Here is a 130,848-nt window from a genome sequence, read left to right as displayed (position 1 = left end):
GTATTTGTTCTATGTAATCATTCTATGGGATGTGGCTCTTCAGAGGATCATAACTCTTACCCTTTGAAGTATTGGCTACTTATTTGTGCCTGGCTGGCTATCGTAATAATCTGTCCATTTTGGGTAACTGAAATTCCATAAATCTAGCTAGTATATGCAGACTGTTGGCTGATGGCAATTTAAACATTGTATTTTGTCTTAAAATAAGCAGTCAAGTTTTTTTCCATCTGGTTTGAGGACTGCTTTAAAGAGCTAGTTAAATGATGGTAAAGTAATTAATTTCCAAAGTTTGAGGGAATATGTTAAACTACAGTTAAACCATTGACATTGTAGGAATAGTTAACTTTTCATGTTTCCCTATTTTATGTTTTCTAAGTATTGTTTGCACTTGTGCATTGTCCGGCTTGTGCAAAAATACAGCTTGGGAATCACTGCAAAGTCACCATCTTTTTTCGTCTATTTTGCCTGAACTAGTATTTTTGCATGCAGCAATTGCAGATTACTGGACTCCTGACGTCATTAATTTAACTAATGAATACAAGGAATGCATTGATGGCTGTGTGGCTGGTTATCGTTTTTTTCGCAGTGTCGTTCTGACTAGTATTCAGCGTTCAAAGAACCGAATATTTACATCGCTCAGTCTTCAGGTGTTAATATAGCATTTCTAAAAATTCCCAGTAATAAACTGATCTTTTTTTTAAGGATAAAATGATAGTATCATTCCACTCTATAAAAGGCATGTATCCAACCACAATTCCTAATTTGTATAAGAGACCTGACATTTTGCAATTCTCTAGATTTCCCTGTAATCTACAAAAGCAGCCTGACATTGGCACAGTGGCTTCTATGCCCATTATTGTTGCACTTCCCATTCTATTTTTGAAGTGGATTTGATACAAATTGATGTTCAGCTAGGTTGGAGTAATGTCTGTTGAGTGACCATTACATATTTTCAACATGGCCACATTGCTCACCATTGTACATCAGTCCTGTGCAAAATGACAATTATCCTTAAGTGCCATCAATTTGCCTTCCTTGTGGCATTACCACCTTCTTGCTTCCTGGAATTCCATTGCACGTTTTTTTAAGATCGTTTACAATTCCATGCCAACGCAGGGTTCATGGATTGTTCAGCCAGACCATCTCCAATGCTTAGCCTATTGTTAAACTTCTGCTTCTAGCCTTACTTTATGCCTACTTGCAGGGCGATATTTGGGCTCCACCCACACCTTAACACAAAAGGCAATTTTTGAAATAATACTTAGGTACTGTTCGTGGTGACTAATTTACTTTTTACAGCTTTTCGGAGTTCAAAAGAAAAATGAATATTTCCCATCGCACAACGTGCATCTGCTGCCCCAAGCTGCTCATTGTCAACTAAAGGTCACTCGTTCTTTGCCTCTACCTCTCGGACCATGGTTAGTACTCAAAACAAGTTTTACTTTATAACATTCATAGTATACTATATATTTAAATATATGACCAATCGTCTTTGTTTAAATTTATTCTAATTATCTATTAAAAAGTTCCGATTACTATTCTCAGTTCACTCTTACCTGAATTTTGGAAAGAAAAAAAAAGCCTCCTGTAAACAAACATTTTCATTGGCTGCCGGCCGCCGCGCACATTATTCATGCGCAAGAAATAGTCCCTTGGTTACGTACCATTTGTAAGTATTTTTACACTGCCTTTTTTATAACCATTGTTGATATATAGCATTATAGCGTTTCATCATTAATTTCCAATACAGTTTAATGTGTCAGCAAGTATTTACTTACAATTATGTTAGCAGATGCCGTGTGTACGCTGGCATAGACAAAAGGTACTGTACAGTTGAAGCCCGGCGCAACAGTTGTATTTCGGATTCGCGCGCGCACGTTTTGTTATGGCTGACGTCGGACCGAGTTTTGTAAAACACAGAACGGGAAAGCCTTTGAAAAGTGCACAGAAAACTATTGTGTTGAATGTTTTTAAAACATTTTCAGACAAATATCCGGATTGTCGTGTGAACGATATCGCGAGTTTAACTGTGGAATTTAGGCGTGTTTCGAAGAGCAGTGTGCTTCGTGCAAGGAAAGAATTACAGGACACCGGGACATTAACATCTTCCGGGAAGAAAAGGAAACTTGAGTATCCTGTTATAAAAACTTGTGATGATTTTGTGAAGACTGTTATCAAGCGTAAAGTGCATAGTTTTTTTCTTCGCAAATGAACCACCTATGCTGAACAAAGTGCTATGGTGCTTCCTGTTATATTACGTCTCAGTTATTTTATTAGCACCGACTGTACTGAAGTGTGTGTGTTGCAACTAGTGCTTGGCGCACCAGATGAATTCAACCTATCATTTGCTGACGCGGCGCAGTGATACTGCGGTGTTTATTTCATAACTCGGCTAAGAGTGAACGGAGAATATTAATAAACATTACAACTGTCCCCCAAACACTATGTTCGTCAGCTAAATTATACTATTATGTATGAACACTGGTTATTACTAGTACTTAAACTAGGTACATGACACAGCAAAATAATTTATTGGTATTATTAACAACATACCGGGAGCACTCTTAATCTTATTTATTTTACAAATAAAACTTAAATTAACACACTACACTCCGAAGCTAATGTCACATGGGCAGAGGGCTAAGAGGTGACAAGGTGACCACGACAAACTGCTGCCATCAACACTTATTGGTGGTGATACTGTGCATTGTCGCCAATCACGATGGCTCTGCCTAACATCGACTCCTGGATGGTGACTTGTCCTTGGCCGTTCGTTTGAAACAACTCAACTCCAGCGGCAGGTATTTGCAAAGGCGTGGGTAGGACTTAACTCAACGAAGTTCTTAACTATATTAATTATTTTGATGTCCCTCTTATTTTTAACTGTCTTGTACAATATATTGTGACGTCGTACCGACCATGGCCTTTAAGCCCGTGCTCCGCACCGCCAGTACCGTATCCCGTTTTCGGAGCGCGCCCCTTGCCCAGCCGGATTGAGTCAGGCGAGCGCCTCGGGCGTGACCTCAATAGACAACAAACCTCATTAACAGTCACCGCGGCCACTGGCCTTAATTAAAATGCCCGTGACTATGATCGTGTCAGATTAGAAGAAATCCAACTAAAACGGCTCACAGTGAGACAATATGTTGATAAATTTACAGTCGCAAACTTGATGCCACAATTCAAATAATTAAATACTACTATAAAACAGTTGTTAAGCCTTAAGCACACAATTACCAGGTGCTACCTTTTAATTGAGCACCTGGAACGTGTTTTTAGCTTATAATAGAGCAAATTAAGTTAATATAAGTTTTTTGACGCCGAATCACAAAGAAGAGAAAGTTTCACTTCCTTGCGAGGCGGCCATGTCCGGCAGTCTCGAACCACTCCGCGCCGGGAACAGACGTGTGTCCGTGGGCAGCATCCAAGTTTTCTTTCTGTGATCATTTTATTCTGCACTAAATATTTAAATTTAAACCTATTATTAATTCATAAGCTGCCCACGTCGACTCGGCGCGTATTTTACGGAACCGGGCCTATTCCGACCATCTTCATCGTGATACCGCGCTGCAGATCGTATCACTCACGTAAGTGTTTCGCCGAATTTAGGAGCCCGCTCATAGAGCCCCCCCTGCACCCGTTAATGTTCGGCGCTGGCCGTCTCCAGCGAGCATCGACCCGCGTCCCGCGAGACTTCCGCGGTAACCATTAGTGTCACGTAGTGTTGTGTTTTTTCTGTGTTAATTGTGTAACGGCTAGACGTCGCCAAGTGTTGGTGAGAGTGTTTTGTAGCGGGACTAGATTAAAGGTAATTCTCACCAACTCGTGTATACTAATTTTCCGGAGTCTCCCGTCCTCCACACGGCCGAGCGGCCTTCACAATCAAGGAAGAGCCATTCAGGGTAGATTCAAGCCGTGTACCTGGCGGGGCACGCGGGGGCAGAGTACCCACGACCCAACACCAACGGCCTAGCAGCCCGCTAGCCTGGCGCCCCTCCGGACAACAAGAGCACCGCGACGCCCGTAGCGCCCGTCAGGTACCTCCCGGGCCTTTCACATAGGTCGGGTGACGGCAATTGATTAGTGTCACTTGGTTGTACAACGATGTAACCAAAATTATTATAATACCTCATATAAAATAATACATTTTTCTTGGTTTTGCTTGATTAACCTTACAACTCTGTATAAGTTATAAGCACAATAATAAATATAAATGTATATTTATGTAAACAATACAGCTAGCACAATGATGTTGAACTTGATGGAAAAACTTTGGCACTGTGAAAACCCGTCTCTTTTTGGGAACAGAGCAGTGTCATGTATGTCACTATATGTGAGAACAACAATAATGGCAGAATGTGTAAATGAGATAACAAAAAGGCTATCAACAAGAATTTGTTTGCTAACAGGTAACCCGGCTATCTCTCAGGACGAAAGGATTATTTCTGGAAAGAAATTAAAAATATCCAAAAATATATAATTTCCTTTTTAAAATCATACCCAACATAAATAATATCCACCAATAATGAAATAAATTGAGTGAGCCATGTAAAATTCACTAAAAGAGGCACAACGCCAACGGCACTGCCACTTGAAAAAAGAGTTTGTTGGGGCAAATCTGCATGTGATGATCTTTGAAATAAGGGATAATTTAGCAGGTAATTTTCTTCCACTGAATGGTTTGCGGATGGTGGATGATAGGGTGGTAAACAGATTTCCTTATCACAACTGCGAGTCCCTGCTCCTGTCAGGGAACGAGGAAAGTCCCAGGCTGGGTGTCACTGCAGCCATGCCTTTGCATGGTGAACACTCTTGAGGCGCACTGAGATGTCTAACAATAGGTTACACGATGAATCCTCCATGAGTTCGTCTCCAGACTAATCAGGATTATGTGGGACATGCTCAGCAGCCAGTGACAGACAGATATTTAGGATGTATCTCTAGGGGTCGCACTGGAGGAGCCCAGGACTAGTCCCCTCTCCTGATATCTGTAAGGCTCTCAGGACAGCCCTCTTCATACTACTTCCCGATACTATTGCCTGTCTTCCAGCATTTCAATAGTCTCAGCCAGAAGTCATAGTATAAGTTTATATAAGAATTATTGACCAATTCCACTAGTCAGCTGTTATACATTAGTATTAAGGAACGTTTTTTTATTCGATTTTAGAATCTCGTTTTACAAAAGAGAACTCGATAATTTTTTTTTTTTTTTTTTTCATTCGTTACCACTTGACTGAAGATATACAAACAAACATGGTGGATTGTTGTGTGTTTTTATGTTTTTACCGGGTTGTTTGGTTCTTTTAGAGAAGTATGAGGTTTGCAGCTGTAATTGCGATGTATAGAATGAGCCACAAGGAATTTGATATAATATTAGGCTCTTTATTTTACATATTTTCCTGTAATTTATGTCTGCATAGGTTATTAGCTTTGTCAACACTTTCGACGGAGTCGAGTGAATGCTGTGCGAGATGTGTCCACGCTAGTTGTTATTGAGGGAACTAGCCATGAACGTGCCACAGTACGGAGATGGGTGTTCGCCACAGTTTCAAGAAGCGATGCTGCAGCAGTACTCGACGAAGCAGGAGTCTCACGGCGAGATCGCTACGTCTCACGGGCTGGTCGTGGTAGGCAATGACGGGGTGCGCTACCACTGCACCGCTGCCCAGAACCACCTCTTCAAGCCGGCCGGCGCCAACACGTCTGTGGCGAACAGCAGTGTGTGCCAGCAGAATGCGTACGTGACGGTGAGCCACGCGGACGCCATGCCGGTGGTGAGCAGCTCCGGGGACGCGCACATGTCCCAGTGCTTCGCCCTGGCCACCGGCCCCCCGCGCAAGGCGGACGCCTCCACCATGACGGAGAAGGAGGGCGAGCAGGTGCTGAGCAGCTGCGGCCACCAGCAGACGTACTCGGTGCAGACCATGGTGCCCACGCCAGCGGGCTGGCAGAGTCTGGCCGGGCCCCCGGGCTCCACCGTGGCCGAGTACCTGTCGCGCCTGCCGGCCTCCACGCTGCCCATCACGCTGCACCACTTCCTCAAGTTCTCGGCCAGCGCGGAGAACGTGGCGCCCGCCATCAAGAAGGAAGAGGGCTCCGCCAAGAAGCCCAAGAAGAAGCGCAAGTACAAGAAGAAGCCCTACATCCCGCGCCCGCCGCGGCCGCGGCCCGGGGAGATCCGGCTGACCACGGCGCTGGACGGCTCCACGCTGTACTGCTGCCCCGAGTGCCACATGGCCTACCCCGAGAAGGAGCTCTTGGAGCAGCACCTGGTGGTGCACAAGCTGGAGAGGAGGTTCGTGTGCGACGTGTGCGGGGCGGCCTTGAAGCGCAAGGAGCACCTGGACCGCCACAAGCAGGGCCACAACCCCGACCGCCCCTACGTCTGCTCCGTGTGCCTCAAGGCCTTCAAGCGCAACGAGCACCTGTCCCGCCACGTCATCATCCACTCGGGCGACAAGAGCCAGGTGTGCCCCGAGTGCGGCAAGGGCTTCTACCGCAAGGACCACCTGCGCAAGCACGCGCAGTCGCACATCGCCAAGCGACTCCGCGCGGAGCTGGTGGCCCAGAAGGGCGGGGGCGGCGGCCTGTCACAGAGCATCGTGTCCTTGGAGTCGGTGGTGGCCATGGGGCCCGGCGCGCCCCCCGGCGTGACGGCCATCGCGCTCATGCCGGGCGGCGCCACGCTGCCCATCCTGTCGTGAGGTGCGGCTCGCTGGTTACCCGTTCCGACTGATTCCTAGTGGGGATGGCTATGAAGCCCAGGAAAATTGTGGAATAAAAATCATTTGAAATGTGAAATTTAAATGTAAAAGTCATAAAAATCTGAAAAGGCATTTATTTCACTTACAGAAAATCTATAATTGTATTATTTCATCACCCGAGACAGAATTATTTTTCAGTAGCATGTTCATGGAGTAATAAACTGTGTACACGTATTTACAGTACATTAGATGTAGCTACCCTTACAGACTTTACTGAAATATTTAGTATTTTTAAAGTAGCTAACGTGACCAACCATTAAATTGGTAAAATGCATTTTCAGATTATTATTTCCTATTTCTCGTATGCGCATCTCTGCTGGTTGAAGCTGATGCGGGCAGGTGGGCGTGGCAACCCCAATCACTCGCACTCTGATACGGGATGAACAAAAATAAAATAAAATAAGACACACTTACATGAAGGCACATTTATTTTGGATGATTGAGAAAGTCCCTAATTTGCACAATTATTGTTTGGTTCTGAGACGGTGTTAGAGACTGGGGAATGTTGGCACACCTGCTCACGTGGTTGGTGATTGGTGGTGAACATGTGAGGCCGTCGCTCGGCAGGATGTTCGTAACTGGCGCTCTCGGTTGATGTGATGTAGTCCACCAACACTCCGACATTCATTTCAAGTCGAGTTTAGTTTTTACGCCTATGTTAATTAAATTTTGAGCTGGTGTTAATCATCTAAAAATTCACAAACCTTGGTGTTAAATAAACACATTAAATTACATTTAGTAATTTTTGTAGTGATACTTCTGATTTCTTAGTTCCTAGCTTTTGAAATAGAGGCTTGTCATATGTTTTAGATCCACGCAGTAGCTGTTGATTGCCGTGATGTTGGCAGCAACTGAGTGCACAGTGGTCGCACGGCGGTGGAGTGCGTGTCGCCCAGCTCGGCACCACGTGGCACGGCGCGGTCCTGTGCCGTGCCAGAGACACACACTTGAACAGAATCTCTTCTCAGTTTGGCCAGAACAATGGCAGAATGCAATGTAAAAATTGTGTTTTTGTTAGTGGTACTTGAAAAAGAATTCTCTGTTTAAATTACCAATTTGTATCATTAATGTAACAGTCAGAGCAAATTTTGAAACCTAATTATTTAAAACTGTTGCTAAATCACACTGAAAATGCTATTTATGTATGGTCAAGTCTTTGTAGTGGATGCAACAACTTGCAAAAAAAAATTTGGACAGTCACATATTGTACATTTTATGCTCATTTGCATCTAACTTTAGTTTCTGAATTATTTTAGAATCAACATACAGTACCTGGTAGGTCTGAGCTGTTCGTTAAATAAAAATACTGGTGGTTTTATAGGCTAAAGTTTAACAGTTAGATTTCATTGTTATCTTTATTTTGGAATGAAAGTGCAATCTAAAGTTAAATGAAAGACTGAGACAGTAAATGGAAAATGAAAATGCACAATCTGGTACTTTAAACTTTTTGTTCTTTTTTTTTTTTTATATTTTTACCATTTATAAATGATATTTATATTGTGACTGAATGTTGGGACTGTGAATTAATTTAAAGTATGAATGAAAACTTCCCTGTGTAAGAATTGTTATAAACTTACATGCAACCCACAGAACTAAGTTTTCACCATCATATTACATTGTGCATAGTTGAATTTGTGTTCCAATATATTTAAACTATGGTTAAAAAGTAATATACATAATATAGTTTTCGCAGTCATGCCACTTGATGAAATAAGCTTTCCAGTGGCAGATATGTTAAGCTGTAAATAGTTTTGCTGTGCCATGAATAATTTGATACAAAGAAATTTTTTGCCATAGTCATTTGTTGTTAATACTTAAAAGCACTGTTGTGTAAAGAATTGAGTCAGTGGTTGCCGCCCGGCCCGGTTGACCGAGCGCAGTGGCTGCACTGCAGGACGCGACAGTTGGTAGCTGTGGTCGCAGCTGCGGCCGGTCGAGTGATTGCTGTTGGCCCTCGGGGGTCGCTAGAGAGTGGACGAATGGTTGCCAGTTGTACGTATGGGGTCTGAAGTCTGCACTCGGATGCCTTCTTCATGGCAGATGTGCCTGAGAGAACTGAAGAAGTAGGTTGTGTTTGCAAACACCTCGTGCTGTTCGGTGGGTTGCAAGACCAGACGCCAGTTGCACGGCACTGAGCCACTCCAGCGACGCCACGCTATCCTGAACGTGTTACGATCCGGGCTGTTTCTCATTTACGCTAAACATGTTTCGTAAGTCATGCAGAATCTGTCCGCAAACAAATCATGGGTGGCTAAAAAGATGGCCTAAAGTCGTGTAGTTGCAGAAATCAACAGGGAAATGAAGTATTCAAACTGAATTGTTAAGTAAATGGCAATACAGAATACAGAAACTTTTAAGCATGCAATCAAGACTCATCCAAAACATGAAAATTGCTATTGATTCGAGCTGTGTAAACGATTGATTCCTGTGCACATTTTTTTTTCTATCAATAAAATGTCAAAAATGGCTATTTGAGCATATTCATTAAGACTGGTTTAGCTGTGCCGTGCAACCGTGCTCTAAGTGAGAAGACTTCAGGTTATTTAACCAAGCATTGCCTGGTTCAACTGGCTGCCTCTGTACATTGGATCATGGCTATAACGCTATAACGAAGCTTCAGTGATTGAAAGAGTGTAGTGACACTACAGGAACAAATTCTGCTGTAGCGACAGCTGACTTGTAACAAAGTGTCACTGTCATCACGTGTGTGGTGCAGGTGCGTGGGAGCACGAGAAACATGTGTCGTGTGTCGTGTCTGCGGCTGAACTAGGTGTTAGTCATCTGACCAAAATACTTGCAAGATGTTCAGAATCAAAATTTGGTTTTATTTTGTTGGCTCTTAAGTATCCATAAGATGAAAATAAGGCTTTTACTCCGTGTGCATCTAAAACAACATGTTCAACACTATCGTTTGGGGCAGCTGCTTCCAGGAGCGATTACTTCGATATCGTGTGCTTGGTACAACATTTGAGTTGCAAAACAAGTTGATAAGATTTCCACAATGGTTATAAGAATTGTATCATAAATGTATGTATGTAAATACTTTGCAGAGAGTAGGTCGTTTAAATTGTATAATTGCTTTTGTAAATTTTTTTAGTACCTGTTATGAATATTTTTATATGCATTTACTATGAATATTGAGTTTTAGATGAAATTCTAGATTGTGTGAATTGTCTAAATACGTGTATAATAATTTGTTATGTTTCAAAGATTGTATATAATTATTTAAATAGTGTTTTTCACTTAGTGAATCAAAGGTTTAAATAATGTGTTGAATGTTGGCCACAATGGATGATAAAGATGCATAATCTTAATATTTAAGATATTTGTGCTACTTATGGGCATTTTATGTATTGCGATGGAAACTGTAATGTATTTTAATATCCTTTGCCATGTGTATTATAACAGCAATATGTAGGCAACAGTTTTGAAGCATACCTACTAAACATGTGGTTTATTTAAAGTAATGGGTATACTGTAAATAAAACTGTTTCTCCACTAAGAAAACAATCAAGTGTTCTATTTTTTATTTGCTTCGCATCACCACCATGTGCTGTAAGTCACCAAGCTCAGGAGCTTTCCCACAAGGAAGAGCGAGTAAGACAACATGTGGGACATTGCTGGTGATCCGCTGTGTTTGGCCAAGCAATCAACTGATTGGTGGTCACTGCACTCCCGCTTTCTTTGAAGCGATGCTCTCGATCTGTGGCAGTAATACCGGCACAATTAGCCTCGGGGCCTTTGTGGCTCTGTCGAGTAGTAAATGCTTCAGCGTAGAATCGTATACTGTGTCATTTTCCGTGCTGTGGTTTGTAAACTATAAGACTAATGTTTAGATTTTTTTTCTACTATTAAATTCTACAATTCAATGAGACATTAGCAATTTCTTTAACTTAGTATTCTGTGCATATGCACTTACGGTATGTTTCTAATGTATTGATCACCAAGATTTCTTTGCGTGTTTTTGAAGTTACTGTAAGGGTGTGAGCTTCCAACATCCTATGTAATGTACTGAAATGTTCTTTCTTTCAGTTTCACGTAACTGAAGTTGTGACACCACCATTGTTAAACTGGCCTGAAAGGGGAATAGTGCAGAAGGTTGCTGGGTGGGAATAGTTGGTGAGGGCTGTTATGTCCGTGATCTTCGCACTAGTTGCGTGCCTATTAGGTTTCTCGGGAGGTAGTCTACACCAACAGGTACCTCCTCTCTTCTAGGACCTCGCTACGAGCTCCGAACACACTGCATACCGAGAGAAGGCTCGTGGGACCTTGAAGACTCTCCTCCTTAGTTGCTTCATGAGTTTCTCTACTCTCGGTAACTGCCACTGGCTTTCTACCCAACTATCTCCTCTTTGAATCCCACTCACACCTGCCACGCCAAGCGACGTGTAAGTGGTCGCTAACACAATGCGCGGTTAACGCTCAAATACATTCTTACGCAACAACTGCGCTACATCGTTGCCTCACAGAGTTGAAGCGAAACAATTTATCTAAAATTATATCCCCTTACATATTATACCTCTTTTGGCATGTTGAGAGTGAAATTTTAGTACTACATGTAGAATAAACATGGAATTGGTTCACTGTCCTCAAATGCTTCTCTAGGGTAAATATTGTTAACTTGTTGAGCACCAAAGCCTGCTTTTCTGAAGCAATTGCTAATGATGATTGAGTCAAGCATTTCCCATGAAGCAGCAAGAAAATACATGGTGTCCAGGATGTTAATTTTATAACTACTAGTTTTGGTACTTTTCAGTCTTGCTGTTTCAGAATTTTTTAAATTCCTGGTCCATGGGTTGTAACTTGGATGTTGAATTTGGTGGGAAAAATTCAATCTGGATATTTCCTTGGCAGGGCAGTGATCCATGAAAAGCAAAATGTTACAATTTTTGCACCCCATCTTTGCATCCAATGCTCTCACATAGTCTTCAAAAATGCTGCCTGTCATCCACGCAGACTTGTTGTTTGCATACTTGCACTGTAATGTCTTTATGTTGTTAAAAAACCGTGTTTTTTTGGTTTCCCAATTACCAACAATGGTAACTTTTCACTGCCATCCATGTTGGCACCCAATAACACTGTCACTCATTCCTTACTTTGTTTGCCTCCATGGCATGTTTCACCTTTTAAAATAAAAGTTTTATCCGGAAGCATGTTGAAAAACAGACCACATTCATTGACGTTGAATACATTTTTTGGTTCAAAGTCCTTTATAATTGCAGGCAACTTTGTGTTCATCCAACTCTGGACAGTATCAACACACACACTCTCAGATTCTCCTCTTACAGTTCTATAGACAATTCCTAAGTTATGTGCTATTTGTACAACTTTCAAAATGGGGCCGTTCATCGGAATTCCAAGTGCCCTGTTCTTTAAACCACGCCAATAGTAAAATTTCAACTTCTTCATATTTAGCAATCTTCATTGTTTTACACTTTGACAAAACATTATTAGCCAAAAATTGGTCTTGCTTCATCATGATTCTGTCCAAAGTAGATGGCGGCATCCAGAGTTTTTTTTGTTGCCATACTCACTCTTGGTAACAAAGGATTTGCATCAACTTCTGATAATATTTTCAGTTTTTTTTTTTTTTCATACAACACCACCTTACGTTTAATGGGTCATCTACTACTTGTAGATGCCATTATGCACTGTTTGCCACAACACTAAATATTTATTATGCTTGATGAGCTTAAAATAACACCTAAAAAGATAGCAAAACTAAAAAATGTGCATTGGCTGATAGTAAATATGGTTTGTTGCATATTCGTCACGTGTTATAACTCGAATAGGAAAAAAGGCGTGTAGATGTCTGTCTATACGAATGCAAGCAGATGATTGGTCGAAAATAAAACTTGTAACAGCGTGCGGCGTGTGGCACAGGTTTCGACGGTCGTGCACGTTTCTAGTTCGCCAGATGATTGGTCGAAAAATACACTTGTAATAACGTGCGGCATCTGCAAAGGTTTCGACAGTCTTGTGCAAGTTCAAATTATTTCGCTAGCATTCGGAAATAAGTTAATTTTTGATAATTAAAAATAAATAGAGTTTAAAAGTTTAAAGATAAAAATTATTTTTTTTCCCCACAAACGCTGAACGTTATATGCGGGAAGCATCTATTAATGCAAATGTTATGAATGGGCAAAATTAACATAAGGATCAAGGATGTATGGAAGTGATCAAGGGAATATTTTGTGAACTTAATAAGCGGGAATGTCTTTAGCGAGTTTTAGTGAGTAACATTTCCATTCTTTCTTGAAGTTGTATATACAGTAGAGCACCCCTCAACCGGAATCATTGGGGGGAGGTCTATTCCGGTTATGGGAAAATTCCGGGTAAGGGGAGTTGCGGTAGGGCCGGCCTCCGGGCCGGTTGAATGACCTTCATTCAAGCAAGCTGGCAGGCACGTGTTTCTTATCTCTATGGGTGGGTGCGTGCGTGAGCGAAGAGGACGATGAAGAGGGTTCGGGAGAGGTAGTAGGACTACAGCTGCAGTGTTGTGTTACTTCTGTGTTGACGTGCTAGTGATTCACACTTCCTGGAGAGTGTATAGTCACTGCCACGCACAGTTTACATTTCACATACACAAGAATAACACTTCAAGCATCTTGTTTAAAAACACAGAGATAGAGAAATACAGGTAAATTTAGACTGTTTAGCCATATATTAACGTATAAATATGTACATAATACATATTTGTACACTAAATTATTGTCTACAAACTGAAAGCAACACACGTTGGAAGTAAATGTTACTGGCTATCACGTGTGTCGGCATGTGTAGTGGGAGTCGGTGTACATACTCTCGGGCCGGCCGGAATTTTCCGTTTACTTGACGTAGTGAAACAATAAAACTACGTATAGGATAAACATCTTTATAGTAATTCACGTCCGACGCGAAAACCAGCAGTGTATTTACGCAATGCGTGGGAAAGACTGGCTATAATTAGCTCTCTGACAGACGTGCGTGCGCGCGCCTACAAGACATGTACAGTCAGGCAAAAGCAAAAACGCCTCGTTCCAGTGCGGAAATGTTTTGGAGATGTTTTTAATGTTTTCATATTTTTTGGAAAATTAGTTCCGGATATCGGGAGTTCCGTTTGTGGGAATTACGGTTGAGGGGTGCTCTACTGTACTCTGTTCTCTCATTCTGCACAATCTGAATGTAGCAGACTATTTACTATGTAAATGATAAGGTTCGGTGTAAATTAAATTGTACTAGTAACGTAAGTGTTGTAACATTTGCTGAAGTGTGGCCAGCGTCACGTGACCGCGGGACAGAGACTGACAGAGACATTGTCGTACTGCCGTGATGCGAGCTGTGCCCTAGGTGGTCATCACTTGTCTCACCGAGGCAAACTGCTTCCATCCTGGGGCTTCTTGGAACCCTACTGTTTACTGACTCTCGCGTTCACGCAACGCTCCGTGGTGATCTCGTCATCCGTCTGCAGTTCACAGGCCTGCTAGACACGTCAAGGCTTATCAGCAGTAAGCTACGGCTTCTTTCATCAAGAGGTTAATATCACAGCAGGCATACCTTGGTTTCTATACATTCCAGTGAAGCTGACCCTACTTTAAAAAATAAAACTAAAATAAGAATAAAAAAAATTTGCCATATTTTGGCAAAGTGTTTAGTGTGTTTTTGGAAGGTAAAGGGTTTTGGGGGAAGGCAAAAAAAAAACGATTCTTCTTTTCTTCCTTGTCAATTGTCATGCAACAATATTCTAGCTAATAACATAAACTAGAAATAATGCTAAAAATTACAGAAAATAAGGATTCACTGATATAACTTTGTTCCCATTAAGTTCCCAGAAATAATTTAAGGAAAATGTCTTGAAACAATTTTTTTTAAAATATATTATTCTTAAAATTAAAAATAATCTAACACTTGTACTGTAGTAAAATGTATTATAAATTTAATGTATAATAAACTTAAAACTCAGTGGAATGTTGTACACTTGAATTAGATAAAATGTCACTCTTCATTAAAATTATACAACACAACATTACAATCAAAAATTAAAAACTATAAAAGAAGGAAAAAACTAACACTATATGAAAAATACATATACAAGCTACCAACAATTAACAATATTCAAAGACTTTTGTTTTATAAAATACTGGACAACTATGATTTAATACGGCTTACAGTAAAGATATAAAGGCACTTAAGATGCATTGAGGCAGCAATATCACATCCTTCACAGATCTTCACACAATAAATAAGCATGTACACAGGTACATGTTATAAGGCACTGGCCACACAGTGTGGCCAATATCGTCACTCCAGCTGCTCCGCAGGGCTGCCACCTCGCCGAATACACAACTGGCCGAGCAATGTCACCGCGACACCGTGACTCAAGACTGGATTCAGGGCGAACACGACAGGAACTGCTTACTACTACATTAGTAACAAATGTACATGGAAGGATTTGTTTTCAGTGCACACTCACTGACTTTTAATTTAACTACACTGTTGTATTAGAGTCAAACTCACAATCTATTGCAGTCAATGTGCTATGCTTGGTCCCTGGTAGTTGTGTGTATCAAATATCGATAAACCTGCACTTCATGGCCATGTGCTATGCCTTGCAGTAATTATTCCCTTCTCACTGAATGACCTGAATGGAATCTTTTTACTAACACGTTTAGTAACCAATACTCAAATTACAATTATGAGCACAAACAAAATCAGTACATTTTTTGCTCTACAGTATGTACCAACAATCCAAAGCTTTTCTGTTTAACATTTTAAATCCCCACAAAGCTAAAAAAAAAATGTAAGTGAATACAGATTTGGTACCAGCAAACACATGGTTTAATCAATGACTATTATTTTCTCAACCTTCCAACGTACTTGACCGGAAATTAACCCAACAACCATTAACATGTAAGTCAATATATAAAATAATAATTTAAATCACCAACATTAATTACCAATCCAAAAGTAGGTACAAACTTCAGCTTAACCCTGGCTGCAGCGTACTTGTCAAATTAAAGTAAGAAATTGTCATGACTGTGTGAGCTGGACGTCAATATTAAAACACATCATGAAAATATAACCTCGATATGTGGTACCCTTGTGTCGAGCAGCCAGCCTCACTCTGCCTGCAGGCCCACGCGCTGCAGGTAGGCGGCCCAGAGCAGGTCGCGGTACCGGCGCGCGGCCGCCCCCGGGTCCTCCGCGCGGGTCACGCCGCGCCCCACCACGGCCACGTCCGCCCCGCGCTCCAGCACGGCCTCCCGGGGCGAGTGGTAGCACTGGCCCAGGCCGTCGCTGGCCGTCTCCAGCCGCACGCCGGGCGTCAGCTGCAGCTGTCCGGGCGCACGCAGCAGGCCGGGCGACTGGCACACCAGGCCGCACACCAGCCGCGCCTGTCGCTCCGCCAGCTGCGTCGTCGCTGCAACACCCGCGCTCTCTCGCTCGCTCTCGCTCCGGCCTCCCTCACAACCTGACCCGACCAACCAATCATAGGATACTTGCACTGAGGTATGAAGGTTTCAATATGTCAGAGCTGCAATATGGCTGATTATTATATATATATATATATAACATAAATGCAGTCAATACGAAATGAATTATGTCTACAACATTTGCGAATTTAAAACATAAATTTCTAAGAAGGTGTGAATACTGCCTTAACTGTGTTACAATTGTGCAAACAAGCCTTAATTACTTTATTGATGTAGAGGCTGAAAAAGATAAAGTCAGGTGACTAAAGGAAAGGAATTGCTATTTCAATGTTTTTAAAATTTTTCGACCCAATAAAAAAAATAACCTGCATACTAAAACTTCTTAAAAAAAATGAACTCGTATTTAAAACAAGACTACTTCAAGCTTTTATATTCTTTCTAAACTTTTTCATGTATTGAATGAGGTATTTGTGGTGTTTCTCCTTGCCGGCAGCACACTACCTGCCAGGTAGTCGGGGGACGCCAGGTGGCCCTGGGAGCTCATCTCGGCGACCAGGAAGCAGCCCCGCTGCACCTCGGGCCCCACCGCCGCCAGCGCCGCGCTCAGGCCGGTGAGCACGGCCTCCCCCGACACGGGGTGTGCCGTCACCAGGTCCGCCCAGCTGGCGATGCGGTGCGGGCCCTGCGAGTACTGCAGCTGCACCACGTGGCCGATGTCCGCGAACTTCCTGCACCCACACGCACGCACACTCCCTCTGTCCCTGTCTCTGCCCCCTCCACCGAGCTCAGTGCACACACACTGGTCACATCACACTCACGCACACATGTCCTCCCATACCTTACGTTAACAACATTATTCCCTTCATGACTTCCACGTATCCTTTATGTCAATTCTTAACATTTAAAACGTTTGCGTTTGTAGATGCTTCTCACACACAACGTTCAGCGTTTGAGGAAACAATTACTATAATAACTAGGGATGGGCATGTCGATTCTTCGTTTCTTCGATTCCACCGATTCTACCTGAAATCGAAACCATTGATTCTCAAGCTGTGATGAGGAATTGTGCCATATGAGGAATCGTATCATATTTGGAATGGTATGTCGTAAGAACTGTCCTTAATGTAGATGTAAAATAGGTTCACATAAATTCATTCATTCCACAAGGGAGTATTTTCCGGCCAGTATGCAACTCGCCTAGCACTAAAATAAAAATTTAAAAAGTTTAGATCATAACCACAAGACCTGCATTTATCCATTAAACTGTACTAACCAAAGTTAGATTTCTGTACTTATGGGGAAAACAATTGTAAACTCAATTTTCAACTTTATATCATAAATACAACTTTAATGACTTGTTTCTCCACTCGTTAAAATAACAACTTTCACTTCCAACATCAACGAGCAATCATGATGGTGTTGAAGTAACTAATGTAATACAGGTTGGCCAACTGTTTTATTCATAAACATTTTATTTTTATTTTTTTAGTCTTTCGTATACTAAAGCTAATTTCACGTTATACTTTTGATACTTTTATATAAATATTTTTCGCTTAAAAGAAATTAAAAATTGGATTCACTCTATATAAAGTCTTTAAATTGAATGCTAAAAATTTATTTTTGTGCAGAACATGTGCGAACCAATTTTTGTACAAAATGGACTGTTTTCATGTTTGTGTTAATGTTTATTTTTCCGTTCCCATGACAGCTATTATTATTATTAAATCTATCGTAAATTTTAATCACGATAAACAAAAAAATCTAACGATCAGTTAGTGTTTTAGTTTCACTGTAAACGTTCACAGACGTAAATCAAGTGAACCATGACAATCAGGCTGTTAAAGATCATTGCAGGACAGGAATTTCACAAGAACACAGAATCGTGGATTTCGATCAGTATTAATTATGTATTTCACAATACTTTCAAGCTTTTCATATGTAAATTTTCAGAAAATGTAAGTATATTTATATTTCTTAAGTGTTATTTATTAGGTTTATCTTCTGCTTGAATTTCCATAAGAAAGTAAGATTGGGAATTTAAAACCACAATCAAACCTGGAATTGACCCATCCCTAATAATAATGTTTAAATTTAAACTTTTTGTTATTCTATGACTTCCATTTTTTGTCTGATTGCATTCTGAAATACTTAATAGTGTGGAGGGCAATAAAGTCCAGGGAAAGATCAAGTAAAAACCTTAAACGAGGAAAATATTAAAAAAATAATATTTTTAATCGTTCTAACATTTAACTCAGATATACAATTGTTATGGAAAATGCGCTATCGTCCATAATTACCACCGGTGAGCCAGATAGAGAGCGCACCTGTCCTCCAGCAGCAGGAAGTCGTGCCGGCGCGCGAGCTGCAGCAGGCCGGCCACCGCGGCCTCCCCGAAGTCCCCCAGGATGTCGGCGTGGGTCTTGAGCAGGCACACGTGGGGCCCCACCTGGCCGGCAAGCTCCAGCAGCTCCGAGGCCGTGGTGACGTCCGCCGCCACGCACAGCGTGGTCTGCTTGCGCGCCATGAGGCGCAGCAGGCGCGCCGCCACGGGGCTCCGCGCCAGCTCTGCGCGGGCCTGCAGCGGCATGCGCAGCCGGCCCTCCCCCGCCCCCGCCACTGCGTCAGTCGCGCCACGCCTCGATCACAACACTGCTGACATGCCGACACTCTGCACTCAGGTGCGGCCACACCACTCGCACGCAGCCGCCCTCCGCAGAAGACAGCAGTCTTTAGATCTGTCCAACAATTGGGCGGATTTCCCAGTCTTACACGAAAAACCGGGTATGTGTCTTTCCCAAAATTTTGAGTGAGAAATTCCTGTTTTCCAATTCCCGCCCAAAATTTTCTCAACCTAAAATTTCCTGTCCCACCAACTCTAGTTTGAAGTTTTCTAGAAGACTTGTATTTTGTGTATTTCATGTTCCTCCAGTAGTCAGGCTGGCTGGTTGGTGAGACCTTGTGTGTTATTGAATTTGTCAACAGTTTTAGAAGTAGATTGTATGTTTATACACATGATAGGAATGCTACTGCAACATGATAAAAAGGTACATAATACAACTTGCACTTACAAAAATTACAAGTAAGGGATTTTATTGTTGGTGGGGCGTGCGTAAAACAGATGTTTGTAAAACTATGAAGAACTGAACAAACAGCACCAGAAGAGAAAGAAGAGCTGCTGTATTGGGTCGTACGTTACTGAGGTCACCAGACCACGAGCAGGCGGTGAAAACAGCCGTCGGGAATGGAGTAACGCGAAGAGGTATGAGTCTAAGCTCAGACGTAGCATCGCAGCACACCTATCACTTCACTTGAGCCAAAGTGGAAAATGGAAAGCCTACGAATATTAACATTTGTGAATGCTGGAATCAAAACGGCTAAAGTAATGCTCAGAATATGGGAAGATTGAATAACACTCGGACTACAAGAGGTTAAACTGGTGACTTCACAGTCAAGTCACAGCTGCGTGGAAGCCATCACGACCGGAATGCAAACCGCCTGGGACAGTGACAGTGACACGTCAACACGCTGAGTGAGTATCCTTCACTAAGTAATTAAGTTTTCAGTACATTAACTTTTACAGCAAATCAATATTTTTTAAAATTTCTTACGGCATAGTTACAAGTATTTTTAAAAATAAAAATACAGGTATCTAACCTAAATATGCGGGAGGCAATAATAAAACTGACGTACGTGGTTTCTCCGGAGCGGGGGCAAAGTTGCTGCCGTCGAACTGGGTGCGGGACAGGTAGGTGGTCACGCTCTCAACCACAGCTCGGTCCACGCGACCAGCCTCACACAGGATGTGCATTATCTGGAACACATGCGACCAGATCACCAGTTCAGCTCTTGTTGTTTATTTGCAATATTTATGTCGAGTAATGTCTAATTTTAGGTTTTAAAATTAATTTTTTAGTATTTTTTTATTTACCTGATTTAGGATAGTATAAAAATTTGTTTTAACTTCTCACTTTTTTAATCTTTTTTTTTATTAGTTTGCAAATACATTGGTAAACTAGAGCAGGGTTTTGAAAATATGTTTTAAAAGGTTTTTAAATTTGCTATTATAGAGAGCAAAATTTAACTTTAAAATGGCTATTTAATACAGGCAAAGTTATAGTAATGTATGTATCTGGTAGGACATAGTAACAGTGTTGTGACATGCACAATGTCATCACGTGAGCTGGTTGTAGGAGTGTCTGAGCAACTCGCGATCCCGTGTGGCGATCCACCCAGTCTGCGAGAGCTACTTCAGGTCTCGGGCCTAGCGGAGTGTTCAGGCGTCTGCTACTCCACCGGACCAACAACAAGCCCCCGTGCAACGTCAGGTTTCCACGTTTCCATGGCGAGCTCGCTGTCAGTGACAAGTGTCACGTGTTGTTTTGGTCAGTTACAATTTTGAAATAAGTTGAATTCACCATCCCCCTGAGACTGACTAAATTGTCCTTTTGTCAAACGGGGCAGAGCGAAACAAACTGTAAGGTGGCTCACCACGTACTAAAAAATTACAGTAAAACCCCAATTGTTGCCAGCACATTTATTACGACCACTTTTCGAGAAACCGTGAAAAAATTTGTGATAAAAAGTAAAAAAAAAAATTGAAAGGAAATTAGCCGGAAATTCAATCGGAAGCGTGTTTGCTGCGTTTCTCCTGGTGAGCACTGTACCGACAGGCACAGCAGACGCCCCCTTCCCCTCCCTCCTACCCAGGTAACAGCTCCGAGGCAGGATTCTTAAGGCCCGTCTACAATAGCAATGTCCTAAACTGTGTCCGGACACTCGTTGCTGATCGGTCCACGTGACCCTCTGACGTCATGCGTCAAGTGGGCGAAGGTCCGAACCTACCTGGTCCGAAGACATTCGTCAATTTGAACTTTTTGTCCCAACCTGTGTACTTCGGACACAGAAAAAGAACAGAACACTCACGATATTTGAATTTCCGGTTCCCGTTTTAAAACGTGGTGTTTGTTTGTGTTATTGAAGGAAATGGAAGGTGTTGTTAGTCACTTATATTTTTCATAAGTTCAATCTTAAACTACAAAGCATCAAAACAATAAAAAAAAAAAAAAAAACATTTGGTTTGGCACATTTACTGCGCTCTGGTGACAACTTTATAAATCAATACATTCGGACATCGGACATCGCAATTGCGGACAGGGCAGTTTTCGGTGAGACAATGTGATGCCGCTCACATTGGGATGAGGACACGGACCACGCACAGGTTCGGACTCCCGTGTGAAGCAAGTTACAAATGTGTTGTAACAGCTACGGGCGGCACGCACCTTGGAGAGCGTGAGGAGGGACAGCATGCTGAGGCCGTGTTGCTGCAGCGCCTGGGCGCCGCCCTGCTGCCGGTCCACCACCACCAGGGCGTGCGTCACGCTCAGTCCCTCCGCCCGCAGGTCCTGAGCACACGGCATTTGTACTCCTCTATACCGTGCATACATAACACTGGATGCTGGTATGCACGAACGTATGTCGTCTTTCGAACCCAGACTGAACTCCCGACACAGTTAAACCCGATGTAAGCCTTTGGACATACGCCATTGCTAAGCACATGTATGTCTGTAGAAGAAAACTACAAAAAAATACACAAGTGACAAAACGTAAACTAAGCAAAAAAATTGCTGTTGTCAGGATTTAACGCCTTCTAGACATACATGTGCTTCGCAATGGCGTATGTCCAAAAGCTTACATCAAGTCATGCACTCCCATTGCACAAATCTTTCAAAGATAACGTTTAACACATCTCCATGAAAATTGGTTTACATGGATATTTGAACACCGAGAATTTTTTCGCTGTATCCATTTAGACATAACTCTTCGCTGGACGGGGCTGCAGCACATCAACTTCTAAGCCGTTCAACTGATCGCCACGGGTTAACAGAAAATTGTAGGTCATAGACGTACAAACAGTAATTGTGTGACATTCCTCCATGTCCACCGCACTGTCGCACAGCGTTACCCACATTGCTTTAACTCGCGGACAATATTATCACCCTGTGTTCAGCCCGGGCAATGCTGTGTACTGCAGCCATGAATAACTAGAAGTTTTTTTTTGGTACGCAAATGATATTTGTATCACACACAAGTAAACTATCTTTGGAAGACCCATCTGTCAAAAAATATTAAATATTTTTGTATCACACTTAACTAAACTATATTTGGAAATCTAGTATGTCAGTTATTTATACAATGTTTATTTTGCTATAACTCAAGGAACACATAGAAAAAAATAATAACAAATCTCTTGTAAGGCATTATAGATTCTAGGTAAAATACATACCATTCATTTTTAGATATAAAAAAATTAAAAAAGTACATATACACAGGCAGGACATCTGCTGGGTTCTGCTAGTATAGTGTATAGTAAGTCACAACAATTTTTGAAAACATTAACACATTGTGGTGTTTATAATTTAATTAAAAATATGTATTAACAATAAACTATTCTTTTAAAATTCTGGTTTATTTATTGCCACTTCGGTAAGCACAGAATACCTTCCAAGAGCTATTTTGTTTACACAAGCTCCGTGAAATGAAGTCACATGTACATGATTCTATCCTTGGGTGCAATAGCAGGTAAACCTTCAAGCCACATGCAAGATGTCCGTAGTCTGTTAGGACAACAGGTTAACAAACCTTGGAGCTTGCCGCAACTTGGTGCAATGCAGCATTGCCATGCAGTGTCGCCAAGTTTTGAATAAGCCGTGCACTGTGGTTTCATAACATACATTTTACAAACAACTGTGCGTTGATTATTCTGGCAAGTATTGTAATATGCAGATACATTAAAAAAAAAAAAAAATGATACAGAAACAAAAAAAAAAAAGTGTTTATAACGATTGGCCATTGAAGAAACCACTATAATGCAGAAACAAACATATCTGAAACATTTCCCTGAACCAACAAAAGGTCCCTGACGTATCCATGTTTTCCCTGGCCTGTTTTAAATTCCTCGACTTCTCCTGGTGATCCTGGTCAGGGGCCACCCTGATGCATAGAGAAAGACTGAAACGATAGGGCTATTATTGGAACAGCAGGCAGAGGGGAGGAGTGAAGAGGGGAGCGGGGCCCGCACCTGCCGGGTCTCCAGGATGCTGGAGCCGCTAGTCACCACGTCCTCCACGATGACGCAGCGGTCCCCGGGCGCGAAGCTGCCCTCCACCAGCCTGCGCGTGCCATACTGCTTCGTCTCCTTGCGACGGATCAGCATGGGGATGCGGAAGCGAGAAGAGATGAGCGTCGCGATGGGCAGGGCCGTGTAGGGCACGCCGCACACGTGGTCGCACGCCACTTCGCCCTGGCAGAACTCCCACAGCAGGACCGAGATCTGCTCCTGCGTGCGCGAACATACAGCAACATTTCTCATTTAAATCTTCTCACAAACCAGGAAATACCTATGTTGAATAGTGCAATTGGAAAAATTTATGGAATACTCTATTAAATAAAATGCAGCACACTTCAGCTAAATTCAGGATAGTAGCATTAAAGTGCCAACTACACATCCAAGATGTGATTTTCATGTAAAATTGTTGAGTGAGAATGAGAAAAAAAAAAAAAAAAAAGGGGGTTGGGGGGGAATTCTAAATAGTAGCGGCTTCTAGGGAAAAAGTCAAATAAAAACTTAAATGTTGAAAAGGTTAGGTCAGGTCAGCTACATTAATAATACATATTATGTATTAAATGTATGCTATTATGTATTATAAATGTAGCTGACTAACTTAACCAACCTTTTCCCATACTATTATTTGCCTTATTTCTCCGAATTCACTAGTCTGCAGAATCACTAGGTACCTTTATATTATACAAAGCTAAATAAAGACATGTTTTAAACACCACCTGAATTAAGAACAACTTGCCAGGAAAAAAAGATTTGAGAATTTTGCAAATTAAAAAGAAAAAAGTTCATAAATGCTTATTATTTCCCACTTCTTGAAATGTTCACGAATCATTTTCTAAGAGCGTGTCTGAAACTAAAGTAGTTTACCAGTTTAACGAGTTGTTAGGTACATTATTAAAACAGTTTAAATTAGTAAGAAAGGATGGTTAGGTTATGTTAGCTATATTAAAAATTCTATACAAACATGTGAATGACTGAATAGGTAAGGATAATTAGGTACTTAAAAACTGTGAAATCATGCAAACGTTTTGTTTGGTAGGTTAAAAACATTATAAATACTATAAAATAGATATTACAGATGGTTTGTTAGGTTAACTTAAAGTTTTGAATTGGTATTTCATATCCAACCATTCAAATTAATTTCAGAATTTAATACACCTTACCTAACCAACTGTCCGCTTTATTTAAATATATTTTTAATGTAGCTACCTTAACAGAACTGACCATAACCTCTCGTCAATTCTGTTTTGAGGAAAACCAACACAATTGTTCTTGTAACTCAAATACATTTACAAAGAATGAAAATGCTCACCATCAATTCTGGATAAGACACCACGACTCTTAAATCAAAATATACTGGAGAATTTACACCGACTTTCATTTTAAAATCACCAAATTTCAAAGCATTGATTTCAAACAATTTAACTACTATATCTTTCAGTCTTGTTTCCAATTCCAGCATGTTGACGTTTAGATATCTTACTTAAAAAACAAAAAAAAATATATATAATTACAATTACTTCAAATACTTTAATCAAAAGGCTTTCTCGATCATGCCGACCGAAATACCAAAAATCGTGTTATTTCTCGCACCGATTAACAACCACCAAAATATAGAATTCAGCCGATTTTTAATTTCATAATACGTATACACTACTTCATTTATCCTTCTCTTGGTGAACCATACGAGTGAAAATTTTTCGCGCCTGTAAAACTAACATAACCTAAATAAAAAACAAACAATTTTTTTATATCTATTGTTTAAAAAACAGTTTCCATTTTCAAATATTAGCACTAACACTACAAGGAAAACCTTAACTTTAGGAAAGGCCTCATCAGCAGTGTTGGCAGTAAGAAGTTTTAAAACGCCTATGATACATTTTCACCCAATCATAAAAAAATAATATTTCCTAAACAATATAACACAAAATATTTTATGACTTCAAGCATAAGGCGAAAAACATTTTTTTTTATTGAATTTATGTGCCTCCGCAAATCCCACTATGCCTCCGGCATGAATTTTACTAGCAAAGTTCGGTTGGGGTTTAAGCCTGATATGCATAGGCGTGTCTTGTAGCAGAGTTATTAGACAATTTTGGGCGACAGTCTTGTTTCTTAAATTTGCGATTTTAAGCTTCATGTTTCATAGCCTGCAAACAAGATGACCTTCATTTAGAATGTGTGCTCAGGTATGAGCTTCAATTATGTACTTCCAATATGACGAAGCACATAAGACAACCGAAAAAGAAAAAGAGGAAAAACAAACTTTGTCGACTGGACTCGTAAAATATACTGCCACTTATATAGAAGACCTAAGTATCCGAAAGTAACGTATTTTTCTGTACCTAGTGTTTTGTCAGTGTTTCATCACATTTGTTTATATTTTATATCCATTAAAGTTAAAATTGCATTATAAGGACCACAAAGATGCACACCTCGCCTTGTCAAAATAAGTGAGCCCCAAGGTTCGGTTTGGCCATGTAACCGAAGTCAATGGCATGTCGACTGAAGGACTCCCTGGGTTGTTCAGACCATATTAAATGACCGAGAAGAATGCACTGATAAAACTTGTGGTGGTTTATTAGCACTGGAACGAGGTACACGGTGCTATCGTACTCCTGACCATTTCTTTTATCGGATAGACGTCTGCACTAACGCGGCCCCTACCAGTGGCAGCACTGAGTGGGTTGCTAGTGAAGGTCCCGTCTCGATGGGTGATGTGGTGGATGTTTCCGTGTGAAACTAATTACCTGCAGCTAAAACTAAAGCACATACATAATACCCTAACACTTTAATTAAGATGTACACACTTTCGTACTGACTGTGCACATGATGTGCGTCATTATACTATCGTGATGGACGTTCCTGCGTTGAACAAAGTCTCTGAAGTTAATACTGAAGTCCATACATGAAACACCAACACTTACACTTTACTCAAGGCGTAGATGTCGTCGTGCTGAGTACATGTGATGTGCAGTACTATACTGACCAGTGGCGTAGCTAGGATTTGTGTATGGGGGGTGTTAAGAAGCATGCAAACCACCCCCACCCCCCGTATTAAAGTGGGATTTTAAGGTATAAAATAGTGCTATTTTAGCGGGTTTCGGTACTTATATTTAAATATTGTAATGGTAAAAATTTTTATTAATTTTAATATGAAATTTGTTTGAGTGATGAATAAGAAATTAATTAAAGATTTGGTTATAACGGGGGGGTGGGGGGGGGGGGGTTGAACACCTAAACCCCCCCCCCTCCCAGGTTAAGCCCCTGATACTGACGTCATCTGACCGAAGGCCACCCTAAAGCCCGACCTGCAACCGCCAGTATCCGACCCCGCTAATGGAACGCACACCCCTAGCCATTTGTACACCTGAGTCAGGCGAGCACTGGAGCTACATGTAGAATCAAAGACCATGCCCTAATTAACCAGCCACCTCGACCCCTGTTCATTATAAATCAAACACAATTTAATGGTAACGTAACTTTTTATTAAAAACCCCGTCCAAGGGAAGTGCGACGAAGGAGTGCCCGGGTCACTCACGTGTGAATTTACGTGAATACATTTGTGAATGCTCCCCTTACGGTCTTCAGCCTAAATTAATTAGAGTATTGTTTGACGTAATTACGACCTCCCAATTTTTTGTGTATAACTCGCCACTGGAGCAGTCAACAAGTGACGAACAGTCTCCAGTGTGACTCTTATTATTCAAACTTAATTAATGTAAACTTGTTAAATCTAATTCTTAGAGTGTATCTGCAAATTAGGTTAATCTTTATTATTTAATGTATGAATTTAGAGCCACTTTCAATCTCATGTTAATTTAATAATTTTTGAATAACGGAACTTTAGAAACTTTGGCGTCAGAGAACGCTGAGGCCTCCCCTCGCGCCAAGGCCAGGCGACAGTACCCAGTGACTCGCGGACCGGGGCGGACGTGCATCCCACGGGGAGACTTCATCCTTTGTCTCCACTGAAATACACTACTGGTAACTATAGTCATTCTTCAAATCCTCTTCGTTGTTTAAACTCCCTGTGCGTACCCTGTCCTTTTTACGGTGTAGGGCCTACTAACCAAGCCGCCGAAGTGTAAACTCCCCGCACAAAGCATTTCGCGGGGCAGTTCAATATACGCCACGGGCCGACTCCCGCCAACAAGGACTTTTCGAATAATTCGTCGAGTGCACAGGCACCGGCAACAATGACGCGTAGGACTTGGAACTAATTTAACTGCGAGCCGTGGTCCACACAGGTGGACCCGGGTATCACCGCTTGTGCAATTTTCAGGATTGGCCGCCTACAATCGACACTCCCCCCTCCTTAACCTCAACTGGCGCGAGGGCTTAAGATTAGTGACGGCGCGTCAGAGCGCCCAGTATCAATTTAATGTAATTTTGTAGCGTAATTTCAATGTGCATCGTGTAAATGTAAATTGTAAGTGTAATTGTTCGAAGCAGTTAAACGTCCACTCCGCACACTCCGTGCACGATGTGTTCCCGACAATACAAAACCGAATCCGTGTGTATTATTGTGTGAACCTCTCTAATTTAGCCAGGAATCAGCGTGTTACGCTGTGCAGGGCCTGTAACGTTTAAATAGCCAGGGAGCCCTCTATCCACAACCACCGCCGACGGTCCTAGCGGGCCACGCAGGGGCACTCGCACCCACCGACCTAACTCTTGGTTAGACACAGAGCTAGCTGGCGCCCTCCCGGATACACTTTCATTAAAAAAACCAGCCTTCCCACTAGGAACCACGTCCGGACTAGAAAACGAGAACCCGGGCGACAGCAATACCATAGTGGAGGATGTGTTCACTACATGCTCGATTGTGCGCAAAGGTGCTGTTTTCACATGGCGTGGAGACTGATGGCCTCTGTGAGCTCCTAACGGTGATGCCTCTCTCCCCCTAGCATCAGGCCAGAGGGAGATGCTGCCTTCCATTAAAAAAACACAGAGAGCGGGAAAACTGAAATAACTAGTATTGCGACATAGTTGCAGGTTGGACAATTTTTATTTATTATTAAAGTAATTGAAAGCTGTTACAAGTTTTAGTTTTTCCCTGAGAAGATTTACATAAACCCTTTTGCATAGTTCAGTGGAAGCGTAGTGCCTCAGCCGGCGGAGTGATACTTCCAACGTGTCTGGTAAATGCGCTATTATTGTAGCATTCGCGCACTGCTCAAACCTGCACGCATGGGCGCGTTCGTCGCACATGCTTCTGTGCAGATATTGATGATGCATAATGGACTGTGTGACAAGAGGCATCAAGTATAACATTAAGGCTTATTATATTATTATTTCCAACTATATACAAATATTATATTTTCCAAATTATATGATAAAATAGCTCAATAAATTTGTTAAATTAGCTTTGCTTTATTGTTTACAATATGCTGTCACCCGGCCTCTGTAGAAGGCTCGGGAAGTACCTGACGGGCGCTACAGGCATCGCGGTGCTGCCTTTGTTTGGGGGGGGGGGGGGGGGCGCCAGGCTAGTGGAACACTAGGACATTGGTAATAGGTCGTGGGTACTCTGCCCCCGCGTGCCCTGCCAGGTACGCAGATTGAAATCTAACCTGAATCTTTCTGAGGCCGTTTAGCCGTGTGGAGGACAGGGTGGCATGAAATAATCATAAGCGACACTGGTTATGTTGATTTGCGTTTAATTAATGGACTTCTCCGGTGGCACACATGGGTACTCGGTACTCCCTATGCGTACTCTATGCGGTGGCAGAACCGCTACAAACAATGCGAATGTGCTATGTGGCATCTGAGCCATTGTACAGTTACACTAACACTCACTGATTACAGAGCAAAACACGACACTAATATAACACAATTAATTTGTCGCAGCAGTCTCGCGGGGCGCAGTTACTAATGTTCTGGAGATGGCCAGTACCGAAAGTTAACTGTCTTAGGGGGCTCAGTGAGCGTGATCCTAAATTACACCTTACACTTACTTGAGGTTGAGCCGGCAGGCGTATGCACGGCGGTCTTAGCGAAAGCGTGTTACTTGGGTCGGCCAGTGCCGTAAGTTGCGCGGTCCGCGACGCAGAACCACTTAGGAACGTGTCGCAGCGGTCAGACAACAGACGCGGCCAGTACCTGGATCAATAAGTGTATCGGTTCTGAATAAAATGCAGTGTCGTGTCAATTCGTTTACCAGTTATTTATAAGGCGTCCTGGGTGGCCTGAACAGCCTGAGTAGGTTTCGAATCGCGACGCGCTCCTGCCTGCAGCCACGAGGCCGAACCCCCGTTAATATCTCTGAGATCACTTCAAACATTAATAATCACTTAAAAACTTAGACAGGCAGCGGGAGTGGCGTCAAATGGCGCCCAATGTGAAAGTGATCTCAGGGATTTTAACGGGGGGTTCGGCCTCGTGGCTGCAGGCAGGAGCGCGTCGCGATTCGAAACCTACCCAGGCTGTTCAGGCCACCCAGGACGCCTTATAAATAACTGGCAGGGGCGAGGGCCCCGGGGGGGGGGGGGGGGGGATGGACGGACAGGGGGGATGTGTCCCCCTGAACTTTTTGGGTGGAGGGGACTGTCCCCCCCTCCCAACTTTCTAGACCGTGATATTTTTATTTTATAATTCTGCCCAACTTTATTTGTAATTTCTTCACTCTCAAATTTTATCTTAAGGAAACAATAATTTTAACATCGATGTATCCAATGGTTAGATACAAAAACTGCTTGAAAATGCTATTTTGCACTTTAAAAATCAAAATTTTCTGGTGGAGGACCCCCGGACCCATCTTAGTAAGAGGGGACTGGGTTTACATGACATCAAAATCATTTTTTGTCCCCCCCAACTTTATGAACACAGCTACGCCAATAACTGGTAAACGATTTGACAGGACACTGCACTATATTCAGAACTGATACACTTATTGTTCCAGGTACTGGCCCCGTCTGTTGTCTGACCGCTGCGACACGCGTATCTCTCTACGTAAACGGTACGCGCGACCAGGATGGGTTGCAAAGTGGTGTACACGGACTTATACAGTGGCCGATTATAAATGTGAAAGGTGCGGCGGATATTCACAGATCTCCTGTGATGCAAGAGCTTCTACAGGCAGTTACGTTAACATGGTAAACAGCACATACAAACGGACATTCCAAAGTTATTTGCAATCTAACCTGTGGCGGAATATTGAGGTCCCGAAAAGTACGTAACCCGGTACGATGGAATCATACACGTTACAGTCACTTATTAATCAGAAAATACTCGGTTAGATTGCATGTTACAAGTTACACATTTACAGACGATCAAAGTTAAAAGGCGAAAGTTAGCGAGTGAGAACTCGGCACACGTTGCTACGAGTCTTCGATGATAACAATTAATTGGCTGTGAAGCCGAAACTGCGTAACTCAATTACGCTGTCCTTAATCCCTGAACACGAAATTACGTATAAAATGCAAAGTTCCCTGTTGGGATAAAATTAATTAGTTACGAGTCGCACGAAATATCGTGCGACTGGGTGGGGTCGGCGCAGAGCTGGTAAAAGGATTTTAAGAACTTACACTATTGCTGAGACTTGGTTGTAGCGCGAAAGTTGATGGCTCTGCGTTCGCGGAGCATCCGACCCCTGCGAGCTCCCGACGGTAACCGAGTTCGAGTCCGCCCTGCGGCCTCGCGCCTAAACGCGTGGAGCGCGGGAAAACTGATCCGGCCAGTTTTGGGCTTAAAAGACATATGTTACACAATATATGATTATAAAACAATTATACATAATTTCCTTTGAATTAAATATCTTTTAAAGTGTTATTAAATTGGTTGTTTTTGATTTGAACAGAATAATTACATATTTAATTAGGTGCATTGCCACACCCGGCCGGGCGCTGTCGTCGTGGCGCACTTTTACACACTCGGCGGACATCACGCTCGGGCGTGTTTGATATACTTAAGAGTAAGTGTTGTTGTGACAAACGGCCTGTGCGAACCAGAGGGAGCACCGGCGGTCGGCGTCAAACATATTGTCTCCCTGCGAACTATATTAGTGGGATTTCTCCTAATCCGACTTGATCATTGTCACGGGCACTTTAATTAAGGCCAGTGTCCGCGGTGAATGTTAATGAGGTTCGTGGTCTGCTCCGTGCGTGCGGTGCTCGCACGGAGTGGCTACGACGCACGTGTTTAATGTCTGGGAATTAATAATAGTGTCCTAGAGTAATTTCCCTTAATTTTTTTTATGGGTTCGAGCCCCCGGGGTTCAGTGCACTTAAGTTTCTTTGAGTATTGGGGTCACCCCCGAGGCGCTCGCTTGACTCATTCCCACTGGGCTGGGGGTGCGCTCCGAAAATGGTATCGGCTACTAGCGGTGCGTAACACGGCCAAAGGCTCGGTCTCAGTCATGAGAAATTGTCCTTGCGGCACTCTGGCCATTGAGGGGTGGAAAGATGAGCAGAATTCACAACACAATGCCTTACCCCCTCTCTAGACCAGCGAGGGAGTTAGGTTTTCCTTCGCCCCTTGGTTACCCTTCACCCATCGCCTACGCATGGAACCGGTATTTACGGACTGCACCCCTCCCCCTCTACCTCACGGTAAGTTGTTATCTCTCAGGCGACCTGGAGGGAAGATCCTTCCGTGTGGCCTAGGCTCAGTAGCCTCGCATTTCAGACATGTGATTTGTCACGGCCACTATCGGTAACACACCGCGCCAGTCAGAAGGTGTCGTCTGCTGCGTGTCATCTGCTTTGATATTAGTTTGTATAGACCTGGTTTTATAGCTGGTTTGTTTTTCTATCTTAGCGCTATGGATAAGTGTATCAGTATAAATAGTTTTCCAATAACATATTGAGAAAAAATAATAAAATTGGAAAAAATAATAAAAGTTTAAAAAATTAAGGTGTTTATAAGATCTTGTTTGGCTAGCCTTGCGCTGCATTCCTACTCCAGACATTACAATCTGTAAGTACCAGGTTTACTTTTACCAATGCCAAACAGCAAATCGACACATAAACACACTGCATTTCTTGAAAACACTGTACCGTTGTCATGTAATTTTCATAACACGTCAAATTCGGCCATTAAAAATTCTTAAAGGAAACACTACGCAGGCAAGATTTAAATATGCGCTTTTTGACAATTTTCTTTTCTTTTCATATACTAAATAGGATAAAAACTAAAGGATCATCCATGGATAATAAATGTTTAAATTTTATTTAAAAAAAAACATAATCCCACACCGTTTACTTCCTGAGATACGCGCATGCGCATACGCATACAAGCTGAGTCTCACTATATACATGTAAAAAAAAAAAAAACTACTTCCCCAGTCCTCTTGAATAGATGTATGGGAACGTTTTCAGTTTTCTGTATAATTATTTTTAAGACACAGTAATTTACAATAAAAGAATGTAAACATCAACGCAAGTTAGTCTCCAAATGAAAAAAAGTTGTCCGATTACATGTAAAATGTCAAAGAACCATACTATAAACTCATCCACTTAAATGTCATGCTGTAAACAAGGCAGCATGAAAATGTTCTGCATTTCATGGAGTAAAGCGGAAGTACAAATTCGACACTAATATATAAATATAAATAAATAAATAAAATCGTACAGATTTGGTACTTACTACACCAGAAAGTGAACTATAGTTGTTTCTGCAAGATCTCTTCCCCCGGCAGTAACAGCTACAACTGTGAGTAATGGAATGCCATCATGTTCTATGTGACCACGTTTCTTGGCCTCTTCAATTTCTTCCTTCACAGCCGTTTTCATTTTAGCTTGCGCAGCCTTCGCCCAATGTTCCTCCAAATTGTCACGATATTTTTTAAATGTGTTAGGTGACATTCATGGGATATCCATTTTAGTCATCATTTCTTCTAGCTGAGACGGTCCTCCGCCAGTACTTATTGATGCTGACACAGCAACAGTGTTTACAGCCATGGATGTAGAGCTCCGTTTTATATTCGTCCAAACAGTGGATTTCAAATCGCACAATTGACATTTCAGTACTCTTCCCGAATTCAGGCCTTCTCTTTTCTCAGAAATGGGAATCATATTTTTCAATGAACAATGAAAGGGAATGTGATCATCTAAGGTTTTTAACAGTTGGAAAAGGAAGCCGATATGAACAATACGTCTACCTTTAAAGGAATATGCACATTTCTGTGTACTCGTATCAACATCATTGATGTTTCTGGAAAAAACAAAGGTCACCATATACAGACAATGATAAATGCGTACTGTGAAGTGCAATAGAAAACAGTTTATTTATATGGTTGCTATTAAATACCGAAAAAAAAAAAAAAAAAAAAAAATTAACAGTACGCTGGTACAATTTGTAAATCTTCATATAATTCACAAGTTTATGGACAGTTTAACATAACTGAAACCGGAATAGGTTTTTTTCCTATGCGTAAAACGGCTAAGTTACAGTAAACTAATATTTAATTCCTAAGGCAAGTGCACAATGGAAAATAAAGTGGTAAGGACTATGAGAGGCTGTTCAAATAGACAACTTTTGTAAGGCATTGCTTAAATTCTATATTGTGTGTGTCTACCAAAGTATGCACAACACAGTGCAACTAGTTTCCCCTCGTCAATACTAACACAACACAGTTTTTAACAGTCGGCGAGTACGTTTAATTTCAGGGACATACAGTCAGGTAGGGACAATTTTCAAATATTGAATTCAAAAGACCTAACCTTACCGTGAACAGCCTACACTGTAAAACAATACATACAGTAAAAAAGTTTTATACTTTAAAAAAAAATTCGAAACTAGCTGGCAAGAATTTTATGGTGACAATACACATTATTTACAATAAATTTAACAAGTAATTTGTGTGTTGTCTACCAGCATAATATATCTTGTTGAATTGTCGAGTGAAAATAATTTTTTTAAATATTTGCCTATAATTTATTTGTAAGATCGCAAAATTCTGTACCTATGTGTAATTTTATACATTTTTTGAAGTAGCTAATACCGCCATAGATAAGTGTAAATTATCTAATTTATGTAATTACCTTAGTTTGTATTATGGTACTTCTGTTAAAATAAATAATAGTTTAAGAAATTAAAAAAAACACGCTTTGATAGAGAAACAGACTAAAAAGTAAAAATAAAAACCTAGTTTAAAAAACTACAAATACACGCTTTAATAGAAAACCAAACTAAAATAAAGAGTATAACATAATTTTTAATATATTTAAATGATGAATAGTGTGACTATCAAAAAACGTTATTTAATTTTAAAAATGCGTGGGGTGCTTTAGAAGATATTTCCATAATGACTACTTTTACCAATATCTGTCAATAAAATATTACAATTGACATCAAGCACCTCACGTTTTTTAATATATTTTCTACTTTTTAGTTTGGATTCCTATTAAAGCGTGTTTTTTTTTAGTTTTTTTTTTAATTTTTAGTTTAGTTTTCTATCAAAGAGTGTTTTTTTTGTTTTTTAACTATTATTTATTTTTACATTTTAGATCAATTTATCATTAATGTGTGGTTTTTAATTTTAAACGATAATTTATTAAGCTCCCTCTGGAAACTTTATTTCATACGAGTACATGGTGCAAGACACTATCGTGTATCCGGGTATAATAAAATCGCCAATCCTGATCAGGATAATGGGTCAAACTGGTACTTTGTATAGAATGAAACTCGGTGGTGCTTTGTCGTCTCGAGCTAAACAGGGCCCGCTCCCGCGACGACGAAGCTAAAACAATAAAACAAATACCTGGAACGCGGGAAAGACAACATCCGCCCGACCGACCACTTCGTGCATCTTCGTGTATTGTCGGAAGCAAAAAGAAAAAGAGGGTCACAGGTAAGTTGTGGCCACAGCGGGTGGTACCCCACCCCCTAAACCCCCCTTGAGAAAGTCCAAGCTCTCGCTCTGCCGGAGCGCGGAGGGGAAGGATATTGCCGGTGGTGGGGGAACATCTCTCAGGGTCGCGCATTATTGAGGCAAACGCCGGAACTAAATATAAATATTTGAAATACTGTTTATAAGCAAACTATCTATCGAATGTACACAAATGTACATATATCCAATAAACAAATATAATATTTTTTAAAACTTATTAAAAACAGTTAAGCCGCTAACTTTTACTATGCAGCCAATGTCAACATGTCTATTTTCTGTAGATAATTAATTTGATGATTTAAGATGTTTCTAATCTGTGCTAAGAGTGCAGCAAAATGAACACTTTTTCCCACTGTATATCTGCTATGAGACCGAGCCTTAAGGCCATGGTCGGGACGACGTTAACCCCCCCCCCCCCCCCCCCCCCCCCCAGCCGAAGACCGTCTCTACCGCGTGTTCCCGATCCCGTGGCTTGATGACCCTCTAGAACAGCCGGCACCCTTCGTGGCGCGATCCCATGGCCCGCTGCGTCTTGACGTATGAAAGTGGTACATTTGGACCGCTTAAAGGAATATGCAGGAAGGGATGCGTTACCTGTTCGGGGCGGACAGGTTTAAGGAAGGGACAATGTTACGAACGTGAGCAAGGCCACATCACGCGCAGGTGCAGAGCTAGCTGGGCTGCATCACATGCCGCCGTAACATGAGATGTGCCGCGCGCACCTGGGTCGCCGCTTCCCCTACCTCCAGCCCTCAGTTCCCCGAGCGGCGCTGATAGTTTGACATCCGAAACCTGACAGCTGCGGAGATACGCGAGCCGCCGACACGTGTTTCGAGAGATTTCTGCAGTCGTGTCAGCGCGGAATGACGCGACTGGCCCCAGCCGCGCTAGTGAGTTCCAGAAATGGCGGCTGATATATAAAAGGACGTCGGCCTCAGAGTTCAGTTCAGTGAAGTCGGGAGTTTTCCCGCAGCGGAGTTTCCAGGCGATAGTGGCGTAGTTTCCAGGTGATAGAGTGGCAAAGTCCCTGGACTAAAGTTCCAGGGCGAAGAGTTCAGTTCCATGCGATAGTGTCACGGGCACGGCGGAGTTCCGAGCGAAGTTTTGAGCGAGGCGTCAAGTGGGATCTCGGCGAAGGGGAAGTGTGATGGCGGCGACGAAGGACCATGAGGTGTGCTGCGGCGAGTTGCGCCAGAGGTGCAGCTTGTGGATTGTCAGAAACGACTGGAGGATGCAACTTTTTAAGTACAATTGATTAATTGGCATTTTTAGATTATTAGCTAGTAATGTAAATAGTGGCAATAAATAAAACTGTGTGTGATAAAAATCTTTAATTGGGCTATCCTTTACAAACCCGCAAGAAATCTTAACAATACTTGCAGCAAAATCAAGTATACATAAAAAATATAAATACACAAAACTTAGTTTGGGCTTGTACTTGTAATGAATGTTCATCCTTATGAACACACACTTAACAACATTATCTGCCAGACACCATCTTATGGTTGTATTTGCTCTTCAATTTTGTATTTAGCGATATCAGAAGGCACTGCCCGACAATACAGCATTTCAGTAACACGGCACCTGAGGTTCCAAACATGCCGGATTATCAGACGTTAATGTTTTTCCATACATGCATTTTCTATCCATTTAACAACTTAACAGGACAGGAGGAATATACAATAAACTGTTAAGCCCTACTGACTACAAATGTCATTTTATTGCGAAAATCATGTCACATTTCATTTTTACAACTATTTCATCACTCAGAGCTGATGTAATGAGTAGAATAAATATGGCTCAGAAGAAAAGAAAAAAAAAGTGTCTAGTGAGTACATAACTGTCACTGGAAATGGAGCGAACATACCTGTAGAGTATTTACATTTGTGTTTTGCTAAAGCAGCCTACAGTACTGCTTACAACACATATCATTATTATACAAAAACTGTGTAATCAAACCCAGCCGTGGCCGGAGACAGACGAACCATCGCTTGTGAAGCCGGCACTGACCACATTACGACAGTTCACACTCAACTTTCAAACATTAACAACAGACTGACCTTCAGAGAACATTTGGTACACAGACACCGCTGTCAAGCTGCTGTTAATTACATGCACATCTCAAATGTTTTATATGGAATATTTGTTGGATGCTTCATGCTTCAGAATATCGAATGATAAAATATATTACCTATGTGGCATGTGCAACAAATATTAAAAATGTGACATTCCTGAGGCAATCATTCACAGTGCTATATTTACACAATATGAATAGAAGATCTATTAACCTATTACATATATTTACAAGATCAGCCCACAGCATTATACTTGCACAACAACCACACTGACAGAACTAGGTATAAACACTGTAGCAACAAATATGAAACCAACAAAAAATACAAAAGGATAAAGATTTACAATTTGAAAAGTAAAGCTAATTTTACAAGCCATGTTCATACTGTTGACTACCACTCTCAACATATAGTTAGAGACAGCGGAAAAATGGAATTTATGTTGTTTACTTGCAGCATTAACACAGTATAGCATTAATTAAAATAAAAATTCAGGGATGCAACCAAAATATAATTTTCAGAAGGTGAGGGGGCAACACATTCCTACAACAGAAAGTAATAGTAACATTTGTTGTTTCCATTTGTGAAATATTTAATTATTTAACAGATTAAAATGAACCAAGTTTAATTACTGCAGAAATAGCCATTGGGTAAGAAAAAAGTTATTAACTACTACAGCATTAAAGTGCTAATCAGCTTAAGATACACCAAAACAATAATGTTTATTAAACAATGTTTTAACAGGTAACAAATTTCAATTAAAAAAATTATACCACATAAGCGCTGATTCAATATTACTGATTACCATCAAAATAAGCAAAACCCAATTGACTTCCTAATCTGCAGTGCTTTACCTTTTATAAGATTATAAACCTGAGTTTACTAACAGCTGCAAACATCTGAAACAAGCACAGCACAGTACCAACATATACGGTTCCCAGGATGTTCTTTGCATTTTTTCTTACTGGAAAATGAGGCCATTATATTTTTCAAAACATTAAAAAAAAAAACTAACAAACACCGAGAATGCAACTAAGGCTTGCTTAGAACACAAAATTAGATACATAACATAGTCGAGATAAAGTCAGTTCTTGCAGTGTGTGCAACAAAGTGAAGTGAAACATACTCCGTCCTTTGGACCCAAGGGAAATTCAACACACAACTCGGATGCTGATTTGGACTCTTCACCTCAACTTTACTTTCAAGTTCCGTTACACGATGATAGTAAATCTCTCCAATGAACGACAAGCAGAATGGCCGAGAGCACGCCACGCTCCAGTCCCTCGCTTCACAACTCCAGCACACGAGTTGATGCTGCGTGACCAAGAGTCACAACACTTGTTGCATTTAATTTAGTTCATTACCCTATATGTTAGTGTTTCTGTTGACACACCTAATGTTTTAATACTGAATATTCCAGGCATCACTGTGGGTTTTGGGAGTCTTTAGTTAGGGGGCAAAAGTAACCGATTGACAGAAAAAAAAAAAAACTTCTCGCAAATACAACTACTTTGCATTAATTTTATAATTTGTAGTTTAAAATAATTGATATTGTTTACTTACCCACATAACTTCAGTGCTATAATGACTAGAATACAGTAAAACCTTTTTGTTGCGACCCCATTTATTGCGACTACCTCTCTATTACAACCCGATTTCGAGGAACCGTGGAAAAAGTTGCAGAAAATCTGAAGAAAATCGGACAGAAAATAAGTTTCTTGTGGTGAGTATTGTGTTACTGCGTTTCTCTTGTCGAGTGCTGTACTGCAGCGCATATCTAAAAATAGAGACCACTTCCTGTCGACCGCTGTCAGCGTATAACAACCCCCATTCCACGTCCCTTTCCCGGCAGGGTGCAGATAAAGGTTTTTGTGGCAACGTGTTTACGTTTAGCTTTTTGCGAGTGTCTAGTGTGGTATGCAGTTAAGGCAAAGCTACCTGCTGGATTTCTCTTGATTTTGATTACTATCGGTTGACAATACACAGCGACCGACTGGATGCACGCCCGCCTCAACTTGTTTTAACTGCCGCAGCGATGTTTATTTTGACAGCTCAAGCAATTATCTTTTCCCGTGGGTTGACAGAAAAAGGTCGCTTCACCCAGCATAAAAAAAAGGCTACGCCACTTATTGCCCACGCAGGAAACACACTGGCTGCCGTCTGTCTCCCTCGCATTTATCTTTCTTCTAACATTCCACGTCTCACCTCTCGCGCGAGCAATAACGAAGCGACCACGCATTGGACCGTTTTATGCTTTGTTTGGTGACAGCAGTTTGATTTTATTTGGTATATTCCTTTTCATTGGACCCTTGCTATTAAAATACATTTATATTTAAGTTTGAAAGCTTGTAAATTCCTTGCCAGAGATGACTGAACTCGAACTTGGTGTGAAAAGTGACATATTTTGACCCCTCCCTCACCGCTTTAGTATCCCATTCATAATAGCCCAATTTTACGGGAGAAGGGAGGGTGAAATGAGCATTTTCTCACTGAAGGTTTTTCAAAGGAAGGGAAGTTGGGGTGTTATAAGGGAGGACACTAGATGGTTTGTGTGCCTGGGAGGGATGAGCTAGCCTTGAAGAATATTACCGAGAGGAGGGAGGGGTGAGCTTATGCGTCATGAAGCCATTGCCGCCAGCCAGCCAGGTGAGCTTCGTGTGCGCCCACTCGTGTTGCAGAACCTACAGCTGCCATATTTTTACAGGAAATGTCCCATTATTTTTTTTGTTATTCTTACATGAACATTTTTGGAAGTATTAAAGCCGACACAAAATACGCTGTGTGTTGATATTTCATTTCTTTTTTTAAATTTTTTTTTCTGATTTTCACATTTTGGTTAAAATGTCCAATTTTTTGATGGTTTCCGAGAATGTATTCGTAAAATCACTGCTTCCTTAAATCCGGGGTTCGTGACATCGGCGTTCTAGTGTATTTAACTACGGCAAGCAGAAAACGTACATGTAAACTAACCAGTAAAATTAAACTGTATTTTGACATATTGACATATTTTCTTTAGTGGTGGCCTGTAGGGCGACGGACTTGTCATGAAGGTTGAAGTGGGTTTAAAGCAAAGCCGTCTAGCATTGTGAGTGACAGCATCCTGCCATTGTACGGCTGGTTTCTTAGCGAGTGGCGGTTTGGAAAAAAAGGGGAGGGGGAGGGGGGGGGGGGGGGGGTTGAAATGAACTGAAAATTTTGGAAAACATCTATTACGACCCCCCCTCTATTACGACCCTATTCCTGGGAACCGTGAGGGGTCGTTTCAGAGAGGTTTGACTGTATTAATGTTCAAGACACCCGTGGGAGCACACACACTAGACGACCTACATGTTCCATGAGGAAGTTGGTTCAACACGTGATCCATCCGACAATAAACACTTGACACTACCTAGGGTTACAGCGCTTGGTTCACGTCACAAACATCACACTGCACCAATGACGTGAACACCAACACTCGGCAACACTCACAATCGTACAAAAGTGACAGCCTATGAACGAAACCACAATCCTTGTACATGCTACACAACGATCGTGCAGACATGTTTTTCTGTAATGAAATGCACATATTTCAGGTAAAAGTTGTAATGACTGCTATATAATAAGTACATGATGTTCCATGTGTTACATGAGCACACAGGCGGTGGTGCCACAACTGTAGGACAGGGGAACCACAAAGCCCACCGCATGCTTGGCCGGACAGCCCAGACTCAAGCAACGTACCTACCTGCTTTTATAAAAATCCTCATCTAAAAACTATACCCTTAAAAATTTACTATTCTTAATTTAATTATTATGGCTGAAACCAAAATTTTAATAATAAATTTTTCCTATAAACATTAACGTATAACAAATGTGTGATTTCTTCTAAATTGGTTGCACGTGGAACAAAAACGAAACCTTCTTTCACCGACTGCATTCATTGCTTGATACTGTTGACGTAAGGTCTTTAACTGCAGTCAGCAGGGTCCACAAGTGACAGACGGGAACGCCAATCCTAGCCACTTGCCCCCCACTTCACCATATAACATATAACAATAGTATACACACACACACACCTCTTTAGTATGTATTTTTGGTACCTTTGAACAGTCAGGAAATCTAACGCAGCGTATTCCCAGCTTCGTAGATGTAATGACAACTGTACACCCTACAGTACCGATGATATTTACTTAATTTCTGACTTACATCATGTTTGACGTGGTTACCCCAGCGAGACCCGAAGACCGCCCACCAGCCGGGCTGAGGACGTCACAGCTTCTTCTGTCCCACTCAAACAGTCTCCACTTCTTCTATACGAGGGAAACCAGACTGTTGCGTTTTGTGCCATTTCAGCGGACGCATATGCGATACTGAAAATCAGTGATGCTACAAGCTGGCAATTTCAAAATTCACTGACCTTTTACAAGTTTCCCCGAACTCCCTGACGAGAACGTTCGCACAACGCCACTCGGTGTTGAATTTTCTGTCGTTTTGAAGGTGTCATTGTAATCATAAAATGTAGGACTCCCAAAATAAATAATTACACTGTAAAACCTCATTTCTCAGAAGAAAAAACTGCCAATGGACATCACCGGCTCACCACAGTAATGACTACACTTGCCTTTAGCGACAAGCAGAGGTTAAACGTGCTCTGCTATAGTATCATACTATAGCAGGGCGCGTGAGAGGTCTGCCAATTGCAATCAGATTTTTAATACAATAATAATAACCTTTGATTTTACTTGAAAAAAAAAAAAGAACTAAAATTATGCGTAATGTTTGATGTTTATGCACTTATGTAGTGCTCACAATACTAAAAAAAAAATTACAAAAAAAAAAAAAAAAAAAAAAAGATTAAACTACTCATAACAGGTACATACTAAAATGGGCAAAGTGCCAGCAAAATTTGAATCATCAATGTTGTGTATACTTGAGGTTGCCAGTTTCATAGGCTGAGCTCTATGGCTTGTTCCACAAGCCACCGAAGTTGTTTAGTCTTTGAAATGATGCAGGCCATATTTTTTTCGCAGGCACCAAAATATGTGCAAAATTATTTTTTATTTGATATACATATTGGGTTTAACATAAAACACAAATATATACTGTAAATGCAAACATTGCATTAATAACAAATAAATACATTTTAATTGAAAATAATTTATTCTTGATCTCTTTATGAGATCAGAATTGATTGAAATTGTAACTCATGGATATGATCAAGCTGCTATATTAAAGTAAAATTTTTAGTCAAACAATGCACAAAAACAAAGCTAGACAGCTGACAATTCTGAAGGTACTGGATTCATCATCAACAGGTGCTGCAGACAAATCAAAATAAATGTTTAGTTCAAGTTTTTTTATGTCTTTTTAAATCATTACACTTACCTACTTGAAACAAATGCGATAGGTTTGCCTAAATTTGTTTAATACTTATTAAATGCAGTTTTTTGGACTTATATGTCATTGCAGTTATGGCACTGCAATGGCGCATGTCCAAGAAAACCGCATTAAATCACAATTACCCATTGCATGAATAATTTAAATTTAAAGAGCTTATTTTCCCAGTTAAGCTTGTGTTGGCAGTCAACCACCCAAAATTCTGCAAAAAGAAGAAAAGAGTTAAAAAATTTGCGGTATTTCATGTTTTACTGTTTTTGAGGTGACCATTAGTTGTTGGCAAAAGCGGTACATTCAATTTCTCCATCACTAATACAATTTTTTTAAAAATTATTTTGTGATTTCCCTAACTTTTTCCAGTATCATCCACTAACCATTTTAATTTTCCTGATATTTTCTGATATCTTGTGTGTGTAGCAACCCTGAGAACAGACTTAAAACTCTCAATGTGAATGTGTACAAAGTAGGATGTGTGGCGAACCTATGACTATGGGTAAGCCATGTGTTAACCTACACACATGTCCTTGTTAAGTGACAGAATGATTGAAATAATTTTGCACCAGTAAGAAAGGCACGACAAAACAGGAAAGATAAGAGAATAAAGTAAGTAATAAGTACACTATAGCTATAGGGCAAATATGTCTAGGAAAATATTTAGCCGAGGTTTGAATTTTTGTCCCTGCAGTTGTGAAAGATTCAGAGTACTCTCGCCAGCAGCTCAGTGAAGCCTCGTAAGAATCTCGGGACGGTGGAGGCTCTGTACTAGTTCTGACTCGTGGGCGTACATATGAGAAGTTAATTACAGAGATATTGGCATTCATTTACCCCTGGTACTTTTCATTTCACTTAATTTTGTAGATTTATTATTTAAATCTACCATTTTCTTGTTCCATTCCCATTGCATTTTTTTTTATTGATTTATTTTATAAAGTTTCTAAATAAAAAGTAGATTAACTATATATAATTTTTCAACATTTTTTCTCCAATTTGTTCACCAAATTAATAATATTGAGTTGAGAAACATTCCTCAATGTAAAAATTATGCCAAATGCATCACTTACCATGCAATTTTCTGACTATACTTAAAAAATTTGACTGTGTGGTGAAACCACAAAAACTTCAAATCTTTTCCGTTTTCTCTGCAAGAGACGGCCTGTGCAGATAACCATGTATTCCATTACACACAGCTTCACAAGTCAAAAGTTTTCCTGGTTAGGATACATTTTCATTTTACAGTTCCTTTAAAACTAGTTCTTTTTAAAAAGTTTTACTGTAGCTGGTTCACTTTAATGTGAGTGCTTTTGGAAGACCTACTTGAAATGTAATGCCTTTGACTTATCCATATGTTGATCAGTTGAGCTGATCAATACATTTACACATCTTTTGCCCACCTGCATTACACCAAAAGAAACCTATCTCGATCCTCTTGAACTGGAAGAGTACATTTCACACATTCCTAGCATTCACTGCCACAGAATGCATCAATATCGCCTTCAACCAGCGTGGTGCCAACTGCGCATGCTTAAAGCCAGACCGAGAGCAGAGTGTCAGCTCAGGTCAAAACGCTAGTCTACCGAGTACCGGGACAGAGTACCGGGACTGCAGTTGAACGGGAAGAGGCGAGGCTGACAACGCTGCAAGCGCTTCATGGCCACAGCTTTGCACCCACACTCACGCGGGGTTCAAGCCACACACACCTAGTTTATAAACTACCGCTCAGGGACCTGTTTTCTCTATGTTACTGGTTCGCACTGTCCTCAGGGCATAGCAAAGTGTATCCCAAGTACAAAAACTATCACTATCCCATATGGAAGATGCTTATTGGCATACTGCTAGACGAGTGGGTTGTGGGACGGACTATTGCCCTGTGCATAGTAGTTCAGTTAGTATGACAGACCTGAAACCAGCCACACCCACAACGTACTGCCTTGCCGAGCCAAGGAGCGCTTGCAAGGATGAGCCACTGTCACACGAGGCAAACAATACATCATGTTATATATCATGACTGAAATGTGCTGTTTGCTGGACAAACAAACAAGAAAAAAAAATACAGCCATTGTTTATCTACACTCATTATTTTCTCTTTTTAACTTCATTTGCCACAATACAAACACACAATACAGCATAGAAAATAAATAATTTACAGTATTTAACTTAAACTTATTAAAACACAATATTCAATTGTTTGTTAATAATAAGAAACAAAAGTTTAAATGGTTGAATTCCTGGTAATAATGTAAAGTTACTAAGCATCCTGTATGACGGCAGTAAGTACTCAGTAAGAATACACAATCACAGCTCAACTGAACGTTAAAAAACCTTGTTCTCTCAATAACAGGTACACGCTATAATCAATGAGAAAGTTAGGCAGTAAGATCGCAGCATTATGATGCCCTGATAGCATTTCTACTGATCCTGAATTCAAGTTAAAATGTTCTACACGTACGTTATATGAAATCTTGAGAAGACGTATTTCCCCCCCTTCGAATCCCCACTCAATAAATCACAAAAAGAAAAAGAAAAAAAAAAGAAAAAAAAAGAAGGCGACAAAACCAGAACAACTGGACGTGAAAACCTCCTGAGGAGAGATTTAACACTTGATGTATTTGAACACCCTCGCATAACACACAATACAGTTTGTCGTGTACGCCAAAGTCTGTTCCAGTCTTTAGGAGGACAGTGAAGCCACTCAGTTGTAGATCTTGATGGCCTTCTCCAAGTAGTTGAATCGAGACCGCTTTGGTGCCTTGTTGACGTGCTCAAGCCCGAGCCAGGACCGCGGGGGCGTGGACCCTGCGCACAACACTCACTGCCCTCGCTCACCACGACACATGTGCTACTACCAACAACACTCACTGCCCTCGCTCTCGACGACACATGTGCTACTACCAACACTCACTGCCCTCGCTCTCCACGACACATGTGCTACTACCAACAACACTCACTGCCCTCGCTCTCTACGACACATGTGCTACTACCAACAACACTCACTGCCCTCGCTCTCCACGACACACGTGCTACTACCAACAACACTCACTGCCCTCGCTCTCCACGACACACGTGCTACTACCAACAACTCTCACTGCCCTCGCTCTCGACGACACACGTGCTACTACCAACAACACTCACTGCCCTCGCTCTCCACGACACATGTGCTACTACCAACACTCACTGCCCTCGATCTCCACGACACATGTGCTACTACCAACACTCACTGCCCTCGCTCTCCACGACACATGTGCTACTACCAACACTCACTGCCCTCGCTCTCCACGACACATGTGCTACTACCAACAACACTCACTGCCCTCGCTCTCCACGACACATGTGCTACTACCAACAACACTCACTGCCCTCGCTCTCCAAGACACATGTGCTACTACCAACAACACTCACTGCCCTCGCTCTCCACGACACATGTGCTACTACCAACAACACTCACTGCCCTCGCTCTCCACGACACATGTGCTACTACCAACAACACTCACTGCCCTCGCTCTCCACGACACATGTGCTACTACCAACAACACTCACTGCCCTCGCTCTCCACGACACATGTGCTACTACCAACAACACTCACTGCCCTCGCTCTCCACGACACATGTGCTACTACCAACAACACTCACTGCCCTCGCTCTCCACGACACATGTGCTACTACCAACAACACTCACTGCCCTCGCTCTCCACGACACAAGTGCTACTACCAACAACACTCACTGCCCTCGCTCTCCACGACACATGTGCTACTACCAACAAAACTCACTGCCCTCGCTCTCCACGACACATGTGCTACTACCAACAACACTCACTGCCCTCGCTCTCCACGACACATGTGCTACTACCAACACTCACTGCCCTCGCTCTCCACGACACATGTGCTACTACCAACACTCACTGCCCTCGCTCTCCACGACACATGTGCTACTACCAACAACACTCACTGCCCTCGCTCTCCACGACACATGTGCTACTACCAACAACACTCACTGCCCTCGCTCTCCATGACACATGTGCTACTACCAACAAAACTCACTGCCCTCGCTCTCGACGACACATGTGCTACTACCAACAACACTCACTGCCCTCGCTCCCCACGACACATGTGCTACTACCAACACTCACTGCCCTCGCTCTCCACGACACATGTGCTACTACCAACAAAACTCACTGCCCTCGCTCTCCACGACACAAGTGCTACTACCAACAACACTCACTGCCCTCGCTCTCCACGACACATGTGCTACTACCAACAACACTCACTGCCCTCGCTCTCCAAGACACATGAGCTACTACCAACAACACTCACTGCCCTCGCTCTCCACGACACATGTGCTACTACCAACAACACTCACTGCCCTCGCTCTCGACGACACATGTGCTACTACCAACAGCACTCACTGCCCTCACTCTCCACGACACATGTGCTACTACCAACAAAACTCACTGCCCTCGCTCTCCACGACACATGTGCTACTACCAACAAAACTCACTGCCCTCGCTCTCCACGACACAAGTGCTACTACCAACAACACTCACTGCCCACGCTCTCCACGACACATGTGCTACTACCAACACTCACTGCCCTCGCTCTCCACGACATATGTGCTACTACCAACAACACTCACTGCCCTCGCTCTCCACGACACAAGTGCTACTACCAACAACACTCACTGCCCTCGCTCTCCACGACACATGTGCTACTACCAACAACACTCACTGCCCTCGCTCTCCACGACACATGTGCTACTACCAACACTCACTGCCCTAGCTCTCCACGACACATGTGCTACTACCAACAACACTCACTGCCCTCGCTCTCCACGACACATGTGCTACTACCAACAAAACTCACTGCCCTCACTCTCCACGACACATGTGCTACTACCAACACTCACTGCCCTCGCTCTCCACGTCACATGTGCTACTACCAACAAAACTCACTGCCCTCGCTCTCCACGACACAAGTGCTACTACCAACAACACTCACTGCCCTCGCTCTCCACGACACATGTGCTACTACCAACAACACTCACTGCCCTCGCTCTCCATGACACATGTGCTACTACCAACTACACTCACTGCCCTCGCTCTCCACGACACATGTGCTACTACCAACAACACTCACTGCCCTCGCTCTCCACGACACGTGCTACTACCAACAACACTCACTGCCCTCGCTCTCCAAGACACATGTGCTACTACCAACAACACTCACTGCCCCCGCTCTCCACGACACATGTGCTACAACCAACAACACTCACTGCCCTCGCTCTCGACGACACATGTGCTAATACCAACAACACTCACTGCCCTCGCTCTCCACGACACATGTGCTACTACCAACAACACTCACTGCCCTCGCTGTGTGTGTGCTCGGGTAGGCGGGCTCCTTAATATAAAGACAGCTCATTTCGATAGATAAATACCACAGTATACCATTGTAGGTTCGAGTCATTATTGAAAGCTATCTTTACCTTGATTTGGGTGACTTTTGAAGTCTTGAAGATTTATGCAGAACTCTGCGTCCTCCCCGACATACTGTGGCCTTCCCAGGATCACGACGGCAAACTTGAACTAAAACATTTCAGAAGTGACGCCATGAACCACAGAGTGCATCAACACTATACTTTACAGTAAGCACCTTAACATGGATAGGTATTCATAGTGCATAAAAAACCCTATTTCAAATGTGATAATTTTATGTGTTTAAAACGGCTATGTTATATTATTTTTCAAAGAACATTTTCCTCCCAAATTGATGTAAATATTGTGACAATGTTAATCATCTTAGAGTAATCATCTGATTGCTATGTATTTAAAGTATATTTTCTAAAACATTAAAAATAACGTTATCCAAATATAAACAAAATTTGACCATATAGTCATGGCACAAAACAGAATTTTATGTACTCTGTACAAAACATAAATAATCTATGATGTCAATTAGTCACATAATTTATAATGTTACTTACATAACATAAACAAATTATGACCTAGCTGCATGTCTGTCACCCAACAGCCTGTACGCAGTCACACACACCCCGAGGGTCCGTGGCCCAACACGCACCTAGCACATGCCACTACAGACGGGAGGGGGAAGTGGGAGCACCCCGAGGAAACCCACCGGCCAAACCCAAATGGTTTCACAAGAGGCAAGTGATCTGTGGACCTCAGAAAATGCAAGGAAAATTAATAAACTTACCTTCTCAAATTCTTTTTCCGGAGTTGCTAATTTCTTCTGTATTCTATCTTTGACTTTAGCGAACGGTTCACCCTGCAGGGCAAAAGAAAGGAACACGAACGTGTGAGAAAGCAACTGTCAAGTGTCCTTCAACGAGCACACGATGGGAAGTACAGGAGATGGCACTCACGTGTTTGACTTTGACGAAGAAAGGGATGCCAAACGTGGAGAAAATGTCCTTGTAGAAGTGAGCAACTGGGATGAGCATTTCATCTTCCCCCAAGTTCACTTCATCCTTTGGGATCTCCTCTATCCTGGAACACCACCAGCACAGTCTGCGGCAAACTGCCCTCCACCCCCCCTCGCCCGCCCCCTTCACGATGCCCTGTACGATACCTGACATACTTCTCAGCCTAGCTCTTTTACATTTTATATCTACTATAAATACCTGTTCAGATGTTTTTCAAGGTACTTAGAAGTTAATACTTATTAACAGGGTAATTATTAATAAAAGGGAAATTGTATGTAGGTATTTATATTTCCAGTGCTAAATAACTAGACATATTATGCAGGAAATTTTCTTGTAAATGGGATTTTCTTAGGAGCGTTTTACGGAAAATGGGCATTTCCTATTAAATATTCAGGATGGTTAGTGACCAAATGAAACAATGGCAGTCCCTCGTCGCAGTTGCCACGGAGTGTTGGAATGTGTAGTCGTACTACCTACTTGAGTTAGTTTGTACACGGCACTTAGTGCAGACTGTGGGTCTACAATAGAAGCCTTTGGAGGGACTGAAACAATACACAACTAAAACTACAGCATTTCAACAGGAAGATGGGCTAGTTATATGATTAAAAAAAGTTTGTACTTAATTTTTGGTTACAAAATTGAAAAAAAGTTATTACAAGAATAATCACAAAGTCTTACCTGTACAATTTTGTTCCTGACGTATTTAAGGAATCTAATGGTGTGTCTTCTCTTAATGTACTGACTATTTTATTACAATTGATTTCAAATATCCTGGAAAATAAAAGTTTCAGTGTAAGAGAGTATAACTTAAAGACACCACAAACACAAAACAAGGATAGAGCAAAAATAAGAACAATAAAACCACCTTCCATTTAACCAACTAGAAAATATCTTTCTGATAGTAATATTACTCATAACTATATAAAATAATTTCATGTTTAATTTTTATAAATTCTGTTTATTTATACAAAAATTACATTAAATTGTTTATTAATACTGAACCAAAATGGTGTAATGCAACTTGCTAAATTTTGAAAATAATTAATTTTAAATAATCTAAGTTTATCAATAATATTAAACAAAAACTTTAAATATTTTAATGGCAACAATTATGATTTATTTATTTATTTATTGATTTATTAATTTCAGGGTGCCTACAGATAACTGATTAATCAATTTTAGGTTGTTTTTTTTTCTCACTACCTCTGAATAAAACTTTCTTACAATTTTTTTTACATCACAGGATTATTTTCACACATGATAACCAGAGTTAAACATACTATGAAGTATGTATGTTTTAAATTTGATCGGTGTGGTGTGGTGCCCAAGAGCACAACGCTCCTGTATCAGCGGCCCGGGGCGGAGCACCACAACTCTCCGCAAGCACGGCAGGCTTCCAGATTCATGTTCCACGTACAAGGCAAACAGATGTCGGCTAAGACTTGGTGTCAGTATCGATGCTAACTGATCTTTTAAGTTTGATGAACAATACTCAGGTGTGCACAAGCACCGACACAGCGGCCAATACTCCACGGAACCCAGCGAACCGTCGGTTCCCCTACTCTCAGGGCGGCGAAATGTCTATGACAATAGACACTTTTCAGGAACATAATGTTATCTGTTAACTGCACTTAATGTACATAAGGCACCGCTGCGCTTTTTCAGTTTATTTCGATCCAATCTGGATTCTACAGCGCAAGCTTTCATTTTGTGTGATCTGAAGTGGATCAAATTGCCATTTTTTTTTATTTTTCAAAATTTTATATTTAAAAAAGAAAAAAGCAAAGCATTAACATTAATTTTTGATGCCTTATGCCTACTTGAATACTGCGATTATCTGATGTTTCAAACAGTTCAACAGAAATATAACCTGAAAGCCATAGCACCATAGAAAACACATCAAATTCTCCAATGTTAGGGTATTCTATAAAATAAGAATGCTCTGTGTATACTCACCTAAGTTTACCAGAACTATTTTCAGACATTTCTACTTGTTTCCTAGCTTCTTCTAAAAGGTCTGCTACCGTGCCATTTTTATTAGGATACAGAATCAACTCTTTTTCCTCTTTTAGCTTTGGACCTACCCATACACACTGCAACACAAAAATCACAATTTTTTGCAATTAAACATAAAAACACTTCTGTTGGTCTATTATGTTAGTTTTCTAGCATGAAGTTTAAATAAAACAAAGCAGTAGTGACTTGAGAAATAAAACATTTTAAATTGAGTGATGCCTAAAACTAACAATTTTTTTTCAACATTATAGGTCTTACACGTATGACACCCACACATTATTTTGAGCAAACTAACTTTCCACTTGCCTGGTCGTCACCATCCCCCAATAGTTCCAATCATGTCTTCAGATGCACAATTTAGTTTTACATTTTAACTAATAGTAGTTGCACACTGCTTGCCTGATAAAAAGTTTCTACTTTCTTACAGAAGCAAAATAAATATTGACACTGCAAGTTGTCTCCTGCATTGCAAAAATAAAAATTAGTGACTTTTTCTTCACCTTAACATAGATAAAACCATAACAATTATGTACTATAGATTTTAAATTATACAAAACAATCCTCCTCCTAAATGTTTATTTTAAAATGTGGAATGCAGTATAGCATACCCCATGAACCAGTAACTTTATCAATGATTTTAGTTTGACAGATAAATATGGTTGGCTAACAATGTTCTTCGCAAAAACCAAATAACTCTCGATTTGATTTAATTGGATAACTGGTGAGCAATGATAGCTTAATGCATCACAAGAATAACTTGTTCATGGAGTAAGAATATACAAAATGAACACTTATTAAACCATTACATCAACTTTAAAACTATGTACAGTAAACAATAATCCGGTTGTCAGGTTGTCTGAGCTCGAGTTGAGTTAGTTGGAGCACGCACCCTCTGCAGCAGACGGAGGAACACTGTTACGGCAAGTCGAGAGGACTTCACTTGCGCTCAGGATTATACTCAAGACAAATATACGGTGTGACCCCAATTCCAGGGCAGCCCTTAACGTGAAAAAAAGTTATCATTTTTATTTTTAGAGGATTTCAACTATCCGGGCATCAGAAGGTCCCGATTAACATGGATAATCCAGAGTTTACAGTATTCATTTTACGAAAATCAAAAAGTTTCTATTAAGAGCAGTAAATTTTAGTGACCTAGACAAAAATGCAGTGAAACGTGATTTTCATTTAGTGCTTCTCGTAACCTTCTCTACAATTCGTAATTGTTTCGTGATCTACGAGACACTTTTCAAAAGAGGACCTGTGCCTAAGGTTCAGTGCTCTGATTAGGAAGACAAGCAGAAGAGAGAATTCAGATATTTGTTTTTATTTGGTTCATGATGCATTTCTTTCAAAAGCAGGGTTTACTTCAGTCATGTAACTGCTTCAAGAGCTAATGGGAAAGTAACTCTTAGCAATCTTCAAGCTGCGTATGACCATGTCTGCTGAACCACCTGAGAATGAAGGGCTGCAGTGTGCAATGCTAGGACAGATGTGGGGAAAGGTATTGACTGCTGTTCGAAAGGAACATTCAAAACAAACATTTTTTTAATCTCATACGTAGGGACGACCCACCGACCTTGAACTGTTTCTTGTTCTCCAGCTCGTTGATTCGTATACTGAGCTGCTGGTAGAATATTTTCTTGGGTGTTTTGGGCTTGCAGTAGACGAGTATCTCCTTGAGCGTGCCCTCGTACGTGCACCTCAGGGGGTGGCCCGGACTGTCCTTGTAGCTGCAACACACACGCACACAGTCACGCCCTTTTGCCACTGCACACTTCTGTCGCGAGGCTTTTCACAATAATAGTATTACACCAGCCTTGTTAGAGTGGTGGTCGTACAGAAGTGAGAGGAGGGGAGAGGGACAGAAGAGGGCAGCTGCACTCCCTCCTTCGCTAATAAAGCGTCACAGAAAGCAGACAAAAAAAGAGGAACAGAATTAACACCTGTGCTGTATTTCTTACGCATCATAAACTGAATCAAGGAACAAAGACTTCACTTGTATCTATGGAACTTTAATGATATTTGTAATTTTGAATAGTTATTCAAGTCGAGAATAATAATTTGACAGAAAACTGTTTTTAAATGTTTGGTGAAAGAGACTGCGAGGCGACGGACACTCACTGCATGCACTTGAAGAACTGCAGGAGGTAGGGGTCGGTGTTGACCCTCTGGGCCACCGCCCTCGCCATCTGGTCGTACGTCATGCGCTGCGAGAGCTCCAGCGTGAAGCCCGGGTCGTTAGGAATCATTTTATCACAGAAGGTCACCTCCACTCGCTGCATCAGGTCCCTGCAACAACACCGCATTACCACATTACCTCCCAACACATTCACGGCAATGGCAACCATCGAAAACCAGAACCGCAGTTTAAACACACCACAAACAATCAATGTTAATTTTCTCCCGTCTCGAAAAACTGGGTCTCAATGCTGGGTCTCTGTTCTTGCCAGACACCACATTGCCGGCCTGCTTCTGGCTGGCAACCGTGAGCCAGGAGGCCAGGGTTCCTACAGCCTGAGTCAAATTTATTTCCCTGACTTTTCCCAGACTTTCCCTGACCATTCATTGAAACTTCCCTGACCAATTATGAAAAATAATTCAGTTTTACAAAAAATATTGATGTTTTAAATGTGCCCTATTTATATTGGCCTCCTCCTGCACTTCAGCTAACCGTACCACACCTTAAACATAAATATCAGAAAGCAGACACAATCTTAATTAAAACATCCATTTTTGACATGAATATTAAAAAAATTCAAAACACTGTGGTTCAATAAATACGTAATTCAATTACAAAACAAAATGTTAACATGTAACAAAAAATTCAAAAAATTTGAAATACTAGTTACAGCAAAGCTCTTTTTTTTTCAAGTTCTTTTAATTCCCTTTTCATTGCTTCCTTTTTCTCTTCTATTTGCCTAATAAATTTTTTTTCTTCTACTAACTCTTTCACTTGTTTTTCTAACAATATCTTTTCTCCCTTTCTTGTTGTTTCCTCACTTGTTTTCTGTTTTCTTAGTTCCAAATAATCTTGATATTGTTTTCGAGCACTTTTCACATTCTCAATCCCTCCTGCCTGTTGCACTTCATCTTGAATATGGCGTTGTGCTATCACTGTCTTTTCTAGCATGTTTTCAACCAATAGTGAAATTATTAATTGAAAAACCCCCTTCCACAGTTGCATTACCATGGGAGAGCACAAGACATATCTTAATTACTTCCCACAGGTTTTTGTACACTTCACTTCCTCTCATGAAGTTTCCATAGGTGCTATCGAGTCTTGCCTCTTCATTAGTTTCGCAGTGTTCTTGAAACATTTCCCTAAGTACAGTTTTATTCACATCACACAAGTTACAGTATTCTTTTTTAGCCTTTTCTGCAACTTCATCATCTATTCTGTTTGAAGCAAGTAGCTCTTCTAAAAGAAAAGAAAACCTTTTCTGACCAAGCGAAGGTGAGTGTTGAATAATCGAGGGATCTAGAGAAGACAATCCTCTAACTGCTTTGTACTTCAAAGGACATCTTTCTTGAAGTTTGGCAGTCCTGGCTGTCAACATACCACGACAATCATGCATAAACTCAAGCTTTTCTCTTTCCGTTACAGAGGTTGATACTTCTGCAAGAAAGCGTTTTGCTGCAAATCCAACATCAACTTTATTGCTTAGGATCAAATTGTATGATTTTTTTACATCGATAGAGAGCAGATTTGTTCTAGTACACTTTATCACGTCAGTCTTTACACAGTGGTTCATAATTTCTCTCAGAAGTTTCTCCACTGCTTCAAAAATAAATGGACTCATGGGTTTTGAATAGGGATGGGGCGACCGAATCCAATATCCGCCGAATCCGCCGAATCCTAGGGATTCGAAGGTTCGGCGGGTCTGATAAAGGATTCGTCAAAGGATTTGGTTTTTACTATTTACGGGAAAAAAACACAGTAAAACTCGCTTACGAGGTCCCGCATGGTAGGTTTTTCCGTATAAAGCGTTTAAATCGCCCGAGGTCTCGTCATTTACGCCATTAAATGTGTGATATAATGTCCGTTAAAATTTTTTCTGAAACTTCTTGTCTCAAATAATGGCACACGTAAATATGAAGAAAAGACAAATGAACAACAACATACGAAGAAATATGGATGATGTACCATAACTACAGTACAAACCCAATAGTTATTTTAAGATAATTACCATAAAAAGAACTAAATATTCTTTGTAGAATACCATAATTACTACAGAAGCATGATAGCTACCATATTTGCACTATAGTTACCGTAACAACTGAGATGTATATTTACCGTGATAGTAATGTATTATTTATTTATGACATATTGAATTAAAGAACATTGTTAAAAAAAAAAAAGGATGTTAAACTTTGATATGTACGGTTGGCACATGTTGCTAAGAAATAATGCGATCTGAAAGAATGCAGTACTACTACGAAAAGTGAAAATGGTACTCGTGGATTTTTAGGTTATGGCAGTCTCTTTCGTTTTTCAGTAATATCGGCCGAAAATTAACGAGCGTACTGTATCGGAAGTCGGCAGAATTGCCGATTCAACTAAATATTGGCAAAATCGGCTTCTTCAATACAGCTCTACATTTAATGTCATGAGTAAACATATTTCAGACTGCAGGATATTGAAAAAGACTTTAATTTCCATGTAGGTTTATTGTGTGTATGTTTTTTTTTGCAAGTGTATATTGAATGAAGTAAAATGTTTTTATTTTTATTACTTTCAATGATTAAACTTTAATGACCAGTTACAGATATTTATGACACTAATTTTGAGGTTAAGCAATTTTACTAAAGCATTCCAGCCAAGCAGGTTGCCAGCGATAGACGCTTCTCTTTTGCTGGAAACACTATCTCCAATCGTAGAGCTAATTTAACTCCTGAACGTGCAGAACAAATTATTGTTCTGCATGATAGATTAAAGAACAGAATTTAATACTCTGTGACAATCTCTCTCAGAATTATTGTGCTGAAAAGTGGAAATGTTGAAACAATGTGAATGTACTTTTCAAACAACATGATTTTTGGTGCTAAGTTTGTTGAAGCTCAGTAAGGACTCCAGAAAAATTGACAACGGTGAAATTTTTCCAAAGATATGTTACATTTACACAAACATATACTTGGTTATGTTAGTTGGATGATATCAGTTACTAATGAACCAATGGAAACAGGTAAGATTCAATGAAAAAAAATGTTCTTTTTTTTCTAGCAGTGCAAAATGTAAACACACTCTGTAAATAGTTACCCAAAATTAATAAGCCCACTTCATTTTAATACTTTATTCAAACATGATATTAAGTTTAAGATAAAAATAATTTCCCAAAAGTGTAACTGTACCACAAAAGCTCGAGCTCGGCTCGAAGTAAAATTCTTAGGCTCACAGACCTCTAGCTTATTTATAGAAAAAATCCTAACCGCTAATCTGTACTAAAACTGAAATTTCTCAAGAAAAAATTGTTGTATTTATATACACTTATACCAGAAATGTACCAAAATACATGTAATAAAGTCAAGAGACTTTTAGTGCAAGCAGAATACATCTCACTTACATTATATATGTGGATATCATCTGTTAAAAGATTCGGGTTTGGGTTCGAGATTCGGCAATTCCAGTCGAGGACTCGAGTTAGGATTCGGATTCGAGGAAATCAGGATTCGCCCCATCCCTAGTTTTGAAGTTTGAAACTTCTTAAGAAAGGGCTCACACTCATTTGCAATTGTCTTGCAGAATGCCAATTTACACTTTACAAATGGATCACGAGCGGCTTCAATCAAGGTTTTTGCAACTTTTGTCTTCGGAAGCTTGGCTACATTAACAAATTTTGCAACATGATCCCATATCTCTAATGCTCTTTTAAGCCACTTGGCATTGTCTAGCCAACATACATTACAGAACTTCAAAGGAAATATTGTGGATTCTGTCAGCTCTGTAAATAATGCTCGCCAAGCTGGAGAATCATGGAAAAGAAAATATAAGTGTAGCAACAAGGTACTAATGTCCATCCAACAGATTTAATGCCAGTTTTCAAAGCACAATGAACCACATGCAAACTACACGTTCCCAGATTCAGTAATGTGAAAGTTTCATTGCTTGTGGTGGATCTGATGTGTTCTTGGAGACATTTGAAAAATTTCAAATTGACGTTGGGGCCATCCATAGACACCTATATTATTTTGGAAGGTGACAGAGGAGCAATTCCATCCAAAAAATGCCTAAGCAAATGTTCAGCTGTGCTTCTATCAAGAAACACACTATTTAAGTATCTGGTAATAACCATTTGTTTTTCTTCATCCCAAAACCTGATTACTATGTCCATTTGTCCTCGCTGAATTATTTTGTTCAATGCTTCATCAAAACATAATACATACAAAATTGTCGCACAACTTCAAGCGATCTAGCATATTCTGCTGGAAGTACGGTGCTAGCCCGTGAACAAGAACATACGCAACTTTATCTCCTCCTAAAGTTAATGCATTGGCAACTGCACTATCAGGAAACATCATTTTAAATACAGTACTTATGTTACTGCAAGAATTAAAAGACATTTTCTTGCACACAACCTGTAGACACCAAATAATCTCTGCTTTCATTGCATCTTCTTTTAAAACATAGTTCATGGTGGCCACTCACAGTCACCAAAAATATTCCCTGATTTTTCCCTGATTTCCCTGATTCAAAATTCAAAATTTCCCTGATATTTACAATTACAAAAACATACTTTAGATGAAAAAATATAATATTATTAGGGATGGGGCGACCGAATCCAATATCCTCCGAATCCTAGGGATTCGAAGGTTCGGCGGGTCTGATATAGGATTCGTCAAAGGATTCGGTTTTTTACTATTTACGGGAACAAAAATACAGTAAAACTCGCTTACGAGGTCCCGCATGGTAGGTTTTTCCGTATAAATAGTTTTAATTGCCCGAGGTCTCATCATTTACGCCATTAAATGTGTGATATAATGTCCGTTAAAATTTTTTCTGAAACTTCCCGTCTCAAATAATGGCACACGTAAATATGAAGAAAAGACAAATGAACAACATACAAAGAAATATGGATGATGTACCATAACTACAGTACAAACCCAATAGTTATTTTAAGATCATTACCATAAAAAGAACTAAAGATTCTTTGTAGAATACCATAATTACTACAGAAGCAAGATAGCTACCATATTTGCACTATAGTTACCGTAACAACTGAGATGTATATTTACCGTGATAGTAATGTATTATTTATTTATGACATATTAAATTAAAGAACATTGTTGAAAAAAAAAAGGATGTTAAACTTTGATATGTACGGTTGGCACATGTTGATAAGAAATAATGCGATCTGAAAGAATGCAGTACTACTACTAAAAGTGAAAATGGTACTTGTGGATTTTTAGGTTATGGCAGTCTCTTTCGTTTTTCAGTAATATCGGCCGAAAATTAACAAGCGTACTGTATCGGAAGTCGGCAGAAATGCCGATTCAACTAAATATTGGCAAAATCGGCTTCTTCAATACAGCTCTACATTTAATGACATGAGTAAACATATTTCAGACTTCAGGATATTGAAAAAGACTTTAATTTCCATGAAGGTTTATTGTGTGTATGTTTTTTTTGCAAGTGTAAATTGAATGAAGTAAAATGCTTTTATTTTTATTACTTTCAATTGATTAAACTTTAATGACCAGTTACAGATATTTATGACACTAATTTTGAGGTTAAGCAATTTTACTAAAGTATTCCAGCCAAGCAGGTTGCCAGCGAGAGACGCTTCTCTTCTGCTGGAAACACTATCTCCAATCGTAGAGCTAATTTAACTCCTGAACGTGCAGAACAAATTATTGTTCTGCATGATAGATTAAAGAACAGAATATAATACTCTGTGACAATCTCTCTCAGAATTATTGTGCTGAAAAGTGGAAATGTTGAAACAATGTGAATGTACTTTTCAAACAACATGATTTTTGGTGCTAAGTTTGTTGAAGCTCAGTAAGGACTCCAGAAAAATTGACAAGGATGAAATTTTTCCAAAGATATGTTACATTTACATAAACATATACTTGGTTATGTTAGTTGGATGATCGTATCAGTTACTAATGAACCAATGGAAACAGGTAAGATTCAATGGGGAAAAAAATGTTATTTTTTTTCTAGCAGTGCAAAATGTAAACACACTCTGTAAATAGTTACCCAAAATTAATAAGCCCACTTCATTTTAATACTTTATTCAAACATTATACTAAGTTTAAGATAAAAATAATTTCCCAAAAGTGTAACTGTACCACAAAAGTTCGAGCTCGGCTCTAAGTAAAATTCTTAGGCTCACAGACCTCTAGCTTATTTATAGAAAAAATCCTAACCGCTAATCTGTACTAAAACTTAAATTTCTCAAGAAAAATTTTTTGACTTTATATACACTTATACCAGATATGTACCAAACTACATGTGATAAAGTCAAGGGACTTTCAGTGCAAGCAGAATACATCTCACTTACATTAGATATGTGGACATCATCTATTAAAAGATTCGGGTTTGGGTTCGAGATTCGGCAATTACAGTCAAGGATTTGAGTTAGGATTCGGATTCGAGGAAATCAGGATTCGCCCCATCCCTAAATATTATAGAAAGAGATTACTCATATTTTAGCACCCTGCTGTATTTTCTTCATTATATACATATGGAAGTTCGTTAAATAACAAATACATTTTAAATATGTCACTTTACATTATAGCGTCCCGTTCAATGACCTGCAGTCTGTGTTTTGTTTTATGTAATGGGGTATTTCAGTGGCGAGCGCTCAAACATTTTTTCACGCAACTTTTGATAACTGTTCTTTAATTCATTTTTGAAGTGTAACATTTCTAGTTGTGAAATATTCTTAGTCTTAGTACTCTCAACAAGGGATAACAGTACAGTGCAAATTTTACCTTGTGTTTGATTTAAAAATGAAACAACTAATGGATAAATCTTCACTGCATTACAATCAGTACTCCCATCTGTAGCTAAAGCAAATGGTCCACTTACTAAAGATTCAACAGTTTCAATTTAGTTTCACCAGCCATATACTTCTCTCCACTAAGGCAGATGTTTTTGTTCTCGCACAGCTGTATTTCCGTGCAATTCTTGAGTCAGGAAACATAGCTCTATACAAATTACCCGAATGATCGGCTACTGCTATCGGTAAATTGTGTTCTACCAAAAAACGTGTAAACATTAACTCTGCGTTTGTTACTTTCGTTTATTCAGATGTAGCGAAAAACGACGATATAGATTTATTGCTCGTCACGGCTTTAAAATGTTCTGCATGTTTCTTTGATTCAATATGCCGTCCTCAGTCATCCCTTCCACCATGCGCAATTGAAAAGTCACACGTGCATACATTACAAAAAGCGTGGCGTTCCAAAACATTTGAAGATGACAAGCATGGCCATTCTTTTATATAGTTTGGTCGAAAGTTCTGAAGAATAACGTTCTTTTTTTTTTTTTTGCCCCAGATACACATTGTTCTGTCACACGCTTCATTTCTACAACCGGCACTGAAGAACACAACACTATCGAACAACATAAACAGGTTTCACGTCTGAACACACGACAAAAACACTTTGATGAAAAAAATGGCTTTCAAGAAAGTAAATAACACAAGACAGGTTAGCCAAAGTACCGTACAAAAATTATCGTGATGTAAGTAGCTAACAAACGAAAAGACCGAGAATATGTACTAGTTGTATCGTACAACGGACGTAATACCGTACCATTTCTATTACAAAACACAACAATTAATCTACTTATTTCGACAGTACATGCGCACATTTATCAGTTCCGTTATCTGCGTAACCACCCACGTGATATATTCGAACTGCGTTCACGAAACACACACACCAGAAACGGAATTTTTTTTCCGTTACCCAGCAGCACAAAGCCTCGTTTCCGTAATAAACCAGCGATGTTCCGTAATTCCGTAATATTGTGTTAAATCCGTAATAATTACGGAAAATCCGTAATGGTTGGCAGCTCTGCGGAAATATACATGACACAAAAAATTCCCGGTTATTAAAAAAATTCCCTGACATTTCCCTGATAATTCCCGATCAACGTGATTTCCCTGATAAATCCCGGTTTTCCCGGTTTTCCCGGTGAGTGGCCACCCTGTAGTTGTTGAGATTTCTTTGAGGCACTACATTCTGTAGACTAGTGACAGTGTTTATCTGAAGCTGAGTGCATTTTGACGTGAAGACACTATTTGAGCAAGAAGAATCACTACTCTGTCCCTTGTCTAGGTTAACGTCTGAAATTGCTGTTGATCCAGAACAACTTGCAATATTACCTGGCGTCTTTATGAACAAAGAAGACAAAAAAGTCTGACTTGTCGCATCTCCCACCATTTTCAAATAGGTTGGTCCTTTCCCATGAGAAACTAATGCTTGCTTTCCCATATTGCTCAAGTTCAAAGTCTTTTTACACACACTACAAAATGCTTGAGTATTATGCTCATCTACAGGATGTACCCATGCTGAAAAATCTGGAAACAGAGCTGGGTTCAGCCACGGCTGATTAAATACAGTTTTTTTGTCAGACATAATGACCTGTAACAGTCTTTACAAAATCAACCTGGAATAAAACAAAGTAGGTGGATGGTTACACACAAAAGCTTACTACTCCACATGCAACAAACAGGTAGCCTTCTTTTCACAGGCAAGAGAGCCACAGCCACAACCCGAAAAGTTCCGAAGTTTACCGAAGTGAAAGGTAAAGTTAGGTTCGGTCAGTTACATAAATAAAAGTTCTTTCAATTTGCACCCGCGTGGTAGTGAATAATTTCTATAACACTTTAGGCCCCTTCTGGGAGGGGTTTTCTCAGAGTGGTAAACTGATTGCCTTGCACGAACAACAAACAAATAATCAACAGTGAAATTACCATCAAACGAGACGTTTCCCGAACGACTGTTATGAAAACAATTTATTCAAATAGTAAATTCAAGGCGATCAACAATTGCAGAAGATAATTACACATGTTCAATTTATAACACATTAATTATTGATACATGATTTATACACGGTCCCATTAGACACACGGGGCAGAAGACCCTTATTACACGACGCAATGTCAACTTGAAATCAGAAAAAAAGGTTTACATGCAGTATATCATATATAAAATTTAACTTTGCCCTTCAAATACTTATGACGAACAGGGAACGTAAATACACAAACAAATTAAACCTGATCACCTTGGCTGCCAACGCTGGGATACACCACCAAATGAACAAAGAAAAATGACGAAAACATCTTGCGAGGCACGGTTGACAACGGGAGGAAAAGCCACAGAAAATACTAATTGGAATTTACAAGGTGGCGGCCAAAACAATAATTTCGAAACAACAAGAAAGGAGAATTAGAACATTTACGTTACATTTCGGGAGCGGCCACCGCGTCCCTTCCGCAATCACTCAAGTTGAAGTCAACCGTACCTTAAGGGGCGTGTAGATCGGTCGGTGTCCCAGCGTCGAAACAGGAAGAGTCAGGGGGCGCAAGGCCTTAAATAAACTAAGCTCAGATGGCGCTAGTGTTGTCAGCTACCACCGAAGAAACGACAAGAGGGGAAAGCGAGGGGAGGGAAGGGGTTAGGGGATGGAGGGAGTGAGAGGGAGGGAAGGCCGTGTGCACGGGCGCCCATGCAGCCCGTTGCAAATTTTTATTTTATAGGAGGTTAGGTTAGGTTCGCGTTATTTAAAATACTATATCACCGTAAAATATATAAATCCTTGAAATATGGTGTTTTTTCATGGGCGATCGTTCCATGTAGTGAAAGGAACACATCCGCGTAGCAAATACAGTTTCTCACTCCTTGGCAAACGTTGGCAACACATACTGCGCACCGCTGTGTTGGTTTGGTACAAGTGATTTTGGGCTTTGTTTTTGTTTACCTTGACGTAAATTTTTGTGCTTTATTGACACGTTCTACAGATAATTTATTTATGTTTATGATTAATTTTCGCGATATTCGTGCAATGGCGAGTGGTCGTGAAAAAAACGCTGTAACAGTTAAGCAAAAATGGAACATTTCGAGGTAGTTTGACAACCACGTTGGATAGCGTGTGGCCTTAGCCAAGGCATTGAGAATTTCTCGTGTCTACATTAAACACAATAATTGTTCATAATCGAACGTCCATCGAAAATTCCGCAGAACAATGTGGACCAATGGCAAAAAAAATTAAAAAATCTCAAGTTGTTAATGTTAGGCCTATAACACATTTTTACTTAAGTTTTAGGATTGCCATTAAATACTAAAGTTAATTGCAAACAAAAATAATATAGTTATTGTTGTAAAACTTTATTACATCAAGCATTGACTTGAAGAATAATTACAATATCTATCTATCATCATGTAGTTTTTAGTAAAATTTTACTTTCCCCTCAATTACACTTTCCTCCGAATTACACCTTTTTTTTCTGTTTTCCCCTTGAAAAGTGTAATTCAGGGGTTCCACTGTATTTTTAAACAAACTAGTAAAAGTGTTGGCAAAACACTATTAATGGTAAATAAAGCGTAATACTTAATATATCTCAAAACTTAAGACATACAAGCCGAGTTAGTGAACTTCTTTACTACTTTCACATCTTCATTCACCACTGCATGCAGAAGACTGCAGTAACCTTCAAAAGATACAGTGAGCGGAACAGAATTTATTGCAACTAGAGATGATGTATGTACATAGCTAATTGCCAGACCTATGATGTTTTTTGATTAGATATACAGTAGAACCCCTGTCATACACTTTTCAACGGAGGGCACAAAAATGGTGTATGATGCGGGAAAGTGTATGAAAAGGGAATGGCAATAATAAAAAAATTTTTTAATCTAGCATACCAGCCCAATGTCAGATTAAACTTAAATACATAATGTGTAAATAATTGCATCATATTAATGAAAGATATGAATTCATCATTATATATACATATAATAACACTACCAGAAATGTAAAATACAGTCCATAATCAAGTAAAGCAGTCCTTTCTTGGAGAGGGGAAAAGTCACCAAGCCTAAATTAGAAATAAAAAAATTAGGCTATTGTAAAAAGAAAAACAGAAATTTTTGCTGGTTTGTTTCATTTTACAAACAACTTTATGCAACAGAACAATTTTCAATAAAATTTTAACTTGAGAAACGTAAAATATAAAACAATCCGATCGTAAGAAAACAATATCAAACAAGTATATTCAGTTCAAAGATTAATGAATGCACAAAATATGAGATCCGTGCCTTGGTAAATCGCGTGCACCATTTTCAATATCATTCGCGCCACTAGTCTCGCTTGGTGCTGGCCATAGATGCTAATAGCGAAGTGCACAGTCTTCCCGATACTATCCATATCTATGGTGCGATAAAGTTATTTTCTTACGTTTGCAAAGGTAAACAATGAACGTTTTTCAAAATAAAAGCATTAAAACGTAGTTTATCAGGAGGAATATAACAAAAAAATTTGTGAATTTTAGAACTTTTCCGCTTCGTAAAAACGTATGAAACGGGAAATTAAAGATTTTATAAGTGTATGTTCCGGGAAAGTAAACCATTGTAAATATAGAACTTTCGGCGGGACCAAAATTAATCGGCGTATGACACGGGAAAATGTATGAAACGGGAACGTATCATCGAGGTTCTACTGTATTTCTTTCAGAGTTATTTATCGAAATTTTAATTTCCACTACATTTCACTGACTTTATAGCTATCTCACTGACTTTCCCTGACACCTTTATTTTTCCCTGACTTTCCCTGACATTCCAGATTGTAGGAACCCTGCAGGCGGGTTTTGAGCTTTTTTTTTTTTTAAAAGTAAGTCGAGTAGCAAAGAAAATGTTGATTGAAACAGTTTGTTTGTGAACGTGTGAACCACAGCAGGACGTACTTGAAGTAGTCCCGGCAGGTGGGCAGCTCGTACATGTCCTCGCTCTCCTCGCGCTGGAACACGATGATGTCGCCGTCCATCAGCTCCTCCAGCACCTTCTCCAGCGGCTCGGCGTAGTTGTCGATGCGCTCCACCATGTTGGGCTTGATCTCCTCGAACAGCACCAGCTCCGTGTCGGCGGGGAAGCCCGCCCGCTGGTTCAGCACCGGGATCAGCTCCTCTGCACACGCACCACGCCCCTGCTTCTCTCGCTTCTCTGGCCACACACTGACAACACCAGCTGCACACCTGGCGGCACCGTCATGCAAACAACCCTCAACAAGTTTTACAAAATAACAGTGGCTCGAGAAAGTTTCTTAACAAGTAAATAAGAAAAATAACTAGAGTACAAGAGTACGGCATCATGAATATTTCACAACTCAAATGTGGACCATAATGTACCATCATTTTAGTATGTAATGCATTTAAAAGGAATTGAAATAAAATTAATTTGATACAACTCCAGTAAAATCATGTAGTTACGAACTGGTTTATTTAGAAGCTTTTTTAAGGAACTGTGAAGAAAGTCTAAAAGTGGAAGGTGATTGTCTGCTCGGGCCGGCCCCATCAGCGGGCAGCCAACCACACTGCCGTCTCTCTATGCCACTGTTATTAGCATCTCTCTTGGCTTTCATTCCCCTTTATTGACGACTTATTACCTTCTTTTTTACTCCAATTCGGTTTCATTTTAGAATGATTTTGTAAACAGTTGTTGACAAACTACACATTTTAAAAACATAATATACTAACTTCTGATTTCGGTAAAATCAGTAGAAAGTAGTGCTGTGCACATTCCCCAAAATTTTTGCAAAGTATCAAGATCACTCAAATTTTTTTTCTTCTGTCGGACAGAAATTTTTAAAATTCATTTTAGAACTTTTTCCAGGGTTATTCACGAGGAGGGTTTTCATTTTACACTACATTCAGTGAAGTAAGTTAACAGAAAACTAATACAGTAAAAGACAAATTTAACATGGTAGACATAAAAATCGTGTTATCGGCTTAATTTTACGAAGAGCGTAAAAATACATTATAACTGCCCGCAAACTGACAAAAGCTTAATACGTGTCCATAAAACAGGGCAAAACACTAGACCGCTGGTGGTTAGTTTCGTTTAAAAAGTAACTAAACAACATGTATAGATCAGGTATAAAACGTCCGGCTACAATGTAAGATATAAGGATACAGCAACCAACCAGTAGGGTTAGGGGAAAAAAAATTTGGATGCTTGCCTGCCCCTTCGACCTTGTTTTAACTGCTGCCAGTGAAGTTTATTGTGACAGGTCCAGCAAATATCAGTTCCCAGGGGTTGACAAAAAAAAGTAACTTCACAGTGGAATAAAAAAATCCGTCCCTTTTTCCCAAGCAGGAATCACACAGGCTCCCATCTTGCTTCCCAACATACCACATCTCGCCCCCTAACACGAGCGATAACGAAGCCGCGTCGCAACACTTGACCACAGTTGTGCCATGTTCATGCTTCGTTTGGAGCCAGTATGCTTTTCTTTGGTATCTTTTCTTTTCGGATGATATCTGTTATTTATTTATTTAAATTTGTTACATGCCCACCGACAGTCTTGAGACTCTAGAATTATTAAAATAATTTATACTGAGTTTGAAAACATGTCAATTGCTTGCCAGAGATAACTGAACACAAGTCTTGGTGTGAAATATAGCCTATATTTTGATGTGAGGGTACGGAGGGAGAGGGTTAAAGAAGGAGGGGGGGAAGTTCAGTGGGTCCTAAATGTTTATTACGACCCCCTCCCCTTCTATTACGACCCTATCCCCGAGAACCGCGAACGGTCATAACAACAGGGGGTTACTGTAGTAAACCAAAAATTTTGTCACATACATCAAAAATTCAAAGTGCACTAACAAAATATTTTTTACCAGGGATGTGCAAAGTTTTGGAAAGTAGAAGCCAAATCAAAAACTTTGAAGATTCCCTCAAGATTTTTCTTAGAGCAGACTACAGTAAAAGCTGGATGCAAACTTCGGTGTTTCCGGCCATAAGTAACGTCTGCTGTGTCGGTTAACTGCAGTTTCAAACAGAGAAAGAACCACTTAAGCTTTTAAAAACGGAAGAGCAGGGATACACGTAACCTAGTTTTGATCATGATGTCCGTCCAACAAATTTGAAGATCAGTAAGCCTGCGTGCCTGTGAATCTGCTCCCCCTTGAGCTGGGTGACAGCAGTACAATAGTGATCTGTAACACATTCTTCGTGAATGCCACCAACTTGCCTGCCACTAGCTACCCCACAAATATTCGGCCATCCTTTAGAAAATAATATCTGGGATCATTAAAAAAAAACGTGAGGTATCTTTTCCGTATAAAACAATGTATTTTAAAGTAGAAATCTAATATTTATTCGGACACATCACAGATTCAAGTAGCATGCGTTCGCGTCACAGTATTGCGTTTTATATTTAAAGTGGAAGAAAGGTTTTTGTTGCACGACTTATTAATTTAAATTGTTCGGCGTGCTCTTTTAAACTTCACATTTTAAATAAATGTACTTTCCATGAATGGGTTTTGTTTTCATAAATAACTTTATCTAAATTTTTTTTTCTCGCATAATCGTCGCACCCCTACTTTTCAAACTTGATTTTATAATAAAATGTGCGACGATCATGCGAGAAAACACGGCAGGAGGCGCACTCACGGACTTTGGCAGCGACGGGCATGTAGTGGTGGCCGCAGTAGTGGATGCGCCGCGTCTTGGGGTCGTACAGCTTGAAGAACAGCAGCACGTCGCTGTCCTTGTCGAAGGCCGGCAGCGTCTGCAGGCCCGAGTCGGGGGGCACCACCTCCAGGAACACGTTCCAGGGGTTCGCGTTCTCCGCCAGCTCGCTCATCATCTTGTGCAGGTCAGTCTCGTAGTCCACCAGCGTGGGCCGGCACGTCTGGTTCGAGCGGTAGCTGAAGGGCCACAGGCGCATCTGCTCGATCGGGTATTTCTGGAACGCAGACGGCACTGCTCAGTTCTTGAAAATCTCGACACTCGTGACTTGTTAGTTTGTAGCGAGACGCACGCATTGACAGAGATGCTAGAAAAGGAGGTAGAAGGAAGTAAGAAACTACCGTATTTACCAGAATATAATGCCATGATCTTTACCAAAACTGTGGAAACTATTAAGTGAGGGTCGCATTGGGAACAGCTCAGCACGGTCTGCCTGTAAACTGCACCACCCGTGCCACTCTGGCCCAAGGCTTCCTGAACCTGCAGAGGATGAAGGAGAGTTGTCACTGGTTCCTTCTACTTCTCCTCAATTCCCAGACCGTGAGACTGCATATCCCACACTCTCTGCTTTCTTTTCCTCTAGTGTCATAAAACACTATTATCTCTCTAACTGCGGCTTGGAGTTAGCAATGAGACCATGTAAATCATTTTCCTGAATAATGTGGCACCAAAAAGGGTCTAGTAAAAATATAATAAAATTAATAATTTACATTATTTTCAAGTTCCATAAAATCTCTCTCATGAACTCATAATCAAAAAGTTTGGGGTCACATTATATTAAAAGTCACAGTAAAAAAAGTTATTATTAGAGCTTTACTGATAAAACAAGAACACCAAAATTATTTTAATCAAATATTTAAAATAAATAAAACCTTAGGTAGTGATTGATGCGAGCTGCAAGTTGAGGAAATGCTTTAGGAATTTTCAGTTTTTTTTTTCTGTGGCATTGCAGCGAGTCTTAGAGCCGTAAAATCCTATGAAAAGAGCTGCATGCGTCTTTCAAGCCGCGGTCAGCCGACCCCTGCCCTGGACCAAATAGTGAACATCTCAAATTTTTCTAGCGTTATAATTAGGTTAGAATGGAGTGCTTAAAATTAAACATTTTGATATGATGTGAAAAAAATGTCTTCAGTGGGTTTCTAATTCTTATTCTTACTATTCAAACTCAATATTCGTATTTCAGAATAATTACATCAAACTAAACAAACTGATATTTGCACAAGCCTCCAATATACCTGAGAAAAGCTTATTTAAACACCTACATAAACACTGTAAATGTGAAGCGCAATTGTATCTTTTAACAAGCTCTAAATAAAATATGATGCTAATTTTAAAAAAAAGTGTTTTTTTTTTTACATTAAAATGATTATTAGACGTGGGCTGTAACTATATACTGTGGCAGAGAGATAAAGAGAAGAGTCGGGAGAGGGATCGAGACACAGACACACACCTCTCTCTCTCTCTCTATTTCCCCACCCCATTCTCCCAGGCATTTCAAACTTGTCATCATTCACCACCTTGGTTCAGTCAAATGTGGCATATGTGACAGAGTTTAGAAGCTCTTCCCGCAGCTATCAGCAGTCAGAAGGGCTTGAAGTTAGAGCGGAAGTACAAAACAGTTGCAAAGGTGGGCATAGGAGATTTGCCCATAAAATTAAAACTGCTAAAGGTACAACAAATGTAGTGGAGACCCTTTTTTGTTCATACCGAATTTACCTGAATGCAAGACGATTATTTTTTCTCCCGGCAACGGTAAAAAATTTCACATTCGTCTTGCATTTGAAAATCTTGATTTTTGATGGTAGTTTGTCCCACATTTTTAGGCTAATACAATGTGAAATTACTTTTATGGTTACTTTTATGGGTACAGGCAATAAATAACTATTAACATTATAATCATTTAATGAAAACTACAGTACAATTTCAAGCTAATTTGTACGCAAAAAGATTATAAAAAACATCTACGGTACTAGTTGCCATGCTTTGTTTATTTGCGCTCACGCCATAGATAAAAAATGCACGAAAGAAGACGTGAAACCTAGACTTGGGAGTTGGTAAACTAGGTCATTTCTCATGCTGAATTTTGTAGTACATGATATCTCCACTATGTTGCGAGCACTGTAACAATTTTAGTAACCCAAAGTGTTGTATACGTTTTAACAATGTTATTCTATGTAAACGAAATTGTTTATTTTCGTTAATAAACAAATGCGGTAAATTGCGGGAACCTAAAGTAGATAGTGTTGAAAGGCGAGGAACATCAAGTTTTTATAAAGAAAGGCTCTCGAACATATCACGATGCAAATTTTAAGCTCATTGTGGTAAAATATGCAGAAGACTAAGTTAATTTGTTCAAGACTTTGTAATGTATGTAAATAATTTTATTAAGCGGATCTTTCAAAACATAAAACAATGTAAGTACAGAAAATTATCTTTTTCATGTTATGTAAAATGTTTATTTATAGCTTGTTATATACTATTTTCTGGTTTATAAAGGTTAAAAAGTTGACCTCGTCTTGCATTCCAGTCGTCTTGCAATCGGGTGAATACGGTAATTAAATTTGCACCAAATTTATTCTATGAATTAATTCTCCATGATGCACTGTATTTGTCGTACTTAAATTGATAAAGTCATGAAACAATGATTCTTAAAATAAGAGCCTCTTTTTGCAATAATTCCTTTAAAAGATTTAAAAAAAAAAATGTTCACAATTCAACTTTAAATTTTTATAATACCAGATCACAAAATTTTCAGGTGTCTACTAACAACAGAAGTGAACAGAGAGAGAGTAACGTGGTATCTCAATGGTTTGCTGCCAGGTGCCGGACATCAGCGCCATGCAACTGTTTTACAGGAAAGGAGGGACGAGATGATCAGACAGGAAGAGAGGGTGTAAACTGCACCACATTCAGTACAGTGCTCGCCAAAAGAAATGCAGCCAAATACACGTCCTCCAAAGAATTTTAAGAAAATTCTCTTTAAATGTTCTACTTCTCAAAAAAAATTTTCACGGTTCCTCGTGAAGTGGTCTTAATAGAGATGTGGTCGTGGTAAGCAGGGTCGTAACAATGGGGTTTTACTGAATGTATCTAAAATATAATTTCAAAATTTTTACAAGCATTTCTTTCCTCAACTAACATATTTCAGCACGGTTATGTTGTACTTAATTAATTGTTTAAAAAATAGTTGTACTTATATAATTGTTTAAAAAATAATCTGATTGGACTTGTGCAGGCCTGCCGTTTTTACGGATTTTATCCGTTTTCACGGATATTTGAAGCTTAAAACGGGCTAACGGATAAACGGTGTAATACTACGGTATTATCAGACTAACTGAAACTGTTTGTTATTGTTTTACGTTCGAGGTTAATACCGCTTCCCGATACTTTCGTCAGTGTTTTGTTTTGTTTCACGCATGGCGGCGCGCGCAGCTCGTGCTGCGTCGTCATGACAACTGCTAAAATAAATAATCGCGCGGCGTTTGGAACAGCTTTAACGAGCCTATGCTTGAGTAATAATGACATTTCATTGGCTTAATTAAAAAGGACGCTAATGTGTCGCGGCCGTGATTGGCCCTTTTCAATTAACAATTTAATTTCGGCAAGAGAGAAGAAAGAGAGTGAAAAATGACACCATTTAGTGCGTGTGGATGTGTATTCCCTCGGGGAGTATTTTATCCGTGGCGAGGATAATTTCGGCGTTACTGGTCTGAAAATTACGTCAAAATACTGGGCAATAGTAAGCGACGCCCTGTAATTGAATGCAGAAGAATTACTCTCAAATTACGTGAGTGACGACGTAATTTACGAACGACCTTAATCATCCAGAGTTAAGGTATGGTCTGCATCATAGTTATATTGGAACGCTGACGTAAATTTTACCATCAACGTATGCGAACTGTGTTAGTATAAACTTTGGATAATCATCAAATTAATTTAATATTGACTTTCGGCAATTATCGGCAAAAACACTTAAAATAGTACAAATTTACTCACACAAGTTCAGTGGTCTTAAGTTTAGGAGTTTCATGCTCGAGCAAGCCGGAGCAAACCCCAAAACTTTTTACTTAGTGAACAATTTCAGAAACTTTATTTATTTTATTTTATTTTATTCAAGAGTCAGGTTATCTTCGACATCCCATAGACTATATTTAATATTTGTTTGTTTGTTATCATATCATCCATGACTCGAGGTTTCTCATATTATGGTTAAAGCAATAAAAATAATTATTGATAGTGTTATTTTGTTGTTACTTCTTGATTACCTCTGGCGCCCTATTGTTAATTCCTGAGATAGCGTTCACGAGTAATTTAAAAAAAAGAAAATCTTAGTTCATCCAGTACACGTTTGTGTACAACGGCAACATTCACGGATATTTACGACTCTTCGCCGATATTTTCATACTTGAATTTCGTTCGTGTAAATATTTACATTCAACTACCTATTTGAAGTTGTCAAACTATACAAGCATCCAACAGTAAAGCAAACATTCACATTAGGTGTAGCGCCATGGAACTTCCAATCGTTTAACCACAAACCAAAAACATATACTCCCACATATCGTTTCATGAAGTGCAATATCTATTAGTGATGTGCGAGTCTCGGCATCATCGAGAACGAGTCGAGACAGAAATTTTCTCGATCTCGTCTCGAGATAATTTTTTTGGCTCGGAATTTTCGAGAATTTTGTAAAAAAAAAATAGGTAAGGTAATATAATATATTGAGGCAGCATTTTGCATTGCGTGTTGAAATAATTAACATATCTTCAACGTAACGTAGATCGAATAAAATAAAATATACTTGTTACGATAGTATACACGATAAATTATTAAAAAGTTAAAAACGAACAACTTCCGTTCACAAGTCACTACATGAAACGGTAAACGTAAACAATGAATTGTGCTGTGGTTATCACATTAAATTACAGAAGAAAATGATTATTTTCCGTTAATAAAACCAACATTAAAGTAAAAAATAAATCATTTTCGGTATCAATATCAAGTATCAACGTAAAACAGTACGGTAAAAAATAAAAATATAAACATGACTGCAGAATTCTTCCGCGATTGCATTTTGTTTTATGGCCTTAGGTTATACACACGGCCAGCAGTATATAACAAGCAACATGATGTTTAAATTGCGGTCCGTATCGATAGTGACATATCGATAGTGGTGAATGTTCAGACTTTCATGATTAAGTACCGTCCATGGCTCAAGGAAACTGTATAGACTATGGAGTCAATAACGTATGTTTACATACGACAGTAGGCAAATAAACTGTTGAGTGTAAAGGTAAAGTTGTAATTGCAATTGCAATTGTGGATACTTGATAAAATTATTGAATAATTATGTATGTTTGTCAGATTATTGAGTTTTACTTTTTTGGATCATATTATCCTGTTAACTAAAGTACAGATTTCTCGATCTCGACTCGATTCTCGAGAATTTTTAAATTGCTTTCTCGATCTCGTCTCGAATTCAAAAAAGTCTTTCTCGCACATGCCTAATATCTATGGTTTCGGGGGAAATGATTTTTGTTTGTTGAGTTAAATGCTAGAAGTGTCATGGCGTCAGTAAACATCGGTATTTTTTGCCATTACAATGTTTCAGGTGCGGCATTTGTTTACATACTTCTTACGTGATTTAAGTAGTAGTTTTGGTCTTAGCTGATTGTGATGGAGAAAAAACGAAAGACTTCGCCGGTCACTTTATAAACAGCGTTATCGTAAAGAATGGGAGCAAGAATTGAAATGGTTGAGGCGTGGCAAAACGGAATTTTCCGCCGTTTGTTCGACTTGTAACTCAGAACTGAACGTGACAAAGGGCTGCTTGAAGACGCAAGTTCATGCGAAAAACCAACGAGCTGCTGATCAGAGTTGTTCTTTGACGAGTTTTGTAACCAAACCAAACAAAATAATTGATGCGGAACTGTTATGGGCGTTGTGAAAACAATTTATCTGTGAAACTCAGTGATAATTTCACGAAACTTGTCCCGCATGTTTCCAGATAGTGAAATCGCAAGAAACTTTCCTTGTTCTCGCACTAAAACTAGCCAGATAATTATTCAATCTTTGGGTACATCAGCTGCAGATTATATTACCTATGCAATGAAAACAATTTTTCACACTGATGATTGATGAATCAACTGATGTTACAGTCACTAGGCAGGTTGTAGTGTTTGCAAGGTTCTTTCCATCTGAGATTGTTGAAACTCATCTGTACAAAGTAATGGCTTTGAGTGGTGCTGCAACTGGAGAAAATCTGCTGTGGAAAGGGTTTTCAGCAATCTCAAGATGGTTAAAACTGTTCACAGATCGTCAATGGAATCACCAATGTTAAATGCGCTGTTGCATTGCAGAATGAGAACATCTGCAGGTCTGGCTTTCAAGCCCACTGACGAGATGCGGAAAAGAGCACAGAACATGAAAAAGTAGCTAGTTAATGATGTGAAATACATTGGTTTTTTTATACTTGTAAATAACTTCAGTTGTATGGATGTATTTATAGTCTATAAATAAGAAAAGCACCAAAGCCTATACTGAAGAGAAATTTTTAAATTACTTATCATTTTATTGTGATACCAACTATTAGTTTGAAATGTAAGTGGCAAATCTTACAAAAATTTTTTACATTCATTTGATTTTTTTAAAATTGTTTTGGAATGCAATGTATATTTAAAATTACCGCGAAAAATAAATTATGTCAATTACGGCTATAAATTTTACAGGATTTTTAAATGCTGAAACGATTTAGGAACCCAATTTGGTGGCAGGCCTGGCATAAAGTGTCACAGTATGAAATTAATGGGAAAACATGTTTTCCACTGCTTTGTAAACTTGCAAAGGCAAAGCTTATTCTTCCACACAGCAATGCAGGGGTGGAAAGGATATTTAGTAAGCTCAACATTTTCAAGACAGCGCACAGGTCATGTCTTGAATCGCCAATGCAATGCAATGATCGAGTAATTTTCATAAAAATTGCATTTTTTTTTTGTATTTTTTAATGTACAGGATTTTACAGGATATTTTATATTTAAAACAAGGATATTACAGGATATTTCACATTCCAATCAAGGATATTGTTTTTAAAGTGGTGGCAGCCCTGGACTTGTGTATGATTGGAATTGTGATGTTTTTAAATTTGTGTAAATATGTTGGGACTTTGAGACATTCCTTATATCAAGACTGTGTTTGAACTTCCCGCGCTACTGGCTGCGGTAGCGCCACTAGCTGGCAGTGCCGGCAACTAGTCGGTCTTTGTTATCGCGCCGCCGCGGTAAGTCGTTCCGTCAGGAAGATGGTGATATCAGTCCACAGTCAAAACATAATCTTTAAAGAGTAGGTTATATTTTTTTGAGAAAGCAGCGAATCGCGGGCGGCAGTACCATGCTCTCGGAGAGCTGCACCATGAACTCCTGGAACAGCATCTGCTTGCGCACGCGGAAGACGCGGAACTGCACGTGGTCCGGGTCGAAGAGGTCGTTGCCCTGGTGGCCGTCGAAGCTGTCCTCCAGCAGCACCTGCACGGCCATGAACAGGTGCGCCTCGTTGCGCTCCTTGCGCCGGATCTGCTCCATGCGCTTCTCCTCCTGCAGCCGCTCCACCAGCTGCAACAGCCGCGCCCGCTCCCATCACTCTCCCCTCTCTCTTCACACGTTCCAACTGCATTAGGGATGTGCGAATCCTTGATTTTCAGTTCGGTTCGAATCCGATTCGAATCCCTGGCAATATTTGAGATGTGAATCCGATTCTGAAAATTAAGCACAGAATAATTAAAAATAACTGATTAATTAAAAAAAATGTGTGTTATCTTTTTTCTAACTGTAACTACTGGCAATTATTTATTACACTGAGATTGAAATTTTATATTTATGTAAACTTAATTAATAATAAGCACTTTAAAATATGAAAACCAAAACATATTCAATTCTCCAACTCAATCGTAATAAACTGCACGACACAGGGAAATCTGTTTTATAAACATTTCAGCAAACGAAACCATTTTTTCTCCAATAAATAGCCAAGACTTTTTTCCTTGTAGGTATGTAATTGCTTTTAGTGTGTTAATTATTTAGGTAATTTACATATCTTTCATTGATACATCATATAAATACTTACATAATAGTAGCCTAATTTTATTTTTCACTGCTAGTATTTTTGAGCCGTATTAAATTAATTTATAACTTAATACTGTTCGAATCCATGCACGTACAACGATTCCGGGTTCGGGTAATTGTGGATTCGAACCGTACTCGCACATCCCTAAACTGCATGTTACAGTAGGTATAATAGAGTTAAAGAAGTGTTTAACACGGTAACAGTAATTGCTTGTTACTGAGTGGGAGTTCATACCAATGTATCAGGGCAGTATGTAAATTAGATTCTGTATTTCTGTAGATACGTTTATACGTGCATTAACATATTTTTTAAGAGTTTTTTTTTTCCCTTTATTCGTAAATGCGTGTTCATGTAATTTACTTTTTTTTTGGCCTTGGTTCTTTGTTCCAACGAGCTGATGCAATACTTTGCCAGTTGTGTAATACAGTAATTAGAAAGAGACACAAAAGAGTTCTGAAACCGCGAGAAAAAATACTCTGGAGTTCGTCGGAGCGCGACTAGTGAAAGGTTGGTAAATCTTTGAAAATTGCAGGCGACACTGACAGAGCGCAGTCTTCCCTCCCTTCCCTTCCCTTCCTTCACCGCTAGCCCGCCGAGACAAGTTAACGCCAGCAGGAAGCGTCCGAACTTAAATAGAGTTCACTGCCGGTTGTCCCTCTCTCCACTAGCAGACAGGGATGATGGCACGGGCGTGAAGTGGTGCAGCCACTCGCCTCCTGAGGGATGTCCTGCTCCGTGACCTCCTGCAGCACCTCCTTCATGGCGCTGTCGCGGATGTACACCAGCATGTAGGCGTTGGTGCAGTGCTTCACCGTGATGTTCAGGTCCTCGTCATGGCCCCCGTAGTTGTTGTCGATCGCCTCCGCCTTGGTGCAGCGCGACACCACGTCGTCGTCAAACTTGCACCACTGCAACCACGCACCGCCTTTCCCTCTACATTTTACACACATAACTCAAATATAAAAACCAAAAAAATATAGTGTTTTTTTTGTAACAAGTGCTGTGCAGACAAGAGTGGACACTGCAGACACTCAACACTGCGATACAAGGAAGCCGACAGGAAAAGCCACGGCCTGTACGGAACCATACCAGCACTTACCCTCAGCAATTTGGGGAAACTGATGAAAAAACTAAATCAGGACCTTTTTTAAATTAAATGCAATATTCACTTGGGCAGATAACATACTTACTACTATTTAATGGTGTTTTACTGTATCAAAACCTGTCTGTAAACAGTATCAATTGAACATTTCCACAGTTTTTCCCCACTTAGGGCCGCACCTTGCCGTCCCCCTTGGGGTTGATGAACACCACGTAGTGGCCGCCGTGGTTGTCGCCACTGTGCACCAGCACTGCGTGCAGCGTGTAGTTGGCAGGCGTGTTCTCCGGCTTGTGCAGGTACGGCTCCAGCGAGATCTTTTCATAGAACTCGAACCTGCAACGCCACCGCCACCACTTCAGAGAGCGCTTCAGGATTTTATAATCGCACGGAGCTTTGCGTTAGTACCTAATTTCAATAAAAAAAAAAAATAAATTACAGTCAAACTTCACTGACACAAATTCGCATTGTATGAAATTCCTGTTTAAGCAAAGTACTTTCACACAGTCCCAGAAAATTAAGTAAGCTTTCCATGTTATTCAGTACTTTTAATACGAAATACGGTTAATATGAAATACGAAGTAGTTTTGATCCCTCAAGTTGCTGTAGCACACAAAAAAGGCAAGAACTATCAAGCAAGCGAGTTACTGTTGAACCAGACCACGGCATCTCCTACCCGTAACAGTATTCACAGTATATTGATATGCTTTCTCACCAGCAATTAACAATTCATCGTCAAAATAATTATAGTTGTTATGAAGTAGTTTATATTAAATTACCTGTAATCAATACTTATGAATAAAATAAACAAACAAAAATTTTCTCCTGTGAGAACACTCACGGTAGGCCATTTTTCGCAAGCTGTTTTTTTAAATTTATTTATTTATTTATTAATTTATTTAAAAGCATGAGAATAATAACGCTAGACTGCTAGTGTGTCGAGAATGAGACACGTGCTCAGAAATGTGGCGACATGGGCTTCATGCTAAAATTTGTTTTGTATTTCTAACTTATTGAGTCCGTGATGCAGCGTGTTTGTCATATACAAGTACATTTATGGGTAAACCTGCACAGTTCCACCTTTAAGTCTGAGCACTACAGACTTCCAAGTCTATGATGACTACTGCAGTTTCACTTACAAAAGAAAAAGGTCCTGTCTACAGAGTGAAGCAAGAAATGAGACATGACCTGAAATAAGCACCACGTAATTTGAACAGTCAGGTGATATTCATGCCATGGTCGCTAGCTGCCAGGGAGCACCAAGCGCAAGCAGCTTTGCCACCAGACGGACGGCGTGGCACGGCCTAAATCACAGCGCACGCTCTTCTCGATCCAAGTCGCAGGTATAAAAGGTAAGGATGCGTAATTTATTTGCAATGGTAATGTTTCAATAAGAAATCCTTAGTTTTTACTACAAGAAGCAACTGAAAATGGACTTTGTATAAGAGTGCCCGCAAGCGATTAGATGAGGTGTGTAAATACTTTTTAAGTGGTTCCACAAAATTCTCACAGAGCGCAGTGTCATAGCTGTCAACAACAAGAGGATTATTTATCACACTGTGTCTGAGACAGTCAGCCAACAGCTCACCTGACCCGCACATTGTTGACCTGAACTCCCTCTTTTATTGCGAGCTCACTTTCTTCAAGCTTAACCATCCACACTTTCCAGACATTTTTTAATTCACTCGATCTACAACTTTTTGCAGACAAAACTGCAGTTAAAATATTTATTTATTTTTAAAATATTTATTAAGTTGGTGAAACATGTTGCAATAAAACATTCCAAGCATGCTTGGACAAGATAAATTAATACTACTACTACTAAACATAGTCGTAATCATCGCGTTTTCAATTTTTAACGAGATATTTTCCATTACTGTTTAGTAAGACAGTAGCGAAAATTTTTTTTTCAAAATACTTGTTGCATATTATAACATCACTTATTGTTTATTTTTGATTATGAAGTCCCATCACAAATAAAAAAAAATTATTTACATCACACAAACGACAAGTACTACTATGTCAAGTACATATTCTTAAGCAAAATGAATATTTTTGGTTTTTTCAAAGTGTTAATAATCGAGGTCGAATCGAATAGTTTATCATTCGTATTTGTATCCGAAAATTCAAATCTTCGCACAGGCCTAGCTGAAACATAATATATTTACGAAGCAAATGGTAAAATATGACAATTCTAAAGGAAAGTTTCATTTTTCCTTCACTGTAGCAGGTATTTTTGGTGGAACTGTGAAAATATACGTTGTTATTTAGAGATAAAAATTAGGGATGGGACGAATCCACATTTTGGTCGAATCCGAATCCTTGTTCGAATCTTCAGTGTTTGTCATCGAATCTCGAATCCCAGTCCCACACTAAATTTCACATGTTTATTAAAAAAAATCACATTTATTTTAAAAAATTACATAGGTGTATTGTAACGTTTTCCACCCCCGACTCACGTTTGTTCGGGCGCCATTGGTTGTTGCACAACTCCCCAACCAAAGGGATTTTCCAGCGGTTCAGTGGTTACCGAAAATGGCTACACAAGAGTTTGTCGCATCACTTCCACTCAACCAACTCGCAACACGTTGATCCAGTCCTTTTTCAGTCTCGCTTCCTTACTCCTCCCCTGTGCACCTTACACCCACGTTTTCTCACCGCGTCCCCTCCTCCATCTTGCCCTTCTTCTTCCTCCGTCCTCTCTTCCGCCGGCAGTCCGTATCCCTCCGCCACACTCCAAATGAGGGAATTTGACTTCACCACTGTTTAGCAAGCTCACTTATTCTAACGAAGTCTAATTTCAGAAAATGTTTAACCACTATTATTGACGTCCTACAAGTTAGTTCACACGCAAAAGTTTCAAGCTAAAAAATAAGTGGATCAGGGCGCAAGAAAGTAGTTCCTAGCCAATAGCAGCCCCCTGGCTGTAGACAATACTGTTATCAAAGTTGGAAAAAAGTGGCTTAACTGCCATTTTATCAGGGCATGGGGGTAAGCTGCAGTCCACCTCACACTATGTATTAAAAAAAAATCACATGTGTATTTATAAAATTATAAAATAAGTGCATAGTGTATACACCTGATATAAAATAGAGACAAATAGTAACCTCAAAAACCACACACGTAAGTGTTGCATCCGTCTAATTCTTTGTTAAATTAATCCTTCCTATGTTTTCAATAAAATACGTTTGTATAACAGACACCATTTAAAAAAGTTACGTTTTTTTCTGCAATGTTATATTATTGAAGGTTGGAAATGATCGAGTAGTTATGCTAATTGACAAAATGCAGCGTAGTTTATCTTATGTTTGTGCTATTTCCGTTACCTTTATAGTATTGTTTAGGTATACAATTTTCTAGAGCTGGACGAACCTCAGTTCTCTAGTTTCGAACTGAATCGAACCATAGCAAAAAAATTCGAACTGAGACGAACCAAACCTCATACAGAAATAATTATTTGGAATTAAAATGAACCGACCACCAGCATTTTGATCATTAACTGAATGGTGAGAAAGAAAAGTTCTCCAGCCATATGTAAAATTAAAACATTATATGGCTTAGCTTTATTAAATTGCAAAACATTTTATAAGTTAAGTTTATGCAATAAATAGGGCCTGGAATTTTTCGCGATCACGAATTTTGCGAAAATTCGCGCGAATTTCGCATGAAATCGCGAAAAGTACATTCGCGAAAACCACAACATTTCTATATTACACTGCGAATATATGCCCAAAAAGTACCATTACAGTAGAATCCCGCCGATGCGACGCCCCTCTGATGCGTCCATTCCGTTTATACGACCGTTTTTTGAGAAACCATGAAAAATTTGAGCAGAGAAAGTCGAAAATTTGAGTAAAATCGGCTGAAAAACAAGTCTATTACACTTTGTTGGGCGCTATGTGTTCACGTTTATCTTGGCAAGAGCTGTACTGTAAGCAGGCAGGCATACAAAAGACAGCTAAAAATAGATACCACCCCTCTAGACTGTCCACGCGGCAGTGTCTAGCCGAGCTCCGCGCTTCCACTATCTCACGAAAACCCATCTCAGATGTCATGTTAGATGTTATCTCACCCGCTGTTATCTTACCCGCCCGCCCGAAAAGCCGTCTCAGCTGTCATGTTAGATGTTATCTTACCCGCCCCCACGAAAAGCCGCTGAGGTAGCTTCTGCGAGAGCGTAAGAAACTCGTCCGGCCAGGCTGACGTCTTGACGTTATACGTGACGGCTTGACGTTATACGTGACGTACGCGACGCTTACCTCTCCCATTCCCTGCTAATACTTCAAGGCTCATCCCTCCCAGAGTCACAAACCATGTAAAAACACCCCCCTTCCCCTTTTCCATCTAACATTTCAACACATTCCCTTCCTTATTTCAACCTTTAGCGTGAGAAACTGTCAGCATCCTCCTCCCCTCCCACACCGCATGCGCCAAAAGCCAGGTTGTATAGTCCATTCTCGGTAAAATAAATATTTTTATGGGAGTTATACAACTGTCCTTCGCCGTTAATAAATACTTTATAAGTTTAAGTTATTAAGAAACAATTTGTTTATTAGTCACACATAGTTACTTTTCCATCTGCATTCCAACGTGTTTTTATCATTTTTTTTTTACGCTGTGAAGGGACGTGGACAAGATAATTGCTTGAGCTGTCAAAATAAACATCGCTGACGGCAAGGGCGGGCGGGCATCCTGTCGGTCTGTTGCTGTGATTATCTACTCCAAAAATATGTCACAGCATTTCAGGATAGCATTGTTCTTATATCTTTCGTTTATAGCCGAATGTTTTCTACCTGATCCACACAAGTTCCTTCGCCACGTTTTCAACAAAAATAACCACCAGCCGGCTAGCATAGCCGAACTCGCGTGACGCGAATTCACTTAGCGCGAGTATTTATCGGACCCCATTGTTCAGGGTATGCGAGTCCGAGGTGTAAAATTAATTTAAAAAAGTTGTCTTTTTTACTCCATAAACTATTTGAATATGAAATCTATGCGAACAAAGGCAATTTTTTATGTATTTGGATATATTTAGGGGGGGGGGGGGGGGGAATTGGTCCGTATTCTCTATTGCAGCCATTCCGTTTATAAGTCCGTTTTTCCGGGAACCGTGAGGGGTCGCATCAGCGGGATTCTACGTATTTGCAGATCACTTATACTCACGTAAGGTTAAAGTATCATTTAACCCAAAAAATTCCATTGACAAACACCTAAATTCGGCTAAGCATGTGGCATCGGCAGCCGAAAAAAAAAAAGAAAATTTGTAGTTGCAAACATCTATAGCAATGTGTCTGTTTTGTGTAACTGTTTTGGATTTAATTGGCTGTTATTATGCATATTAGTCTATTCCTAGTATACATGGATTGTTTATTAAATATGTAAACTATTATATTCAATAACTGCACAATTTAGTCAACATTTAAAATACCGGTAAAATTTTCATTGCATAACGAAAATACCGACTTTAAACCACCGCTTTTCTAATTTGAAAGTACCGCTTTTTGCATACTGAAAACACCGAAATTTTCCAGGCCCTAGCAATAAATAATGAAGGAAAGAAAACAGTTTAGAGAAAATCATTTTGCATTTAATTTCTTTATATATACTTTTAATTCATGAAGAAGTTCCATCTAAATTTCAAAAAGACTAGGTATCTTCCTTTTTCAGTGTACACTAACCTTCATTAAAAAAATATATTATTATAAAGATGACGAACATTCAGCATAAGGCCACATAACATTTTTTTGTGGTAGACATAACCTAACATTTTTAATAAGTAAAACTTTTTAATACGACATTAAAAAAAAGTCGAATGTGAATTAAGTTACCTATCTACATTACAAAACCCGCTGACTGCAGTTGCTGTTTTCTCGGAAGAATACTGCTCGTCAGAAGAAACTTTAAACATTTTTTGGGGTGGTTCTGGGTCATCTGGGTCGTCATTATCTTTTCTCCATTTGGAAAACTTAAACGACGTAAGCCTGCTCATCGCAAATCACCTCAAGAACAATAATATTGTTAACGTAACGTAAGAAGTGTGGTTATAGAAATTTGCGTCGGAAAAAAGAAAACACGAGAAATAATTATGGCTGCCGCAACTACGCTAGTCAACTTAGTACCGTACTGTAAAATTTACTGGACCAGTACTTTTAATACACAAGATTAAATTAATATTTTCAGTACCTGACTGTTATAACCAAAAAGGCTAAAGAAAATAAATACATCCCAGTAATTTAAAATAAGTACGTAATTTACGTAATCATTTCCTACCGCATTTGTCTTGTGTTAACTTTATCACGTTAGTTTTGCTGAAATACGAGAGTTCTCGTACATGCGCTTTAGTTTAACGTATGGGTAGGGACATGCAAATTTCGCATTTACGATAAAATGAATTTTTACGCGAAATTCGTAAGTTTAACACGAATAACCTCACTTTTACATAATTTCTGATACCGCGAATTTTTTTTGCAAAATACGTTTGTTTACCACGAATAACCACACTTTCCCGCCATTTGGTAACTTAAAAAAAGTAAATAAATAGCCATTGTCACCACTGATAACACCATCTAACGTAAAGACTACACTTGCCAATGTTTACGTTTCATTATTTATTTGATACGACGCGTTCTTGGCGAACTGCACTCCTGCACTAAACGCTCATGTCTCGAAGGCACGTTTACAGAGTGAAAGAGTAATGTACGGCCATTTTGTTGGATATTTTGTGCGTTACAGCCCTTGTGTCGCGAAGCAAATTATATAATACGCACAACTGTTCATCTTGCATGTACTATGGACTGTGCAAACTGTTTTAAATTTGTTCTCTTACAGTAAACAAACTTAACAATTACGTTTTATGTTTAAGAATGATCATTTTTGTTTAAAAATGTTGTATACAGTGCAACTATTTTATAAAAACTGTAGTTTGTGATAGAAAACGTCTTCATATTTCTCAGCATAGGTTTGAAAGTGTAAAATATGCCGAAACCTCAAGCAATCACCAAACTTCGTGAGCGCGAATTTCGTGATAGTGGATTATATGCGAGGGTAAATACTGTAGGGCCGCGACGTCTTGGCGTGTCGTTTTGCGGGGAAGCGGGGAAGAGTAAATGAGAGGGGAAGCAGCTGCGCGCGCACATCAGCCGCTATGCGGTTCATAGCAAAAACATCAGGCGCCACGCTCTCAGTCTGAAGTGAACAATGGAGCCCGACGCAGGACGTTCAAGATACAATAAAGTAATACATAGTGGGGAGAGGGAAATTAGAAGTAGTGTAATCCAGTGTTGTGATGAAGAAGCTGCCAACATATGTCTGCTAGTACCTCTAACAAATGCAACCGAAAGAGCTGCGCGATACACAGGTATAAGCCAAAGATCAGTTTCGCGCATCCGAAAACACAACAGAGAGACGCCAAATAAAAAACAAACAACAACATTATAAGTTTTTCAACGCATTCCCCGTAATTTCACCCGCGGTTTATTTTTTTGCATTTGGCAATTTTCCAAACTTTCTGCACCGCTTGTTAGAATATGTTTTATCTACAAGTGTAGCCGATATTGCTACACATTATATTGCATTATATTACATGATATTATATTACATTATATACATTATATATTGCATATATATTTTATGATATATATGATTTTATGATATATATAAATGTTTATTAATACATTATTTATTTATCACTCCTTTATTTGACCGTTAAACAGCCTCTCATGTTTAATTATTCATTTCAAGCCAAAAAAAAAACTGGGAAACGTTTGTTGTCAGTTGATGACTTTGATAGAAGAGTGATCAGACACACTAGCCACGAATTTTGTGCAGTAAAAAAACGACAAGGAAACTACTGCCAGTTTTGAAAGAAAAAATTCGGATGGAGTTAGGGAAAGACATCGCTGCGTAAAATACTCAAAGAAATGGGTTTTGTGTGGAGAAGAAGCCAAAATAAGCGAATGCTTCTTCTCGAAAGATCTGACGTTGTTGCTTGGCGATAACGGTAGCTGACTCAGATGAAACAGTGCAGGGAGACTGGGAAGAATATATTTGACATGGATGAATCCTGGGTTGACACTAATTTAACCTTTCAGAAATGTTGGCAAAAGAAAGGTGACGTTGAAGGTGTAGGTAATGGCAACAGGAAATGCAGCGCACAGGCTGATAGTTTTAAGCGTTGGTTCTAGGCAGGGTTTCCTTCCTGGAGCCTCTCTTGTTTATAAAGCAAGCACAACAACAGGAGACTATAAAATACGCGAGGATGGTTTGTTATAAATATGGTTTTCGGACCCCTCGAAATTACTAAAATGGTTCTTTCAGAGTGCTGTTATGGAAAAAATACCAACCCGTGTGCATAAAAGTGGTAAGGTTCTTGAAGTGCGTGAAAGTGTCATGTCGATCGTCTTCACATTTCAGCCAAACCAAATGGAAAAGTAAGCATCAGCGAGGGAGTTAGCTGCAAGTCTTAATTAATTGTGTTTTCTACAACAACCCACAATTACAAATTTAGTTCTTAACTTTTAAAGTATTGTATATCTATGTTTAACTATGTTTAACTAAGCTGCCCAGTCGAGCAAATAGTACGCTACCTTTAAGTAATAAATTACCGTAAAGCATTATCGCATCTTTGTATCATTAAGATCTGCGCTGTGTTGCACCGTACGTGAGATTGTTCTCGACCAATGTTTTCGGAACGGCATGGAGACTTCCAGGCCGTTGTTATCTGCGGAGCAGACAAGGAGGGACGTGTCGATTACAAGGTCGCTGAGCTCTAGGGAGTCGACCCGCCAAGACGTCGCGGCCCTACTATACGTAGTTGGGCGATATGTGTTAAAAATTTTTTTTTTAAATCCGAAAATACTTTTATAACGAGGCTAGAAGACTGGAGCTAGCCAAACGCTCATATTTTGCATAGTGAGCTTACCAAGGTGCAGCGCAACTTTGGAAACATGAAGGAGTGCATTTTTTTGATGAAACAAAACAAGTTTTGGACCACATGAACACCACGAAAGCAGCTGCTGTGAAAATAAATTTAGTGCAAGTGTCTACAAAATCTCTGGTGAAGCTTACCAGCTTGATGGCTACAGATCCAAGCAGACTTGACTTTGAAACACTGACTGTCTTTAATCCAAAAAATATTTTGATTACGGACATGAGCCCTATTTTGCTTGCTAAGTTGTGTAAAGTTTCTACTCTGAAAGAAATGGACCGCCAGGAGCTGATCACCGGTTTTGGAGAGTTAAAACAGATAGTTGAGAAACAAATGAAGGAAAGCAGTGTGGATGTAGTGAAGGCACTACAAGTTGTAAAACTTTCACAACCTGAATTTTCTGACAAGTGCCTGGAAGCAGTGTGGAAGTGTGCAAACGTTGATTCAGAACGCTTCTTGTTACAATACAATAATGTTCTCACTGACAAGAGAAATAATTTGAAACAAGAAAATTGAGCTACAATGGCTATTTTTTCATTTGAAAGTTAAATGTTGTGTCAAAGTACTTTGGTTCTGAAATTATTAGGTTGACTTAATATAGAATCTGAGTTCTTAAACTTGTGTCTTTTTAACCTATATTTGTGTAATTTTAATTTATAATGTTTCAATTGATGGTGCAATTATATTACAATGTTCTCTTCATATTTCTTACACTTGAAATTGTAAAAATAAAAAAAATAATAACCCCACTTTTAGGTAAAAATAATACCGATTTTAAGGGAAAATAACACCACGTTTCATCACAAAATAAACACACCTTTTGCATGTCTCTACGTATGGGGTACGCAATCTTTGGTGATTTTACAACACTTCTCGTACATGCACTATAGTTAAAGGTATAATATACAATACCTTTGGCATTTGTACGATAGTTTATATTACGTAGTACGAGAAATGCATACAAAAATCTCTAAAGTAAACAAAAAACAAAGCACGCCTATATGAAAAAAATGCTATGCGAGTTATGCGACAATTAATAATTTTTTTTTTATTTTGTCTGCGCTTGAAACTGTTGAGGCGACGATTATGCGATAAAAGTAGGAATATTACATGTAATGGAAATTTGTTGTGCTGTTTTGTAAGGGTTCGGTTCGGTTCTAAATTTTCGAACTTCGCCCAGCACTACAATTTTCAATTACTACCTAAAACTCTTAAAATCCCACCTCGAATCCCACCTCGGATCCTACGAATCCTCGAATCCATAGGATTCGGTATATTTGACGAATCCAAGATTCAAAATCCCATCCCTAGTAAAAATAAATACAGTAGAACCTCGATGATACGTTCCCGTTTCATACATTTTCCCGTGTCATACACCGATTAATTACGGTCCCGCCGAAAGTACTATATTTACAATGGTTTACTTTCCCGGAACATACACTTATAAAACCATTAATTTTCCGTTTTATACGTTTTTACGAAGCGGAAAAGTCCTAAAATTCACAATTTTTTTTTTATATTCCTCCTTATAAACTCCGTTTTAATGCTTTTATTTTGAAAAACGATCATTGTTTACATTTGCAAATGTAAGAAAATAACTTTATCGCACCATAGATATGGATAGTATCAGGAAGACTGTGCACTTCGCTAGTAGCATCTATGGCCAGCACCAAGCGAGACTAGTGGCGCAAACAAGAAATGATCATGAAAATGGTGCACGTGCTTTACCAAGGCACGGATCTCATATTTTGTGCAGTCATTTATCTTTGAACTGAATATACCCGTTTGTTATTGTTTTTTTACGATTGGATTGTTTTGTATTTTACATTTCTCAAGTTAAAATTTTATTGAAAATTGTTCTGTTGCATAAAGTTGTTTGTAAAATGTAATAAACAAGCAAAAATTTCTGATTTTTTCTTTTACAATAGCCTATTTTTTTTAATTTCTAATTTAGGCTTGGTGACTTTTCCCCCCCTCCAAGAAAGGACTTCATAACATTTTTTAAGGCCACTGATTCTCATGTCAGCTTTACTTGATTATGGACTGTATTTTACATTTCTGGTGGTTTTATTATATGTATAATATAATTATGAATTCATATCTTTCAGTAATATAATGCAATTATTTACACATATGTATTTATGTTTAATCTGGCATTGTGCTGGTATGCTAGATTGGAAAAAAATTTCATTATTGCCATTCCCTTTTCATACACTTTCCCGCATCATACACCATTTTTGTGCCCTCCGTTGAAAAGTGTATGACAGGGGTTCTACTGTATAATAATATGGTGTTTTACAGGGTTTTAACAGCTGCTTCGTTATAACAAGGATTTTGTTATAAAGCAGTTCGTTGTATGAGGTTTGTGTGTTAATCATGATCAAGTAACACTCTATTAATAATATTAATAATAAAAGCTTGGAATTTTTTATACTCTATAAAATACTTTTGGAAAAATAAAATAAAAAAATGGTAGAAACCAATGTGGTATCTTGAAGTTACATCCTCTCAGAAGAAAAAATTTATTATTCATAGATGATGCTCTTAATAAACTCAAGAAAATGTATTTCCAAAATTCTCATTACAAATTTTCCATTACAAAATACAATGTTTCAGATACATTAAAAAAAAAAAAAAAATTTCATTGTATGATAAAATGTTGCCTGTGGGACAGGGCAGAGCTACCTGTCGTTGAACTTGACGGAGCAGTCCGTCACGGGGTCGTACTGGAACCTCATGAGGTGCAGGTGCAGCACGGGCGGGAAGGAGGCGAAGATCACGCCCTTCTCCGCGTCCTGCAGCCCGTGCTCCCCCGCGTCGTACTTGTTGTCCCCGTCCAGCATCTCCGTCGCGATGTAGTCCCGGAACGACTCTATGACTGCAGACACCCAGCCACCGCCCTAGAGTCTCGCACGCTCCGACCAGCCGGCCTCCTGGTCCTCTGTGCGTCTCATGCGCTTGTCTAGCCTGCCACGTTGCTGATAGAGAGAGAGAGACACAGACGTACCCCCTCCCTCCTCCTCCGTGAACTACATTCAGTTGACTAGGGTATGACATCATTACAGTGTTGGTAGCCATTAGGACGACAGAAAAAAAAAATTGTCATAAAGCATAGCTCAAAAGATGTCGAATCTATAAATAAATTAAACAAGAAAATGTGAACAATTGATCAATTCAGGTAAAATGGAATCTAACACAAAATTAATTTTGCCGACCCAAAACATTTTTTTGGGAAAAAATCAATAAGGCTGTAGATAATTTTTTTCAAGCTATTTAAAGAATGCAAGGGTTAATGGGTGGAATGAACAGAATACATTTATTATTTTCCAACATTCGTAAGATATGGAACATTACTATGGTATGACAGTGGTAATGAATCATTAGAAAAATGTAAAAGGTTTAACGACCTCTCTAATGCTTGAGCGCTGCAAGTGCATGAGTAGGTCACGTAGAAGACTCAGAACTCAGCTTACAATCCCGGGTACAGAATATTGGGGAGGCACGTGAATCTTTTGTGTACAACGTATTGAATCTTTATGCTTTATGCTTGAAGCAAAGTAGTCTAAATCTTCAAAAGTTAGAAATTTTTTAAGAAGGCCTAAAGGCAGATATTGTTGAAAAAGTCAAGTTTTTTTTCTCCCCCCTTCGAAACAGGGTAGTTGAACAACAGTTAGGAAATTTCAGGAACATTGAGATTAGCATATACTATACATAGGGATGGTGATTTTCCATTTTCGCGAAATAGACGCGAAAATATACTAAATTATATTTTTTCCGCTATAAAATGCGAAATCTAGACTATTCCGAGATAAATGCTAAATCAAGGTAAAAAACGTAGATTCGTCTTCACTCTACACAATTTATTTACCGATTGTATTTCGTTTCAGTTCAGTATCAAAAGAAACCATCATTTTATGGCACATTCAGCACAAATATCTTATTGTCACGTCATTCAAAACAACTATTGTTCGTAAATATGGAATCAAGAATGGCCATCCGTGTCTCGCGATTGTAAACAAAGCAAAGAACAACTAGCTGGAAGATTGTCCGTCATCTTGCAGAGTACAAGTTTTTAGGCCACCATATTGCGACATCTCTGCTTCGCCGCGCTAACAATTGTAAGTCCCATTTTCTGGCTGTGTTTCACGTGAAAGCCGCGTTCTTGTGTAGTCTGTGGAAGGTGGTGTGTTTACAAATACGTGCATACTCGTGAATGTGTTGTATACTGTTATTTCTCGTGGTAAAAATGGGACGAAACGTAATTTCCATTTGCGATCGCATAAATGAATACAAAAGTGAACAGTTCTACGAAAGTGATACAAATATTTTAATGTGCAATTTATGTAACTGCCGTCTGGAGTGGAAAAAAAAAAGATGTACTTGAAAAACACATTAAATATGAGGGACATCAGGCTGCAAAAAAAGATTCACCGATAAATAGGATGAAGAAAAAAAGTCGGTAAAACGGCAAGCAACTGTTTCTGGCATGATCGAAAACCAAAAGGCAAAAATTGAAAAAACGAAAAAACCAGTTTCAATATTATTTGTGCACTCTACATCAACTATGGCCTGAACACGGCTAAAAAATATTTATTGTAATTTTATGTATTCAATTTATTGCACTCATAAGTGCTAAAAAGTTGTTTGGAAACCTGCCAAGATAGGCTATCTTTGTAGTTGTGCTAGATCTTTATTTCTGTGGTTGTTGATAATTAATGTGTGTATTATTTAATGCTTTTTAAAAATATACTTTTCTTCAGTAATGTAAAATGAGAGAATTGGCTAAATCTTGTTTTTAAAAACGCTACAAAATGCTAAATTTCAAATTCAAAATGCTAAATGTTATTATTTTAAATGCTATAAATCACCATCTCTAACTATACAAATACATAGTCATAATCATACGAGTGGGAATAAGTTCCCATTAGGAATATATAAAAAATGACATAAATAAGAAAGGCAGCTTAAATCAGAAAATAGAGCAATGTTTGTTAAGAGTTTAGACAACAATTAGCTTAGTTGCTAGCGGAAATTAACTCATTGCGAGTTCAGCCACCAGTGGGAAAATTTTAGACTGAGAGAGGAAACAAGAAATAAATGAGGAAATGTACCTAAACATAAAAGTCAGTATCGTAACGGTGCGTTTACCCAGCCACAACAGGACTCTAGATCGCAGCTCAATACTAATGTTACACCCATCTGTTGTAATTGTAAAAAAAAAAAAACCTGGTCAAACCAGGGACACTAATTAAGACAAGTTATGAGCAGTGTGTCAACCCATCCATTAAGAAGAATATCTCAATTTTTGAATGTGATGGGGTATTAAATAACAAATGACAAGCATTTTTGACTGAAATATCCGTTTTCATTGCTAGCGGTGCAGCTGTATCTCTTTTGGAGAATCGGTTAGTACTGAACACACGTGGCAAGCTAGGGTGTTGCTGGCGTCAGGACAGAATCATTGTTTGAAACACACGGTGAATTACTGTTAGGACAGTTTGTGAATAATCATCCAGTAGAACTCATGGATTCTCCTATCAGAGAATTTATTTGAAGCTAAAATTTTCTTAACAAATTTTGAGCAGAAATTTCTTGTAAAGGGGAACAAAAGTTGCCGTTAATAATAAATCAACCAGATTTTTGTACAAAAACACATTGCAGAGAGGTGAGAGGGGCAAGGTGTTGTAATTAAAATCAGACAAGCAAGAACAGACAATGACAAACTAAAGGAAACCTACTCAAGAAAAGCAACAGGGTAACTAACATAATTTAGAACAAATTGAACCGAAAAAAATTATTAGAAAGTCTTCCTTATATAACAATAACCATCAACATTTATTTAAGCATGCACCAACATCACCAACGAAAATCACAGATATGGCTACCTACTGTTCTTTTTCCCTTTGACGTTCAGCTGGATGTCGTAGAAAGTCTCTCCTCTGGACGACTCATAGTTGATATTTTTACACTTGATGAAGGACTGAAACAGCAAATGCGTGAAGGTTCTTAAGAGCACGCGGCTGGGAGCTCGACAAGTCCAACCGCCACTGAGAAGGCCAGTCTTACCACCATCTTGCCCTCGAACAGCCTCGGCACGGTTCCTTCCACGCACGTGCCCTTCATCTTGCTCTCCAGCTTGTCCAGCAGCTGCAACAGTGAACACAGACGTCACAAGGCGTGTGGGTGAACAAACACCTGAGACAAATTGGTTTGATGGTTCAAAATATTTTAAATTAAAAAAAATATATATATAATGTCAATGTTATATTAAGTCATCAAAAGACAGCACACTGAACACTACAACACTGGCTATTCACGAGAGCTTCTCCGGTGCCACTCTCGTCAGTGTGTGGCCGACAGGCGTCGGAGCTTGGAAGCAGTCGCAGCGGAAGGAGTAACAAACAAGCCCCTCAGCAGGGCATATGGAGATTTCCCAGTAAAATTAAAATGGTTGAAGATAAAATTTTTTTTAGTAATGACTATTTGTTCATAACTAAATCTGCAACAAGTCTTATTGTATGCAGTTTCATTACGATGCACCGTCGTCAAGATACTTATGCCAAGAAAGTCTTGAAAAGGTAATATTCGTAAATTAGGAGCCTATTTTTGTTGAAATTAGTGTAAAAGATGAAAATATAGAAAACTGCATTTCAAACTCCAAGCATTATAAATCATGTTATTTTTTGAGTTCTAGATATAGAACATTATACCATTAACCCATAGGTGAAGTAAATACTTAGCACAATGCAATAATACAATAAATAAAATAAATTATCACATACATATTAATCCATTAATAGCCGGGATGAATTATTGTATTTATTGTTAACTCATTTAAAAGGATCCAATTTAATTCTATTCACACATATGAACAATGTTTGGATTTCATTAATATTCTCTTACCTAGTCCATTTCAGATAACAGCACAAAAGTTTTGGATTAGAGCCACTAGTTAGAATTGTAGAATGATTCCTGGTTCGAAATGTCTCATACTCTTAGTTAAAAGGTAATATAACTCCACTCAACAGTTGTCTAGTGTTTAAAAACTTTCTTGCATATAACACAACATAGTGAAGTTTAACAAAGCAATAAGAAAATATTCATCTTGATTGTTGCTGGTTAAATTTACATAAAATTACATAAATATTATTATAAACTTTACACTGATTAATACCATTCTAAGTATGTTAGTTCTTTAAGCGAAAGGATATAGTCCCTAATGGATGTATAAAAATTTTCACCGATTACATGTTAACTCCATATATAAAAAAAAAAAATTGATAATCACTACACCTATCATTAGAGTCAAGATTTTGTGGTGTTATTTTAAGACAAATTTCAGTGTAAAGAAATAAAGATTTCGGTGTTATATGGTTTTATTTTTTTGCTCAATATACCCACGGCAAAATTTTCTTGCTTTTCTGTACGACATGCAAATTTATTAAAACAAATATTAATAAACACTAAAACCTCATGATCCAATTACAATTAAGTTCATTTGCAAATTCATAGATAGTTAAGTTCATTTGCAAATTCATAAATTCAAACTTTTAAATAACTACTAAAAATTTCACGACTTAATTACAATCACATACACTACAAAATTACACAATTAAGCACTAATGCTATCATAGTTAAATTTTCCGCATTTTCTGGAGTGAGACGTTCGTTGTCTTCTGTCACTAAATACCAGCGAGTACCTGGAAAATGAACGTTCTGCATCAACATTTGATGTTGGGAACAAGATTGCCCTTAAACTGGCTTGAGCAAATTCACTGTAGTCCCCTTTAAGGGAGCACAGTACCTTTGCAACATCAATTTGGCTTGTTTCTGGCAATGAAAGTTCATCCTCAATTATTTTTTTGAAAGCAACATAGCCATGTATGAATGTTATCACTGAAATAAAATCCTTCGCTGGAAAATTCTTTCGATCGGTCACTGGCAGAAACCTTCGTTTTACGCATTATCAAAAATTTTTTAATCACATAGGAAGAATTTAACTTCTTAATACGCAAAAACTTGCCGTGCTGGAAAGATCAAAACAATGGAGAATAGATGCGAATACAAACACATACCGAATACCAACATACGTACGTGAATATTAATACAGACATAAACATGTACTATTTATTATTTACAATCGTAACGTTAAGCAGGGTTAATTTTATTTTAGTACCCTACGTACTTTATTTTAAATAAACAGTAAAAGCAATGCACTTTATTGTGTAATATTTAAATGATTAAAAACGTAAACTTAGAAAAACATATTTTGGACGTTTGTAATTTTTGTATTTACAGAAAGTGAACGGCGGCCATTGTATCATAGTTATCAACATCTTAAATTATTATGGTACATAAGATTACCATTTAAAGAAAATATTACGTTAATTCCAAGACTTCATTTTAAAATCTATAATGAATCACTGTCGCATATTATATATATATATATATATATATATATATATATATATATATATATATATATATATATATATATATATATATATATATATATATATATGATTGTGCTGAAGATAGTGAATTGTCCTTACAGAATGGGAAAAAAACGTAAATAATCAGGATAGACGAAATTTCGTGATATATCGCGGAATTTGCACAATTTCGTTTTATTTCGTGTTTTCAAGTGGTTTTCGGTGTTATTTCGTTTTATCGCGCATTACCATATAATCGTGCCTCTACCTATCATACATTAATATCACACTTCAGGGCCACTAACTTACTCCAAAATCTTATAGTCCAAATACATCAATTTGTTTAACAGTCCAATAAATATGAGAAATAAACACGAGAATTTTAAACTGCCAACATAGAAAAACAGAATACAAAACATACCTGGTACACAATCTCCAGTAACACCAGTCTTACGAATAGCAAATATTCTGTTTCGGAAAGAATAGCAAGTGGGTGAACTAACAATACTCTTTCTACAAAGATGAATAAAATTAACGTGTTAATAAATAACACACCCACACCCAGCCTCTAGTGGGGTCAATACAGAGAATTCTGAATATTTAATCGGTCCTGGATTTGAGACATAAATCAGTGGTCTGCGGGATGAGCCCGGAAGAAGGACTGGAAGTAACAAGACTGTCACACTGATCGCTCTCGTAAATAGCCAGTGTTGAAGTGTTCACTGTGCTGTCTTTTGATGACTTAAATTAACATCGACATTATATATATATATATTTAGGGATGGGCCGGTCGAATCCTCGAATCCCACCGAATCTCTAGCATTCGAAATTTGAGGGAAAAGATTCGGGATTCGAGAAAAAATATGGAGGTAAATGTAGTATACTTTAAAAACTAAATGCTTACAATTGACTCGGCCTGTTTAGGTTTTCCTTGGAACATTAGCGATCGTTCAAGCTCACCACCCGCAGGAACTCCTGCACGTCGTGCTGCATGAAGGAGTCGAGCGTCTCCCAGCCGAAGGACTTGGTCAGCTTCTTGGTGCCGACCGGCTTGTCCGAGAACTGCAGCTCGTGGAACACCCTCTGCAGCGCCAGCGCCACGCTCTTGCTGGAGTCGTCGCTCTCCGTCGGCATCTTGTACACCGCCTGCCGCCACACGCCCTTCGTCATCCCTCTGCACCGTGGGAGGGGATCCCAGTTGTCATGGAAGGCAAGCGTGGGACATTTTACTAATGTTTGGACAATGTTCGACCATAAAAACCTGTTGAGATAGACATGTAAAGAGTGTGTACTGAGCCAGTCCACCGACTCGGTAGTTCACTTAGGTACCAATCAACCGCATCAAAAATATAATATTACAATTCCTATTAACTAACGCTTCTATTATGCAATTATTCCTGCATAAAATTAGACACACCTAACTTTTAGTAATCTTTCAGCCCTACCACTACTTACTACAATACCATCTGGGCTCCCACAGAACCATGAACTATCAGATCACAAGTACACCTAGATTGTATAACATTTTCTTTGATGATTGACTGTGGCTTCAGATTTAAAATATTTTCCATATTTCACATTTTGTGCGGTGACACCAAATAGAATTGAATGAGAATCTGCCAAAAAAGGAATTTATAAACGAGTGAAAAATTTTTTTCTGCTCGCTGAGTCAGAGTTTTCTTTCATAGAACCATTCCGGACAATCTGCCTGATCGTATCGTGTTACAAAAATCTTCACAGGTTCCTCAGTTTCTGTTTGCAGGTACAGGATCTCTCTTAGGGAATATGTCACTTATTCACTTTCCCAAAGAAAACTTTATTTTACAGTTCTAGCCAAACATGGTTTTCCCATGTTTGTAAAATGTCAATTTTCGAAATAATACCCTCATTGTTAATTCAGCACAAACTGCCGCAGCGCATTTACAGAAGTTCCCAAGTCCTGCCAGGCAAGGACATTTCTATTTATAATATTTCTTCTGCCATCAATTTACGAAAACAAAATAATAAAAAATAAATTTAAAAATAATGATGTATAAATGCAGAGTGATAAATTATTTAACTGACGAGTTACTTGGTAGGATGGAAGACCAAAATACATTAGCCGAATAACTTCTGCTTTTAGAACAGAAAAGTCGCCTCTCTTTTTTTCCTTGACATCATTCACATGACCACTGAAACACACATTTTTTCCTTCCGATAAACTATTCTCAGTAATGATAACATAATTAATCAATAGGAAACTGCAATTAATTACAATATCACGTGCAATTATAGAAAGAATTTGCAGCGTACTCCGTGTCCCGGAGATCGGTGGGTCGCGACATTCCTGCAAGTTGTTCGTAATTAAAACACTACGCCGCAGCACCAGTACAATTTCCAAAGCCGTGCGTGGTGCCTATACCTTTTTTTTGGCTGTGTGTGAAGTAGGGAACATGTTCTGAAACAAATTTCCAGCGTAATTGGCTGCAGTTTAAATATCATTTCTCTTGAATCAAATTGTTTATCCTCGGTATGGCTCATCATAAATAAACTGATGATTCCCCCCCCCCCCCCCCCCCAAGCAGAATTCACATTACTTGTGTGTTTCAAACACTTTACGAGATTAGACACATCATTCTTTCCACCATGAGAAAATTTTATATCACAACAGAACATGCTGCAAAATACACACAGAGGGTCTTTTTCACTTTTGGTGATACATTGAAACAGTTATGAATACGCAGACTTACACCTGTCCATAGTGGGTTTTTTTTTTTTGAGAACACTGTGACAGCACAAACAAACTCACTAAATATCTTTGTACACAGCATTAACTTCTGAACACGTACAGAACAATACAATCCAACAGCACACACCGCCATTTCCACCACAGAACTAGATGTCACGTGAATAAATTTCCCTTTCGATTGTTTCACAAGTGGAAAAATTAAGGAGGGAATTGTACATCTGCTTTTCAGTTGGTCGGCTCAATGAATATATTTCACATTTTCTCGTTTACGTGACAAAATACATGAAGATGAACTGCCATATTATAACAGAAACAAAATGCAGACAACCAATACACGAAAAAAAAAAAAAAAAAGGCTAAATAAGTTGTAAGCTTGAAAAGAGCAAGATACTTAGAATTTCCGTACGACCGTAAGGTAGATTATTTCCATACAAATTATGGGAAAACTGTGTAAGTTGGCAGGTATGATAAGGGGAGGGGAAGCAGAGAGAAAGTGTGAGGGCGTTTGCAACAAACTCCATCAGTGCACTCTCTCCCACACTCACCCCACATCTCACACGCCGAGCATGTCGAGGAACGAGTGATATCAAAATGGTTGGCTGCCGGCAGACATGCTGGCGCCACGAAACCGTTATCTGGGGTAGGGTGCGTCTACTGCGTCACATTCAGTAGTGCTCGTCAAAGAACGGTACAGCGCTCGTCCAAGAAACGCAACTAAATGAACTGCCAATAAATATTCTGCCAATTTCTTTAAATTATTTATTTTTTAACTCAAAGAACGGTACAGCGCTCTACCAAGGAACACAACTAAACACACTCCCAATAAATATTCGGCCATTTTCTTGAAATGTTTTAGATTCTAACGATGGGGTTTGCCGGTACGAATGCAACAGCGGACAGTACCTTGCGCAGCTGGCTGGTGAAGTAGAGCGTCTGCAGCAGGGAGTTCATGTAGCACGTGGCCCCCTGGTTCTTGAGCCCCACGTACCCCGTGTGCTTCTTGGAGTCCCAGCTGACGCCGTGCGGGGCGTCCGCTGCCACGTGCACCTGCGCCAAGCACGGCCGCGCTCCACTCCCTGCCCCCACCGTCCACAAACACCAGGCGTTACTCTGCAGGGACCGCGACACATAACTAGGAGGGAGATTCAAACTGACACGCTTGTTACGTTCAGTTGACAGAACATCGGACAGGAAGGGTAAGTAGACATCGGCACTTCTTTAACCAGGGACATGATTTTATGGTTTTATTTTTGAGTAAATTTAATTGTTAAAACAGGAGATTTCGGTGCCACTGTTTATTTTTTCATACATTGTGTTTATTCATAAGAATGGTGTATTATTACGCAAACATGAAACTGAAATATCTATTAGTAGATCTATGACCTTCCATGTGATGTATTCTGAAATGGTGTCAACAGCTGCGTTCGGCACCAAACTTTTTTTTTTTTTTTCAACGTTGAGAAATTTCCGAGAAAAACTTTAAAAACCGCAGAATTTCCGTCATTTTCGGCAAATTTCATGCTTCATCATATTTTTGGGTCCCTAAATATGGCAACCTATAAATTTATATTCGTTTCATGAACTATGATTAGATTAATTTACTTAATACATATATATTAAAATAATGTTTTAAGGAACTGTATTAGAATAAGTAAAAGGGTAAAAAAAAAAAAATCCTAGTAAACTTTTGCCAATGTTGAATTATTTAATTTACTGTTTTTACATAACTGCCAACTTGTGGAAATGAAAAATAGTACAATTTTTAAAATAAGGTTTTGTTTAACACTAAACAAAATAGGAAAATATTTACTACAAATATTGTTTTCAATTAAACTAACCTTGTTCCTCTGGGTAGTTTTTAAAGAAATGTAGGTATTAATCATTCTGCCTTCGGCAGCATTTTGTACGTGGCAGCTTTAGCTTTCTTCAGGAACTGTTGTTGAAAATCTTGCTCATAACACTTCTTATCAGATTTCGCCAACAATATATTGTTCAGCACTTGGTGTGACATTGATGCTCTAAATATTGTCCTGTTCTTTTTAACACTTCTGAAAACCTTCTCACACTCAGCATTGCTGTTGTACAAATACACGTTGCTGCGTCATTTTCTGTTAGTGTCAAAGCATATACTATTTTTGGGTGCAATTTTGTAGCATTTATAATTAGGCCTATTAGTTGAGTAAACATAACCGTATAAATAACAAAAATAACTTGGTAGTTGTGTAAAAGGAATTATTAGGATTTGCAACTCGAAACACAGTTAGTTTAGTAATAATTTTCCAAATGCACAATGTTTATAACAGCAAAACATGTCTTTAATAAAAGGAAAACTGTATTGTTAAGTTATTCACGATATTTGGCCAAACTTTGAAGCGACAAATGAAATTTATTATTTCCAAACGTACTCTTACTTAATCTCCGTCGTAGCACACGTTTCTACGAGACATAGAAGGCCATAAAACGGCAAAATCACAATATTTTGCCGCATACAAATGCGTCTCGTGACGCCATCGTCGATAAGCCTTAACTCACTTTTTGTTCCTTTCTCGCATCGGCCAAACGCAGTCTAGAAAACTAGCGTTACTTACATATTAGCCAATCAAATCGTAACTTTTAAAATGTTAATTGTTGTCTCTGGGCGTCCTAAATGCGGCGACTGTTTATTTTGGTAGTTGTCACGGCAACGCACGAAAATAAATGCCGGCCTAGAGTACCAACATATACATAAACAAATACCGCACACACAGTTGAGGCGGTGAAAAACGTAAACAAATAAAAAAAACATTACTCTGTACTGTGTATCAGTACACTGTGGGGTACGACTAATTTTGAAAGCATTAAATGTGCAACTCTATCTTACTTTAAACTACCATCAACCCTCTTCATGCAACGTTGTCAAATTTCGAATAAGCCGTCACCCTGCTTTCTCAGCACACATTTTACGAAGAATTGTGCGCGGTTTATTAATACGGTACATCCTAACAACGAACCACACTCCAAAAGTAATGATATCCGTAAGGAAGACACACACAATCGTACAGTAGTACAATAGGGCCAATTATCGTACACTGTACGGGAAAATCGTAAGAGTTGGCAGCTATGTTTTTACTACAATATTTTTTTTTTAGAATATTTTTCCTCGAATCCAGAATCTTTAAAATACTAGAGATTCGGAGGGATTCGAGGATTTGACTGGCACATTCCTAGTTACCAATCTATGACGTACAGCAGGCCATTCCAAAATAGCATCTTTTCCAGCTTTCTAAAACATAAATAGCAAAATACACTATTCACGTTTGTCGAGCAGTGTAATTATGTGAAATTAAGAATACTTGAAGACAACTGGACAAATGTAATGATGAGATTATGCTGTAAGGAAAGACTGTCGAACGCTCACCTCCAGCACAATAGTGTCGTCCTTGATGTAGCCCTTCTCCGGGTCCAGCACGTCCTGCCACGACATGAAGTGGCTGAAGCCCCAGTCGTTCTCCTTGCTGTAGAACAGGTGCTGTATTTCTTAAAAACACACAACACCCCATACACATTCCTGTCACGTGGAGCGCCGTGGTCTACAAGTCACTCACTTCCCTGCCTCAGAGTGCACCGCACGCGGCTGGCTTTCACTTCTCTCGCAATGCCGGCATTCCAAGTTCATGCTACAACTGTACCCTAGTCATACACGAAAGGACACGGGAACCGATTTCAATGACCTATCTGTTGCCGAAATTCCGTGCATGCAGAGAGCTCACTTTTTCGTTGATTTCTTCCCCACGGCAGACCCACATCTGGCGCATTACTAGTATATATTCAATTTTGTGAATATCAGGGGGTGTACCAAACGTGTTGGTGCGCCAAATTAAACTTTATGTTAACTGAACTATCCTGGAATACATTTAGTATACTTTAATGGTCTTAACAAAAAATAATCACAATTTAAAAAGTACTTGAGAAAATTAGAATAACACCATTTAACTTGTTTGTCGGTGTTCCTATCTGTAAGATTTTTGCAGTAACAATTGAATCTATCAATGGTTGCCAAACGTCCACTAGAATGCGTTGGAACCAGTTTCTAGCCTCGTGCAGGTCACCATTTATTAAAATGTCCGCCAATCTAATCCTTTACTGGGATACGGTTTGGATACGTTATGGAATACAGCATGTGAGTTAGGTTACAGTTGAATCCCAACACGGTATTGCTTACTCGCTTCCATTCCGAACGTCTTGGAATACCGCCTCTACACTGGGCTACCAACTTTGTCAAAACACTTACAAATGTTGAATTAATACCTCTGAATAGAGTCATACAGTGACAGCTGAAAGACAAAGAGCAATTTCATGTTTAACGTAACAACTTTCTACTGGGAACATTTAACAAAGTATCCCTGAAATTTGTTTTCATCTTGCCTAATTTTTAATATAGCAGTGTTTTACAAACTGCACTTTTATTAAACATAGGTATGAATTAAGTTTTAAGCCATTTAAAATCTAAAAAGAGAATTGTATATAATTTTAGTCCTGCAGAAACCAATTTGTTGGTATGAAATAATTACGAATTTTGAATTATTTCGGGTCTCTCCTTGCCGATTAAACTTGTTGAAACTCAGTACCTGAAGAGATGGTTATATTAACCAGAAATAATTTTGCAGAAACTTTCATTTCACATTAAGGTGGTCCCTGTCTGGGCGTACTAGCTCTTCAAGCGGGGATCACCTACGACTATCCTGGCTATCACATCACACGCTTGTTTGCCTCAATGTGCCAGGCACACAACAGTCTTAGCACCGGTAACACGCTTCTGTGGGACTTCAAGCCGTGACCCTATCATTTTATGCTGGAATATTCAAGATAAAGGTTTCCAGCACTTCCTTATACCACATCAAATATCATGTTTAGAATTTTCTACATAAAAACACGTGAAAAACCTTGAAACGAAACTTGAATAGGCAGGTGCGATGGCACTTGAATGATATTCGTAACCAAATACATCAAAGAAATCTCGAGCGGTTTAACACCCAGAGCTCTGCCCGCCATGAGACCCAGCCAGGCGACCACCTGAATGAACCTCTGGAACTAGCGAGATGGTCGCACGAACAGCACCACAGTCTAACCCCTGACCACTGCGCTGGGCACGGGCATGCAACACGGCCACACGGATACTACAGAGCACACACTCACTGCGAGAGAACGGCTCCACGTCTTCTCTCTGGTTGAGCAGCCTGAGCTCTGCGACGGCGTAGCAACTCCACGAGGACGACTCTGATTCGCCATTGCACTGCAACAGGGCGCTCTACTCGCTCTACTCACTCTGAAACATCAACTATTAGATAATCACAGTGTTCTTGTGCCTATTGCACCCTCCCCCCCCCTCCTCCAACTCTTTCCTAATTTCTGTCTTTTATTGTGGCCAGAATGATTTGTAAGGTGGCTAGTGGTTTGCGTCATCCCTGGGAGGTAGGCAAACGGCTGGCCTCGACAAAAAAAATTCTAGAGAAGAAAAAGTGTTTGTTGCATGTGTCATGTGACCTGGAAATGGATTTCTTGCCACTCAGATATGGAATGTTCTGGGCGACTTGGTCGAGTACATACAGACCCCGTGATCTCTTGCGGTGACAGCCCTCGGAGAGACTCCAGACTGAAGACCGCTACACTCACCCTCGCTCGCCGTGCTGCCGCTTACGACTCTTGATATCACTACTGTGTGGAGATAGAATTCTCAGGCAACCACTTGTGTGGGACTTAGAAATTTTCGTCTAACACTCATGGTAGAATATTTTTGGAGTAAAGTGTCGTGTGGTGATAGACATTTTAGTTTTGATCATTGTTCAGTTATTGATAACCAATGAGTAGAGACCTGCAAAATTCGCGGTTTCGATGGCCTTCAGGATAGACTGCACATACCCGTGTACACTCGGGCAAATAGCACAAGTTCATTGGCTGCCGACTTGTAAGTCGTCTCAGCTGGTTTTTCTGTGATTCGATCCTACTTTGGTTGAGGGTTTATAACTGGTTGAGATTCGTCCAGATGAACAGTAAGCCAATAGCAAAATTATCTAAGAGGTATATGTGTTTGAATTCTAGCCTATCACCGAATGAATCCACGAATTTTGCAGGTCTCTACCAATGAAAGACATAAGGACACAGTGTCCTGTGGCAGCAGTACTGGTTTCTGTTGAGCTGGAGGCACTCTGGTGGTAGCAACTGAATGACTGACTTCATCTGGACTTACAAATGACACGCTTGGCAATAACGAGAGACACGTTAAGATACGTAACAGTCTTACGTTATGTTTACATAATAAAAGGTGCTATGCATATTTGAGATCCTCTTGTCCTGCTATATGACATTCATCAATTTCAAGACTCTCTCTTAAAATTTACTTCGGCATTCACAATTACATATGTTAGATACGCAGTGGGACAGTCTCTGGAGGTGGTGAAATGGACTTAGTTTTTGAGATGGTGAAACAGAGGGTTGGAAGATGACACCTTGAAAATATTTGATTCCTGTGGCACTTGGTGCTCGTGAAGTTAAGTCCTGTCAGTTACTACGAGCCGTACAGAAGGAGACTCTGTTGAGCTCTGGGCTGAGTCTCCGAGGAAGACAAGAGCTGCAGGACTCGTGTTATCCTCACCCGGCCAGGGAGAGCTTGTGGTCACTATCAGTCAAATTCTGAGGCGAGTTGACTGTTTTGAATAATTACACTGGTACTCCGGGTGCAGTGATACACATAAATTTTCTTTATATCTCTTTTGCTTGTGTATTAATTGATATTGTTAGCCATCATATTTTTTAAAATACGGTTTTATGCTAATTTGTTTTGTTTTTGGTTCTTCATATTGTAATTGGTTCTAGAGACAGTGCCTTAATACATATTTGACCCGAGTCATCTTTAAGCTGTTCTTTTTATAATTTTTATTGTCATTTTGCTACCTCTTTTTCCTAACTGTTTTTGTTTAACGGTTTAATATTTTTTTTGTTAACTGTTTGATAATTTTTCTGGTCATTTTACTAGCTACATTTCACTAAAAGTTTTCATACAAATTATTAATGCATACAACTAATGATGCCAATGTTAATTAAGTTCTTAATAGTTTTGTCATACAATGTTTCAGTAGGGGCTTTCATTTTATAGTGGTAGAATCTTTTGTGATGTATTATGTTTGCTAACACTGGCTATTTGAGCCCACTTTTATATGCTGCTGTATTTTTCATCATTATTATTCGAGGAACAAGTTTGTAGCAGAGCCTTTGGTCTATTTTCACATTCATTTCTAGGGACCCCAGAAAATGGTAAACAAAACTGGCTCATTTCGGTGTAAAAAAATGACAAAAGCGGTGCAAAAAAATGACAAAAGCGGTGTAAAAATAAGCAATCAGTAGAGACCCCAAAAAATTGTGAAAAAATTATGCCATTGGCGGTGTAAAAAAAACCTCATAGCCTTACTGCTTCCTTATTTGCCTGGCCAATTTTTGGGACATAAGTTTCTCTAAGGGCGGGATTCATAGTCGAAGGCTTGTTTGGCGAATAAGTAATACTTTATAAAGTAGTGCTTATTCTTCAAGTAGTACTTATTCCAGCAATGAATTCATAAACCTATACTTGACGAAGTAATACTTGAAAAAGCACTACTTATATTGGCCATGCTGTACTTGATGAAGTATCTCAAAAAGTAAAGGACGAATTTGGTGTCAAAGTAACGCAAGCAAATATACCGCTGTAAATACATAGTTTACCTGTTTGAAAATAAAAATGCCCAAGTTTCAAACCATATATGCGTTTAAAATAATGAAATTAATACGTAAGATGATATTTATACTTTATTTGATAGTGAACTTGAATAACATAAATATGAACATGTATTAAAAACGAACTTACAACTACATAAATATGTTTTGAATCTTTGTGTTGTTAAATTATGTTGGCCATATTGTGTTTGTGATCTATAAGCAGGTGAAGTTAACCACGTGGTAGCGAAACAACTTTCATGATTCGTGATGGCTAGTGGGAAAGAAAAGAGAGGAAAACATTATACTGATTCGGAAAGAATTTTGTTTAAGCAGTTGGTCTTAAAATACAAAGCAGTAGTTTCTTTCCTCAGTGCAGGTTCAATTAACGGCATGATAATTTGGATGACTGTGTTCTTGCTGAACCTGAAACGTCGCTTGAACTCAGAATCACTATACCATTCGAAAGGGTTTAATGCATCTTGTACGTAGCGCTTTGGTGTCCGTACATTGACATGGTCCTCGTAAACTTCATCCGCAAATTGTTCAAAATCGTCCCAATCACCAAAATCCATCACGCTAGATGCAGAAGAGGTTATGTATGTAGCCTGTATTGTTTACAAAACTAAGCGGCAACGATTTGTTTCGTTTCTTTCCCCAAATTGAATTTGTTTACTCTCTCAATTTTAATTAAATATATGGAAAAATTAACGGGAATTAATAACTTACATAATCTATTCCTTACAACACCCCACACGATGCCCATTTTCTGCTATAACTTCTGTTATACCCATGGGTATAAAAATTTTCATAAAAATTTGTATAGCAGAACCGCAGAAAGATTTCTTAACTCCATACACACGATACCTAGAATGCTAACAGAAAACCAGCCAACGCAGTTGCCGACCAAAGCAAACATATCAGGGGAGGATAAACCTGTACGAAGTCAACTTATCAAAATACTGAAAAAAAAAAGTGAAAGTTACACCTGTTTGTGTTAAAAATTATGTAACTTGCGGAAATATTATTTGATATTTTATCTTATATTTTTCATTTGCAAATAAATAACAAAATTGGTTTAGTATTTAAAAACAAATTAAGAGAAATTTTGGAATTACAAATATATTTTTAAGTTGTAGGTTAATTTCAAAATCTAAAAATATATAAATTTAAATGATACAAGGGACATTAGGTTTACTAAATGTAGTTTATGTACGGTTTGAATTCTAATATTAATTTAATTATACAGTTAATCAAGCTAATTTCATTGTAATAGTAAAAAAATGCTACCGATTCATATATGTTATATATAAGATTTATTGATTACTTATATATTTAACTACATAATTAGAGGAATTGTAACTAATATTTTTTGTAACCCAGTGAGACAAATAAACACGCACATACCGCGTAATAAATTTAAATCTTAGGTGAAGAAAAACATTTTGCATGTTTTTTTTTTTACCCTCACAGGTGTGTCGCTATGAAGTATCAGTTTATTCATTATTAATTTATGGACACTCGTTTCTTAATAAACGTTGGCGTTTTAATTATAAAATTAACTTTTAGTTTAAATTATTTGTGAACATGTGATTTTACTTTACTTTTTTAAAAGTAAAAATAAATCTAGGTACGTAGTACTATGAATAAAATCAATGGACTGAGACACCTAAATGTAGTTAATAATATATCATAAATTAATTATAATAATTTATATTTGCAGAAAGCACAGTATGTACAATTTAATTATCTGTTATTTAAAAAAAACTAAAAAAAAAATTGGACTGATGAGGATTCGAACCACATTCAAAATCACCCTTCTACCGCTGCCATCGTGCCCTTCGCCACTACGCTACCGCAACTTCTACTCATGTGATAGGAGATAATGGGTAATATACAAGCAACGTATTTTCATAACGTATTTTAAAATTTCCGATTACTTCTTTCTGTGGCAATTTCAGCTTAACAAATATATTCCATAGTAGTTTTACTATTATAAAGTTTCATTTGGCATACCATTACATTTGTTACGTCCCTTAATGTTGACAATACAGACTATATACGGGGTTATATTGCAACACGTGGGTCCGCCATCTTGACGGCGTACCGGTACTTGAGTCACCTAGATAGACGACTTCATGAAGTATTACTTATATCAATGAATAAGCACGGCTTATTTGATTATGAATACTTGCGAAACAAGGCAAACTTATTTCATGGCTGTGAATTCGTATTGAGCAGTACTTATTTGACGCAGTGCTTCGTGAAGTATTACTTGAAGTAGTCCTAATAAGCAGTGCTCTTTTTGTTCGCTATGAATTTAATGCCATACTTAAGCATGCATATAAGCAGTACTTTTTTCAAGTATTGCTTATATCACCACTATGAATTCCGCCCTAAGAGTGTTGGCTGATGATGGCAAATCCCCTGCACCTAAAATGTATACATAACTTACAATATACTTATAAATAGGTAACATTTATAAGGTTATCGCTGAAAATATTAATGGGCTAATTTATTCAAAACAATTCTTAGCCAAACCTAACCTAACCTTTTCTAGATTAGGTACTGCTAGATTACAGAGTCAAACCATCAATCAATCAGTCAAAAATATATTGTGGTGTGCTCACCATTTCACAATGCAATCCATCCTATTTATGTGTTTGTTAATCTGAGGTACTTGCATATTTATTTGAAGTAAAGGTAAGTTAATCGATAATATTGTCGCGGTCTGGAAATTTCATTACTTTTTTTTCTTAAATTTTATTTTACTTTTGTATCTCGTTAGGTTTACGTGTTGGTGTACGTGCACGTTTCCAGGCTCGGCCGGTTAATTTCGACACGCGGGTATTGGAATATAGGTTGCTGCGACATTAGTTTACAGGCACCGCGGGCTTTTGCGAGGCTGCGTGGTTAGCTAATTCTCGCGGGTCGCTGGCCAGGGCCCGCTGAGAGGTTGCAACACGCCGTTCCAGAAAAACCCGCTGTGTAACGTCGATTTTGTTTGTTCTGCCACGCGAGGCTTTTGTGTACTCGTTTCGAGGACTCTGTCCTGATTAGTGTTGCCATCTGGCGTCCGACTTTGGAAACGTAGACTGAAACAAACAATCGAGCAGCGCAACAGGGAGAGGGGGAAACTCGCTCGCGCCTGCGCAGAAGGAACTGCAGACTTCAGTTGTTTTTCATTTTTCCTTGTGGGAAGGGGGGACAGCCAGTTCCCCCAGTGGCTAAGTTTTCCCGGTGTTCGTGTTTTTTTTTTCCGGAGTGGCCCAGTTTTGTAGTTAAAACCTCCTTCCAGGGAGGGGCCGAGGCTTTTTGCCTGGGGACCTCTCTGGAAGCCGGGTCCACGTCGGTTTGAAACAACTTTTCTCCGTCTCCAGTCAGAGGGTAAGTGATTTGGCAGTGATGGATAGGGAGTCTAAGCTTCGGGCTGGACGATCTTCGTCCTGTACTTAATCGTTTAAGAAATAATGTAGTATTATTCCATCCCTATTATTTATTATTATTTGTTTTGGGAAAAATCGACGTCTGGTTATAAGCATGTATGTAGTGGTAACTGGGAAGTGTACTGTTCCTCAGCGGAGCTGCGGCGACGGCCATGTTGTTGTAGCGATAATTGTTTGCCGGCTGACTTCACTTTAATGTGTATTTAATGTATTTATTTATTCGTTAACCCCTTTGTTAAATGATTTATTATTAATTTGTTAATCAAATATTTGTTTAATTATTTTTTTTTATCCTAGTGAATAAACTCTGTGCTTGAATGAACTAATCACGTCTCTTTTCAGTACATAAATTATACCCTACACTTCCTGTATAGGGAGAAGACTTGATCTCGAGTACCATGCTTACCAACGAGCTACAGTACCACCCCCCAATGTTATAGGTTATTTATTGTTATGTGTATAGGTGTACGCGGGACGTCTGACGGAGGCACGCCACAATATTGTAGGCCTACATATGCTTATGAACTTTTATTAGAGGGGGAAAACATTTCTAAATAAATAAGGCTAACCTTCAACATGGGTGTTACACCATTCCCTCATAGCTGGATGATCAGCTTTTTCCAAAGGAATGTTAACTTACAGCATCATATTAACAAAATCAGAAAAAAATTCTTGTTTTCTGCACTTTCAAGCTTGTTTGCTTTATTCACGCTGTCGCCTATCGAGATTTGTTTAGACACGGTAGAATGCTTGACAAATTAATTGTCTTTTTTGTTTTGTTTTGTCATTTGCCACATGCTTTTTGCACGTGTCTTTGCGTGTACAATCAACCCGCACGTTGCAGAACTTGCACATCATAATTTTGTCCCGCTGATCAAAAATATAAAATCACCCGATTTTATCTCTCTTCCGCGATCAAACAGTGTCGAAGTTTCGGCATCTTAGCCACAAATTCAATTGTATCACAAAACTTACAAAATGTGGACGGTATTTGTAAACACTCAAGATATGTGCACGCAAACATGACTGCCATCTTAGCTCGATGCGATTAAATTAGGTTAGAAAAGTCGACACCAGTGCGCCTTGCGGCAGAAACAACCATTATTCAAAACACGAAAACTGTGGAGTCAATTTTGTTATGTTGGTAGTGCGCACATATCGATTGTTGACATTTGTTTTTATTTGCGATGGAAATATTTACTGCTTGTACAGAGAGTAAAAAAAATACGTGGATTTCAGTAACGTGTCAAAACGAAGATAATATCACGGCACTAGTCTTTCAGTCTATGTTTATTTCACGCCTATGTTTATGATGGCGTAAATAATTAGAACTTACGACATAAGGACATTATTTTGTGTGAAAAAGCGTGAATTTCGCGCGAAAAAGTGTGAACTTCGCGCGAAAATTCGTGAATTTCGCGACTATGTCAAAATCAAAGGAAAGTCGCAAAATTCGTTTAAAGTATCTAATTTTCGCGTTATTTCGTGAATTTCGCGCTTCACCCTTTTTCGGGGTCTCTATTCATTACATTTATGCTATAATAAATTTACTCTAATATCTACTCACCCCGCTCTATTTTATTTACCCAGTATGTGTAGACCACAATAACACCTGCTTCACCGCCCACGAACACCGACATCAACCCGGGTTCCCAAATGAGTAAATACCCTATCAGGATTTGCAGACATTCAAATCCAGGCCCAAATCTTCTCAAGGCTACTTAAAATGTCATTTCTCTCACCTAGAAGAAATGTCACCTCATTTTTTTTGCAGAATTTCTTTTGAATTTGGGCAGCTGTGTTGCGTGCTTTTGCACAGCTTTGAAACATGTGAAGTATGCACTGCTGTTGCAACAGCACTATCTACGGAACAGTAAGTCAGCAAGGAAGATAGGTCTACAATGATCCAACGCTGCACAATGCCTATAGGTAGGTTGACCAGGAATTGCTAGTTGCCTGCTGGGTGTATACCTGAGATACTAACAAGATATGGCCCGAGAGGACTGAATGTAACAATCAAAGAACTCACCAAACAAAAACACAGTAAAACCACACACCTGCAGGAAGAAACCCAAGCTCTTCTGTGTCTGCCGGTCTTGCGTCTGGCTCGTGCGCGGCATCACCATTATCTTCCACGGCAGGTTACGAACGTAACACGGCGGCGACAACATGGACTCCTTCATCTTGCTGAAGTTTGGCACCGTGTAGCTGAAGGTCGCTTCGGACCGGGCCTCGTCTGCGGAGAACATCACGAATTACAAAGTGTTGCAGTTCCACGATCGTACTGCAACTAAAAACACCAGCTTCGTGTTGTGTGAGGAAGGAACGAAATACTGTGCAGTTCCTTGAACAAGGAGCGCTCAACGTGCACGGTAGTCGTGGGCAGCTCACAGACTCCAGGAGGCAAGCCGGAGACACAGGCTGCCAAACCTTATTCCCTGCGCACAATGTCGGCGGAGGTACACACCACTGTTTCCTCTCGGTGGTCTGTGAGGTCCCCACTGGCCTCCTCCCCGCCAGGGAGTAATTAATCAAATTAATATTAACGACTCTACCGCATCTCATCCTCAGTTTGAGGTGTGCTTTAAAATGGGCATTCACTCTCTCTTTCCACTGCAAGATTCTTGCCATTAGTGCTGTCCTTGTTTCTGTGTGCTCTGTTGCCAGATACCACCAGAGCACAACCTTTTTTATACTCAACTTTGTAATGAAATGAAAATTTTTAAAAATTAATCTGAAACTTTGTACTTTGTAAAGGAAAAAAAAAAATAGGAAGAGGATTTTGGAAACATTTTCCCTGTTGTATTTCATCATGAATTCAATTATTCATATATCACTCTATTTCTAATGAGTCATAATTGAAAGATGCCACCTTTGTTTTCAACAATTTTTGCCAAAAGTTTACATCTTTTAAAATTAAAATGTTTTGCTCATTTGAGGGTAAATGTACAGATAGGTAACGTAAACAATAACTGAAAAAGATTGGTTAGGTTAGCCACATTAATTATCTATAAAATATTTTATGTGGTCCAATTTAGATTTATATTCCTTGTGAACCATGTACAAATATTAACTAAATGCTTAACCCTATAATTCACCTAAGAATACTCGGTTCTTCAGTATAGGTTTATTTTAGTTCCTTGTGAATTGTTCTGAATATAAAATTACAGAATCTTAAAAATAGGGTACACCTTAAGTGTAAGGTTAGCATTTGTGAGTAACTGATGGTTTTAAAAGCTGCCTAGCTGATTTATTTCAATAAATTTCTAAAGATTGTAGGCTATTGTAGTTTCCATTAGACTTGTTGTAAAACTGATTATCCACACCAAAATCTATAGAACTGAAGGTAGGGAAGGGGAAAACCTAAGATATTTAACCATAAACAATTTTTTATCATTTAAATACTCTTGTATGACGCACTAGCCTACTTTGTGGCTCTACCGTAAGAAAATTACTAGGATGTGAAGCACAGTACGAGTTTAGGTCATGAGATGTAAACATATCAATGCCCAATTTTTTTATTTTATTTGTAAATGCCATACCAAAGCACAAGTCACAACATGTAGAGCAAGTACAAAACATATACAGTCACAGAACAAATAATAGAACAAAACTATTACAAGAAACAAAAAAAAAAAAAAAAATTGTAGAGAAATCAAATTCAAGACAACACAACATACAAATATCCATATGAATACTTAAATTCTAATAATTACTTAAACCAACAAAATGTTTAATGAGAGTAACATATATATAAAATTGTTTGATTAATTAAAAATTACAATTATATTTAATATATAAAAATCAATGGTTTTTTGTTCGTATTCTATGCGCTGCCATGCCATTCATTCAAACGCGATGGAATTTTGTACACTTTACCTTTGAAACACGAGGAAGGTCACTGTCTAGGTGAGATTCAATAAAACCAACCCTTAAAGCTGAATTGAATTATTCTTGATATTTCGCCTTTCATTGTTAACAAATCGTTCATCCTATCTCTATGCAATTTTGCACATTTTGACTTTGAAACACGAGGAAGATGAGATAAAATGCAATAGGTGACGTGCGAATCGCATCAGATAATTACTAGTAAGTATAGTTTCTGACATAGTTCCATCGACATACAATAGGTGGTGCAAGTCATAATGAATATTTACCAGTAATAATTTTATGACAGTTCCTCTTTTCTATGATCCAATTAATAATGGTGGCGTTCAAGTCATATTGGATATTTACCAGTTAATATTTCATGACTGTTCCTATTTTCTATGATCCAAATATGAATTTTTAAAAAATTTTTTGGATATGTAAACAAAATACATATTTCTCAGTAAGTATTTTATGATGGTTTCTCTTTTCTATGATCCAAATAACAATTGAAAACAATTTATCCTATCTCAATGAAAACTTGCAAACTTGACTTTCGAAAGACAAGGAGGATCACTGTTTAGGTGAAATTTTGATAATTATCAGTAAGTATTTTATGACAGTTACTCTTTCCTGGAGTCAAAATAATAATGGTGGTGCGTGAGATGAGAGAGAGAGATCTAGAGAAATAGAGAGAGACACATAGAGATGTATTGATGTATACAGATAGAAAGATATATTGAAATAAAGAGAGATAGAGGTATAGAGATATAAAGGAATAGAGAGATCAAGTAAGATAGAGAGATATAGATATATGGAGGGATATAGGAAAATATATGGACAGATATAGAGAAAGATATAAAGTGATAGATAAATCTGGAGAGATATAGAGACAAAGTGATACAGAAATAGATGATAGTTATAGAAATATTGAGATGGAGTTTTATGGAGATATATAGATACATAGAGGGATAAAGATATATGGAAATATAGAGTGCTATCAAGAGATAGTGATAGAAACAGATAAAGTAATATACATACTTAGTTATATAGTGACAGATATATACACATATAGGGAGAGTTAGAGATATATAGAGCGATATGGGGAGTGATGGAAGATAGAGATGCTTTGTGTATGTATACCTACTTAAACAAATCACAAAAAAATAATAATTGAAAGAGGCATTGCAACGCATGCTGGGCTTAAAATATTAGTAATAATGAGAAAAACTTAAGTATTTACTAAACCAAAAATAAGAAATATTTACTGGACAAGGTGACTTTTTGTATTTTGAATTTGTTTACTGTAATTTGAAATGAGTGTGAAGATGAGGTCATTAAAGTTGTGGCGAGTGGAAAAAGTTCGGAGTGGAGTATTAACTTGAGGAACTTTAAGGCCAGTATTCTCAAGGAAGTCGCGTCAACAAAGAGTGTACCTAAGTAAGCTCTCCGGTCAACAAGGCTTATCAGATTAGGTGAAGGTATATTCTTTAAAATCATTAATTCAGTTGATTTAGTTTGTATGCTTTCTAATTTATTTACGTCAGCCATCTTGATGCCATTCCAGATTACTGAACAATATTCCAATTTGGATCTAATTAAAGATAATAGAGAGAAAGAATTGAGTCATGATTGGTAGCACAAAAAGTAATAAATTAAAAAACAACGACAGCTCTAAGAAAAGAGGAATATAAGTAACCCACATGCCAATGGAAGAATAATTTTATATCTAGAATAACTCTAAGAACTTTAATAAAAAGAGGTTTATCAATTAAGGTGGGAAATTGGATGATAGTCTGCAAGAGAGTTGTGAAAGCCAAGAAATAAACTGCATTATTACAACTGATTTTTCCTCACCTTCATCCATTTCTGTGTCTTGAATAATGTTCTGTTCCTGGATTGGCTCACCGTTCATTTGATTGTCTTCGTCACTTGCGGGCTTCAGTGGTTCAACTGCAATAAAGATACACACGCCTAGAGCACTCACTTTCTCATTGTTGGTAACTCTATATATTAATTTATTTCAATTAATAAATAATAAATATTAATTTAATTTTTTTTAAGCTAGTGGATTATAAGAAGAGCTTTTGACGTTTAATGATAACAGCGTGTTTACCAGGTTATATAGAATAAAAAATTATAATTTCTTTCATAACCTTTCAATAATCACATGTGAACTAAAGCAAGCAAAACTAATATCTGCCACTGTATTATACTGTCTCTTTGTGAAGAGAAATACAAACTGCACTCTTAATTAAAAAAAAACTTTACATCCATGTTTAAACCATTTGTTATCTCAAGGTGATAAGAAGTTTCAATATTAATGATCAGCAGATATTAGAGATTCAAGAAGAACATACTGAAAGTACCTATTGAATTTGTTCATTTCTTTGCTATTTGCCTACCAACAGCTGATAAACTTCACAATTAACGACTTACGGGGGCAAACATGGCCGACATCAACGCACAAGGGCATGTCAGCAGGTCCTAGTGTCCCAGTGTTCGCTAGCACAGCTGTTGTTGAAACCACTTACCATGTTCTGTCTCACGATATTCCCAGCGGAATAAATAAATAATTTAAGTTATTTTTACACTAAATATTTACTTTATAGAAGTACTTGGAGATGGATAAACTAAAATCTTCATCTTGAGCTACTCAACATTATTTACTTCCAAACTACTAACTTAAAAGCCTTTACTTTGATTCTGGAAGGAGGAAAAAAGAGCTACATATAGTATTTGTTTAATTGTGGTTGTTAATGTGTAATGTTAATATTATTGTGTGTGTGTTTTTTTTTAAAGAATGCTTCTCTGCCTTTTGGTTAAGATCAGAGTGTAGTAGTTCAGCCTTGTGCGTAATGGGGATTGGGCAATAACTGTAGGCCAGTATTCAGACAACTCCAATAACAGCCTCCATCGTGTCACTACTTGTAGTGATGTGGTGGGGCCTGCATCACGTTGTGGCTTGCAGGGACTTTAATACATCCTGGTGTCCACGCTTGGCTGGTCTCCCAGAGGCCGGTCAAGTGTGCATGCCCTAATAGCTCTTACAAGAGAGCAGTGCAGTGGGTGGGGGGCAGCCATATATGGGTTTCTTTGGGGCAGGCAGCCTGCCCATTAAATCTATAATTACTTAAGAAAATTCAGGAGGGGCTACTCCCCGGGGTAAACTCAGTTATGGTAAAAGTGTATATGTTTTGCAATTATTTAAGGACAGCTGGGAGCTAGGCTCCCTAACATAAAAATTGTTATTATTTTCAATCGTCAATGTAATGTTTGGCTTGCTGGCAGACTAGGTCTGGCCATAACGTAAATTCATTAGTTTAATTAAGCTTTTGACTTGCGGGGACTAGGTTCCCCTTTAACTTTAATATAATCCTCCTGTACTTTGAGGGAGGGAACAGCCCCAGGGGCACAGTAGGTTTACGTTTCTTTCAATCTCCCTTAATTTTTATTTTCTTCGGGTGCTAGGCCACCCTTGTCCCATTTCTTAGTAATTTTTAGGCATTGTAAAGGGTTTTGAGTATTGTTGATAAACATCTTAAATCTGTATAGTTAAAATTATATTGATAATTATAAGGTAATGTATAAAGTCCACTCTCCCATGAGAATCATTCTAAATGTAACCAAATACATATTCACACATTTTTACTGTGCTTAGAGTTTACACCCATTTTTACATTTTCAGTACACTTTTGTTTTATAAAAGATCTCTTTATGGGTGATTCTACGTTAAATAGCCATATTTTGTTAGGATTGGAATCAAGACAAAAATTTTCAAAATATAACCTTATAATAGCAGCTTTTTATTTATGTAAAAAGCTAATTTGTGCATATCAGTAAGATGGCCAGTCAATAAGTTGAAATTTCTCTCTTGTTGCAGATTCTGTCTAGTCAAAGTTTTGTCTATTTCAATAGGAAGTAAAAATACGGAATGTAGAGTCTTGCCCAATTTATGTCGGGCAGCAACTCCAGTTAACGATGTAACTTCCACAAATTTTGGTTTGAGTAATACATGTGGCTAATTCATGTGGTACAGTAGCAACTCCCATCTTATTCCAATGAGCTTGAGGCGGAACTCTACGTTTTTAATAGTATTTGAGCATCGAAAACACGTCACTATCCTACTGACAGAAACTAATTCTGGAGGCAAATTAACACGCTGTTGGGGATTAAGTAATACAACATTTAGTACATCTGCAAAAAATGTTAATGGCTGTTCGAAATTGTTCACCACCTAATATATTTCTTGAATAGTGTACTCCTTGTCTTAAATTATTTAATTGACTGTCCCTTTGTTCTGAAGTTTCATTAAGCACCCTCTGTGAGGAATAATTACGTAATTCGCTTAATCGCTGTTCATCAGATTCATTGGTTAGCAGCTCGTGAATAAAATTTTAATGATGCGCACATTCTTCCTCTGATTTATTATAAAATTGCTCGCAAATTTGACTAAGCTGATAGCACATTCTTCCTCTGTTTTGCTGGCCGTCGCCTGCAAATTAAACTACGTCGATGAGCACAGCATTTAACATCTGCGTTTGTTAAATTATCATGTATCATGGTAAAGTGATGGTCTCAATCTTCTTGACTTTCATTTCTTAATTTATTTAACACATAAACCCTCATAACCGACAATCTATTTTCTCAATCCTGTGTACTGACATTCTTATATTTTTTAATATTTTCATTCCTATTATTTTCTAGGTGTTTCCTTTTTCCATCTTCAGTTTCAACTAGCAGTCATTATTCAAGGTCTACCCATTACTAAAAATTGAAAAATAAACAACCATTAAAAAAAATGGATTTCAAAATACATAAGTTCTAAAAAGCAAAAAATTAATGTTTTATATGTAATTATTGTTTTATAATTTTGAAGTTGGTGCCTAATATAACATAAAAATTATATACCTTACTTGTATAATACTTGGTATATATAGCATCCATTATTTATCGCAAACACACACAACCAACATAAAGCGATGACTACAGAGCTAAATACCGGCCACTGCCTGGAAAACATGGCAAACACTGCACCCACACTCCTAGCGACAGTTGTTTCCTGACTACCATTAAAAGTGATTTCAAACAGTCGTTGAAATTTAGTGACTATCAACAACAATTATAGCGTAATTTTGAATTGAAACTTCTTTGGGAGCGATGAGATTAAATTTTCAATGCAGATATTTAATGCAACATTTTCGTGAAAAATTTTTGTGAAATGTTTCTAACGCGAACAGGGCAGAGAATAGGTATTTGACCAAAGAGATATGAAGATAGCACTAGTATACAAAATTAGTTGAGGTTTGAAATGCCAGGGTAGTTTCACTTCTATCACATGTATAGATTAACTCGCAGTCTGTTTTTTTTTACTTGGCGCCGACTACAAAATTATAAAACAATAATTACATAATAAACAAAGTACCTAATTACAATAAATGAAACAAACAATTAAAAATTTGGTGTATAAAACATTAATTTTTTGCTCTTAAGTGAACTTAATATTTTAAAGTTGGTTTAAATTTTTTTAAAGTTTGTTTATTCAATTCATATATGTTTATGATTTCTTAATTGATTTTGTCAGTACTGATACACATTTGAACTTCAATAGTTGGAGTTAGTTTTAGTGTCAAGAAATTTTTTAAAATTAATCAAGTCTTTAGATGATTATAAGAGTGGTGGTGGTGGATAATTTTTGTTTTATAATGACTTTTCAAAGCAGAGTTATTGTATGAATTGGTGTGATATCATACTTCTAAAATTTTTTTTGTCTAGTTCTACTTACGTGTGTGGACGTTACTTTGCGACAGGAGACCAAATTTGTTACATTTCTAGAATTGGTAAAATTTTTATTGGATAGTGGTGTATTCACATCAATATATCATTAGCAGCATGTTTACTATGGGCATGTTTCAGTTTTGATACTAATTTTGTCAAGTGTGGTATTTTATTAATAATGAAAATAGTTTGCTATGTAAACTAAATGGTGTTTTCATGATTGTAACTACAAAGACAGGTTAATTCAGGTAGCCTGTGCAGTAACACTGGTGCAAACTTGCACAAGTCCTTATCAGTACAAGATTCCAACTATAATTGACCTACCCACATTTGTTTTCAATTAGAGATAAGCTCTGCAGGCAAACAATTAGTCACCCTGGAGAAATCATTACAAACATTGTTTGATACAGTGTCGCTCTGCCTCTGGACTTGATAGCCGGCTGGATTCTGTTAGGAAGAGCAGCTACGTCACAGCCAGGATCTGATCTCGCAGTTCCACCAAATTGTGGGGATGCTGGTGTGGGCCTATAACCAGGGGTTCCAACATGTCCCACAGATTTTCACTGAGGTACAAGTAAGGTGTTTCTGTAGGCCAATCGAGATGAAATAGGGCGCGGGAATGTTTATAAAACCTGTCTCACATTGCAGCCAGCCCGATGAACTACGCTGTTGTCATCTTGAAATATCGGGGTATACTCATCATGCAGATGTTGACTGAAAGGCAACACCTGATCATCCAGAATGTTTAAATAAACATGCTGGTTCGTGTTAGTGGTCACCGCAGTGAGAGGGCCCAATCCACGATACGATGAACTCCCCCAAAACATGACAGTCCCCCCTCCGGCTTGAACCTGGCCTTGCCCATATCCAGGATGTGCTTCACTTGGCCTTCGGTCCACTCGACTCCGTGCGTCATGGGAATACAGACAAGACCACATCACATTCCGCCCGTCAGCTACTGGCAACGTCCATGATTTCTGGTCCGTTGAAGACGCGCAGCTTCATGTGCCTGTGAGCAGTGGCCTCATGCGAGGTGAACAACTACAAGTGTTCACTGTAGACAGTTCCTGTTCTCACTAACAGGTTGGAATGGCCCTTCATTCACTGACTGCAGCTATTACTATCGGGTTTGGAAGCGATCTTGATTCACAAGCCGTGAAATGCGTCTATGGTCTCTCTCAGTCAGGATCTTGATCCGGCCATAATACTGACACCGTGTTTCGTGCCCACTGCTTGTAGACAGTTGAACAGTCCACTGTGAAACACCAACAAATCCAGCAACTTCATGCACCATATGGCAGTGGGCACGGCCAACCACAACTGCCCCTTTTTGCCACTCTGTCGCATCCTTTCATCCACCCATGTTGACGTACACCACCGTGAATATATTTTGGAGTAATTAATATATAAATAATTTATAACATCAAAATGCATAGTGCAATATATAAATTTTATTATTAAAATTTTAACCATCTGAATGTACGAAACATTATTCAAGTAGGTACCTATTCCTTCATGTTGACATGCAGAATCACTTTCTTTACAATTTACAACATGATTTTTTTCTGTGTGAAATGAAAAGCACTTATCAATCCTCAATTGTAATATAAAAGTTTTCATTCGGATTATGGATACCAAGTTATATTGTACCACAGCCTCCTTAAAACGTTAACTTTTCCGGGTTCCCAAAAATTTGGTAGGTCCTGGTTGTAGAAGCCATGTAGTATTGTATAGAATATCAAACTCCTGTCAACTTTGCCATTCACAATCTTTGACAGAAAGCATTAATTACTAGTAAAATTAATATGGCATGTATCTCAGAAGAATTAATTTAGCATAAGGATAAAATGAGCTATCTAATCAAATGTTTGAGGCTTGGAAGATCCAATTAAATGGAAGAAATAAAACCCATATCTTATTACAATGCAGATTTTTGTTTCCTTCGCCATATCCTTTCCTCTTACCTAGAGTAATACTCAACAGGGCTTCTCTATCGCATCACTTTCTTACCCAAATATTTGTACTTTAAACCTCAGCAACCTTAAGTATGGATTACTTTTGCTTCGGCAACCTAAAACCATCATGTTTGCAATAAATTTACCTTCATTTTGATATATATTTCAATTAAATTATGAATAACGGTTAATTACTCACGCAAACTCACATGTTTATACCTGGCAACTTGGTACTGGGACCAAGCAAAAGATGGACCACCTATTATTTTTTCTTTTTATTTCTGACTTCTACAGATTGCTCTGAAAATTTCTGAAATTCTTTTTAATCAATGGTAGCATGGCCACGATATGATTAGGCAACCCATGTGCAATTCATTATTTTGTATAAAAAATACCTCTCATTCAAAAAACAAACGTGGGTAGGTCGATTATACTCAGGATCTTAGACTATACTATGAATGCTAACCGCTTGCCTCAATACGACAGGGACCTTAAAATCAGAACCTGTCGTGTAGCGACATGTGTTAAGTGAAGTAGCAAAAATACTTGCTGCAACTGTGGGGTGACATCCATAAAAAACTATAAAAAAATTAATTTCCGAATTGCAGCAAGTAACTATATGTGCTTGCTAGTATATGTTCACACCATATTATTACTAAATATTATGGGGAAGCTTTAAAAATTTTGTGACCCAGCAAAGAAACACAAAAGGTCTATAAAAAGTGGCATAAGACCTATATCTCTTCAAATGGCCAAAGATGCAAAAACGAAATCTGGTGTTTTGTTAGTTCCAGGACAAAAGCTGTGTTCCAACTGTAGAATGAAGTTATTTCAAGAACAAGAGTTTGTAAATTCACAGAATAATTCTGATGAAGAGGAAGGCCCAGAACCTCACAGGCTCCCATGAAGAAAGACCCCTTAAAACTAAAAGGACTTTCAAAGCATTCAAAATTAGTGTATAGCAAAATCAAAATAGCTGAAGTCAAAATTAAAGTGAAATCAAAAGTAGTATCAGTATGTATTGACACTACCAGAAGATGAATTGCAGTCTGAAGGAAGTACTGATGAAGACTTACTTGAAGAGTCAGTTATTAAGAGGAATGCAAATGACATAAATTTTCAAATAAGTCAGACAAATAAAAATCAAAATATGAAACATCCATAAGGGAGAAGTAAAAAATTTTATCAGTTGCACCTAATTCCTGGTCACGAAAGAAAATTTCAACAGAATTCAATGTTTCCGAGTACATAGCAAGAAAATTACACCAGTTGGTGAAAGAAAAAGGAATTCTTTCATATCCTGAGCCTTTGCAAGGTTGAAAAATTTATGCTGAAGTTGTTGAAAAAGTTACCAATTTTTATCAAGTAGATAAATACAGACTAATGCCAGGTGCATAAGATAAGGTTAGTGTACACAAAAACGTTCATGAACAAAAGTACCTAATACTCTGAATTCTTAAGGAACTACACACAGCATACAGAGAGAACTTTCCTCGTGATAAAGTAGGATTTTCTAAATTCTGTAAGTTGCGGCCGAAATGGTGTCTCAAGGTTGGCCAGCCAGGTACATATTCCGTCTGTGTTTGCTCAATACACCAGAATCTAATCCTCCTCCTAAGTGCTATGAATTTAGAAAAATCAAATCTAAAGAACCTTATGTATTTACTGGTATGTGATAATGGAAACTGTGATTAAATGTTAAGAATATGTCGTAACTGTTCAAATTCTGAAAACTACAAGAATACGTAAGGAACATTTTTACTGACTTTGATGATGAAAATAAAATTGTTTTCACAATGGGTAACTACTGATCGCAGCCATTTACAAACATTGGTCCTTCCTTTATGTGAATTTATTGATCTGCTTTTGAAGAAACTGGCAGCTTTAATACCACGCTCATACATCTCTAAACAGCAGTCAGATTATGTGAAACGGAGGAAAGAAAACATTCAGCCAAATGAAATACTAGTTTTCATGGACTTTGCAGAAAACTATTCTTTTGTTATCAGTCATATATTTGGGTGCGTTCTGCTTGCACAGTATGTACATCCAGTAATTCTGTACTTCAGATAGGATGGAGAAACATGCAATATGTCTTTGTACTTTATCTCAGATTACCTGAACCATGATGTTCTCTTTGTGTATGAGGTTCAAAGAAGATTGAGCCTACTAATTCAATGATAATTCCTTAACATTAATCTAGTGGAGTATATCACAGATGGTAGTGCAGCATAACACAAGACTTTTAAAAGCTTCTTGGACCTTGCATGCAACAAGTCATGCTAAACAGCTTGTGATTGTGTTGGAGGATGTGTTAAAAGGACAGTATCTAGTAAGGGCTTGCAAAAACTGTATAGAGAACAAATTTTGACAACTGACCAGATGTTTCAATTTTGAGATGAATGCCTTACTAAAATTAAGTTTCAGCTGATCAAAGATGACGTTCACGCAGTGGAAGAAGGGCTTAACATGCGTTTCTCAGAGTTCAAAACTGTGCCTGGAACAAGGTCCTTGCACTATTTCCTCTCACTAGCACTATAATAGCAGCTAAGCGAATTAGCTCTGATGAGAAGTTTTCGTTACAGTACTCTCTGACAAAAAACCGAGAGCCTCAAAAGTAGAAACAATTCCAATGTGTGTTCAGTTTACGATGATAAGTGTTGTATTGGGTTAGTGCTTGAAAAAGAAGATGAAGATATAATGATGTGTATGCAGCCTCACTGGCCAGAACATTGTAATTATGGCCAGGAAGATTCATGCTGGGTGCCATTAGTCAACATTCCTTGCACTGTAGATGTACCGTAACAAGAACTTGAGACTCAGGTTGGAAGGGTGCATTATAAACTGACATCCTCGAGTGAGAGAAAAATTACATCAAAATGTTCAAAATGGAATCAGCTCCTTCATAGATTACATTGACAAAGAACTTAAAATAGGCCTACTTCACATATGCACATCAAGTGTAAAACAATGCAATTTTTATGAGCACAGCTTGCACACCCAACTTTATGACTACTGCAATTCTGTAATTTTATTTTATTTATATCAACTTATGTACTGTATGTATGTATGTATGTATAGTTAACAAAAATTCTATCGACCAAAACATTTCTTTAGGTGGGGTGAAGGTGAGAAAGTATATATATACTGAAATTTTATTTCACTATTTTGTAGCAAAGTTTGTGCTTTTCTAATGGTACCAAGCCCAAGATTGTAAAGATTATTAAAAAAAAAGTTATAATAGGATTACTGAACTGATTTTAAATAATTTTTTCAAGTTATAACATAAATTGCACATACTTCTGCATTTAACTACATTTTACGATTGATATTCCAAATCTACATAAAATTCTGAATAAAAATGGTTAATTTCTTGATTATACATTAATAACTGTTATTACAAAAATAAGTTGAATATGTATCACTCGACTTTGGTTGTGAAGTAAAAAATTCCATCAGAGGGAAACTTTGAAGGGCTTTAAATTCCAAACAAGAGCCAATATATATACATATATGGGTTCTTATATTTGTCTGAAGATACCATGTAACAAATTATACCATTTTTCTCCCAACACAATTTTCCTGGCTAATAAATTATAGGTATTTTTTAAGTTGCGAATATATCTTGTTATGACTATTCAAGTTCCAGGATAGTTTCGCTACCATAAAGTTTACTTTGGCAAACCAATACGCTTAGCACCTCCTCCGATGTTCGCAAAAGTTAATATTTATGGGTGCATGTCATCTTGATGACTTCGGCTCATGACTATAGCAGTTTCAGCATGCATTTGCATTGGACTTTCAATCTGTTATGTTTGTGTTGTGTAATATGCACTTATTTTATTGTATTTCTAATGCATACTGAAATTTCACCCTCAACTAGCCTAAAGAAGTATAACCTCAAAAACACAAGTGATGATAATTTGTATATAGGAGGAAAATGTTACAGCTGCAGCGTTGAGGCATTTACATTTGACACATTTGGTTCTCCTGAGAGATCAATAGTACCATCATGTTCAACAGAATTATAAGTTTTAAAATGGGGAAAAAGTGTTACTGTTTTTTTTCCTTAAAATGAATACTTTTCGTACATTTATCATGATTAGCATCTTTTTAGATCATTCTATGTTAAATTGAATCCATAAGTTACGTAAGTCAGATGTTTACACATCACTGGTGATTATTAAATGACAATTTTTTTTTAAATTTTTAACTGCTCTTAGCCCACATTTCCCTCAACTTCATGGCCCTGCCCACTAGCGAGTTTCTCAGAATGTTTCTTGAAAATTCCGGTTTGGAATAAAATAAAAATATAACACTATATTCCAATTTTCTTTCCATTTCGAAGCAGTTGATTTAGAAAATTAATACAATTTGCTATAGCAATTTAAATTTTATTCACTTTTATACTTTTTTTAAATATATTTTGAAGCTTTTTACAAAAATTTTTTCCTGAACTTCATAATATTCTAAAGTCGCTGCATTTCCGTAAATAATATTATAAAATTCTGAAAATAGTCTTATATTCAGTTGGCAGAATCCAAGAGCTAAAATATTATGATGGACATGCGGAGTGTTGTGAATCGTTAGGTCAGTTGACGAACGAATGCATGACGAGACAGACAGAAGGATGGATGACGAACAGTTAACGGATTAAGAGTACACCTTAAGTAGCCCCGTTTACGTGTGATTGCGTAGTCTCGCAGCTTCTTGGAAATAAGATGAATCATATCTAGATTGTAAAGTTTTAAATGAGGAACAAAAACAATTTTCTTCAAGCACTTAAGGTAAATATGTAGTTGGGCGGTATTTGCGAAAAAAAATGTTAAAAATCAAAAATACCTTTATTGTATGCTCTTCAACTTCCTCTTTTCATTAAAAGCGGCGGAGGTAAGAAATTCCAAATACTTTAGGAGATATCGAATTTTAAAATACCTTTATTATATGCTCTTCAACTTCCTCTTTTCATTAAAAGCGGCGGAGATAAGAAATTCCAAATACTTTAGGAGATATTGAATTTTTAAATTTCATCACAATACCAGTGCATTGTGTGGCGGTCAACATTGTTTCTTGTTTACGTACGAGGTACGAGTATCTACTTTTTTTATTGGATAATGATGTCACGTGATTGTTCGTGATAGGCCAGAATTCAAACGAACCAATACGTGATTATTTAGTTCATTTATTGTTTCAAACGGTGTTTAATTAGGTACCGCCTCCAACTTAGGTGAGTTTTTAACGTTTCTAATTTTAAAGTCTTATTTGTTATTTTGATATTGTTGCGCAAGTAATAAGTAACAAAAAAAATTTACGTGAGTTGTTACTGTGCATCCTTTGTTACGGGTTTGTTAGGTAAGGTCAGTTACATTATAAATAATTTAAAACTAAAGAATAATTAAAATTAATTCACATTATTTTTAATGTCGGCTTAGTTTGAAAGTATTAATAATGTAACTGACCTGACCTAATCAACCATTTTATTAATCACGCATTGACGATTCACGTATTCACGAACACACTGCAAAATAACAAAAATGGCGTCGCTCGAATGGTTCCACAGGTCTTGTATTGCAAAATTAAAAAATTCGATATCTCCTAAAGTATTTGGAATTTCTTACCTCCGCCGCTTTAAATGAAAATAGGAAGTTGAAGAGCATACAATAAAGGTATTCTCGGATTTTTAACATTTTTTTTCCGCAAATACCGCCCAACTACATATTTACCGCACTTAAATATTATGATAAAAATATAATGTAGGTATTAATGGAACTGATCAAACAAATCTTACACTGTAGTTATAATTAAACATATTTCCCAGGAACAGTGACTCTACACTTTTATAATTAAGGTACTGCCAGTCCCGCACCAATGCCTTTCTTCAGTTACATGCATCTTCACAGCAAGGGATTTGTTAATAATGATGCCCCTTTGTCAAACAGTTAATATATTAATAACATAAGCAACTTGCCCTGAGTCACCTATTAGATACTAGGTTAGCACGATCAACCATTACAAATGGTTCCCTTAGATAAACTCCCACAAAGCTGTAAATAGCTCCCTGCGAACTAGTACCAAGCTAAGCCATTAGGTACAAGCACAAAATTCACATTCTATGCATTTGAAAAAAAAAAATCAGTTAAAAATTAATTATATCAAACTTCACAGCTCATATACAAGTCTATTCACAACCCACCAATCAGAACACAAAAAATTCTATTGCACTATATTTTAACATCCTATACTTAACAGAGATAGTATATTATGAATAACTTAAGTGAAAACCGCATTTATGAATGTAATACGTATCCCAGTAACTAAAATAATACTTTATCAAAACAATAACAAATGTAACAAATTTGACATCTTAACTACTCATAACGCTTATGAAAAGTGTCATAATTAATTGTAAACGACACACGAATATAGAACCTTTAAATTATTATTTTTTGTTTCAAAGTGTAGGTTTTGAAAAAATTACACCTTAAAATTTAAATACAAAAATTGGACGCCATTAACTGTATGGTATCATAATAAAACTCACCGTCCTGCGTTTCCATTTCTTCGACATCGTTATCTTGATTCTCTCTTTCCGTCACGTGATTCATATTTTCCACAACAGAATTTTGATTATTTATTTTCGCTTTCTTAAGACTGAGAGTGACCGCGCGATCCTTTCCTGAGTTATAAGCGTTTTTGCCGGATACGGTCACCTTAACGTGTTTACTTGCGATGCGCCCAATGTCTGCGGATTTTTTCACCCCCTATTTCCGGGGGAAACTGCCGAACCATATATAATAAACGTAAAAATAAAATTCACTATTCTTAACATATACAAATCGGTGAAAATACTAATCCCAAACCACCAAATTCAATTGAAAATAAACAAAATGGTGGTCGCAATCATGCAACTATTCACGCCACAGTCGTTCGCAACCAATCCACAAACTGCTTGTCAAAAAAACAGTATGTTGAAATAGCCTAGAGTATAGAATACGCAGAAAAATAAAGGTTAAAACCATTTGGCAATACTTGTAACAAAATATAATTTATTTTTTCAGATTTTATTATAATACATCAAATTATCATTTTTTTTATAAAATTGACCTGACTTCCCAACGGTCACAGTTCTCGCGAGGTAAACGTATGTTCTTCTGACCCACAAAATTGTTCTCTGTTCTCTTTATTTTTGAAACTATAATTTAAAGCAAACGAAGTAAGACAATAGTATGTGTTAATATCGCAAGCTATACACTGTAATAGTAGATAATATGATTAGTCAGTGAATTTAATTAAGAGTATTTTTCTCTAAAAAGATACTTAGAGCGGGATTACAAGACATTCAGGTACGGAAGCGAAGAAACAATACCTTGTTAGGATACAACTGTCAGCTAACTTGCAGACCCTATTGCAGAATGTGTCTGAACCCAATACTTGCTTTGTAATAAAAAAAACAACAGTTTTAATAAACTGTGCCCTGCACGAGCCTAGAAACTAATTTCAATGTATTCTAGCGGTCGTTTGGCAACCATCGATACATTTAATTATTATCGCTTATCTAAGACACAGATGAACATTAAAAATATAAGTGAAATATGTTTAACTTGTAAATTGCTGCATCAGTGTCTTTCAATAAGTTTAGGCTAACACTAGAACTAAGAATTTAAATATAAACCTTAGTATACGATTGACGAATGGAATGGTGTAAATTTATTCAAGTGTAAGCTTATATATATTGAATTTATGTACTTCTATTTATATAATGAAAATTTTCTATTGCACTTTGAGTTAACTGACAAAGGATTATGATTATTATTAGGATTATAGTATCTCTTGGGATTGTCTCCTAAGGCTGGGTTCACAATTAAAAAAATTAAGCGAGTGCATAGCAAGCCATGCACACGACCTGTGCGAACTGCGAAATCGGTTCACAATTGAATTCTTACTGTTAATTTCAGCCAATGAAATTTCGCGAACCATGCGACATGTTATCAGTGTTAGTAAATAAACATTAACTTTCAAAATAACGATAATACTATTATTATCTCGAAATTTTCTTACCACAATATGGTCAATAAATATAAACATATTTCTAGTCCCGCCAAAAAAGCACCCTGCTCTTCTCCCATTGGCTGTTGTGCCATGCGTACGCGACCGAAATAAAATATATTCATTTCACTCCTATGCGCACGACCTCGCTCCCATGCACACGACCAACTTTCTGCTATTGTGAATCGTTAGGTTAGGAAACATGGCGTTCATATCCTATGCACACGACATACTGTTACTGTTACTGTTATTTTTTCAATTGTGAACCCAGCCTAACTCCAGCAGTCTGTAACCATCGTTGTCCAGCCACAGCAAGGATATCAGGCAATGCTGGCCTGTGCACTCCCCACCCTCTTCCAAAAGGTCAGCGAGAAAATCATGTAATTCACCATCTGCGATTATTACGTTAACATAGTTGGCACATCTGTCTTAATGAAAAAATTCTACTTAATGCATAATTTAATGTGAAGGATTTAATGTTATATAGATTAGTGCGAATTTGTCAAATATTGTTACCCTCACTCAACACTCGGGAAATGAGAGCAGCCATTTATTCACAGACGAGAGAGCCAAATTCCTGATCATGCATCTTTGGGTTTTTGTTTTGTTGTTTGTAAATAAATATGGCAGTGTTGATAAAAGGATACTAATGGTCATTAGGTTAGGTTAAATACTTTAAAACATTATGGAAGGTTGGTTATATTAGGTAAGTATAGCTACATTAAAGATACGGAAAAAACATGAACTTCGGGGAACTTCGGGTTTTGGTTCTCTCGTCTGTGAAAAGAAGGCTGCCCGGGAAATGAGGGCGAGAAGGTTGGTAGCATCCGTGGCTACAGACTGGCAGGTGCTTTCCGCAGGCAGGGGTGACTGCTAGTAGTGGGTTGGGGACCGGGCTTCAGTCATCTTAGGAGGTACATCATATTTTAATCGTCATTTTCTAGAATAGGTGCTCTTATATAAATATGATATAAAATTCTGAAATTTGAATTTTTTAGTTCCTCTTATTGTTTTAGATGACTGATAGCATTGAGATATTTCAAGTATTTTACTAATAGTACAATGTTTTGAAGAATTGATAAAATTATGTTAGCTACATTTAAAATTTTGTAAATTGTTGTAAATGGTTTTCTAGTTTAAGTTAGCGACAATATGAAGGCTTAACAGCATTTCTTGGGACAGAAGTATAAAAAAATACGTTTCGGAGTTATTTTTAGATGAACACCTATTGTAGAAAATAAACTGTATCATGTTTCAACGAAGTACTTTAGTCAAAGTAGCGTTACTAAGATACGTAGGAACATTTTTCAAAATGGCATACCACATATAGGATGCTTTGGACAACCACCTTATAGGTACCACTCGTAACTGGTCCTTAGTGAGCGATAACACGCCAAATTTTGCGAGTTTCTTGCAGTAAATACTTATTAGTGATAACACTGTCATAGAATAAATACTAAAACACACTTTAACCGCAAATTTATGTGTCTGTCACTCACAGCTAACACGGAAGCTGAGTCCTACTTAGATGGACCAAATCGACTTTTTTTACATTCCAAAAATCTTTAAGCTCTGCGCCTACAATCTGATGCCATATGGGATATCTCGTGGTTGAATTAACTTATAATTTATGCCCTGTGAGCTCCCAAGAGGGGGTTGATGGCAGGCAAGATGTAGACCCCGTGGTGCGCGGACATCTCCGACCTCTGTTCCAAGCGAGTGGCGACTGGCTCTGCCATGGCAGCCCCGGGCCACTGAGGGCCACGAATTACCAGAGTACGGGCACTACTCGGGCTGAGATGTGCGGCACAGTCGCACAGTGAACAATATTATTTTGTGTAGGAAAGACTAGTGTTGAAGTTGCTTTGATGAACAATTAACTATTAGTGATTACATGAATAAATAATAATGTTTGGGATCTATGTCCAGCGGAAGAGTATATACACTACAGCGGCGCACAAATTCATAAACCTTCCCCGATAGTCACTCCAGTGGCTATCAATCCATCGGCTAGTGTCGTTCCCTTCGCTGCACTCGCACTACCGATGCGTTCGTGGTATGCACGTGCTAAAGTGGCATAATGGTCTGTGCAACAGAGGAGCATGGACAGTTGGCATCAAGATTCATTTTTACAGTTGTGACCTTTTTACAGTCCTCTGAACTTGGCCTTTATGAACGCTCATCCGTCTAAACCGCCAAGTTTACGGAGCTATAAAATGAGTACCGGACTGCATGTTTAATAGAGAGGTGCCTTACCTTAAAGAATGTCTTGTTGACTACAAAAGAGCATATCAAGATTCATTTCCACAGATAATTTCTTTATTTATTTTTTTTTGCCCCGTCGTTTGAAAACAATCTCTGCTCTGAATAAAAAAATCAGATCAATCTCTTGTGGAAAAGTCTCGTCTACGCTATTTAAAGCACTTCATGGCCTTGGCAGTGACATTGCAAAGACAACCTTATGTACACTCTGAAGAGTAATTTCCCAGAAACAAGTTTGCATTTGGAGACACTGTTTTCATGGTAAACAAAGGTATGTCTTAAGTGTTCAAAAATACATATTCAATTTTTTTTTTTACGAAAAAGCAAGTGACCCTTACAATTTACCCTGTTTGAAACTATTACAGTTTTTAACTCAGAGATGACTTCATGGAGTAACTTAACTGAAGGGTGCTAGTAGCCGGAGTCCGAACAACCTTCAATCGGTGCTCGGAAAAACACAGCCAAGTATTCAAATGAAAGAAAAAATGGAATCCATTGTGTTATGGGCTAGAGTGTCTACTTGTGGTTAATCATCCAACATGAACAGAACATGTAAAGAAAAATATACATACTTACATAATAGACCAACTTTTGCTGAAATATAATTCACTACATGATACACATCTGAACAGTGGTGTTGACAATTAGGATATCTGGTAGTGTCAGCCAAGTGCTATGTAGCTGTTTCTGTCTGCCTGGCAACAAAGGCAATCCACTTAGAAACTCATGTCCTTGAGCCTGACT

General features: G+C 38.6%; 3 protein-coding genes across 4 annotated transcripts; 1 reads left to right on the top strand and 2 right to left on the bottom strand.

Moving 5' to 3' along the window:
• Positions 1 to 5,224: 5,224 nt before the first annotated feature.
• Positions 5,225 to 11,768, top strand: LOC134535471 (zinc finger protein 467-like). Its single transcript, XM_063374583.1, has 2 exons — positions 5,225 to 6,705; positions 7,575 to 11,768. Exon 1 carries the CDS (start codon positions 5,508 to 5,510, stop codon positions 6,702 to 6,704), a length of 1,197 nt encoding a protein of 398 aa, XP_063230653.1. The 5' UTR covers positions 5,225 to 5,507; the 3' UTR covers position 6,705; positions 7,575 to 11,768.
• Positions 11,769 to 14,657: 2,889 nt separating this feature from the next.
• On the bottom strand, positions 14,658 to 25,259 carry LOC134535470 (uridine 5'-monophosphate synthase). The gene is made up of 7 exons (XM_063374581.1): positions 24,610 to 25,259; positions 23,256 to 23,513; positions 21,457 to 21,579; positions 19,868 to 19,988; positions 18,502 to 18,793; positions 16,679 to 16,905; positions 14,658 to 16,164 (listed from the first exon to the last, which is right to left on the bottom strand). Exons 1-7 carry the CDS (start codon positions 24,757 to 24,759, stop codon positions 15,863 to 15,865), a joined length of 1,473 nt encoding a protein of 490 aa, XP_063230651.1. The 5' UTR covers positions 24,760 to 25,259; the 3' UTR covers positions 14,658 to 15,862.
• A 19,375-nt stretch (positions 25,260 to 44,634) lies between these two features.
• Positions 44,635 to 126,750, bottom strand: LOC134535469 (ubiquitin carboxyl-terminal hydrolase 7). Of its 2 annotated transcripts, none has more exons than XM_063374580.1 (23): positions 126,338 to 126,750; positions 113,921 to 114,016; positions 110,254 to 110,432; positions 102,201 to 102,297; positions 100,423 to 100,541; positions 97,929 to 98,072; positions 95,258 to 95,443; positions 91,932 to 92,012; positions 91,755 to 91,845; positions 88,551 to 88,743; positions 77,122 to 77,275; positions 76,554 to 76,748; positions 75,108 to 75,329; positions 67,644 to 67,938; positions 64,937 to 65,156; positions 53,148 to 53,315; positions 52,603 to 52,756; positions 50,967 to 51,103; positions 49,689 to 49,781; positions 48,951 to 49,074; positions 48,782 to 48,853; positions 48,054 to 48,153; positions 44,635 to 45,371 (listed from the first exon to the last, which is right to left on the bottom strand). In XM_063374580.1, exons 1-23 carry the CDS (start codon positions 126,399 to 126,401, stop codon positions 45,268 to 45,270), a joined length of 3,288 nt encoding a protein of 1,095 aa, XP_063230650.1. In that variant the 5' UTR covers positions 126,402 to 126,750; the 3' UTR covers positions 44,635 to 45,267. The 2 variants fall into 2 exon arrangements, with proteins under 2 accessions (XP_063230650.1, XP_063230649.1); XM_063374579.1 differs by having other exon boundaries at positions 102,201 to 102,312; positions 126,338 to 126,736.
• Positions 126,751 to 130,848: the final 4,098 nt, after the last annotated feature.

The sequence above is a fragment of the Bacillus rossius genome, chromosome 8, assembly GCF_032445375.1.
Source record: "Bacillus rossius redtenbacheri isolate Brsri chromosome 8, Brsri_v3, whole genome shotgun sequence".
Taxonomy (NCBI): Eukaryota; Metazoa; Arthropoda; class Insecta; order Phasmatodea; family Bacillidae; genus Bacillus; species Bacillus rossius.
The sequence above is the reverse complement of the archived record's forward strand: the minus strand, read 5'-3'. Positions and strand labels throughout refer to the sequence as shown.

What these genes read in the sequence shown, in the direction of transcription:
- LOC134535471 (XM_063374583.1), top strand. Translation starts at nt 5,508, where the DNA reads ATGAACGTGCCACAGTACGGAGATGGGTGTTCGCCACAGTTTCAAGAA.
- LOC134535470 (XM_063374581.1), bottom strand. Translation starts at nt 24,759, where the DNA reads ATGCTGGAATTGGAAACAAGACTGAAAGATATAGTAGTTAAATTGTTT. An exon ending in CCCTCCTCACGCTCTCCAAG is followed by an intron (nt 19,989 to 21,456) that starts GTGCGTGCCGCC and finishes CATGTGTTCCAG; the next exon opens with ATAATGCACATCCTGTGTGA. An exon ending in TTCCTGCTGCTGGAGGACAG is followed by an intron (nt 16,906 to 18,501) that starts GTGCGCTCTCTA and finishes GTGTGGGTGCAG; the next exon opens with GAAGTTCGCGGACATCGGCC.
- LOC134535469 (XM_063374579.1), bottom strand. Translation starts at nt 126,401, where the DNA reads ATGAATCACGTGACGGAAAGAGAGAATCAAGATAACGATGTCGAAGAA. An exon ending in AGCAGGACATCCCTCAGGAG is followed by an intron (nt 75,330 to 76,553) that starts GCGAGTGGCTGC and finishes CGGCTGTTGCAG; the next exon opens with CTGGTGGAGCGGCTGCAGGA. An exon ending in TGCAGCTCTCCGAGAGCATG is followed by an intron (nt 67,939 to 75,107) that starts GTACTGCCGCCC and finishes TCTGCGTTCCAG; the next exon opens with AAATACCCGATCGAGCAGAT.